This window comes from Folsomia candida, unplaced genomic scaffold (assembly GCF_002217175.1).
Source record: "Folsomia candida strain VU population unplaced genomic scaffold, ASM221717v1 Fcan01_Sc012, whole genome shotgun sequence".
Classification (NCBI taxonomy): domain Eukaryota; kingdom Metazoa; phylum Arthropoda; class Collembola; order Entomobryomorpha; family Isotomidae; genus Folsomia; species Folsomia candida.
Window position 1 is genome coordinate 1,474,958 of NW_019091204.1, and position 141,420 is coordinate 1,616,377.

The following is a 141,420-nucleotide window of genomic DNA, read 5'->3' on the forward strand; positions in this document are numbered from 1 at the left end:
TGCGTTTAATATTGCGAATTCTGCCATTCGCGATCGTTTAGAAATCTTCCAGACTTAGCAATAAACCTTGCTAACCTGGCAAACGGCGTTTCAAGTAATTCCTCGGAGGTCAGATACGCCCCTTCGAGTACTATCAGTCTGGTCATCGCTAAACAATCACATTCTGTAATAAAGTGATACCCTGTTTCCTTCCCCTGTCCACATAAGCACCCAGGGGACCAGACAAGGTTCAAATTATACACATGTGAGTTCAAAGTATTACCTGAACCAGTTGGCGCAATGAATTACGGCTTAATTTTGCAATGTTTCCCAAGTTTGCCTGGTACGGCTCCTTAAGAAAGAGTTTTGTCTGCTTACACAGAAATAGTTCCTAACTTAGCACTGGATTTCTATAAGAAGGGTACCGACCATCCTAACATTACTTAATTGCATCTGTCTTGGGTTAATATTTTTTCCTGACTTTTGCATATCCTGACACCAATTCCCAAACAAAAATAACTGTAGCTATGGATACAATGACGGAACATAACGCCAGCACGTACGACAAAGCTCCGAGAGCCTGCTCGTCGTAAAATTGTATCCCACTTTCATGGTAGGTCGTCACCATCTTAAAGTTAGAACTCAATTTCGCAACAAACCTTGAATACGTTTCAGCCCCCAATTGTTTGATAAATTGCATTTTATAGTTTGATTTTTCAAGGAAACTGAACCGAACCAGAATTCCTGTCTCGGCCAAACGTCGCAGAAAGGCCTGAATTTCTGGAGATATGAAATTTCGACGACCATAGGCAACCACGCAGAAACGAAATGCGGCATCCGGATTATTCTGGATGACTAACCTTTTACCGAAAATATGTAATGAATCTACATACAGTTCTAAGTATTGGACCATATCCATGATTGCAAATGTACCCTTGGTCGTAATCCATTTTGAAGTTTCATTTGACCCAATTATTAATGAGTTTGACATATTTTTAATCATCGACATGAGTCCGTTGCCACCATGAATGTATTCCATTTTAGAATTCAACTTGTTTATAAAATTGTTATAACTTTCACCGAAATTTTTCTTTTGAACTTCTGGAATTATGGATGTTTTTAGGAGCGAGGTGATCTCCGGACCTTTCAAAGTTATGGAGTGTGTAAGCATTGGGGTAGTCGTGATAATGGTCATATTAGATGCGACAAGTTCTCTAGCCGTCTTTGGAACCTGGGGAGGATACATAACGGTCAAGTCGGAATAGATACTTCCTTGATAGAGATTCTCCATGAGAATGTAGCAAACAAAGAACCAAACTGCTAAAAGTGGGCGGGATACTTGCTTGTTTTTAACCTTTCTAATAATCTCGTCAGCAATGGCTTGTCCTAAGAGTATCGAATGAACCATAATGAAATCCTGGACGGATCTCATCGCACTAAAATTATTGGGTAATCCCTTTCCTTGAAATTGCAGAATTAAACTTATCCCTACGCAAGATATCATAATTGACAACCAGATGTCAACCTCAAATGGGGTGAAAACCCCACAAATACTGTTCTCCGCGTGTGGAAATTGGGTTACGATTACGAAATCAATTACTTCCAGTTCAACGTCGTAAATTAATAATTGTTCTGACTCGATTTGAGCTAGTAATTCTTCATTGAAAACAAATCTAAAATCCATCTTTCCAATGATCACTTTCTTCCCGTCAATTTGGTCCATAGCCAACAAGGTTGTGGGGAACAATGTAAAATTGTAGCTCTCACTTAAAAGTTTCAACGTGCAATCGACGGTGTTATCTGTTACGTTGAACTGGCCAAGACTGAAGCCACAAATTTGGCCGGGCGTTTTGGATCTTAATAAGTTTAACATAACCCCACCTTGGAGATTTTTGGTGTTTGTTGTTTCCCACAAGGTAGCAAGGTCGGATAGTGACGGGATACTGATTACTGGTATCAAACTTTCAGAAGTGCAGACAATGCAAGGCAAGACAACTTCTTTAGGGTTTGAGAGGTTCACAAACACCAGGATTGCTTGTGACGTTTCCGCTGCATAATTTAAGTAGTATTCTTTAGGGATGGGAAACGTCACCAAGATGAAGGCATAATTTGGATTTGTTGCCCGAGTTGCGGTCGATAATTGATAATGCGGAGGAGGAGGGTGGTGCAGACGATCATGTTCAGAATCGCTAATCGATATTATCAAATTCATGAACGTGACCTTAATCCTACCAGATTTTCCTGGCGGACTATAGAGTTGTTCTTGACTATGATTGACATTATATTGCCCGCCATTAAGATATTTCAGTTGAATGGTTAGCGGTGTATAGAGATTTTTATTTCGTATTGCACCAAAGTGTTTATTAGCATTATCATCGCCAAGTAATTTTTGGTGAATAAAGTGAATTTCGCAGTTGTCAAAAAAGCTATAGGTATATAGAAAGGGAGTGTCCGGTGGGGAACTGAAGCCACATTGGTAACGGGAAGATTCAACCTAATGAAGGAGAAGGATGCAAGAATGTAGAAACGAGTAAACATTTTATTCAGATTTTTTTAAATCGATCCGTATTTTTTCATGTAAATCAACCTCAAAAGTCAAAAGTTCAATTGGGCACGGTGCATGGTCATCATAGCCGTGCGGAATTTGCCGTCCAATTCTTGAGGGTCGTTCGTGTGTTCGATACTTCGTGTCAGCTTGCTCATAAATATAATGCACTCTTAAAAAAAATATTGTCTTCTTGAAAAACATAAGCACTTTGAATTCTAAATTGAGTAAAATACATGCACTAACAATGGAACCTTTTTCAACCTCCACAGGGATTGTGTGGCGAGTTATGACACAAAATCAAGGCAAACATTGGGAGACACGTGACGCTTATCTTTCCGTTGAAGGGTCACTTCAAAGAAATTTGTTGGGCGTCAGAGTTCACACGCCCTCCTTGGTTCTCATCCCATGGAGGAAAATCGGCAGAAAATTTACTCAAAAATTGAACCTTATCGCCAATATTATTCTTCAAAGTCACTATTCAATGAAGAGGTAAGTGTCATGTTATTCCTTATTTTCGGCTTGATTTTTTGATATAACTCGCTAGACAATCCTGGTGTAGCTTGAAGAAATTGCAAGTCCAAAGTAAGGTTAACCTGATTAGGAGCAAAGTTTACTTAATACCGAATTCAAGATGCACTCACTTTCTCAAAGGGTTTAGCTTTACTTTTATCCCAAAATTAATTTTTAAGCGTGTACTTATCTTTATGTAAAGAATTCGATATTAAGTAAACTAAACCACATAAATTCAGAGTGAATATAAGCATATATGCTTATATTTATTTATGGTTTAAATTGTGCCGTCAAACACTTCTTCGTGACAGCACATACGTATGTATTCAATACTAACTTATTAATACAACACGTTGCGTGTAGTATGTTGAAAGTCAAGTATTGACAGGAATACATATTCCGAAAGAATACTTAGGATATTCATGTATGTAAATACATATGTTTTACATTTTAGGATGATTAATTTCCAGAGCTTGTAAAAATAGAAAAACTGGAAATATTCTGGAAGTTTCTCGTCCTACAAGGTGTACATATGTGTTTTTACTTTGATTATGGCCTATATGACATTATTTAGTATCAACTTTTTGGTCCACATAGCTGTGTACGTAACTTGGTCAACATTATTTCTGCGACGTGAGACGTTTACTTTCTACGTATTATCATGCTAAATGTGGAATTTTAAATTGTAACGTATGCATTAAGTTCCAAGGACCTGTTACGGACGGTGTATGTAGATAATTGCGGCAAAATCCCACCCTAATTTTTTTTTCATTGCTTTATTTCAAATGATATATGTATGAACAAATTTAAACAATCTTTACACACAACTGAAAATTAGGGGAAATTCTCAGATTTTAGCTTGTATCGCGAAAACTGTTTCCTCCCCTTAATATTATTACGGATATGTCATGTACACAAATTTTAAACTATCATGCATTACAATTGTTGGAAGCCAACAATGATTTCATTGTACATATGTATTCTAATAAGTAGGGTTGCCGCGGGTAACGGGTCGGGTACCCGTTACCCGCATACCCGCACGATTCTTGCGGGTACCCGTTACCCGCATACCCGCACGATTCTTGCGGGTACCCGTCTTCTGCGGGTAGCGAGAACTACCCGCACGGGTAACGGGTAGTTCTGTTTTTATTTAATTCTCGACATATATCAGTTCACAAAGAAAGCTAGCAGCAAGTTAGTCCATTTACCAACAAAAGCGTCAATTTATTATTTATCTATTTCAAACTTTGCTATTTTCCAGCAACTAGGGTTTATAGCGTGCGTGTCTTTTCGGAAGCCACGGAAGCCTATGGCAGCCTGATATGCTTTTCACGTCCCTAAAATGAAATTATTGTTTCTCAAGTAAAATTTGCCTGCTCTAAAATCTGAGTAACAATTTGACTTGTATTTATTTATGTATTTATTTGTATTTATTTTGTATTTATTTATTTGTGTAAGACTGACGAGATTTTAATTTGTTCGTTGAAGATGAAAAACCTGAATCCGATTGAAGGCTAAAATTTTATTTGTAGATATTTTTAAAATGAAAACTTAAATTTAAATCAAAATTTCAAAAAAAATCAAACTAAAAGTTGAACCTTTCTTCAAGCTACACCAAGATTATCGAGAGAGTATATTAAAAAGTCAAGCCAAAAATTAGGAATCACATGATACTTTCCGTTGAATGTCCACTTTAAAGAAAAATATTGGAGGCAAAGTTCGATTTTTAAGTAAATGTTCAGCATCTTATTCCTCCACTGGACGAAAATCATGGTGGACTTTGAACTCTGATCCAAATAGTTTCCTACGGGCTATTCAAGGGAAAGATTAGTGATAATTCCTAATTTTTAACTTGATTTTTTGATATCATTCGTTAAGAAATCCCGATGTAGTTTGAAAAACGTTCCATTGCAAGTCAAAAAGTTTGGTTTCAGAACAACTGCGGATATTCCCATAGCAATTTACGGCATTCGTTACTTGCGTAGCATTATCTGAAATTACATATCAACCCAAATGAGCCAATTAATTAAATGGAATTTATTCTTAAGCCTGGTTAGGTTTTAAGTCAATTTTCATTACGGGTAGCGGGTAACGGGTACCCGCACGGGTACCCGTGCGGGTACGGGTAGTTGTGCTGCGGGTAGCGGGTCGGGTAACGGGTAGCATTTTCGCTACCCGCGGCAACCCTACTAATAAGTTATGTACACAGTGCACATATTCTCACTTTGCTTGAATCAAAACTTCTCAAAACTTTTATACGATCAGGGATATGTACATATTTGTGCATGCAAGCCTTCTGGTTCTTGCTATTTGAAAATAAACACAATTGACGAATTATCGCTCACAAAACTTTATCGTCATAAACGTTTCGTGGTGATGAGTTACATACATAATAGTGTCCAAATATACAAACAACAAAATATTGGAGGAGCGTCCAAATACTATGTCGTCATAAAAGTGGGAGGATAATTTTTGGTAGTCTATCCTATTAAGCTTAACATGAGCAGGATAGGAAAGAAGTGGGTTGGTGAGGATGAATTAGGGTTGGGCTAAGGATGGAATTATAAATTTCGAAAATTATTCCTGCTTCATGATAAGCTACGTAGATATATGGAACTGTAGATACACTCTTAAAAATCCGGTGTATATACATATGTGACTTCCAAATGCTGATAATTGTCTTTACCACATACTGAAAATCTTGCTCACAAATTGTCACTGTCTGGTGCTAATTAAATTACCATTTGGTGACAAATATTAATACCGTGTGCTCTATGAAAATGGTGTGATCATTTAAATAAGAGACTGCTTGCCAGAAGCTTTGCATGTAAAAACGCCTCTTATTTAAATGAGCACACCATAGTCATATTTGGTGACGATTAACACCAGATTTTTAACAGTGTTAATATGCATTTATTTACTCTTCAGGATACAGAACGTTGACTTTGGTTAAAAAATTGCAAGTCAACAAACACTACTGGGAAATTGTTATTGACATTCTACATCTCATCCTGGTCTCATCCATCTTGGTTGGCTATGAAATCCCAGGATGAGATGGGGTTAAGTAATTAAATATGCACATTTCAACCGACATCGACTTAGACGAAGTTAAGAGGAATTTTTGCTCGAGTATTTACATTGCTGTGTAAACGGTTCGATCAACAGCACACTAATAATTGTATTCGGATTGGAATGTATGTACTAAAATCAGCCAATACATACGTGGCTTGGCTTACAATGACAGGTTTATCTATATATAATGGGTGTATACCCTTAAAAATAATATGACTTTTGAAGAGTACTTAAATCTATTCTGAATTCTATATGCATCAACAATGAAACCAGTTTTTAAGCTACAACGGGATTTTATAGCGAGTCATGTTAAAAAATCTGGCTGAAAATTAGGAACCACATGACACTTGTCCTTCCGTTGAGTGGCCCCTTTACAGAAAAATGTTCAACATCCAAGTTCAAACGTCTGCAAATGTTCACTCGCTTTTCCATAATTCAGGGTGGCGTTTAAACTTTTACTCCGAAAATTTTCTTCAAAGGGGCAATTCAACGGAAAGATAAGTTCGTGTTATTGTTAATTTTTGGTCTGATTTTTTAATATTAACTTTTCTAAAGGGTTACTTTATTTTTTAGGTTGCATATTTGCCTGGCTAATTTGTACCGAGTACATACGACCCCGTCGCAAAAAATGAGACAGCAAATCCAAAAAACCGTTGCTGCCGATCTTTCTGCGTAGTATGTAGTCTCTGATTAAGATGCAGCTCATTTGCATTTGTCATTTGCTTTATTACATATTTAGTGTCATTTGACTTCTGACGGACGGACAAGGAGTGCGGATCCTGCTAAGAACGTTCTTATCTTGTGTCGAAATGGGAAAGTGTTGCGAGGGCGGTTATCGTGCTAAGGCGAAAATTCTCGCAATTATTCAAATGGTTAGGAAAGAATATTAATTATTTATTAAGCGATTGGTAACTAAAAATTAAAGATGTGGGATTGCTTAATATTTTAGTATCAAGTTTTCTATGTAAAAAAAATTGTACCTCAATTTTTTAATAACAACGAAACGTATGTTTTTTATCCGAATTTTGGACTTTTTTCCTTTGGTTACAAAACGTTCATTTAATAATTTCTGAAAAATGGAGCACTATGAGGTCTTAGAAATTCAGAATTAAAATAATATCAAGCGGTGTTCATTAATATATGACTTTACCAAAGATATTATATTAATAATGTAAGATATATTAATATTTAATACCGTATTGTACATATCTGCGTAATTGTTCGGCACTAAAGTTTTACCATATCGAAAATTTTGAGGGACCCGTACAACTTTCAAACCAAATTTAATATGAGAGATCCATCCCTGCGCGAGTATACCAAATTTCGAACAGAATATGTATGTAGTACCTCCGCGGGTGACAGTCGATCTCCAAATTATTTCGCGTTTTAAAGGGGTTGGTTTAATTCGTCCCGATTGTTCCTCAATGTTTGAAAACTTGCATCGGGACGAATTAAATCAACGCCTTTTAGTTTGTTGCAAGAAAAGGAAATCCGATACATTACTGTGGGGAATAACAAGAGAAGTAAGGATTTAGTGGCAAACGTTGAGCGAGTAAGACAAGTATCTTTCTACGCTGCGGTTCAGTTTTTTCGGCCTTTTGGCTCAGTGGTCTGTTGCGTTGGCTGGAAACGAGACGTCGCGGGTTCGAATCCTACAAGGAGCATATGAATATTTTTGCAAATTATTTACTTTTTTAAATTTTAATTAATGGATTTGCTTATCTAATTAATAGAACTGCTGCATTTACCAATTTTCATCGTGTAATGTTAAATTTTGAAACTAGAAATAATTTTAATTCCGGTTTATTTAATAGTTGGACGATGCTAATTGATAAATGCAGCAATTCTATTAATTAGATAAGCAAATGCATTAATTAAAATTTAAAAAAGTAAATAATTTGCAAAAATATACATATGCTCCTTGTAGGATTCGAACCCACGACGTCTCGTTTCCAGCCAACGCAACAGTCCACTGAGCTGAAAGGACGAAAAATCTGAACCCCAGATGAGTACTTGTAGCGTAGATGAGTACTTGTTTTACTCGCTCAACGTTTGCCAGTAAATCCTTACTTCTCTTGTTATTCCCCACAGTAATTTTGCAAATTAATTAATTGTGATAGTTTGGCTCTGCAGATGTGCTATACCGTCGCATTCCTATTCATTGCGTGGTGGTTGCTGTCGGACATTATTTCTTGGGGGGAATATGACACATTGGATAAGCGTGAGTAGATATGTATTTAAAGCCCCATATTTAGAGTTTTTAGTCCCACTCAACCCTTGTTCAATGTTTTTAAATGCAATTTCTAACATTTAATCAATTCCATGAGTTTTGAGATGAATGTAACTTTGGATTTGTATTTTTTTAAATCAAATTTTTTACAATCAAGTCTTTTTGAAAAAAATTAGCTAACTCATTATTGAGGAACTTTGTGGGTTAATAAATGACAAATGAACTGTTTTTTTAATCGACTTGTTTGTAGTACCAAAAATTATCAAAAGTTGCATTTATCTCAAAATTCAATTTTAGAAATTGCATTTCCAGCCATTGGACAGGGGTGGAGATTAACGCGTCATCCGTAGTAGCCTTAAGTGGTGTTTATGCTTCACGTCATCGTCACGTCCTCCTTCAAATCCGATTTTTTGATTGGCTGAATTAAATTATCACTATGACGATTAAAAATTTTAACCAATCAAAAAATCGGATTTGGAGGAGGACGTGACGATGACGTGAAGCATAAACGCACCTTTAGGTAAGATTTATTGATATATGTGGACTGTTTTTTTTACACAATTTCCCAGTTACGTGGCCCATTGTAATAATGGTGTTCGTGCTGTTCGGGGAGTTTTTGGCGGTATGGCTCTACCTCGGTGTCAAACAGGTATCAGGATTATTAAAAGGAGGAATAATTTTGTTATACAAAATTGTTGCTTTAATTCGTCCTGATGATGGCTTTTTCGGTTCGAACCATATTTAAGCATGACTTTGAAACAAGTTGGTATTTTCCTTTGAAATTTTGCCATGCGTATCTAGAATGAAGATAAGTCCTAATCACGAGCGTCATAATAATCACCACAAAATGTCATGTGCGAACCGATTTTTACGGTTACAAGTTTTTCAACATTCAAGAAAATTCGGGACGAATTAAATCCACACCCTTTACATATCTACAATCCAAATGTCAGCCATGTTTTTCACGGATCTTATGTGAAACCAACACTAAAAAACCAATTTATGATAAATTCTTGAAATTTTAATTGAACTTTTAGATCGCTAGATTACAAATTCAATTATTATGCAATTTCTAGAAGACACGGTTTTCCTATTGGCAGAGATTAGAATTAATTAGAATTATGTATGTATGTAAATAGTTAAAAATTTACACAGGGAAACAAGACGAAATGCAAGATATGGTTTTGGATTCATACCATTTACCTGGTCGGGACGGTCATCACAGTGCCAGTTTTAGTAGGGACAACCGGCAAAGCGGACAACCTTGGTGGGGACATTGGCGGGATATTCGCACAGGTCTACTTCCTCCTCGTCGTGTACAAAGCTATGGAGGAGATTGACGAAGATAATGCTTTACCACGCCTCGAGGTGACAGGCATGAGGGACCGTCCATAAATTATGTATGTCATGCGAAAGGGGGTGCTAGGCTCCAATGAATGAAATCGTGCCTATGTGGGACATGTTGAAGCGGGTGGAAGGGTATAGAAATTCGCGATTTTTACATGACATAATTTATGAGTTTCCCCTGATCAATTAAATTCGAATGGGCTTAACTTTTACGCAAAATGTGTACGTAGGTTCGGTGTTAAAAAAACTCATAATAAAAAGTGCTACCATAATAAATTTATCTTTCCTTACCCATTTATATAATTGATTAATTGTTGATATATTCAAGTATCTATGTACATAACTAGTTCACAGTAACAAACTAAATATGTTCTTCCAGAAATGGCACATATCTATAATAAATAAACCGTAGTAACGTTAGAAGTAGCTCGTCCTGTAATACTTCGGTGACAACATAAGTTGGTACACAAACTTAGACACCAATGGTGCAAAATAAATGGACAAAAATGCATGATTTTGATGGAATTTTACACCGGTGGTAGAAAATAAGCAGACAAAATATATCCATAATTTTCATGGGGTTTTGCACCAATGGTGGAGAATAAGCGGGGAAAATACACCCAGAAATTTGACATGATTTCGACTTTTTTAGACCCCATTCGTGGGGATGTATTTCTGTGGGTTATTCTGCACTTTTGGTGCGTATTGAATCAATTCTCCCAATTGTTTGGCACCATTTTGTGTTATCGCATGTTCGATACAAATAGTGCTATTAATTTCCTAAAAATTGGACATGGGCCTATTTAATTAGCATCAATTGATGCAAAAAACTCATTAACAGACAGACGGACAGACGGACAGACGGACAGGAGGAATTCAATAGCTCTCATGCTACGCAGGACGAGCTAATAATTATATACATAACAAAATGCATGTCGAATTAACCCTTCAAATTTACATTTTGTACATATGTATGTATGCCGGTAACAATAAAAGTTAATTAGAGTCCGAATAATAGAGTTTCTGTGAAAAATTGAGTAGCTATATATGTATGTATGTGTGATTTTTCAGTCACAAGGTTATGAGTCATACTACTTTACATATATGGAAATTACTCCAATTCACAGAACAAATTCCGGGGTTGCGTACTTTTGCAGATGGCATAATTCGTGATTCGTGAAAATTAACTTAATAATTCTCATTTTCAGATTAATTTTTATGTTCCTGGCGTGATAAAGCATGCAATCACTTGGATACTCGGAATTCAGTTTTAATTTTGCTACATATGTACATATGTAACTTTAGAATTATTTGAATTACAGAGGTGCAAATGCGTATTTGCCGAGGGGCTGTGCATCAATAACGTGCTCCGCGAATTTTGACGCATTCTCTTCTGGTGTTACATGCAATAATTAACATTGGGAAGATGTAGCGCCTTGATTTCTTCCTCTCTCAAATCATTCACATCCTTTTTGCATAGTCCCCTTGCACACTCATTAATTTCAAGCGATCTGATATAAAAGAGGTGCCAGACACTTTTAAAACTCAAATTGGCACCGTTTAGAACTGCACACAGATCGGGAATAAAACACTTGTTGACCTACATATTTACGAATTGGGAAGGTTAGTTTCGCATTTTGATATATCTATCTAATTTTTCGTCCATATTTTTTGCCACTTTTTGATAACGTTGCAAAATCTACTTTCAGTTTCTGCTAATCGGAGTGAAATGGATTATCGGACCGTGTTGACGGTAATCTTTGTTTTGGGGGCTGCCATACTAACGATGTACGTCGGAGCTGGAAATGTGGCAAATTATTCACTGGGTGAGGATTCGAAAGTTAATCCTACCAGCCAAGTGACCGTGTGCAAATGGACGGTGTGCAGAAACCCTTGGCCGCAGTGTCCGGAGGGGTATTATGAGAAGGATATAAGTCGATGCGGATTTCCTAATAGGAAGCAACGACAATGTTGCATAACCACGACACAGTATATCTGAGCTGCTTAATCGTTTATGCCAATCATGTCCATCAATTCTAAATCCTCGCAAAGAAATGAGTTATGTAAATTCATATGAATAAAATCTATCAATCTACGCAGTGTGACTTTAAATAGACTTTTATAAATCTGGTGAAATCACGTATGTACATATTTATGTAAGTATTTATTTGCAAATTGGCACCTCTTGTTATTAATGATTGTCATCTATGAAATTTGTGAGTGTTCCAAGTAACACAATTACTTCGAAATATGTTTTAGATTGGTTGGGGAAGGGACAATTGTAAAACAAACCCCTTAAAAAATTTATTACGAAGGGAGGAATTTTATGAAGTGGTAGCTGCCTGAGGAGGCATTTCGAAATTTTTAATTTTGGCCGTAATTTCACTTTAAATGATGTCAGAGGACAGAAATAGTTAATAAAACTACCTAATATTGTCACTTGATGAAATTACATCGTCTAGTGAATCGAAACAGAAATTTTAAATTTGTACTTTGACCACACCCCTGGCGTTGGGTGTGCGCATATATATACTATCTCAATGTTACACACAATTTAGTATAGGATTAGAGTTTCAAATAACACCCCAGGTTAACGTGATACAATAAACAGTGACCTTTGACCACACCCCCAAGAGGGAGTAGTTTTAAATGAAATTTGCACAGTTAGGAAGTGTTTCTCCTCATGTCTTGAAGACATAAGTCCAAGGTTTAGTTTAAGGGCTTTGGACTTACTTTTACTTCATCCGTTCATTTGTGAGAAAAATTTTCTTAGGGCTCGGCATGAATTTCGACGAATCCACTTTTTTGCGCCTTCGTGAATTTTAGTGACCTTTCTGACCGTCTCCTTCCGCTACCTTTTCGGCAGTCGTCACTGCCAGTGTCAGTGGATCATTTTGTGGTACGGTCGACCATCATGCGTTCAGTTCCGATTTTTATTGAGCAATTGAAAAATGCCCGATTTTTTTGTTTACCAAAATGTTCCTCAAAAATTGTAACACGTCGGTTTGGCCGATCTGTCACTTTGGCACCTTGGGTCACAAAAAAATGCGGAACATGGTTTCTGATCGACAATTGCATGGGGATTTCAATAAAAAATAGTACAATTGTCTAACTTAACTCCTACTAATTTTCTTGGGGAGCGGAAATCATTGGTCATTTCAATTGGCCCTACTAGGTAATCTCCAACGGGTCGAAGCTCCATTGACTGGTGTCTCCCGTGATTAACATTTTTGCAAAGTATGATACATGAAATCCGCAGTTATATCCATCTTTTTGTTGAGGGCAGGTTGCTACTACGAACTCCTTTATATCGAAGAGAATTGATAGTTCTTGTTGAATTTCAATATGACGGACAATACCATTACATAGACTGTCGTAGAGCGTCATACGCTTTTCTGGAATGGCAATATGATATAGGTAGATGTGACCGTCCTGGACAATAGGAGCTAAGACGTCTGTGGCTAATGCAAATCTCGAATCGAAATCGTTGTTTCTTTCAATTCTACAAGATTTCCACTCATCGGATGTGATACAGTCGAACTTTCGCTCATCTTCAGGATCTGTACCATGTTTAAAAACATGTAATTTAGAAATGATATATACATGTACATAACATGCAATGAGGAAAATTTGCGTAATTAGTATACAAATCTAAACCTCTAACAAACTTTGATCAATTTCGATATTAAAATCAGGTTAAAAATTAAATTTGTATTTTTTTGTACTGCCTAAAATTATAAAAGTTTTTGAAGTCAAACATCTCTCAAAGTGAAGGACTAAATAACCTAGTGGTGAAAGTTTACAGTGGTATTTTTTGTCAAAGGAATGAATAAAAACCCGATTGGCGTTTTTTCGTAAATAAATATTTATGTACATATTTATACATTTAAGTGATTTTTAATAATAAATACCCTGCCTTTGACAATCAATCACACTTTGGATGTTTTGAATTATATGTACGTATTGATTCCACGTAGCACACTGCTAGTTAACTTCAAAATTTAAAATTAGCCTAAAAGTAGTACGTGTGTAATGCAAGCTTACTTATTATTTGGTCTACACGAATTACATCAAGAATATATTGGTCAAGAAGAGTGGACTCCATCCATTCTGTAGGAGTAAGAATCGCAATGAATTGATCGTCTGTAATCGCTTCATCACTTCGAATCTGGGATATTAAACTTGTTGATGATTCTCCCATGGTCTGCGAAATTATTACAATATAATTGCTAAATTTGTATGATAAGTATGAAAACTTATTTAAGCGACAAAAAGATACAAATGAGTGAAGTGATGTCATATTTTGTTACTTACTATTTCGAGCACCCTCCTCCCAAATTTTGGACAAATAAATAAGTTTTATTGCCCCGAATTAGAAATCTCTGAAGAATTGGTATAAATTGAGTCGAAACTTTAATGAAGAAAGTCGCGAAGGACGAATTGTGACTGAGCATTTACATATCTGTAAATACACATCTACATATACACATTTCTGCACAATTTATCTGGTGCAACGGACAACGAAAACAAACAGAATCAGTGCAATCTACTTATCACCATCTCATTTTGTTTGACTGATATATTTACTTGCCACAAAATTTGTACATGATAAACTCAACTAATCTATATTTACATGTATACATATTTTCGCTTGGATTTTGTAATATTTGAGGTAAGGTTTTTATATGTACAAATTGTTACACTGTTAGAAATCTGGTAGTCTGTTGGGTGCTGGTTTCTCGGTATAAAAGTTGCTACCCCTTAGCGTTAAAATTATACCGGTATGTAAAAGTTTACCACCGATATGGTAAAACTTTAATGCCGAGCTATTACTGCATGGTATCACGTACCAATACCACTTTGGTAGAGTCATATGTGAATACTTGATCTCTAAGAGTCAATGCATATGGATTAGGCAAACTATACCCAGGTTTGAATTCTTCGGAAGCATAAACTTCAAAAAATGTCATGTAAATCCTCCGCTCGAGATCTACAATGCGGCCTTGTGTTGGATTTTGTCACCGCGTGGTGACACGACTGTGATAAATATTTATTTCATGGCTTAATTCATGCATATCAACAAATGTGGTCTTAGTGACAATTTTATTTATCAGCTATGTCAAAGTTATCATTATTAATCGAATATACTTGTTAATAATCCCGTGAAGCATGAACGAATAACTTAAACGAATATTTAATTCAAATTCAGATTAATTTTTACTTTCCTTGCGTGTGCTAGAGCATTCTCCATATCACTTGAATACTCAGAATCTAGTTCTTTTTTGCATAGTCACGTACCAGGTTTTGTAACCGAGGACTTATTTGAATTACAGATTTGCAAATGCGGAGTTGCCAAGGGGCCGTACATAAATTACGAGCTCCATTTTCGCAGAATTTTGACCACCCCCCGACTGGTATGATGTATACACATGCCTCATGTTATAATTAACATGGGAAGGATAGAATAGCTTGATGGCAACCACCATAACATGTACCGCATTCCTTTTGTAAAGTCTCCTAGCATATTCATTAATTTCAAGCGATCTGATATCAAAGAGAAGCCAGACGCTCGTTAAGACTTAAATTGATACTAACTGCTAGAAGACCAGGAAAATACACACCTATTGGCTAACATACATATCTACGAGTACGAAAGGAAAGGTGAGTTTCGCATTTAAAAGTAATTTTTCGGTTTAAAATTTTGATTTAAAATTTTGCTAGCTAATAGTTATTTAAAAACTTATTAGTTGCAACCACCCTGTAAAATCCAAACTATTTTCAGCTTCTGCTAGTCGAAGTGGGATGGATTACAGGACCCTGTTGACGGTGACCCTTATCCTTGCGGCAGGAATACACATCATAACTGCATATATTGCAAGTAACTCCTTGGATCAGGATTCGCCAGGTGATGGCGGTGGTTCTTCCGGTGGACAAATAATACTACATCCATGCCATTGGACCGGGTGTGGCAACCCTTGGCCGAAATGTCAGGATGGGTATTATGAGAATGACATAAGCCGGTGCGGATTTCCCAACAGGAAGAGACGACAATGCTGCCGAACTTGGAGCCCGATTCCCGCAACTTAATTATCCTAAACGAAATTTAAATAAGCCAGTTAAGCTTAGTTATTGTCGCTATATGTATTAATAAAATAAAACTTTAATTTGTGCCCCGCAGTTTTTTTACGTATTGTAAATATGCATACTTACACTTACAGTTAGCATGATGCCAAATTAAGGTCTCTCAGCTCTATTTTATTACTATTCTCTACTATTTACTTACATATGTTTAACTAGGCAGACTTGTTTCAAAATTAGGCGAATTTTGACGAATATTCAGGTGAGATACGTTTCTCGTTAACCCATATGTAAGGGGTTAGATTAAAAAATTGTTAGTACGTGTCGGGAGTGCATGCATGCATTGTGTGCATAGCAAGTAGAATCATACCTACATATATACATATGAACAAATGAAGATTTACCTCCTGATCTACGCAGTTATGTATGTATCATTGACTATCGTTATCTTATCTCTATGCGCACTGGTTTCATCCTGTTCATCAATTAAGCTTAACAATTTGACGACGTGGCCAAGTTGGCAATTTGTGCATACAAAAGCTACCATACTGCATACATATTTCTTTTAACAAGTAACGAACAATTGTTATAAAATAATATGTAGACGACATACTTACCAATAAACTGCTTTATATCACCCCTATTATAATTTATCGGAAATACATAGATTCTCAAGGTAATAAATCAATGTTTAACAAATATTTTCACGAAAATTCCTCTTAAGCTCGGTGTCAGGAAAACAAACCATGAAAAAGTTTGTAGTAGGTTCGTTTATTAATTTGTTTCTATAATTAAGAGTTCAATTGACTTACATTTTGTAATTTACTCATCAACAGGTTTCAAATTCGAGCAAACATTTTTATAACTAATTGATGTACATACATACCCCAAAATTCTTAAGTTTTAAATCATCCTATTAAGTTTTTAAAAAAATGCAAAGCAAAATCGAAATACAGATCTCAGTTTGACAGAGCGAACTAAATAGTACGTAATAATTTTCGACATTAATTAAATTTAATTTGTTGGAGCCAAACAATGTCAGGGTTAAACGTTCTATTTAAAAGTCTTGACAATGACTAGCTTCAGCGAAACCGGTACATGGTGCTGACGGTGTTGTCGCGCAACTAAAAACGCTCTTACACGTGTCGAATAGAATCAAAAATTAGTGTACACGTGTAACAGCGTTTTTTCTCAGCGTACCCCAATTTTTTCATATAGCCCCAAATTCTTGGAACAGTGATTGTGACCCTACTAATTTGATGATTTCCTTCAAACTTGGCACACGATCCTGATTTATGATCCGCCTCAGCGTTCCAGAGAATTAGTCGTCTAGGTTGAAATTGATAATGCCAATTACCTGACAATTTTGACAATTTTTTTCATTTTTTTAAAGTAATTTAGAAATTTATCAAATGGTATATTTCTAGCTTCATATCTCTACAGAAACCGTATATTCTGCTTCGAATGCAGTTTAGTTGGACCTAATAGCTCAAATATTAAGAGTACTTTGTAGGAAGACCGATTTTGATGGGAGTTCTCATGAAGTACCCTTAATGCTGCTTTTCTTCATTACGGTTGGCTTGATTAACCCCGATTTTTGAAATGTTCTTCATATTTAGTAGTGGAATAATGGTGAATTGCCCTACATGTCGAAATCGACCTGTATGACCTTGTTTTAAAGGTCGGGGGTACAAGCCGGGAGGTCACGTCTCACATAACCTCATAACTGGGGTATCTTGGGGTATGATTGGAAAGGTCTCGGCAAGAGGTTTCATAATATATATACTTTGTTGGGTCTATAACCATTCCTTGGTGTTCCAGAAGTGGAGGATTATTTTTGAGTTTGTGCCTATCTATTTGCCGTGTTAGCTTCCTATGTACTGCTGTGTTAAATTCTGGAAAATCAGAAATTATCACTCAACCGCCTCTGGACATTCAGGGAGTGATCCTGGATCCCACAAAGTATATATAAACTGAATTCCTTCACCGAAACCTTTTCAACGATGCCACACTTATGGGGTTATGTGAGACTTGACCTCCCGACTTGTACCCCTAAAACAAGGTCATACAGGTCGATTTCGACATGTAGGGCAATTCACCATTATTCCACTACTAAATATGAAGAACATTTCAAAATCGGGGTTAATCAAGCCAACCGTAATGAAGAAAAGCAGCATTAGGGGTACTTCATGAGAACTCCCATCAAAATCGGTCTTCCTACAAAGTACTCTTAATATTTGAGCTATAAGGTCCAACGAAACTGCATTCGAAGCAGAATATACGGTTTCTGTAGAGATATGAAGCTAAAAATATACCATTTGATAAATTTCTAAATTACTTTAAAAAAATGAAAAAAATTGTCAAAATTGTCAGGTAATTGGCATTATCAATTTCAACCTAGACGACTAATTCTCTGGAACGCTGAGGCGGATCATAAATCAGGATCGTGTGCCAAGTTTGAAGGAAATCATCAAATTAGTAGGGTCACAATCACTGTTCCAAGAATTTGGGGCTATATGAAAAAATTGGGGTACGCTGAGAAAAAACGCTGTTACACGTGTACACTAATTTTTGATTCTATTCGACACGTGTAAGAGCGTTTTTAGTCGCGCGACAATACCGTCAGCACGATGTACCGGTTTCTCTGAAGCTAGTCCAATATATCTAGTACTCAAATTGATTGAAAATTGCACTCAACTTGTGATAAAACTTTCGTACTATTTTATAAGTACTGCTCTTGACCTGAAAAATTATGCACCGGTACTTACACACATAATTCTTTTTTATCAGTCTAGGGTGAACTTGACATGATGGCGATATCACCGTGGCGTGAAAGATCGGATTTTATTGCAATTGAACAACTTGGTACAGGGTCATTCGGCTCCGTTTGGAAAGCTAGGCACCTACCTGCCGCTCAAAATTATGCAATCAAGCAAGTCTTCATCAACAAAACCTTACAATATTTTGGCGGTGACGTAAACAAATTGTATAGAGAAGTACAAAATATGGAACACCTACAAAACAAGTTATTCCACCCGAATGTCGTACAATATCGTCATTGTTGGTTGGAGGGAGAAAATGTTAGAGATAATGTTCTCCAAGCTAAAGAAATTAATTGGGATAGGGGCTCTTCCCAGCCCGAATTGCCCGAGACCAATTTTCTCTTCATTCAAATGGAACTTTGCGAAACAAATTTAAAAGATTGGATGATAAGAAATAAAAAAATGGGGAAGGAAAATAAAATTGTGGATCAAGTTAAGCCTCTTATCCTTCAACTTTCCGATGCACTTGCGTACATTCACCGACAAGGAGTAGTTCATAGGTAAGTATTTTTTGAGTAAATCTGTAAGCATATACATAAGCATGTATATATGTACATATGTATGTTGTCACTAGGGCATCCAAAATCGGTTTTTTGACATTAATTCGAACTATACAGTTCAAGAAATAGTTTTCTAATTAACCGAAAACAGGTTTTATAATTTCCAAAAAATCGGGGTTAAAATTTTCGAAGAAACCGGTTTTGGAACAACGGTTTTAGTTTTCGAGAAAACCGGTTTTACACCCTATGAATAAAACGCGTTTTCCGTTTTTAGTAAAACAAACCTTCGTTAAGCTAAGATTCACTGTTTCTTGTTGTTAAGATAAGATTTAATTGTTATGTAACACCTTATTCCCAAGTGTACATTTAATTTTAATTTTGCATTCAATTTGTGGCTTTTATAAGTATTTGAAAACTTTTTAAATTTGTAGTAAAACCGATTCCCTAAAATTTCCCAAAACTCGATTTTTAACAATTTCCAGATTTTAGTTGTCATACATTGCAATGTTTATAAACGAAAATGTGCTCGTGTTTGTTTTAAAAATAGGGATTTAAAACCAGCCAACATATTTGGGAAGGGCCAGAGCGATTCAGATTTGCAATGGAAATTGGGAGATTTCGGTTTGTCGTCGAGGTCTATATGTGATCCTTCGCTGGTCGGCACTCCACAGTATCGAAGCCCGGATGAGGAAAACACTGAAAAATCAGATGTTGTATAGTATGGGACTTGTTTTCTTGGAACTTTCTTGCTCCCGAGCCAATCCTCCCTTTTCGAACCACACTGATTTAATAGAGTTATGTAATCAAATTTCATTAGAGATAAACAATATTGTTGCCACTTTACAAAGTATGTTGAATCCAAATCATGACGAGAGGCCTGATTCTGGAGAAGTTTTTAATCAATTTCAAAAAGAACTTTCAAACTCAAAACCTCAATCGGCCGTAAAGGTAAGCATCATAACTATCATAAAAGAATCATAAGGTCATAAAAACACTAATAATACTGGAATGTAATTGTTTTGCAAACCATTAGCAAATTTTATCCACTGAAGATACACCAAAAGCCAAACCAATCTGGTTTCAGATGCAGAAACCCGTACAAAACTTTGTTGGAAGAGCTAATTTTCTTGAAATTCTTGAAGACGCGTTTCAACTGAAAGCGAATATTACATCCATACTTGGTCTGGGAGGAGTTGGGAAATCGGAAATTGTGAAAAAATTTGCAACCGATAAGTACAACGCTGGCCAGGCAAACTGTATTTGGTTCGATAGTTCTAATTCACAAAGTTTTGCCATGGCTGTAAAAAATCTTGCTCGTGAGCTCAAAGTAATGGACGCTGCCGTCGACGACTCGTATTTGTTTCAGCAGTGTTACACTCAGCTCACTACCAATGGCTGCGAAACCATTCTAATAATTAATAACGCCGATTCAATCTATACCGAGCTGGAGATCTTCCTTAGGAGTTTTAGAGCGTATCCGCCCAGCACTTCACTACCAATCGTTCTAATTACGACGAGAGTTCGCTCAGTTGCCACTCTTAGCGGGGGCGAAATCATAGAAATTTCCGTTCTTCGGGATAGCGAGGTCCTTGAATTAATCCGAACGACCATCCTAGCTTGCGATGTTGAAGATGCCGCAAGGTTGGGTAGCTTACTGCAAAACTTTCCGCTCGCTCTTCAGCAGGCCATAGCATATATTCGGGAACGCTGTAAAATTAATGCAACTACGCGTCCATTCACAGTTCAAAAGTATATTGAAATTTTCGAGGCACAAAAGAAAAAGCTGCTAGGGCACAAACTCAGTTTGCAAGAGCATGACTACTCATTAACAACACTGACCACTTGGAACTTAAATTTCCATAGTATCATAAGCCATCCGGAGTCGGGTCAGCTTGCAAAGGAAATTTTGAATATGTGGGGCTATAGCTTTTCCCCCGATGGAGAAGAGTTAGGCTTCATTTTAGAATATGTGGAAATTTTAAATGGCTTAAATGATTTAAATCTAGAGAAAGATATTTTGGTAGAAAAAGATTTGACATGTTCAATTCAAGAGAAACTAGCATTGTTATCAATGTTATGCTTGCTCCCGGGTGGACTAATCGAAAAAATTATTTGAGTTTGCATAGCACTTACGACGATTATTCAGAGTTGGACGAGTTAGAGGATGATGTTCGTCCATCTGCTGAAGCCATCCAGTTGATACGGTCATATTCACTTTGCGGTTTGGAAATGAGGTTCAACTACTTTAAGAAGGACACTCAATTTGTTACAATGCATCGGTTAGTTCAAGAAATAATTAGGATGAATTTGTCTTCCAAATCTGAGTTAGATTGGGTTAAAAAATATTTAAGCATGTGGCATTCAGATAGCTATCGTGAATGGAGTACGGGCGGATCAGCAAAAAGGTTTCAGAATAGGGAACGTTTTATTGGAACGTTGTGGACATATTGTGCAGGTTGCAAAGAACTTTCATTTCTATTTGTGAGGTCGATTAATCAAATTTGGAAGGATGCTTGCCCAGGATATCTTCCCGCCTTGGAGAACACTGTTTTGAAAAATATTTTGGGTAATGTGACCTCCGATGGGATAGTACATAGTTATTCCGAGACTTTCATTCTGCAGAAGTACATTTTACAAAATGAACTGAATCATCGGTTGGGATTCAATAGAAACGATCCATTTCCCCAAATCCGACGCACCCCTGAATACAAATTCTTGGGAAATGGATTTATAAGTGATGATCTTTTCACATTGTATTGCAAAGTTCCTCCCGAAAATCCCGTATCATACGATGTTCTCTCCCTAGTTCTTATGCAGGTTTCCAATAAGGAATATTCAAATCTTGGTCACAGCTTGCAGAATTGTATCGAAAATATGCAGCACATTTTATTCAGATTAATGAACTTAATGGCGGGATGGCCGGTCATAGAGGAACCGATTGACAGTGAAATTTCAATCAGGTGCGTTCTAATACTAGCAGGAAGAATATTAGAGCTTATGGAAAATTTTGAAAATCAACAGTTTCTAGAAAATCTATCCAGATTCTGTTGTCTTGTTGCAGAAAAACTAAACACGCTTTGCATCCCAGGCTTGAAACATTTGTTTAGAATGATTCAATTTTCACTCTTGGGTTCTAGCAATGTGGATTCATCTCTCAATAAGCTTCAACAAGAATTCGATGACAAGGTCGAAAATCCGGAATTAAAATCTATCACAAGCTCGGATGCATACACAATTAGCCTATTGATAAGAGTACGTTTAACATCATGTCCTGCTCCATTAGCAGCAAGCTTGTTTCACGATATCATACTAGAGCCCGAATTTGTTACCATCACGCCTTTCGATAATCTCGTGGCATCATTGAAAAAGATCAAAAACTTCAAAGTGGTAGAAAAAATATTGATAGAAGCATTACTAAAAGCGTATGACCTTTGTACAGATGAAAGGTACTCATCAGCTCAAATGCTTATTACTGCGGCAAATTTAGCTGAGTTGGACATACTTTGGAAAAATGAAATGTACAATTCTTCAGCCGCAGTTTGTAAACTGCTGCCCCCACTCTGCAAGTTTAATGCCCATTTTGATTATCCAAATATGGTTCCGGATTGGATGGATGACTTCATTTTAAGAGCTAGTTTAGTGGGGTTTGAACTTGAAGGGCCATTACTAGCACTAGAAGATGTTGAATCAATTTGTCCTAGTGATAATAACCCAGTCTCTCTGAGAACAGTAGTGCTAAAACTTCCATCCAACGCCATAACGGTTGTAAGTCCGGGTAACATGATCCTTCACTCACATCAGAAATTGTGGGACACAAAAGATTATACAGGATGGCTACAAAATGTACAGCAGGAGGTAAGCTCCTTGGAAGATACTCACATGCAGGGGTACACAGAAGCAAAAATTGCGGAAGAACTGTGTTACATGTTAGTTAATTGTAAATCTTTTGAGGAGATCCCTACTACCGTGGTAACATGGGCAACCTTATATTTGTTAGAACATCACTCCAACATTAAGCAAACCGGTCTGCAGTTAGTCTCAACTATTCGAGATATTATAAAAACGGCTAATAGTCCGGCTGAGTTGACCAACTTTACGCATGGATTAATTACATTGGGTAAAATTATTTTAGAAAATCAAAAAAACAAGGAACGCGTACAATTGAATTCGTTTCATTTAGTACAGTTGAATAATTTGTGGTATATTTTAAACGCACTCGCAATCATAACTGAAGAGAATTGCTATACAGAAACAAGTATAACTTGGTTTGAGGCCTTGTTTGACGTAGACGGAAAAGTTTCAAAGAGCCTCCAATTCTACCAAGTTGTTAACAAATTGAAACATTTCGGGGAACATGCAGACACGGACACATTCCCAATTATATGTACATTAATTTTAAGTTTAGTGAAGCAGTACGATAAATTTGAGGGCGCTGAAAGCCTATTAGGACTGCATCGTCTAATCGACAGTTTTGTAGCGGAATGCTTCAGATTCAGTACATTCAAGGAAATTGTCCAGCTGTGCCAAGGGTTAGAAAAAGCAGGGGAAGTCAAAGCAACAACACTAATCGCCGAGTTAGCCCAATATTATACAATTAGAAACGTGGGAAAACGCTACAAGTATAATGGGAAAAATTGGATGTTTGTCGACTGCTTGAGACTTTACAGAACGGCGCTGAAAATCATAGACTGTCCGAATTTTAAGCAAGGCTTATTAGAAGAGCTGCGTTTGTTTTTAAATGAAATTAATAAGTTCTATGAAAATGATGAAGATATTTCAGACAGTGGAGATTTTGGTTATAATAATATGGAAAAATTATACGTTTTCTTACTGAAATATGGGGATGAGTCTTTTAGTTTGAAGCAACTTTTGTTTAATATCCTGAATATTCACTTTAATGATGGAGATTTCATGTCAATATACGATTTTGGTCTTACGATATCACGAATTCGAATGAGCAGTATTGTTCTTCAAACAGAATTAGACGATGGATTAGAAGAGATAGTATACTGTTTAAGATGTGCTTGTGAACAAAATTCTGATCGAGTTAAAGGATGGTTTGAACATAAGTTGAGAAGCCCTTGGTTAGTAGAGGACAATAGGAAATTGTTCATTGATAAGGTTGATGAGGTGCTTAAGGAATTTGGAGTAGAAATGGATCCTGAAGTTGATGAAGATCCAGAAGACTCGGACGATTTTGAAGAGTCGTTGGAAGAAATTGGTGATTTTGTATCTCCAATGGAAGGCGGAACAGTGTCAGAACTAGGTTTGGATTAAAGTATAACTAGACTAGCTTATAATCCCGTCTCCTAAAGGGCGAGTTTTGGTACGATTTCCAAAATTCGCCTTTGTAATTTGTAAGAACTACCAAACTTTTACAACCATGTAATAAAGGTAGACGTAAACTTGTTAGAATATATTTCCCACCAGGAAGTATCTGACAATGGATATGGTTACATATTTGTGGAAAGGCCGGTCAAAAAGTGGCGTGGATTAAGAAATTATATACTGTTGGTGCTGGGAAATTAAAATCGGATTTAAAAAATGCAGGAAAAAATTTCGCAACATTGCCTGAATTTTAAAAGATTAAAACAAAACAATTTGCTTCAGTGAAGGTTTTCATTAGTTCTAAAAGTGTGATACGTAGACAGCATAATTTATAATACTGTGAAATTGAGGGGGCTGTGGTAATTTTAGAGTTGTGAATATTAGTAATCCAGATTTATGCAAGAGCTGTTTTGCAAGATGAAACAGTCAAGATTTAAGAACAAGGGGCTGGCTTCTGTATATATGTATGTATGTACATACCTGTCGCTGATCACTTGTTTCCAATTAATCACGTGTTTCCCAATTTATGTAGAATCGCCTATATTTATATTTTTTAATATATTAAAACATATACGTTAGAACGTACATCTATATTCTGAATAAATTATCGGTGAAAAATTGAGCTATTATGATTTTGTAGTCATACTTTCGAAAAGGGTAACCTTATTTTTAAGAGTGCATGTATTTTTTCGCTGTCTTATAAATACGTAATAATTATAATAATTGATTTCTTGCATCAAAGCCAAAAGCCTTTGTACATCAGTCTTATAAATACATGCATATGTACAAGTACGATGCAATGCTGTAAAATAAAATTCAAACTGTAATATTTTTTACTTTATTTAATTTCAAATAATTTTGACTTTGGGAAAATATGCAGATTTGTGGATTCATACTTATTTGCAATTATTATAATACACTTGAACCTTTTTAATATCGACGGGGCTCAATTTTTCCGCCTCGCGTCGAATAGCATTTATCGAACCGTCCTTGAGCGTCATTGCGGGGCGGGATTCGTCATAAGTTTTGGCGAATGCGAAGAAAGGGTAGTGCATAACGCTGGAATAGTCATACGGCGTTCCCATATTGTTAACTTGGGCGGAGCTGAACTTATCGTAGGTGTAATGATAAGCTGGAAGAGTAAGAAAGTAGTCATTAATTGTTTTCTATCCAACTTAAAATTAGGGATTGATAATCGGAAAATTAAAAAACGATTTTTTCAATTTTGGCAAAGTTTAGTAAAACCGGTTTTAATAATTCCAGTTTTGCCAAAGTTTCATAAAACCGAGTTCAACTTTGTCGACTTTGATAAACTAAATATGATAAAGCTGGTTTTACATGTTGCAATTTTTGAAATTTTGGTAAAACTTTCTTTTAATCGAATTTTGAAACGATTTGGCATCAAATTTTGAAAATTTTGTAAATATACCGTAAAATGCAAAGCAGAACAAAATTTATGTCAGCAGAGCTGTAATAATGTAATTTCTGCAATAATTTTTACGCAACCAATAAGGACTAGTTTTTCCAAAATAATTTTCCAAAAAAATGGAAACCCTGCATATTCTCAACGGATGAAACCAGTTTTGATGAAACTCGATTTAAATTTAAATCGGACTTTCGCTTACATAGAAAACCGATATCGCAAAATTGGAAAACCGATTTTTAATGCCTTATTCCAAATTTATGAATAATCTTATTTTACCAGGATCCACATTTTCCAAATGAACCGTAATAAAATCATCCCGATCCGGACGTTGTTGTTCATGATTAAAACCGATCACATGACCAAGTTCATGCACCATCGCCGCGTGGCGGAGGCATTCGCCATACATCTTCATAAATTGGCGACCCCCCTGACGCCCCACGTACGAGTAGCAGTAATACGAGGTGCCATCTTCCGGCGTGATTTCAACGTAGTCGCGATGACTCGATGTTCTTAGGATGAATCTAACACAGGTTTTTTGCTGCCATTCTGCCATTGCGTTGAGAACAATTTGCTTATCTGAGGACGAGTATTTGGGGCTTATCACGTACGGAATGACGCCTTTTGGCCACTTGTAGTTCACATCACGCCAAAAGTTTTGAGTTTGAATTGTGTTTCGACGTACGTCATCGCCTCGAAAAGCGATCGGGGGGTTGTTTCCATTAAGGCTGGAACGCTATAAAAAAATTTGCACTCCTAAAAATAATATCATCCTTTTGAAAAGTAAATGCAATTTTTAATTTCTGAATTCCAAAAATTTTAAGTAACCCATACAAAATCCAGACCAAACTTTACTCCTTATCAAGTTTATGCTATTCTGGATTTGACATATTTTACACAATTCAGAGAGCATTTACATTTCAAAACCGGTAAAAATGTAAATTCTTAACAGGTTAAGATGTCTTTACAAGTTTGTGTTTTTTTACCTGGAACTTACTCACGGGAGAAGAACCACTATGAGAACAAAAAACGCTATATAGAAGTAGTAAAATTTTAAAGGAGTCCATTTCTGCAATTTTTCAGCAGTAAAACTAGTTCTAGGTGGAAAGCTCTGTAGAGCAAGTGTATTTGTGCCAATTATTTATGCCATCAATTTTTGGGTGGCGTGTGCGTCAGTTAGTGTACGAACATTAATTGTGGTTGCACATGTTGAATATCTGGCGAAATACATATGTTTCAAATTAAAAATGCCGTTTTCCTAGTTCATAAATAATTTTAATGGGTAGACTTTAGTGCATTTTACTCTCTTCTGAATTAATAAAACGTCAATACAACGATAATTAAAAGAATTGAATATGTTTCTAAGAAAAATGATCATTCCCACGTTTTTATGGTTTTCAGGAAATACACTTGTAGGCAATTTGTTTTAATCGCTCTGCAGAAGTGTAATTTACAAGCTGTGAAGAATACAAGGATAATCGCATTCATGAAATAATGTAAAAAATTACACGTGATAGTTACTACAATTTATTGGGTTTCAAATTCAACAATGTAATCATAAAATTTCTCTCCATTCATGACCACTTTATTTTGACTGTAGAAAGTGTAACTGGATTAAATTTAAGCTTTGGATTGTACTTATAAGTAATCTTTCGCATAATGTTCAGTAATCACACATTAGTAAAACATGGACAGGATGAAATTTTTTTAAACTGTAAACTCTACCATCGTAAAACTGGCATTTCGCAACTGGTTTCCAGCATGAAAATAAAAGTCTGGCACCATGTCCGGCGTCCCCACTGGTGTATTATTCCACCGAATATTTACCAACTCTAAATCCTGCTCAAGGTGGAGCTCTAGGTCGTAAACGAGGCCATCAGAACTCAGAAGTTCTTGAGTGAGGCGTTTTGTCGTCGGGTCAATATAAACTCGCTGCTGTTGAATGTCGCCCCCGAATCCGTAAACGATGCAGTATTTAACTGGAGAAAACGTCTCATTGGCCATAGGTGGCGGGGAAATTCGAAACGAATAAGACTGTATACCTTCGTGAAGGTCTGATGCCTAGGAATACTTCATTGGATAAGTTACCCCATTAAGGTCTTGGAATGTCAATGACGTATTTCTCGTTATTATCACTCGAACCACCTCAGGCAACATAGAGAAGGCGGGATGGTTACTGGGAAGGGAAGACTGTGACATGATTGCCCCAACGGAAAATATCTCTTTTCCCGCCATATGTCCATTATCTTCAACGGCGGAGATAAGTTGTTCAAACTTTTGGCCTAATTCTGGAAGGGGGGAATATTTCCTTATTATATGTGCCACCACTGGGATAAGGGGCTTATTTTTGCTTCCATACATATCCCCGACGTTGACTTCGTAACGGGAAGCGATAAATGCAGCGTGAGAAAAGGTTGGACTGCTTAACCATGACACAAATGTTCGGGACGTACTGTTTCCACCAATAAATGTGAGAAAATAGTTGTGATCTGTAGATACGAGAAAGGACTCGGTGGTGTTTGTGGAAAAGTGCGGGACAAAGGTACCCGAGGGTGGGGAAATATCTGACCGAAGATTCTTATTGGTGTCCAGTACCCAGTACTGGCCACTACCTGATCTAATTCTATCCCCGCTAAAAGTGAATGGGTAAAGCGGCCAAGGTTGCAGCCAGGCGACATGTTCGCTCATCGGGATTACGTCACCAGCTGGGCTAAGGCCGGGGAGCTTGAGAAGGAAATCTTCCGAGGCTGATTGAGTCACAAGTTGAACCTGCTCAGGTAGCATGCGGAAGGGCAAGGTGTGTACATGGAGGAAATCGAACGTCGAATACAATCCCCGACTTGGAAGGCTTCATTCCCACCTAAAATATGGTTGAAGACGTTCATTTGTTCAATCAGGTCTTGGAAGGCAACCAAACGTTCTGCTTCGGTTGGGAGTCGTTCAATTTCTTGAAGCGTAGTCCGAATTCGGCTGCGCGTACCTGATAATTAATAATTGTGCTAATTAATCCATTGCTTCTATTTATTAAACCATCATGCTCATTAATAAGCTAGAAATAATTACCCACCTCCATATGACGAGTTCAAGTAGAATTTATACGGCTCTAGAGAGAATACAGCCGGCGGTTCAGCAGGAAACTGGGATTGGAGGAAGAACTCGAACGGCGCCCTTGTCCTCGGAGCTACGAAGGTTTCTCCATCGTAAAAAAGATGAAATTGATTTTCCCCTCCCGTCACTGGAATCAGAGTGAAGAACGTTTCCGAGGTATAATTAGTCGTCAAAATATTTCCTAGCACAGTCACATATTCCCACGTGCCGGCGAGGAATAGTGTGTGAAGCATTTCTGGACCGGGCGTGGTCGGCATTGTTGGTCCGGTTGTCAGAGGAGATGTGGAACTGTGAGGTGTGGCGGGATCTTCAGTTGTGGTTGGTGGATCAGGCGTGGTTGTGGCTGTTGGGTCGGTCGGTAAGGTGGTTGTGTAAGTTACATTGAACCGAAGTCGAGGCGAGTCTATCACGTCCGCCGTCATGTCCGGTGTCATATAATACTTGACCCCTTTCCGCTCATAAGTCCATTCAAGCTTTGTCCCGTTACGGATTAGGTCGTCCTACATAAAAAATGGGGGTAATTCTAGACAGCTATTTGAGTACTTAAGGACAGACGGAAGAAACTTAAAATTTGATCCTTACCAGTAACCAGGCTCTTGAAGCTAGTACGAAGGACAGAGTGACGAAAATTGTTAATATGTAATGCACCATTTCGATTGATAATGGTAACAAAGGTTTAGCTGAATGAAGGAAGGTAAGGGTCACCGATTTAAGATGCTTTTGGGATACGAATCTACAATCTTAGAAATAATGTTACCCTTTCGAAATGCATAGGCATTCTAAATTCTAAATGCTAAATCCAGAGTTGACTTTATTATTTCTAAAGGTAACGTTACTCTGCATTTAGAATAGTGAAAATAGAATTGAGAATACATATACTTTTCAAAAGGGTAGCATTATTTTTTACAGTGTGGGTACTTCTTTATTGTCTACGCGATGTGCTGGCAGGCCATACTGACTAAGTTTTATGAAAAGAAATTAGTTTTATACTGCACCAGCCTGGATAACGACAATGAACAGATGGACGGGATATCAAATAATGCAAAGTGGGTGACCCCCAATGACGCAAATGAGCGGAAGTGGAACGTCAAGAATGATCGATTCGTCCAATTTTATTGGAATTGTGAAATACTGATAAGCGATTTTGCATGATTCGACTTTGTCAGGTGAGGTCAGTTGGGATGCCACAATTTAATCAACTTACGTATGTATGTAATACTTGATCACCATCAAGTTTTCGGGCTTCCCGTTAAGATATGCAGGGTTCCCATCTGACTGGGAAAAATTGGTAGAAATTGGTAGAAAAAATCGATCTGAGGTTGTCAATTTGTGTGCTTCAACTTCACAGCTTCAAATTTTCAACTTGTGAGAAATAATTGAGATGCAACGAGGCCTAAATTCTGAAATTGAGTCGAGCTCGAGTACACGCCAAATTTTTGGACAGCATACTCGAACTAGACCGAGTTCAAGCACGAAGAGATACTCGGTCATCGATCCCTCGAAAAATCGAGCTATTTCTCATTTTCACCCGTAATACGAACTGCTCAGTTGCTTAGACTGGCGTCCTTTTATATGGGAATTGTGACGTACAAATGTCAATCATGTCAGATAATTGGTTGATTGAGTGTTTCGTTTTCAGTTAATTTGGTCAAATCGATTCCGTGAAATTAGTTCGACGCTTCGATAAGAGGGACAGGCTGAACGAGTGGTGTTCGACGTCACTTGAGTCACATACATACACTGGCAAATTTGTTTCTTGGGTGGGTTGAGTCACGGAGTTGATAAATATAAAGCAATTGAGTCTCCAAATTCTTGAGATAAGCGACTAAATTCATTGAAAATAAATTCCCGTAATTTTGTTCATTTGATTGATGGATTATTTATTAAGCAACAGTTCCAACCTAACCCATAGCAACGCATATGTTTATAGATAAGCAGGAATATATGGATGACCTAGTTGCAACGCTTAATAAGCTTTGGAAATGTTACGTAAAAAACCTTTGCCAAAAATTAGATTTTGCTAGGATTTTCATATCATAATTTTTGCAGTCTTTTTCAGTGTCGACTACACAATCACGAAAGGAGGAAACCAGGGATATTGTCCACGCCAGATTTCGATGTCCTTTTTCTTAGGTGAAGCAAATTAATCTCTGGGTGATAGCTAAGAAAAAAAATCACTAAAAAAGTTTACTGGTCACCTGGAAAACTGTACCATAAACATACCTGTGCAGCTTCACTCAATTTACGAAAATTGAGGCTTCATTCACGATGAGGGAGTGAAGGAGAGTGAAGCTGAGTGAGGGAGTTGAAAACTTTCATCGAGTGAGTGAAGCTGAGTGAGGGAGGCCCAAACGAGAAATGAGTGGAATGAAGGGTGAAGGAGTGAAGGAGATCTCCTTCACTCCTTTGTCTCCGGGGAAGAAAAATGAAGGAATATAATTAGTTTAGACACTAAACTCGCCGTCGCAATATTAAAACAGTGCGTCTCACATCACCCCAGGAAAGTCTTATATTACCCCAGCCCAGTCTCATGTGGTCCAAGCCTAGTCTAACAATGCTCCAGCGCAGTCTCACATTGTCCCAGCCTAGTCTCACATTGCCCCAGCCTAGTCTCACATTCCCCCACTAGATGGCGCCAAAATATTTAACTTATGATGACACGAGGGACATGATTGAATGACAGAAAGAGTGAGGAAAATAGCTGAGTGAAAGGAATGAGTGATATGAGAGGAATGAGGGAGTGAAGGGAATGAAGGAGTGAGAATGGGATTGATGAGTGAGTGAAGCCTCACTCAGCCTTCCTTCACGCGAATGAGGGGAGTGAAGGGCTACTTGGCCCGAGCTGAAAATGAGTGAAGTTGAGTGAAGCGAAATTCGCTTGCCCAGGTATGACCATAAAGAAAAACTTCTTTAATTTTCAGTCGATTTTGCTCAAATTTTGCATAATCCCAGTGAAAAGAATTTCTCGACTGGGCGTGGTCGGCATTGGGGTTGTAAGGCATGCCGGGTTCTTCAGCTGTGGTTGGTGGATCAGGAGTGGTTCTGGCTGTGTGCTGCCTGTTGGGTCGGTATTTTAAGGTGTTGTGTAAGTCACATTGCTACGAAGCAGAGGTCGACGCCGCCGATCGTACGCCGCCGAACGATGATATTTTACGCGCCGCCGCCGCCGAAAAATTCGATTTCCTATTCCTTTAACATTGCGAAGCAGCGCCGCGCCGCCAAAAAATCACCAAAAACTGGCGCCGCCGAAAATTTGTCGGCGTCGGCCCCTGCTCCGAAGGGGGGTGAGTCAATCACGTCCGGCGTTACATACAACGCTCAGGACAAACTCTGTGCCTTTTTTTAAACCTGTCATTTTATAGCTTTTACGAAGGAGGGATTCGTAATCGCCTTAACGAAAGCTGGGTTAGTAAATGCATTTAAAAAATACATTTCGTGAACCCGGTTTTTCAGTCAGCGGCAAAATAATTTTGAATGGGAAAGTCATATTCTCACCACGAACAAAATAAGGAGGATTAAATTTAATTAAACTTGAATATAAAATTGTAAATCGATTCCGAAGATAGGTAAGACTGTCAAGGAATATTTTTTACATGAATTTTACTAGTTTTCAACTAGTAAATATTGCACTATTATATTACATTAAAACTGTTGAATTATTTAATTTATTTAAAGTTTGCTACTTCCTCCGCATACTTACAATTAGTAGTTTTTGGTACAGACCGTACCACAAATTAGCAAGTTCCGTACCGTATGGCGCATCAACGCCACGGTGCGAAAAACCCGTAGCGCACCGTAGATTTTGGTGCGGTACGGGAAGTTCGAGATTTTTACGTTCAATAATTTTGACGTTTTACGTTTCCATTACCGTTCCAAAAAACCTTTGGTGCGGTACGGCAACACAAAGACAAACTATGTATGATTACAGGTGTTTAAACCGATGACGATGGAATCTCCGCAATGGGAAACAAACGTGGAACAGATCGCGCTAAATAATCCTATTGTAATCCTAGATAATTTTCTAAATTTCAAAACAATTTCAAACCTGAATTTTAAATATTTCTCAAATTTCTAGATTTTGACGCAAATCCTACAACAGACCGGCACCCCTTTGAAAACTTGTCGACTCATTTCCCACTTTTGGAACGACATGGTTCTCTCCCTGCCAAGTACGAGACTCGCGTTAAATCTGACCAGCAAAAATCCTGTCGCGGAGGAAAATTTCGACAGCGACGATGATGACGACGTGGTCATTGACCCGGGTCCGTTTCTCGCGCTCTTTTTAACATTAGATGAGCGCCTCGCGAGACGTATCTGCGCCACGTGCTCGTCTTCATCGGACTCCACGATCAACCTTTTTGCCTCCAGGCTGCTCCACGTTTGCGACAAGTTTAACGAACGGGTCCAGATTTTAGACGTCTCCGTCCATTCGGAAGAATGTTTACCATCGATTTATCACATTTTGAAGGATTGCTGTCCAAATTTGGCTCAGTTGCGAATTAAAGTCGAACCAGGCACGACATCGCCGAGGTACCTGTTCACTTTCATTCATTTGAATGATGATAGTTAATGAATTTCCTGTCGTTTGAATGAAAATGAATTTCCGGTCGTTTGAGTGAAAATGAATTTCCTCTCGTATGAATGAAAATGACTGACCGACTCCGTCATTTCAGATGAATGACTGTGAATGAAAGGATTTTTCACTCCTTTAATTTTTCATTAAATGCTTAATACATGGGGAGAAGTAAGAAATGAAGGCAGATAAAGTGAATTGAAATGAATTTGAATGAAAATGACTGACCGTGAATGAAAATATTCAGAAATCTACTTTTGAATAAAAACTGAATTTTTGAACAGGTACAATCTTCCCGAAGTTCTGTTCCATCCGCTCCACCCGAAGCCAAATTTGACCACGTTCGCCATCAATGCCAAACTGAACGTGGAGATTCAGTGTCTTATTCAGCTGATTATTAATGCTGCGCCAAATTTAAAACGGGTCACTATTCCGTTAGGATTTTGTCCAGATTTCGCACCTTCCAATCATCTCGAATCCTTAACGATTGGACAAGATGATTTTCACCTACCGGAAACCGCCGACATGTCGAACCTCTTGGCGCAAGTGGGCGACCAGCTGATCACTCTGCGTCTTGGAAACGGGATCATGACGCTAATTGACAAGCCGCTCGGTTTCGAACTGCCGGGACGAAAACTGCCTAAATTAAAAACGTTTCAGAACCTGATGGTCGACGTTTTTCGGTGCGACGACCTCTTCAAGAATATCGCCCGCGGAATGCCTTCTCTGACCCGGATGGAGCTTGGGGAAGCGTTCGAAGGGTCGAAAAGCGTGGATGAAATTTTGCAAGATCTCCGAAATTCGGGGCAGATTGTGGCCAACGTGACGAATTTGGTGCTTATCGGGGTGTACGATGTCGCCCTGTTGGACGGATTGGGGGCCGTGTTTCCGAACGTGGCTGAATTGAAGGTGGATTCGTTATACGAGGGGAAAAACGTCTCGTACAACTGGGTCGGTGTGGCTCGGGGGCCTCCTTGGGGGAGACGTGAGACAGAGCTGGGCGCTGTTCTTGCCGCGTGTAAGGAGTGGGGAGGGTTGAAACGGTTGAAGTTGGGCGTGTCCATGTATCCGAGGAATGTTGAGGGGGTCATTAGGGATCTCCTGGATAACAGGGATTTGTACAGAGGTCAGTTTAAATTTAAGGTATCGGAATTGTAAATTCTGTAGCATCGATAGAAAACTTGGGGCGTTAACATTGTAGGATAGGTGAGGGCGGGGTTTGTATAACATGGGCAGATGATTGATGGGGACATTGTCCCCTCGACCAAAGGATGGTGCTTGTCTATTTCAAGCCGATATATGTCATATTTGTCACAATTCGAATGTGACTGACATTTATGACAAATATGACGGACAAATTGGGCATTTATGAGAATTTGAACTTATCAGATTTGTCACAAATTTTACATGTCTGACATGACATTTTACATGTATGACGTTTCTGACATGTCAAACTGTCAATGACGCGTCACATCCCTACGCTTCTGCAGAAGATGCATAGATTTACATATAAATATTTGCATTATAAATGAGTTCACTACACATATGTACATGGTTCAAAATTTGTGATAGTATTAGTAATAGATTGTAATCGTAATTCTTCTTCAAAATTACCTTACAATTTTTTTTGTCAATTGAAATTTCAGGAAGATTGAAAACCTTGGAAATTAGTCTGATGAGGTGCATGTATTACCCGAGTTACGACTTGACCCCGGACGAGATGAACTTGTTTGAAAATCTACTCATGGAAATGCATGAAATGGACGAGGTCACAATTTCCTTTCTTTACGTGAGTATACATACATATTTGCAGATATGATTTAATTAATTGGTGATTAACAATTTATTTTAATTTTCCAGTTTGGTGAAGAATCTCGGAGGCAAATCTTGGATTTCATGGCGTCCAACGAAATGGAGATGGCCAAGTTTAAGATGTTTCAAGGAGGAAAGACGTGTCGTGGAGGGGATTGATTTTTTTGCACTATTTAATTAGCGATGACTGATGACTCCCATGATGTCCTTCATTTATCGGAAAATCTTTACACCAAAGTTTTAAACCTTTACATACACGGGTACAAAATTTGCATTTCTTGTTAATAAACCTTGTGCAGATAAATGTTTCACTTCAGCCTGTTTATTTTTTGTCGCCATCAAATCTCATAACATTTTAAAAGACTTAAACTAACAATGGAGGTCTCCCAACGTATGCTCACAGAGTTGGACCAAATTAGCGTCAATCGATCACAAATATAATTAGTATGAAATTTGCAAATGGAACTATCTGCCAATGCGCAGGTTTGGCGGAGGTACTTGCATACAAAGTGGGTATATTGCGCAGCAAATTTGGAAAATGAAAAATTTGCCAGCCTTGGGGGTGCGTTTGCTCATCTTTTTATGCAAATATCTCCACCAAACTTGCGCATTGGCAGATAGTTCCATTTGCAAATTTCATACTAATTATATTTGTGATCGATTGGCGCTAGTTTAATCCAAATATGTGAGCATACGTTCGGAGACCTCCATTGTAAGCTATATAGTTTCAAAGCAGGCTAAGAAATGTGTAAAATTCTGTTTTCAAGTGGGTAATAAGTTTGAATGCAAAGTAGAAAAGTATCGACTGCTTAATTAGTATCGTTCAAATATTATGTGTGTGAAAACTAACGGAAATATTGACGTATGTACAAACTTCATAAAGTTAAAATAGTTTAATTCAATGGTCAAACTGGTTAGTCGACATTTTTTCAACTCTTAAAGTTTTTCTTTTGAAATCGATTCCAAACTTAAATGAAATTCTAATTCGTGAACATTAAATGAAAATTTGAACACAATTTATGCATGCGAGTTTATGCATCCCCCTCCCCCCCTGTCCATGATGTGTGGTCGGGGCATAATGAGATTTTTACTGAAATTTAATCTACAGATGAAATATATAGAGTGAAATCACATGTTCCCTAGTTGTGCCACACCCCCAGCTCCAGGAGGTGTGTTTGGGGGAAAATGAGATTTTTACATAACTTGAATCTGTAGATCAAATACAGTGAAATTAAGTATTCCCACTCTGTTGTGGACGCGGTTGGGATGAAATGAGATAATTTGATATCGATGGCTCGGGTGAAGTGAGATAAAGTAAAATCAATGGCAGGGGTGGAATGAGATAAAATAATATGGATGGGGTGAAGTTGAATTTTTCGATATTCAGTATTACATATATAGAGAATTAATTCATCAATTCTTCTGACATCAATGGGTGAAGCTACGTTTTTATGGGCTTTTGGTGCGGTATATTTTGCTGCTACAAATACCTGTCATTTCATGTGCGCTTTTTCGAGACATAAAAGTTTGATCGTGACTGTTTTAAAAATTTGGTGGCCAATTTATTCTTTTCCATAAATGTCTCCAACATAATTCCCCGGTTAGAATGCGTTCAAAAACCAGTTTCAAAAGTTTTTTTTGGTATAGTTAGATTTGTGACAATTTTGATATTTTTGAGCTTATTCATGATATCTGTGTTCATGTTGCTGCTGTAATGATTTGTTGCCCCCTTACTTAAACAAATGGCTTTAAAATTGCAGTTATGCCACAAAAACAAATATGTAACGTGTTGACAAAGTTTTCCACTTGCTAATTCCTTCGCGGCAAGTTATGTACAGGAAAATTTTATGGTTGTAATACTGCCACGTATAAAATTAATTTAAGGTTAACTACGTTTAAAAAAAGTATTTTGCGGGAATGTAACATTGGTAAAGGCGATTTTGAAAATTTTTGGGGAAATGTGAGATTTTGAAAAGTTTGGACTTTTCAGTGCTTGTTTAACTTTAAAATAATATTTTATGGCTGATCAACTCTCAAATAACTTAAAAAACCCTCTTTGTTCTAAAAGTGCGAAGCACCGTTTTTGGAAAGTTGGTAATGCTATAAGTACTAATGGCTCAGGTTCCCGACGGACTTTTTTGCTGGACCTTGTAGTGCCCTCTAATGGCTATCAGAAACCATCAATAACTTGGCAGGGTAGCTGCGCGAATACTCGTTACACCCACTCAAAGTAGCCCCAAACTACGTGTTTTGGATGACATTAACCGCTATATCTCGGCCAAAAATATTTCTAAATCCGCAAAATTTTTGATTTAGAGTCAGCATGAGTTGCTGATTCCGAAAATATATTTTTTCCAGAACCACACCCCCTGGGGAGCTAAGTCCCCCCACAGGGGGTGTGGTCGGTAAATTTTTTTTGGAGCGCATTTGTTTGGTTCCCGTAAAGAGAAATATGTATATATTGACGGGGTTACACCCACCGGTAATTTTGCAACACTCCCCTGACTTATAATAAAATTGACAAAGGGTGAAATAAGTGTTTCATACGCTAAAATGAATACAATCAGATTGTTTCTTCCCGTTCAATTTTTTTCAACACGGTCACTGAGGTGTCGCAGGTCAAAATTATTAACCTATTCGTATTACGTGTCCAAACCCTGTTAAAATTGATACACGTCTTATCCTAAGTCGGATAGAATCCACTGCTTAAATTTGTATTTGGTATCGTTCATGAAACTAATGAAATATTGACGTTCATAAAGTTAAAATTTAACTGAGTGGTGAAACCGGTTAGGCAACTTTTTTAATAAGTGGACTTTTTTCTAGTAAAATCAACCTCATATTTAAATGAAAATCGAAATTTTAATTCTAAAGATGATTACATGACAATATCGACACACCACAATTTATGGTTTTTGATTATTTGATTTTACATGTGCGTGCCTGCCTTAAATTGTTAACACATTTGGATTTAATTTTGAAATCTTAAAAAAGCAGAATCTTACAAAATACAAAATGCCACAAAATATGAGCCAAGTTTTCATGAAGAAACAAAGACCCGGATTTTCAGTCGAGTTGACTCGACTCGAGCGGTAAATTAATTTTGATTCAGGAAACGTTTCCTCCCTACGAATTTCTTTCATTGGATTTCTCTTCATTTGGATTAAATTGAAGAACAGCGGAAATTAAATTGTAAATCGACTCCAAATATTGGTAACATGTCAGGTAATATTTACTGCATACATTTTTAATCCTTTGCAAGTTTAACATCATTTGTTACAGAAACATTAAACTCTAAAATTTAATTTGTAAACACTAAAATTTTGTTATTTCCTATTAATTATAGCAATTTTGCGATGGAATCTCCACGTGGGGAAACAGACATGGGACCAGTCGTAATTGCAAATACATATTTTTTCATAAATACATTTTTTAATTCATTACCAATACACAATTAAATTTGGCTATTTCTTCCATTTATTACAGCAATTTAACTCGGGAACGATGGAATCTCCATGTGAAACAAGCGTCGAACAGATCCCATTAAATAATCCGATTGTAATTATATATATGTACATATACATAATTTTCAAACGATTTCGATATTTTTCAACTCGATATTTCTCAAATTTTCAGATTCTGACGCAAATCCTGCAACAAGCTGGCACCCCGTTGAAAACTTGTCGACTCGTCTCCCACTTTTGGAACGACATGGTCCTCTCCCTCCCAAATACGAGACTCGCCTTAAACCTTCACAGCGAAGGTAACGAAACTGACGAGGACATTAACCTCGGTCCTTTTTTCGCCTTCTGTTCCACGCTAGATGCCCGACTTGCGAAACACATCTGCGCCAAGTCCGACACCACGATCAGCTACTTCGCCTTCAAGCTGCTCCACGTTTGCGACAAGTTTACCCATACCATCCAAATTTTGGAGGTTTCCATCCAATCGAAAACATCGTTATCACCGATTTACGACATTTTGGAGAATCGCTGTCCAAATTTGACCCAGTTACGGGTAACCGTCACCCCAAGGAAGAATTCAGCACAGAATCTTCCGCAAATTGTGTTTCAACCGAAACCGAAACGATTGCAACACATATAATAGAGAATCCTGATCACAGGATTCAAACAGAGTCAGCAACTCTCATTCATCGGGAAGAGCGATATTTCCACAGGAAATTCAAGGAGGGATTGTTAATCAGAAATACACGAAACAAAATTAATCGGGACTTAGGTATGGAAATAAACCCAATTTGGACATCGCTACTCCTGCCCCTAGCGCCAACGCTTATACGCCCAACTACTATCCCGGTTACCCAGCGACCCCATTGATGTCAACAACTTCATCTAATTTTGAAAATATTATCTTCCATGAAATTATAAATTTTTTCATGTACACTTTTACACCTGAAGAAGGGGGCAGTTGAACCCTGAAAGCTCGTGAATAAATCAACTTAAAAATGTCATCCATACGATCCGATAATTCTAACTTAAATTAGAAAATAGTTTTTTATAAAAAAAATTACTTCAATTTGGATGTGATAAAACAATAATGCACGATCACGAAAATTAGGAAAATTACTAAAAGGGAGCGAAAATTGAATTTTTGGTAAAAGTTTAAATGCGGCAGTTCTAGCGGATGTAATGCTTTTGAGGGGATGTGGCGGAAATGGGGCCATGGAGTACAATCCTCCTTCAGTTTTCGTGCACACTTTAGAACTACCTAGTACTGCTGCATATCTTGAAGGAATCAAAGCAGGGAGCTTTGAAGCTTAGATGTAATATGAGAAAGGAAGACCCGGGTCTCGGGTCCGGGTTCGGGTCCGGGTCCAGATCCGGGTCTAGAAATTTCAATCAGATCAGTAGTTATGGGACCCGGGTGAACCGGGTCCGAAGACCCGTTTCTAAATTCGGGTCCGGGTCCCACCTGGGACCCGACCCGTTGCAAGCACTGCCTCCGCAGTTTACGCGAAAATGCGCGTCTTTGTCGCCGCTATCTGCGTAAAGAATTAAATGCCAAGTTAGTTAGTGTGAGGAACATACCTGTTCAGTTTCATTCATTTGACTGATTATGCCAGTGAATCAAAATGACTGAAAGATTCCGTCATTTCATATGAATGAATGAAAGGATTTCTCACTCTCACGACTCATTTCATTTTTCACCCTATGCATTATACATGGGGCGAAGTAAAGAAAATAAGAAATGGTTATGAAGTCAGATGAAGTGAAATGAATTTGAAAGAAAATTACAGATTGTGAACGAAAATTTTCACTCATAAATAGGGATGCATGGACTTTGAATGAAGTTTTTTTTGGCATGGTGAGGAAAGTTGAACATTGGGGGGCGGGGGTCTGTGAGTGAAAAATCGAAGCTAAATCTTTACATCAGTTCTTTGTAAGCTGTTCAATTACCTTTTTAACTGGGGTGCTACATATGTCCGATTTTGTTGGCGACATTTCCCCCAATTTCCATTGAAATAACTGGTTCACACATAATTTTTAAATTAGTTTGCCACAAATCCCTACCGATTAAAAAAAAACTTGCCCTTACCTCTCCGCCCTTAATACTTAACGCAAATGTTATACCACGACCACCGCACACGACGCAGATAAGCTCCTTGTTATCTTATACAACTGGTATACTAATACAACTTCCAATTAAAGCAATAAGGAAGTTGTCTATTTTACAAATATTTTTTTTGCGAGCATTTAATGTAAAAAATTGTAGTGCAATTGTGCATGAGTGAAAGGTAATTGTCATTTGTGCGACATTATACTATTATTTTCATTTTTATTAAACTGTAACAATCATTACTTTATTATCAACTTCTTAATCATGTTGTAAAATAATACATGATTCTACTTTATTTTAATCATCTCTCAATTGCCACCTAAAAAGAGGCGAAACGCCAAACAAACACCATCGCCACTTTGTTGAAGGCTTCCTGACCAATCAACTCAATCAGCTGCTGGGTCGACATATTCTTTAAGTTGAGATGGGATACATACCGTACAATTTATTGGACCACCTGCGCCTCTAAAATCTGAAACAATGCACAAAATTCAAAATTAGATAGGATACGGAATCATTAAAATAATAAAGCAAATCCGATGAAGTAAAATACCAGAGCATTCGCAGAGGAAGCGTTTCGAGCGAGAAAAAACGCATTTTCCGTGTCAATCCCGCGGATCAGAATCTTCTCACAGTCTCGCGCAACGTTGGTGGCGCCGTAAGAATCCGCTAATTTCATGAGCTCTAAGAAGTAAATTCATATGAAAATTAACTAAAATCATAGAATTTAAATCAGCCCAGGCAAAATTCTCATTCCGAAATTCGAATACACCTTACCAAAAATGCTTTCGTACTCATCCTCCGAAAAGTTGACCCTGTCGTGATACAGGTAGAAGAGGAAGGCTTCAAACGTGGCGTGTTTTGTGTCCTTGATCTCAATCACGCTGTTAAATTTAAACATATAGTAAATAATTACAATTTTCGAGAAAAGTATTTCTGAAAATATGTACTCACGATCCTGCCATAGTTTCCTTCCACTCGTTGCTAAACATTTTCGCGAAATAATCACTTCTCGATTTCAGTATCAATTTGTGCGCCGTGATGGTTTTACCGTCCAGGAAAAATGACACGTCGGTATCATCCTGTAAAGTAAATGAAACGTGCGTTACGTACTTTTGAAAATTTGGCAGCCCCCTAAATTTAAAGTAACCTTGGTTCTCCACAAGTTGGAAATTTCCAGACCCAACGTGCCCTTCTCGACTGGCCTAATTGGACTTGACATCCCAATCGTGCAGTGGCTTTTTTGACAAAGGTCGGCAAAATGTTGGCCTAACGAGGAACCAGATTTTAAAGATGACGACGTCCCAGTCGTAGAATCCCACGCGACATGGGTCCCATCCTTCAACTCCACGACCGCAACGTTTTCCATCCAACAGGTTGCGATGTCTTGCACGTTGTTTTTGAAATGTGGCGCCACCTCCCATACTGGATTCCCTTCAGATACCGTTCTGCAAATGTAAACCGTTCCTTCCGCAGTTAACGCGCAGATCGACTTCTTCGTCGCCGCTATCTAGAATTAGAAAAACGAAAAAATTAAAATACGTACAGTAAATTAATTGAATTTTAAATAATTTCGAAAAACAAAATTCTTTGTAACGCAAGGGGACTCTACTGGTTCAAAAAAAAATATTTGTCATTCAAAGGTCAGTTATCCTAATTTCTGACCGAAGATCTTCATTAACATTTATAGTCATTATCTTTCAAATTCATTTGATTTCACTTCATCCGACTTCATTTCTTACTTCGCCTCATGCACTAAGCATAGGGTGAAAAATGAACGAGAGAGAAAACCTTTCGTTTATCTGAACTGACCAAATTTGTCAGTCATTTTCATTAAAAAATGATAAGAAATTCATTTTCATTCACGATCATAATCAGCCAAATGAATGAAAGTGAACAGGTATATGAAGGAGACAGGAATCGAAAAATGGTCTCTCCCTTCAAAAGTAACACTTAAAGTGTTACTTTAAAGTGTTACACTTTAAAGTAGAGTAATGTAGCAAATTCAAATTCTTCAATCACCTTTTTAACTGGAGTGTTACATATGTCAGATTTTGTTGGCGAATCCACATCCAAGTCCCATTGAAATATCTGCACAAAATTAATTAAAGTTAGTTCTCCAAAAATCCCCAGCACATTCTTCTTACTTTTTACCTCTCCATCCACACTTAACGCGAAGGTCACACCGTCAAAACCGCAAACGACGCAGATAAGCTCTTCACAGTCAAATTCTTCATTTGGAATTAACCTTCCCCCTGGTGAGTCGGTGTCGCCACCCCACTGAATGACATCTCCATACGCAGTTAACGCCACGACGCGACCTTGTTCAAGTTCAGATAGCGCAACCTGCACTACTTTCTCCCACTGTGTGACGGCCACAGTTCCTGGGCGACCAATAAAGTTAGGATCTGTCGCCTCATCCACTTCAACGAAGCGACCCAGCTGCTCATAAATATTTGGATGCATTTCTGCACCTGAGGTGAAATTATTGCACCAGGATAAGAGTCGTCCGTCCTCCGTTAGTGCGAGGCTTATCGAGCCAGTCACAAATTCTGAAATGAATTATAAAACATGTTTGCACATTTGTAATTTTCTTTAAATAACGAGAACTTGTATTTTCGAAATTCGAATATTTCTTTACCTTTCACCTGGACTCGGCAAAGTTCTGGAATGTTTGTGATTTTGTGCGCACCGTCGTCTTCTCGGAGGAAAGAGTACGTTTCGTCCGCCGTGGTGACGACGAGGGCTTCCTTTTCATTGGCGACGTGTGCTAATTTCGCCAACTTTAAAATTTCTTCTCCTTCGGGTCCCACGTCGCGGAATATTTTCCAAATCTTCAAATTTTCTTGAGGAATGACGGACCGGGAGGAGGTAGATGGCTCCATTTTAGCTTGAAGTCAACCTATCCAATAGAGCAAGTGATAAGCATTAAGACGGGTAATTAGATAAATTATTAATTATGAAAAATAAATTAAAATTTTTAACCGTCAGCAAAAATGCGAAGGCAGATCAGCATGTGAGTGAGCCGGGCTGCTGCAACTCTATGCCAAGTTGAAAATGAGACAAAAAAAATGCACATAAATCGTGCAAAATAAATTATTATCAGAGCTGGGTGATTATTGGTTTTTTAGGGTGGATTAAGGATTATGGATTAACCACAAAATAATGTGGATTGTGATTAAATTATTTTCGTGAGATTAATTCATGTCAGGATTAATCCGGATTAATCCATAAATTCTGGAAATTTCAGGATTATGGATTATGGATTAATAATCCGGATTAATTTGGTGATTAATGATTTTTACACTATATCTAGCGCAAAAACTTCAACTATGTGGTTTCACATAAAATATTTAAAAGGCCAGTTTCAATTGATATATGTAGCACAAGGCAGCGAGAACATGTTGATTCTTCAAATGGTAGCTGACAGAACAAAGTTGTGAGAACTTGAGACTTCAAGCTACACAGTGGGATGAAATGGAACTGGGAATTGAACTGAGTAATCCAGATTGAGAATTAATCATGAATAGGTAATCATCATTAGTAATCATGATTTGGATTAATCTGGATTAATAATCATGATTAGTAATCATGATTGGGATTAATCAGGATTAGTAATCCGTAATCACGATTATGGATTAATGAAATCAAATGGGATTATTCCCGGATTAATTCTAATTCCTGAAAAATCGGGATTATAGATTGGGATTAATCTACAAAAACTCTCATTGCCGGATTAGGGATTATGGATTAATAATCCATAATCCGGGATTAAAATCCATAATCCTTAATCAGGATTATCCCAGCTCTGATTATTATGCATGATTGCAAGTAATTATTTTAAATAATTACTTCTAATTATAATTTTAAATACTTATTTAGTTAACGTGAGGTAATAATTTAATAATTAAATTATTAGTCATAATTTTGCAGAATTTCTATGCATTTTGTGCCTCCTGTTCCCCATTTCAACTTGACATAGAATTTGCAGCAGCCCGGCTCGCTCACATTTCAATGACGTTGGCCTCAGCGCCTAGCACCTCAGGCCACAGGTTCTTGTTACAAAGTAGTGCAAACTGTTATTATTCTCATCTAGAATTTGTGACTGGCTCGATAAGCCTCGCACTAACGGAGGACGGACGACTCTTCTCCTGGTGCAATAATTTCATCCCTGGGGCAGAAATCCCTGATAATCTGAGAGACCAGATAGATCGCTACCCTGTTTCAAATGTGGCCACGGATCCAAACTTTATTGGTCGCCCACAAACCGTGCGCCATGCAAGGGGTGACAAAATAGTGCAAGTCGCCCTGTCCGACCTTGAAGCAGGTTTCGTCGTGGTGTTAACTGCAGGGGCAGATGTGTACCATTGGGGTCCGCGGGGTACGGGCATGGACAGAAACCCGCACCCTTTAATTTCAACTCCAGCATTTGGCTACGAGGAGCTTATCTCCGTCGTGTGCGGGGTTAGAGGGATCAGCTTCGCGTTAAGTGAGGATGGAAAGGTAAGGCCGAGAAGGTTCGAAATTTTGACATTTTTCGAAAACTAAATGTTAATATTTCATTACAGGTTTTTGAATGGAAATATCCCAAGTAACATTTGTGCCTTGGCATTGACTTGGCCCGGGTCCGGCTATGTGGCTCACCTTCGGCCACGTCAAAAAAGTAACAAAACGTGGATGGGCCAGCATCGGTTCAATTCTAATTCTGAGTTGATGGAATATTGGCGTGGCCCACATTTGGCATTTAACCAAACCCCAAGTAACCCCTCGCCAGGCATCTTATGATTGTGGCCCAAATCAAGCTTGACGGGCATGGGCCAAGTCCGTTCGGCCGAACGATGGCCCAAATAAGGTTACACGGCTGCCGTGCTTTCTTCTGTCTAGCAGTTCCGGCATTCTCCGTTTTTCCAGTCGTGTTCCACTCGTGATCACGTGAACATATATAAACGTGCTCTGATTTTTAACATGTCGACTTTTAACTTAGAGGCATTTCCATTTTGTGTCGTTGAGTTTGTCGATGATAAGGACAAATTAATTTACGTCGAAGCCGTCCCTCGATCTTGGGTCAACGAGGAAAGTAGGGTGTGTCGCTGGCCAAATATAGCCGGACCTCAACTTGATAAACTACGTAAAGTTCAGTCAAGTCCCGAAAATCAATGGATAACCTACAATAACATCAAGATCTTGAAATTATGTTGTAAGCTCGTCACCTTGTAAATTGAAAATTGAATTTGAATTTATACTTGAAATAATAACTAATAAATTATTTCAGCCGACTTTAAGACTGCCAGAAGTAAGGCCATTTTAGCGGAGACAAAAAACTCGCTGGATACAAGTGAAGATCTTAATAAGGGGAAGAAAAAAACACGGGGTGCTAAAAATCAATTAAAATCAACACGGGACTTGCCATCAGAAAGGGATAATAGTTCATCATCATCGTCGTCATCCATTTTGGCAATAAATTTTTGCTCCTCACTTGAACCGCCTACGTCGATTTTTGGTAATTTGTTACACCACTATAATTTCAATTTTCAAATTCCAATTTTCAATTTTTAAGTTAATTAAGTTATTTTCTGACGTTGTTCATTCCAGTCGATCCTCCGAGCAATAATAATGATCAAATTATTATCCCCTCCACATCACTTGCTCAAAATGTTGCTGGATCTTCTACCGTTGAATTAAATGAGCCAAATGTAGCAGATAACTCTGAGATTATCTGTTCTGACAATTTCGTGGTTGTTAATGATGGTCTATTAGCACAGTTGACTCAGACAATTCAGGGTAAAAGTAAAATCTTCAATAATTATGTCTAATTTTTAATATTGCAATGATATAATTCCAGATTTTAAGGAAGTGATTCTTCGAGAAATTCAAGAGGTGAAGAGCGATATTGCTATTATTCGAGCTCAAGTTTTGCAACAAAACAAGACCGCTGTGGTGCCAGCCAGATGTTCTAAAATTCCTATGAAAACTGTAGAGGATTGGTCTGAATTAGAAGTTTGGTTGGGATCAGTTGAAGAAGCAAAACAGATTATTGTATGGTTGTATTTTCAAATTATTTTATATTTTTAATTATTATTAAAATCTTTTGGTTATTCTAAATTTTATAAATTCAGGTCACAGACTTGGAATTGATTGGAGGCAATGATTTGAATGACCTTACGAGAAGACTTCTTGCGCGAATAATGACAGCGGAATTATCGAAGCAGGTCAATTTCACAGGTGCAAACGGGAAATTAAACTTTGGCGCTTCACCCTTTTACAACATCTTGATTGGTAAAACGTGTTTCAAAATTGTTTCCGTTTTATCGAACATAATGAAAAATGATTTCAAATAGAATATGGTCATTTTTATAGAATCTATCCGATGTTATTCCGACTACAGCAACACGCACGAACGGAAAATACGTCAATGTGTCATGCGATGGTTTAATAATTCAAGTGACCGGGATGGAGGAAGAGAGAGGCGTAGAAAAAATAATCAAGCCGAGACGGTACAATAACTGCTAAAAAATGGACAGATTTTCAGAAACAACGAAGCGTCGAAGAATTGCAGCTACTGTTTCTTCAATCCTTAATGAGTTAGATGTAAAAAATACTTCTAGATTTAATAGCACTCCAATAAGTACAAATAGTTTAGATAGGATTTTAAGTAATCAACAACAAAGTAGTTTAGTTACGAGTAGTGCAGAAAATATAATTTCAGATCAAAATCAGGGATCTTCTGTTAGCGTGGCCAGTATTTATGGAGATAATTATTTTCAAATTAATGAGAGCCCGTGTTCACAATGTGAGTCCAACTCAAGTGATAGTGACAATGAAGAGAAATATGACATCAGAGCGAACTTAGCCAGTTGGTCTGTTCGACACAACATTACGCATGTAGCTCTTAAAGAACTCATCCAAATTTTTCGAAATCTGAAGCCATTTGTTGACCTCCCGCATGACCCACGCACACTTTTAAAAACCCCCAAAGAAATTATTAAAACCCCAATAGGTACCGGGTTTTATACCCATTTTGGAATAAAAGCTGGAATCCTTAGAAAATTAGCTGAAGGTCTTTCCCAAAAACACAAAAACTTTCCTGGCTTAGTTCGCATATAAACTTAATATCAATTTGTATCGGAATTGACGGTCTCCCCTCTCAGGATGTAGTAACACTCAAATTTGGCCTATTTTATGTTCCATTGATCAATCTATTTGTCAAAAACCATTCTCTATTGGACTTTTTGGTGGAAAACAAAAGCCTGAGTTATTGAACTTGTACCTAAAGGATTTTGTTTCAGAAATGGTAGAGTTAGAAGATTCTGGAATTTTGTTTAATGAAATCAAATACGTCGTACGAATTAGGGCAATAATTGATGACGCTCCGGCAAGAAGTTTTCTTAAGTCATGTTGTCAATTTAATGGCTACAATGGGTGTGAACGGTGTACTGATAAGGGAAGGTACGATAAAGAATTTAGGAAAGTAATTTTTTCAGAGTTAAATGCCTCTAAACGAATTGACACAGATCTGACAAGCCCACACTTTACAGCAATATCCCCTCTGACCTCCCTCAAATTAGGAATTGTGTCACAATTTCCTCTTGATTACATGCATATGTGTTGCCTGGGTGTCATGCGGAAGCTCATGTACATTTGGATTAAAGGTGATTTAGTAGACAGACTGTCTGCAAGCCAGATATTTCAATTATCTGAACATCTTAAGTCTCTAACCCCATATATTTCTCATGAATTTGCAAGAAAGCCAAGATCGGTTAGGGAAATTGACCACTGGAAAGCCACAGAATATAGACAGTTACTGCTATACACTGGAATTGTTGTTTTAAAAAATCGTCTCAGTGCCCCAAGATATCAACATTTCTTAAAATTTTGTGCTGCCATGCACATTCTTCTTTCTAAAAATTCTTCTAATGAAGGTGTAAGATATGCTGAAAATCTTTTGAGGGCGTTTGTTCATGATTTTATTACTTTGTACAGCAGAAAATTTCTTGTATATAATATTCATAGTCTTATTCATTTGGCGGATGATTATAGAAAATTCGGATCCTTGGATAATATTTCCGCATTCCGGTTTGAGAATGAAATGCAAACTTTCAAGCGAATGACTCGTGGTAGAAATAGAAAGCTTGAACAAATAGCTTTACGGCTCTCTGAAACTAACAGTGTTGGTCTGTTTAACCAGAAAAGAATCGCAGCTAAACACCGTAAATCAATAATTATTCCAGATATTGGTTACGCTAACAGTAATACAGGAAATAATTGCTTTTTGACACAGTCTGGGGATATTGTCTTGATTAGTGAATTTACAAATTCTAAAAAACGTGTGTATGTAAGAAAGTTTACTGAAAAATCGGGCATAAATGATTTCCCTTGTGACAGTACAGTTTTTAGGATTTATTTATGCAGTAAACTATCAAAACATGTATATTGTTATAATTTGAGCCACATTGCGAGAAAATGTCTAATGTTACCTTATTGTAGTGACACATTTGTTGTTGTTCCTCTAGTTCATAGTAGGGTTGCCGCGGGTAGCGAAAATGCTACCCGTTACCCGACCCGCTACCCGCAGCACAACTACCCGTACCCGCACGGGTACCCGTTACCCGCTACCCGTAATGAAAATTGACTTAAAACCTAACCAGCCTTAAGAATAAATTCCATTTAATTAATTGGCTCATTTGGGTTGATATGTAATTTCAGATAATGCTGCGCAAGTAACGAATGCCGTAAATTGCTATGGGAATATCCGCAGTTGTTCTGAAACCAAACTTTTTGACTTGCAATGGAACGTTTTTCAAACTACATCGGGATTTCTTAACGAATGATATCAAAAAATCAAGTTAAAAATTAGGAATTATCACTAATCTTTCCCTTGAATAGCCCGTAGGAAACTATTTGGATCAGAGTTCAAAGTCCACCATGATTTTCGTCCAGTGGAGGAATAAGATGCTGAACATTTACTTAAAAATCGAACTTTGCCTCCAATATTTTTCTTTAAAGTGGACATTCAACGGAAAGTATCATGTGATTCCTAATTTTTGGCTTGACTTTTTAATATACTCTCTAGATAATCTTGGTGTAGCTTGAAGAAAGGTTCAACTTTTAGTTTGATTTTTTTTGGAATTTGATTTAAATTTAAGTTTTCATTTTAAAAATATCTACAAATAAAATTTTAGCCTTCAATCGGATTCAGGTTTTTCATCTTCAACGAACAAATTAAAATCTCGTCAGTCTTACACAAATAAATAAATACAAAATAAATACAAATAAATACATAAATAAATACAAGTCAAATTGTTACTCAGATTTTAGAGCAGGCAAATTTTACTTGAGAAACAATAATTTCATTTTAGGGACGTGAAAAGCATATCAGGCTGCCATAGGCTTCCGTGGCTTCCGAAAAGACACGCACGCTATAAACCCTAGTTGCTGGAAAATAGCAAAGTTTGAAATAGATAAATAATAAATTGACGCTTTTGTTGGTAAATGGACTAACTTGCTGCTAGCTTTCTTTGTGAACTGATATATGTCGAGAATTAAATAAAAACAGAACTACCCGTTACCCGTGCGGGTAGTTCTCGCTACCCGCAGAAAACGGGTACCCGCAAGAATCGTGCGGGTATGCGGGTAACGGGTACCCGACCCGTTACCCGCGGCAACCCTAGTTCATAGCTTAATTGAATAAAATATAAATCATTCAAAAAATAAAAATTCTCATTACGGCGTTTATTTGGATGGGGGCCGGCAAGGGAACAAAATTACGAACATGGGCCACAGAAGGGGTATTCATGGGCACGCGTATGCATGCCAAGTCTGCCCCACACATGGGCCACTTATGGGTTAAATGCACTGATGAGTTTCGGCTCACTACTGGTGGCCACGACCGGCAGGGGGGCACAAATCCTTACTTGAGCCGCGGCCAACCCCGGAACTCGCCCGAGTTCGGATGGCCGTGGCGGCCCTAAGAAAGGCCAAGGCCAAAATGTTACTTGGGATGGTACCGATTATATTAGAAGGTCTTACATATGTGACACCCCGATTAAAAAGGTAAAAGAAATCTGTATTTTTTAATGAATCATTTTTTACGTCGTGAAATTGAATCCAGTCGCACTGATTGATTGATTGACTCTTATAGTTAGTTAGTAGTTCCCTTTAACCTCTATGACACTACTGATTTTTTAATAAAATTTCTCTTCGGTACGATGTTAATAATTTCATAATTACACCTGACAGCAACCAAATAAAATTTTTAATGATAATAATGTCCCTGAACAATTTGACATTTAATGACAGTCATTTTTAAATCTTTCAGTTTTTAACGAAAAACACGAAAAATCCACTTTTGAACATTGGTCGGTATAGGGAAAATTCCAAAATTTGTGAAAAATATATTTTTAAAAATCCATTTTTTTACCATCGAGTTTTTTTTTACAAAATATAAAAGAAATCTTCTTATTTTTGAGAAATTTTGGTGTCAAGATAATTTCTGCCGTACACATTCAACGGAAAATAAAATATTACACTAATATGTGTATTTCGTCGTTAAGAGGTTAATTCATACGTAGCAACGTTTAAAGTAATTTAATTCTTTATGCAGATAACCGCGGCAAAATCGTGCACTCTCGCCTTATCTGCGGAAAGAACTCTTTACTTTTGTAGAACGGTGTCCGAAGACAGTGCAGTATGGGAGGCGGCACCAAGGTTCAAAAACAACGTCCAAGACATCGCAACCTGTTGGACGGAAAACGTTTTGGTCGCCGAGGGGAAGGATGGCACCCACGTCGCCCGAAATTTGACCACTGGCAAGTTCTCATCTTCAAAATTGGCTTCGGTGGACGAATATTTTGCCGAGCTTTGTCAAAAAAGCCACCGCACGATTGGGATGCCAAGTCGAATTAGGCCAATCGGGAAGGGCACGTTGGGTCAGGAAATTGCCAACTTGTGGAGAACCAAGGTTACTTGAAATTTTGAGGACGAGTAAATATGTATTTAAAAGTTTGTAACGTTTCATTTGCTTTACAGAACGATGTCGACGTTACATTTTCCGTGGAGGAGAAAACCATCACGGCCCACAAATTAATTCTGAAATCAAGAAGTGATTACTTCGCAAAAATGTTTAGCAACGAATGGAAGGAAACTGAAGGATCGTGAGTTCCTACCTTAAAAAATGATGTCATCTTATCACTGAACTGAAAATGATTTACAGCGTGATTAAGATCGAGAACACTGAATACGTTACTTTCGAAGCCTTCCTCTTCTACTTGTACCACGACAAGGTCAACTTTTCGGAGGATGAGTACGAAAACATTTTTGGTAAGGTGTATTCGAATTTCGGAATAAGAATTTTGCCTGGGCTGATTTAAATTGTATGATTTTAGTTAATTTCTAATCCTTTCCTATGAATTTACTTATTACATAGACCTCATGAAGTTAGCGGACTCTTATTGCGCCACCAACGTTGCGCGAGACTGTGAGAAGATTCTGATCCGCGGGATTAACACGGAAAATGCATTCTTCCTCGCTCGACGCGCTCCCGCCGTGAATGCTATGGTATTTCAAGTTATTTCACTTATTTTACTTTTTTGATGAGCCCACGTCTAATGGAGTTTGTACGTATTGTTTCAGATTTTGAAGGGGAAGGTGACAAGATTTATTGTGGAGAATTGCACCCATCTCAACGTAGGTCAATTGTGGCCTCAAGAGCTGATTGAGATGATTGGACAGGAAGCCTTCAGAAAAGTGTTGATGGCGCGACCTGAGCCGTCATGAAGGTTGGGCTTTGAGTAATGACCAAAATAATAAAAATCATTATTTATTTATATTATTTTCCAAGATGATTAAGGAGTTGACAATCAATTAATAACGTTTACTAATTAATTAGCCCTGTAAAGGTTTTGAAATTTTTGAAACTAAGAAAATATCATAGCATTATTAGCTTCACACCATTCACTTTCGACCCCACATACAAAATTCCACTATATCTTTACAAATTACAAATCTGCAGATTTCTTAGGTGATGTAAAATTATTTCATGTGGAATCTGGTGCAATATGCGTAAGATAGGTATCCATGCAGTGGTGTTAGTTAGTAGTTAACTACAATTTTTAGCAAAAAGTAGTTGTAGTTAAGATTCAACTCCTTTTCTAAAGTAGTTGAAACAAACTTGTTAACTACTTTCTCGGATGGTATTGTTGACGAACAACGCCTTAACTACTTTTCAATAGGACTGCCAATGAGTTGAGTTGAGCTGAGTTGAGGGTTAACTCAACTCAACTCAATAAGAAAAATTACCGACTCAAACTCAACTCGACTCAAATTAGTCTCAACTCAAACTCGACTCAACTCAAATGTTAACGACTCAAACTCAACTCATATCGACTCGCCTTTTTTAGAGTAAAATATTTATTTAAATAAATACGTTCAAAAGTGGTTAAAAATCTCGTTAAACGTATGATTTTTAAATAAAATTTCCGTTGAGAACGATATTGGTAGTCACCAGTTACAATTTTCATGATTTCCTACAGAAGACTAAAAGCTACAAATACAAAATTGTCAAAATTGTCAGTGTTCATTTCGATAAGCTAATCAACAAATCGATATACGATGACGATGGATATGGAGAGCTTAGTATGTGTATTTTACAGTGTAATTTTTCATTCAAAATTTTTTGACAATTGAACATTTTTCCATTTTTGATTTCAACCCACCCAGCAAATCCAATCTTGAAATATTTGAGAGAAAGTGATTCACGAGATTTCAAGTGTGAAAAATCGAAAAATGTGAATAATTTTATCACAAATCGCTGACTAGAGATTTAGTAGCTTACTTTCATCAAGGTGAAAATCTCGAAATGAACAAACTGGCATTAAAAAAATCCTCATTTTCCATAACTCAACTCAAACTCATTATTTTTCAACTCACTCATTTCAAAGTGAGTCGAGTTATACTCTCGACTCAAACTCAACTCACTAACTCAATGAGTCAAATGAGTTGACTCGAACTCATTGGCAGTCCTACTTTTCAACTACTTTTCTATGTTTCCTCTTCCAGTCAGATATTGGTATTTCATTGGAAGGGGCATCTCATATCGGCGCCAAATTTAAGTTTAGCCGTAAATATGAATGGATCCCTCATCAAGGGTCCTAGTAGATTCTAAAAAAACATGGTGGGTATCCTGGACACGACGGGCACCTCAGAAGTTTCCCTTGTTAGGCTTACGTGGTTCTTGTTGTTATCAAACCTCTGAAAACCTCTTTTATCAGATTCTGAGGCAAATGAAATTAATTTCTTTAAACCATACGTAACTTCATTGTTAATCAAGGATGATATTTAAGTGCTCGGATCAGCATGAAATTTTGAGAATATTCACGCGTGATTGAATTTCTCATATCATTTGCATGTACATAAATCCTAATTTCTTGCATAAATCTCAAATTTCACAAAAATCTCAAAGTTCCCCACTAATCTCAAGTTGTAAAGAAATCTCAAATTCCTTAAAAATGTCAAATTTCCTAAAAATCCAAAAATTAACTAATACATGGTTAAGTAAAAATTAAAAACTATTTTAAGTTTCTGTAGACGGTCAATTCCTCAGTTGACGGCTAATTGAAGTTCCATACAAGATGGAATTTCATCACAAGTGCAAAGTTTATTCAAACTCTTAAATCCATTTAAGATAAGCCAATCTAATTTGTGTCCCTTCACTGTTTAGAATTCAAATTGAAGTATGTGCAAGTAATTTTCATTTCTCATCCAGTCCAACAAACAACTATACCTGTACCACCTACAAAACGGCAACCACGGTGCGTAAATATGCAAGTAAAATTGTAAGAGGAGATGACTGTGGTGTAATTTCCTCGCCAAGGCCATTCCCGGGGAGAGGACGTGAAGAGTAAGGGCTGTAGTTTGATATTCACCTCTCCGTTAAATTTGCTAAATTTTAATTCGTATCCTGTCGATGCAGCAACCAACTAGTGTAAGTTATAGATCTATTTAATTTATAATGCCAATACTTGTTTTGAGTGTTGAGTTTTGAGAAATATGCTTTATAATAAGTAATAACAAAAGAAGGCTACATTTCTTTAACCAAAAAATAACACATCACTCTGAAATCGAATGTCGTTTGCAGCGTTGCATTTATGTAAAAAATAGCTGGCAATAGTTTATCGTTTAGATACTTAGCACATTCAAGAGTATGCTAAGTATCTTAATTCCATAGATGATTATTTAAATAATACCATGGTTGTGTCATTCAGTTTCCGGAAATGTAGACCGCAAGACGGATAACGTCCGCCCTCAATTCCATTGCAAGGCCGGAGTACATCCATCTGGGAATAAGCGTGGCATCGTTGCAATTAATTCTGGAAAATATTCAGTAATGTTTTACTTGTATGTGAAATATTATATAATAAATATAACTGTACATTGTCTACGTAGGGTTTGCATGTTCGAGCACAGACAAAGTTTACGATTGAACAAGGCTTCCTTGACAAAGACCCACTAAAATTCGTGCGCTCAAATATTTAAGCTCTATTGCATATTATTTAAATAAGATGAATTATGTTTTTAATTTAATTGTTGACGTCGAGCAAACCAATGGACAAGCCACATAAGCGCACTGTAAATAAAGTGCATAATGATCATAATATAGTTCATAATTTGGTTATAGTTTATACAGATACAGAAGTTCGGGCGTAGATGCATCCTGTTCGAAGCCTCCGAAGTGAAAGGACGGACGGGAGGAAGATCCAGACGGACCATCAAATCCAGGGTTGAGTTTGTATTTACCATTGTTATTATCTTGTCTAATAAATGCAAAATCCATGCAAAATTCCATTCCATACGAGGTAATTTATGTGTCTAAAATAATTATCCTAAGTTGTCGACGATATCGACTGTGTCGAGAGTAACCGCACCTCCACCATTCAGGACAACCATATTCGTTCCTTTCTAAACAGGTTAAACTCATTAAAAGGGCAATTGAACCTTCAGGGGAGATTGAATATTTGAGGCATTCGTAATATGTTAAATTACAGTGATTTAAATTTTGAAATTATTTTTTCCCGTTTTATTTACTTGCAATTAAATCATGTACAATGTGTGATTAGGAATAAATGCACCACCAAATACTAGCAACCAAAAATAAACGATATACTATGAATTGGCACATAATTGAATAATTCACTCAAGCAGAATAAAGCAGCAGTGATACAATCATTTAATATGGATTTCTTATATAATATTGAAAACAGAAATTGTCTTGTCTTCTATTTACTTGGATGCACTTCTACCCCTTGCAATTCGCATATTCCAATAAAAGATGAGGAGCGATTGTCGGTGACAGGGTTGGTGCAACAGGTGGTACATGAGGTGATGCTGTTGAGGGCAGAGACGGAAGAGGATTTAGCTTTGCTTTATATATTGGAGGAGTCATATTCAATATTTCTTTTTCTGTGGAAAGAGGAGGGAGCGATACACGTGGTCAAGCAGGATTGACCTCTGCATGCAGCGGAGTTATTTTTTTATCTTCAATTTTATCTTCATAGCTCTTGCAATGACGTATCGAAAAAAGTGCACATGAGAAATGACCTACTTCCCCACGAATCCGTTACGAAACCCCCAGCCGTATACCTATTACCCTGGAAAAAAGGTTTTCTCGAGAGAATTCACATACACCCCACGATGACCAGAAGCTCTGCAACGCACAGAAAAAGCTTCCATTCCTTGATGCTGCTGTCGGTTCAGCCTTTCCCAAGTTGAAAAAACGGACCTCCTTGGAATCAAGGTCCAAGCAATGGCAGCATCTATTGCACCGCTCAGCAGCTTCCCGATTTCCCATCCAAAACGCTGATAATCCAACTCCAAGAAATCTAGATATGTTTCAGGTGAGGCCAAGATGTCTAAACTGCACCTGAAAGTAAGAAATTAAATTAATTCAAAATTTGCATTCAAAATTCAAAACATCCTTCCTGAACAAACAAACAAACGAATTAATAAAAACAAAAATATAACGAAAACTTGCTGTTACGCATTATTATGCACATGATGCACACGTCAATTAATATGTACATGTTCAATCTATTAAGGGATATTGTTAAAAAAGATATCCAATAACTAAATATATGCACGAATGTATGTACAAAATGAAACAAATAGATATATAATTGCACATAACAAAATTTCAATGACTTCTTTACAAAGAGATCTTCACAAAAACCTTGGACTTTGGACAATCACGCCCCAGATGCATGATGAGATGATGACCCTTCAAGTCTCAAATTTTGCAGCAGAAATCTTGGGTAGGTATAACAACCCACCAACATTTCTGGAAATGGGGCAGAACGAATCTCTCTCTCTTCTCATAACCAGAGGCTCTGCAATGCTGCATAACCCATGGATTTGAGAAACCTTTACTATTGTCAAGCGTTTGATAATGCAATTTTGATTAAAAAGAAGAAAACTTCATATAAATCTGAGACCCTCAATTTATCCGATGAATACATACAATCCAGATAACATGAGTAGGTATAGGTAAGATCTCATTTCATATTTATCAAACCTCAGACATTCGTATACTACAGCTATGTACATACAATCCTATGAAACACAGCTAAGTATATACGTAGGTAGCTATCTGTGCATGTCACTTACATAAGGCGTAAGTGTTAAGTCGCTGACTGATGTTCGTCACTACGTAAATACTTTTACAGTTATTCTCCAGTCTGATTTGGTGTCCTAGGCGCCGGAGATGAGCTCAAAGCGACAGGCAGGGAGTTAGTTTCAGTAATCCTGGAAGTGGAAGATGTTATCCATACCATCTTATTTGTGGGGGAAATTATTATGTAAGTTTGTATTATAATTACATTTAATTATTTGTATTCCGCTGCGATATTAATGCTTGCTATTTGCAGAATTCTGCTAACCGTCGTCGCTTTATTCTTCTCAGTGTCAAGGAGGGCAACTTCTTCTTCAAATTCGTCAAATGCAAAAGTACTAAAATAATTAGTTAACAAGCCATAGTTACTGGTAACGAAGGGCTTAGTTACACATTTAAATTGGAAACAAAATGACCATGGTTGCCAAAAAATTGAACTACTGTTCCTGGGCATTATTCGGTGTTGGTCACGAGGGGCGGCGTACGCAGAAGTTACCAAATTGGTCGCATTGTTGGTTGAGCGTCTATGAAACCATTTAATTAAGATAATTAGATAATAAGCCTTGGTTGCTGGTAATTGTCACCTTAATTATGGTTGTATTTGCCACAGTTGATCAGCCTGGGTTACCGAGAAACGTGGCATTACATATGTAGTAATGCATTTTATGTGGATAATTAATCGGCGTTAAAAAACTGGAATTTTTGAAAATTATAATTTTCCTTCGCTGTAATCAACAGCTGCATCATAAATTACTCGATTCAAATAGCCGTAATTTCAGTCGAAGTAAGCGACGAAGTAATATTTTTGTAAGTGTGAACGAAAAGACAAGCGGCATGACCACATGTGTACAAATGTACTTGAAATGTACAAGTAGTCATTTTTTTCGATCTGCTGCTATTATAGACTAGTGACCTTTAATGCATCTTGGGGAAACCATTAAACTAGCGATTGAGCAGTGCTCATATTTTTGAATATTTTCTAAGCCCTTTTTAAAGAATATAAAAAATAAGTACCAAAATTGATAATATTATAATTACAATATTCTTGTCGTTTGCGTTTGCGTATCAATTCAATATACCCATCAATAATTAGGTCAGGAAACCATTTTTCGGGTAAAAGTGTAAAAATATCATTATCGTGAATACTTACATTTCCAATAGTAATCACATTATTTATAGAATCTATTGAGAATGGTAATATTGGATGGACGAGGGAAGGAGATGAGCTATGTATATACTGGCGTACAAATGTCAATGACTCGCGGAGATATCAAAATTGGTTGTTGGGTTATACTTATCGCTAATTTACTTCGCAATTGGTTTTCTAATTGTTTTATATAATCCTTTTGCTCCTTGATTTGTAAGTCGATAGATTCTACATATATCTGTTGAAATCGGAGTAAGTTCGTGGTCGGCTCCAGCTAAGCATAATGGGGCTATTTGATCTATTTCACTGAAAGCTAATGTAATTTCTTTGTCGTTTTTAATGGGATTATATACTTCTGGTAAATTAAGTGGATTGTTTGATGATTGTGGTAATAGAATTAGGTAATTTGAACTGTCCTTGTTTTTAATAGGTTGCGAATTCACTAATAATTTTATTCTAGTTGCGAATGGAATTATTTCTTTAATTTTTTTATATGAGGTTTAACTTTTTGTGGTTGTGGAAGATTTGGGAGATGTCTTGATGGGTCGTCAGGATACTGTATTGTTATCTCACGTGTGCGCAGTGTAACCACGGGATACTATAAAGTACAGTTGGTTTGTCTAAGAAACATATTCCCTTATTTCAACACATTTTATCACGAGTAATAAATCACGGCATAGAGTAGATCGGTAGCGTCCATTACGTGTAAGAGCACAAATCTATTTACTCATACCTTAATTACTAGCTCGCCCCGGGTTGTACGGAAGCTATTTAATTCCTCTTGTATCTCTGTCTCTCTGTCAGAGTTGCTAATTTCTGGTGCGGCGAACCACCACACCTAAGTTAAGTAGAGCGGGTCCTATGGGAACCCGATCACTAGGATTAATGGCCAGAAAATGGTCAAAAATGATTTTAAGACCTCACATTTTTGTAGAATATTATAAATATATCTAGCGTCCAATTTCCGGAACAAATAAGGCCTAAGTCCATAGTCAACATCGTGTTGAATGTTCTTCGTCACGCCTTCTATTACCGCATTTTTGGAAGACTTTGCAACTTCATTCCTAATTATCTCCTACCTGAATCGAAATTTTCTTAAAGTATCGACTGTTTCACAAAGCAGGGAGTATTACTTCTTACATAGAGTCCAAAATCTTTGGATGAGGGGAAGATAAGTGACATTTGGAGGGTTTTCATTTTTCAAAATCAAACTGCCATTTGATCACCATACATTTTGACGCCAACGAAATCGGAAATTTCGTGAGAAATGTATAAAAAAAATTTAATTTCGCTTCGGTTTTCACTTGAGAGATATATTTGCCACGAAAAAATTCTATTCCCGGAGTTTCTGGAACGTTTTTAAGGACGTAGGACTCATCGTCCGTCACCAAGTTTTTTGAGAAATTTTGCTGTAGAGCTTGGGAGGTCTTGCGTTTACCATTTTTTCTTGACCTTCCATATATTTTGGTGCACATCTTTTTGCATATGTTTTGACCCACAATTTATAGGCCTTAATATGATGCACGTAGTTTGTATTAATCATTGACTTCTTGACCGCATCAGGCATGAACGTGGAGTGACACTTTCCAAAAATAAATTGAATCGTTTTTAACTTTCAAGGGGTCATTATGATGGTTTTTACTCAAGGTGCGTATTTCAGGTTGACATTTTCGGATTCTCCATACTTTTTTATGTATGCCTCAATTTTTGCACGCCCACCCCCTTCTCCGTTGAAATGCAGTCAAGTCTTCTTCAAGCCGTTGTCACTCAAATTTTGGTACTTCCAAAAACTCGATTCTCGAGTTCGTCGCTTTGAAATGGTGTAGGAAATTTTTGTTTCACTGAAAACTTATGAAATTTTGGGGGTGCGTGGCTAGATATATTTGGCATATTCTGCATGAATTTCAGATTTCTAAACCCATTTTTGACTACTCCACCATTAAACTTCCTACTGAACGGGTTCCTATAGGACCCACTCTAAGTGAGCGCACCGGTTCGCCGAACCAGAAACTAGTAAGTCTGCTCTCTGTCCGTCTGTCAGTTCGTCTGTCTCTTTGTCCATCTGTCTGTCTGTTAATGAGTTTTTTAATCCATTGATAGTAAATAAATTGGACAATTTCCGTTCTTTAGGCCATTGGTATCGAACAAGCGATGACACAAAATGGTGCCAAAGAATTGGGAGAATTCAAGCAATACGCACCAAAAGTGTAAATTTAAAATTTTATTCAGCTTCGAAATAAAATAAAATAATACTTTTCTCCCAACAAGCCCACCAACGCGAGCATATCAGCAACCAGAATGATGAAAAATGCTGAATAAATTTCTGAAAATGTGATGGATTCCACTTTCATTTTGTAAATGGGGACACAAACTGGATACGTGTTCCGTTCAAAGTCCTTCCTTAATCGATTGTGTAATCCGTTTTCCATCGATTTTATCAATCTGTACAACAAACAAATAAATTACATACTTTTTGTCTAGCCTTAAAATGATTCATGTGTGTCATCGAGAAATGAGGTCAGAAAATTACGGAAAAAATACCAATATTACTTCATTTTGTGTCAATAAAATTTTCCTGAATGCATAATTCGAAATTTGGTAGAATTTTTACAATCTGATTTAAGAGATGATCATTTCAAAATTCAATATACTGTTAGAAATCTGGGTCATATATCAGTAGTCAGGTAGGTATCAGATATCATATATGGCTAAAGCTTGGTATTAATATAATACTGGATTTCTAAGAGTGTATTGTTAAGTAATAAGTTATTCGTTAAGTAAAAATTATGTCATTAATATTAATTACATAATTAAATTACAAAATGAAACAAGAATTAAATATGTATTATCATTAATTCATTACATAATTAAAAGAAAAATTATAATTTTCAAGATTTGTACTCACTTTCTATTAATGGCCTCCTTGTATGGATACTCCTTCCTGGTGTAGAACGCTAACGGAATAACCAAATTATCGAAGGGGACGGCTGAAATAAATTCGCAGATTTGCCAATCTGTAAAATTCCATCGTCTCGCCGCCACTCCGACGGCATCCTGCGATGTAACGAAGGCGTAACCTCCTTGCATAATTTTCCACACGGAATCCATCTTACTGACGAACGTGCTTCGCCACGTTACCTCTAAGTTTTTCTGCCAAATTTTAATTTCGCGGAAAAAGTTATTAACGAACGGTACCAATTTGAGTTTCCTAAACAAATTGCAATTGCAATAATCTGTTTAATTAAAATTTTTTTATACCTCAAAAAACGTAGACGTCAAGGGATTCGCCAATATTTTGAAGTTGGCTTTAAGTATCTTCGCAAATGTGGTGAAAGGGTTGTACGACACGGTCAATCTTGAAAGAACGGAGGCCGAGTAAATCGTGTAAACAATCCAGAAAGATGTCAATGCCTGGATGAATACAAGTCGATGCGGGAACCGAGCAGGCGTCTTCTTACACCCTGAGAATTCAAAATTACGCAAATTTTTAACACATCAAAAATTTTTTGTCAATTTGCAAATATTTTCTGGTGCAAAATTAGTTCTAAAAAGTTCCATGGTTGTCAACCAATTTATTTCTATGTAACTTTACTTAAAAAACTTGGGAATTTGGTAAATTACATAAATTGATACAAATAATGTTGAGAAGTGAGATTTTACTATTAAGTAACTTAATTTGAGTTATTGCTAATTTGCAAATATTTTTTTGTACAAAATTAACATTTCTCTAATTTAAATTGAAAAATTTGAATATTTGGCCATGCAAATGAATGAATTAGATTTAAAGATGTTTGCCCACGTGCTCACAAATATTTTATAAAATTTCCAAACCTCTTTGATAAAATGCTCCAAAAATCCAGAAGTTATTCCCACACTTTTTCTCCTCAGGTCGAAGACGTGCATCTATTCTGGAAACTAGGACGGCACACGTGACAATAATTGCTAGCAGGGAAATTAAGCCGAACCATGCTGGCGTCGAGAATGGTGTGATAAATCCGTCCTCCATCACATACTTTCTTGGGGGTCGAAACCAAACCATTATTCTGAAGAGTAATGAATAATTAGCTAAATTAAATAATTACTCTGATTTATGTACATATGCAAGCACAGGTTGAAAGAAAGGCAATTCTTTACTTGAATTGTGTGTAAAGTTTTTGCCAATTTTTGCACCATACAATACACACATTGTTTTCAATTAGGATTTGGGTACACAAAATCGATGATATTTTGCAAGACTGCATTCTTAAAAATAATGTTACATTTTTAAAAGGTAAATCCACTCTAAATTATTATTAAGCATTTAAATTAACGTTAACTTCAAATATAAAGAGTAAAGTTTACTCTGGATTTAGTATATTTTACGTAACTTGGAACCTGGAGTCCATTTACTTTTAACAAGGGGAACAACATTTTTGAGAGTGTGGTTTTCGACGCCTTCAATTTTTCCATTGTTGTATGAAATCAGTAAATATTTTAGTAAAATTTCCCAAAGTCGTTTACTCTACAAGATTTATAAAAATCTGGTAAGAATGTGCAGAAATATAATGAGAATTTCCAAACTCAGCACAAATTAGCCAATATATTAACATAATTTGTTATTAGGTTTTCCCCTGAATTTCCCTTCTTTTCTAATTTCAATTCTTTCAAACAGTCTGATTTTGCAACCGATTTTATTTGTTTTTGTTTTGTTTTGCTTACTTGTCTATATTTACGGGAAGTGTGGGGCTTAAGTGTTTTATTCTGTATCTTAACATGTACGACGACGCTATGACGAGATCGACCTCATCGTTCAGTAACTTTGCCCCCGTCCCACCCACCGTCGTTCCGTTCAAATCTGTGATAAATTCTTGCCCAGGAACAGCAACGATACTAAATTGAGAATTTGAAATTACAATTAATCACTTAGTTACTAATTGTACGTTAATCCATAATCAGAATTTGTAATAATTTGGTAAAAAAAAGTTGTATCATAATACAAGTGTTCCAACGGACAAAAAAAAACATTAGGAAAACATTTGTTACCAAATTGCAACCAATTTTAACACCATTATTTGTTCACCTAAAATGTAACGCGTCCCTTAAATAGTGTAAAATCTCGACAAAAAATCCCCCCACAAATTCCGAATGATTCCCCACGGTTTCCAATTTCGCAATAAATTTCTCATCATTCGAGTCCTACAAGATTTTAAAAATATGTTTTATCAAAAAAAGTGTAAAATTGACATCTAATTGTGGTTGATTAATGAATAAATATCCAATTAATTACTTACCACTGCCGAAACTCTGATAACCACTCCAGACAAGTCTTCTTCCATCCTGAGCCCGTCCAAGTTTTAAATTTTATCATTAAGCACTTTTTTAAATATAAGTTCTGCTTATTAACAGATTTCCACGAATTTTATTACTTAACATGACAAAGATTGAATTATTTTTAATTTATCACATTCTATAGGAACAATTTCGTCGGAAATTTTCATAAGTGAAAAATAAATCGCAGAAAATTGTTTCCACAATGTTCCCATGCTTCCAATTAATTTTTTTCAAAATCATGCACATCACAATATCTGCAAACAAGCACTATAATCACTTTAAAATTGAGCCACATCCAATAAACAAGGACGAATCAATAAGCAATTACATGAGTTTTTATGCATGTGATATTTCTTTTAAATTCAGCCAGTACTATGTTCACTTTAAACTTTCAGGCTAAAATTTAACCATTACTAAAATATATGTCGGACCACTAGAAATGTTTGCCATGCACTCACATAAATTTATTACCCTAGTGAAATTCAAATGCTTACTATATAAATATACATATGTATTATATGAGTGCTTAACTTTCACTAACATATAAGTAGAAGTATTTACATACATAGGTATGTATAAATATGTAGATTGGATGATTGGGCAAATATTTAAAACCCAATTTTTCTCAAAACTTCCTAATTTGACGTCACTGTGCAATCCATATGTACACATCCTTGGAGTGAAATGGCTTTAAAACTCTATTTGATTACCAAGTGGTAAATTGGAAAAAATATATCGATTTTCAAAATAAATATTTCCTGGTGATGCATTAAAGTAGTTCTCTATTTATATGGTTGGTAAGTATTTATTAACTTCGATTGATGTAGCCTAGGCCTTTAAAATGATACACAATTTCATCCTTAACTGGAATGAAAGTAATTTATTTTTTAAATAAAAAATAAAATAAAATAAATAAGTAAATAAATAAACCGTCGCAAACGCGCATACGGAAGTAGCTTCAGACTACTTCACCCCAACCACTCCCATGACATCGCGAAAACACTCAATTTCACTCCATTTCACCTATAGATTCAATTTTTTTAAATCTCATTTTGCCCCGACCACACCCCCTGGCGCGGAGGGGGTGTGGCACAACTCGGGATCACTTCATTTCACTCTATTTCATCCATAGATCAAATTGCACTATAAATCTCATTTTGCCCCGACCACACCCCCTGGCGCCGAGGGGGTGTGGCACAACTCGGGATCACTTCATTTCACTCTATTTCATCCATAAATCAAATTGCACTATAAATCTCATTTTGCCCCGACCACACCCCCTGGCGCCAAGGGGGGGTGGTCCGGTTGCCCCCAAAAGTTGATAGGATCCTCCCCCTAGGGTCATATGTATAATGGCGAAAACCGATTTCGATTATCTCAATCCGTTCTTCCGTTATCCTGCTGACAGACGGACAGACAGACAGACAGACAGACAAAGTCTTCGCATAAAGTAGCTGAAGCTACTTAATAAATAAAAAATAAATAAAAATAAATAAAAAATAAAAAACTTCTCCACTAAATAAATAAATGTTTCACTGTGCATGATGTATGTACATACATGGATTTCGAAGTTTGGTTTCCTTTCTAATAAACATGTAAATATTTTACTAACCTGGGCCAAATTCTATATATTTTTATTTAGAGTGAAAATACACATGCATATCGTAATTATTTGTAAGTTATAATAACGATTAAAATGATGATTGTACATATTTAAATATGTATATGATTGCTTTATTTGTCTCGAATTTTCAATTTGTCTGGGTCATATCATCCATCATCAGATAATTAGAGTTACATATTGTACAGTCGAGCCCATTAGCAAACAGATATTTGCAAGATAAGATATGCATGCATCCGAATCAGGGTTCTTTAAAGTTGTGTACATATATAAAGTGTTTTTGCATTACACATCCTCGTTTTTTAAGTTTATGCATACAGATTTGATCAATACAAAATTCATAACATGGAAAAGATGCCAAGTAACCCATAATTTTTTTTGGGATGGATGATTTTATTCATCTAAATACAGATTTTTTGAAATGTTACACAGTCAGTGCAAATGTTAAGCACTATAAAAGTGAGAAATTAGGTGAACCCTGTGTTTCGAGTGTCCAAATTTGTTCCACATCACCTCACTTACAACATTGTAAAACTTGCATTAAGCTTGCAGACTTAATTCGAATTAGTTCTGCTAAATTTTTGGCCCGAATTACGAATTGATTTTACGAATAATAATGTTAAGGTGTTATCACATTCCGGCAATTTTACTTGCCTTCACTTTTACTCTCACTCGAGGTAAGTAGGATATTTAACGGATGAAGATGCGGGTAATTTCTTTGTCAATTAGTGCATCTACGTTAAAAATCGTGACTAAAATAATTATTATTTTTTTAATTTGTGAAAATTACAAAAGAAAATCTTATCGATTTTACCAGGAAGCGTCCTCATCCCAGACGTCGCTTATGGATCGCATCCCGATCAAATTATGGACATTTACCTCCCCTCCAATGATACAACTCGCGTTTCCAAAGTTGCCGTCCTAATCCACGGTGGTTCCTGGGACAGTGGGGACAAAGGTCAGATGGCGGAAGTTGTCGAGTTTTTGGAAACATTTTTTCCCGAGATTTGCATCGTTAACATCAATTTTCGTCACGGTAATTTAAACCACTTAAATAATAATCATAAAACGTCATGAAGAAATTACATATTTTCTGCATTTCTCGAATTTCACTGCAAGAAACTGTCGCCACCTAGCAGTGCACACTTCGTAAAATACCATTTCAGAAACATTTTCTTCATTCAAAATTCATTCAATTTAACAATTAAAAAGTTTTTTATTATTCATTTTTTATTTATATATTTTATCTCAAATTCGCCTTATTAAATGAATTTTTCAATATTCCCAACGTCTGATGCATTAAATTAAAAATTAATAAGAGATAAAATTATCCCCTCATTCCTGATGAATATGAAACGAATATTTTTTTCGATATTTATTTATTCAAAAATTTTGAAAAAAATATTCGCTCATTCTAACCTCATAATATTTATTAGGCAACCATTCAAGTCCCGGGTTCCCCAAGCAGTTAGAAGACATCGACCAGGTAGTGACCTACATGAAAAACACCTTCATCCAAACAGTATCTTTCGCCATGTTTGGCACCTCTTCCGGCGGGCATCTTGCCGCCCTGTATGGTTACTACTGGGATAAGACAGCCCAAAATGTCAAGGTCATCGTGACCATTGTCGGCCCCACTGACCTCACCGACCCCGCCTACGACACCCACTCCGAGTGGGAACGATTCTTTAATTTTGTGGGACCCTGTCGCCACCAAGAATGTCCGGAACGGTACATCGAAGCCAGCCCAATGTACCACGTGGATGACAATTCCCCCAAAACGATTGGTTTCTTTGGCACGTTGGATTATCTCATTCCGCCCTCGCAAATGTATCGACTCCGTGAAAAACTGGATCAGGCCGGAGTTGTCAATAAATTTACACTGTATCCCGGGGGACATTGGGATAATTGGTCGGAGGAGAACAAGGCGGATACGGTGGTGCAAATTACACAATTTTTTAATGGGCATTGGCAATAGTTTGGAGTTCTTAATTGACTTTGAGATGAGTAATCGGATTTTATATAAAATTATTTCATGTATAAGTATATAATTTTAGACAATAAATTCAAAGTTGGTAAAGTATCGTTGAAATAATTCCGTTCAAACAGTTTGATTGACTTCTTTGTACATGCATAGGCTTAAAATAGAGTGAAAATTCCTAGAATATTTATCAAGTCTTTGTTTCTCGAAAATAAATTACACTGACATTATATTAATGACAAACTTGGTGGTAACGTGATTTGTGCTGGCAAAATTTTGCCACGCTTACAAAATCTCGTAACTTATTTTACGAAACGAGAAATATTATGGATACGAAGAAATATTGAATACCCCCAATATGATTATATGTATTTAGACTTTATTAAATGTTCAGATTATGTCGATAAATTTATAATTTCATTTTAAATAAATCTTTGATTTAATTAAATTGTGTGCTTGCACGACAAATAATTATTTAGGTGCAGAATCCATGGCTGTATCCGGCCCATTGGTGGCAGTATCCGGAACAGCAATTGCCCAGACTTCCGTCAGCTTGGCACTTGGCGTCCTTACCGAGACAGGCCCTCTTTACACGAATCGGGGTTGGGACATCCTGCAAAAAATAATGTTTTAAATTTTTTTTCGCAAAATACAAATGTGTACAGATGTATTCTGTCTAAAATAAAATGTCTAAAACAAACTTACAACTTCTTCGCCATCTTGCTCAATGGGTGAAGCCATCACGTCCACCAAGACAGCCAATACGACGACGAAAACGAGGAAATTAATCTTGGCGGAAACCATGGTGTCAGTTTTTTGAAAATTTATTTTCGGAAACGTGAATATGTAAGTATTTATCTACTCTCTCCAGTAGGCGAAAAGTTCTTTGGATGAAACTTGTAGAATTCTGTGTCCCTTTTATATAAAAAGATCTCAATCCCTCCGTCATATCGAACGAGCCGGTAATAAACAACGTCACCTAAATTTCCAAGAATTTTAAGATTTCGTGGAATTGTTTGTTTACAGCTTTTCAAATCTCAAAGTTTGTACCTGACCATTTGCCTGCCCATGTGCACATGCATCTTTTTTGCATGTTACAATATGTAACATACATAAGAAACACAATGTGTTTCTTGTGTCTATGAACATATTACCTGAGGTCTTGTCTGTCAGAACAGGTTTAGCATCACCTATCCCATCACTGCACTGCTTCGTAAGGCAAAGAAACTTAGCCTGAGATATCGACAAAAACAAACCTATTTAACTTGTTGCAATTAGGGGGTGTACATAAAGCATGTGGTCAATTTTCAGGAAATTTGGACCCCCCCACCCCCCTGTGTAACCTATTTCTAAGCAGCATGTCATAATCGTCATGGAAAGCATAAGATGCCTTTACCCTTACCCCTTCAAATCTATCACAGGCATTCTGCACAGTCATCTTCCATAAAGCTTGCCTCGATTTCTTGGAAATGGTTGTTTATTCACATCTTGTAGGGTATGCACATGTGTGTAACAGATTCCAAGAAATTTTACCTCACGCAAAATCTTGTGAGAGATGATTTCGTATAAATAGATAAGATTTGCCCAGATCGAAATTATGTCGATCCTCCTTTTCATAAGGGAAAATAAAACTAACTATTGCAGTTTAAATCAAGAATAAAATAGCTCCTTAAGTCCGATGGATTTCAGCGCAAACTTGGTAATGAAGGGGGTTGTCTTGCTCCTAGGATTTTTGGCCATGCTCAGCGTCGCACAGGTAGGTTAAAATTTTTGGCAGTTTCTTTTAATAGCGTATAGTTTATAAGAAATTAAACTTAAACCACAATTTATTGAAAATATTGGAATAAAATATTCTTATTTTTTGTATTTTCAGGCCTGCATTGCTTCCGGGCAGCCCTGCAAAGCCGACGCGAGTTGGGGGAATTGTTGCAGCGGTTTTTGCAGTCAACAAGCCAGCCTTCCATATGGAAATTGTCGCTAATTTTTGGCAAACAAATATGCACTATAAAAAGATGGATGTTATGTATTTATGGAAAGGTTATTAATGATTATATTTCTTACATAATTGGCCACTCACTTAATTATTAAAACAATTTGATTAGTACCAAATTAGACTTATTTATGAATTTGGCAATTAATTCATGATAAATTATTTACTAATAAATTCTATTATTTTTAAAAACTTGAAAATGGAATTATGCATTTCGGGTGAAAGAAATGACTTTTGTGTTTTTTTTAAGAGAGGATTTTTTATCATTTGAGTAATTTTTGCGCGGACTATGACAAACGAAAACGGTTAAAAGTTGTGGAAAATTGATGTACTTTCCCAAGTGGTCATACATACATACATAAAGTATGCTATCGATTTTCTGGAAATTTTGACCCCCCGTGTTGACACCTAAACGCTCATATGCATCGATGCCTTTACCCTTCAAATCGAGCACACGCTTTCTGCACAATCCCCCAGGTTAAGTAATACCCATTGAGCAAAATTTTCCCAACGGTTGGATGTATCTTACAAAATTGATGTGTGTGATCCTCTTTTTTTACTTTGGTAAATTTAGTACAACTTTTATTTATAGTGTAGATAATACTTAAGCTTCAAGCAAAATGACGCAAATTGTTAAGAAATGAAATATTTACAACGTTACTAATCCATCTAAAATTTACTTAGATAGTTCATAAAAATTTGCAAAGTCATGTTGCGATGAGAACACACGAACTTGTAATAAATACCCCGTTTATATTTCAAACATCACCTCAATACAGTATTATTACACTTAAATAATAGTTTATTAAATGTTCAGATTATGTCGACATATTAATAATTTTATGTAAATTCTTTATTAAATTCTGCTCTGACACTACAAATAAATATTTAGGTGCAGAATCCATGGCTGTACCCGGCCCATTGGTGGCAGTATCCGGAACAGCAATTGCCCAGACTTCCGTCAGCTTGGCATTTTGCGTCCTTACCGAGACACGACCTCTTTACACGAATCGGGGTTGGGGCATCCTGCAAAAATTATTATTTTTAAAAATTTATCTCATACATATAAAAAACAAATAGATATGAATTTCAGTCTAAAATAAAATTTCTAAAAAAACTTACAACAATTTCGCCATCTTGGTCAATGGGGGAAGCCATCACGTCCACCAGGACAGCTACAGCCACGACGAAAACGAGGAAATTAATTTTGGCGGAAACCATGGCGTCAGTTTTTTGAAAATTTATTTTCAGAAATGTGAATATGTATTTATCACCCAGTAGTAAATGTCCTCTGTATGAAAATTTTAGAATTCTGCGTCCCTTTTATATAAAATGATCTCCATTCCTCCGTCATATCGAACGAGCCGGTACCTCATTTACGTCACCTGAGTTTCCAAGAATTCTAAGATTTCGTGGAATTGCTTGTTTATAACTTTTAAATTGTCAAAGTTTGTACATACTCTGTATTATTCACCTGTCCAACTGCACGTGCATCTTTTGTATGTACATGTTGCAAAGCTGTAACATATTAACAGAAAAAATACATGTAAGTACATAAAATACCACATGTATGTACATATGTATTACCTAAGGTCTTGTCTGTCAGAACAGGTTTAGCATCACCCAGCGTCACCTGTCCCATCACTGCACTGCTTCGTAAGGCTAACATATCGCGAAAAAACAAGCCTATTTCACTTGTTGCAACTAGGGGCTGTACATAAAGCATGTCATCGATTTTCAGGAAATTTATACCCCCACCCCCATGTGTGACCTATTTATAAGCCCCATGTTATAATTACCATAGAAAGGAAAGGATGCCTTTACCCCTACCACCTCAAATCTATCACATATGTACATTCTGCACAGTCCCTTACATAAAATGTGCCTCGATTTCTTAGAAATGGTTGTTTATTCACAACTTGTAGGTTACACTTGTGCGTAAGAATTTCCGAGAAATTTCACCTCATTGAACGAACGCAAAATCTTGTGAGAGATGATTTCGTATAAATAGACCAGATTTGCCCAAACCAAAATTATATCGATCCTCCATTTCACAGGGAAAGTTAAACAAACTTTTATCATATTTTAAATGGCGAATAAAAGAGCTCCTTAAGTCCAATGGATTTCAACGGAAACTTGGTAATGAAGGGGGTCGTCTTGCTCCTGGGATTTTTGGCTATTCTCAGCGTTGCACAGGTACGTAAAAATTTTGGGCAGAGTTTTTATTAAGCGTCATTTATAAGAAATTAAAGTTGGACTACAATTTATTAAAAATATTGAAATAAAATATTCTTATTTTTTGTATTTTCAGGCCTGCATCGCTTCCGGGCAGCCCTGCAAAGCCGACGCGAGTTGGGGGAATTGTTGCAGCGGTTTTTGCAGTCAACAAGCCAGCCTTCCATATGGAAATTGTCGCTAATTTATTGGCAAAAATATTTGCACTGAAAAAATATCAATGTTATGTATGAAAAAGTTATTAATGATTGTATTACATAATTGGCCACTTACTTAATTGTTCTAACAATTTAAATAGTACCAAATTAGATTTATGAATTTGTCAATAAATTTATGATATATAACTGGAAATTAAATATTAATAAACTCTCGTATTTATAAAAACTTGGAAATGGAATTATACATTTCTTGGGACCAGGGCGAAACAAAATTGTCTGATATTTGGTATGATAATTTTGTGCATTAAACAGAGTGGCATGTTGCATAAACTCGTGTACCAAACACATGTAATGGTATACTGAATATACATTTAGTTTCTACACTTCCAAAAATTTACTACGATCACATTTATTCTTTGAATAACTTAAGGGTAACTACCATTCAAGATTATGATTGTGTGTCTTATTCAGTCAAGTTATTTATTATTGTTGGTAGGCAAATTATATATGTAGGTAGGTAGGAAAAATGGTTAAGCACCTTTTGGCAAATAAATTACTAATCAATGTATTTGTATATTAATGCTTAATATTCTAACTATTAACAAGCATCGATTCAATTGACCCACACGCCATGCGACACACAGCTTTACAATTTATAAGCGTGTAATCCAGAGTTAATTAATTGATTGAACAATTGGTTTAATCAACATGAAATGTTTGGTATTTGGTTGATAGACTAATTTTTAATTGATTGACATTACTCAACAATTAATATGAACAAATTAACTATTTAAATATTTACAGAAGAAGCAAGCTAACTGTCTGATTAATACAAAAATCCTGCGTAACCAACGCTGTCCCTCTGTCAATGAAATTACTCCCGACTTTCATCCTCATCGGTTGCAGGGACCGAAGTCTTCTACGATTTACCTTCAACAATCCCGGCTCCTTCTTCCAGTCGGCATACAGTTTTTCTGAATTGACGAAAAGTTGTGCCGCAAATGTCTCAAAGATAATGCACACCTTGGAGCAGGTGAAGATGGCGAAAGGATATGTCAAGTATCCTTGTGAAGGGAGCCGGTGGGACAATTTTATGAGCACGTAGGTGCAGAATATCTGCAATATGGGGGCCACAATGAGGGTCGTAGGGATCACGCGGGTTGATAAGGAATGATTAAATTTTTTCTCAAATACTTGCAGGCTCCGGTATAATTGTATTCGTCTGGTCAGGGTGACCCGGGCGATGGGATTCTCCATTCTATTTTACCAAATGTATATATATGATTATCAATTTGGTTGTTCTTTAAATAAAAATGTGCATTATAAGACTTAAGAAAGCAATTGTAGTGCTTTCGATATTTGAAAAAGTGGTATGTAACAAAATTCTTGCAACACCTAGCTATAATTTGGGACGAAAATTCCTTAAATACCGGTTGATTTTGCCAAATGCATAAAAATTACCTCTTCAATACGTCCAGATAGTCGAGCATGCATCCGGTACCGAGGATGGTGACGTTAATCAAGAGGAAAAATCCTCTCCAGGTTTGTACCGCGTTGTGATATCCTTCCACAAGTAGAACCATGAATTTTACCAGATTCCATACCAGGGCATCGTTTGGAACAAGTTGTTCCTGACAACTGGAACAATACCCGAGCAAATAGCCCAAGTAGGGCGGATTACATGGGTTTACAAGAAGCCGTCTCATTCTGGTGATTCCCATCACGGGAGACATTATACTCATGAAAGGTAAAAGTCGGCGGAAAATGGTGTTGCGTTGATTTCTGTCAAAATTGGAGGATATATACCAATTCAATAATGTTGGAAATAACATGGAGTGTATTCAATAAGTATTTTCGTATCGCAATATAATTTTAGAAAACTTGTACACTAAGTACATACAAAGCTTGTGGCGGAAAGTCTTATTTGAACAAAAAATCAAATCATGATTATGTACCTGTTAGTTATCGACTTCCAAGAATTTTTCTTCTCTGGAAGAATATCCATCTCCGGAAACGTGTTTCTAAGCCACTTTTCAAAATCGATCATCGTGTTCAGGAGAACCCCCGCCTTTTTGGCCAACTCTATCCCCATCCCCCAAAGGCATAGGATCAAAGTAACCAGCCACATGAAAATATTGGCCAGCATGGTGTACACGCAGCCCGCCTTGTACTGGCTGTACAAGATAACCGTGATCAATCCAAAGTAGCCGATTTGCAGGATTTGCACAATTTTTGGGATGATTAACCTGCATCGGATTTTGATCTGGGTGACGCGTTGGACAGAATTGTTCCATTCGATGGGAAAACCGCGCAGGTGCGAGATAGCGTTAAGGCTCCATTTTATTGTTTTAATGTGATCGTGCAACATGTTTTTCGAAAATTTTGTTACTCGAATGTTAAATTCGATGAGTGACAATTTCGAAAGTTGTAACCCGCAGAATTGTGAACTGGTCACTGTTTGCCGATTTTTATTCTTCGTGTTTGGAAACGTTGAATTAAAAATTAATAAAGTTCCAACATTGCTTGCAGTTTGAAAAGTAGGCGAAATTTTAGACTAGAGTACGTGGAATTCTAAACGTAGATATTGGTCACTTACTTATTTAGTTTGTCTAATCCGGGTAAAAATTTAATACCCGCCAGGTCCTCATATAGACTGAGAAATGAAAAAGAAACAAAGATTTTCAAATGCTAATTTTTTTTATAAAATAAAAATTCCATGATTTTTTCACAAGTGTGACTGTCTATTATGAAGAAACAAAAAACCGGAAGTATGTAAACCGATGCTAGAAATGGTACAAAGGGAGAATGCAAAAAATTTAAAAAATTCACATCCCAGCTCTTCCACTGCAAAGTTAACTGAAATTCGGAGCAGGTTCGAGGAATGTTGGATTGGTGTGCAAATTATTCATCTGAATTGTTTTATACTTTTAGAACAAGTATCGTCCTACTCGATTTTGGTAACGTAAAACGTCGCACCTCCATAAACGGGACGTCCATATATTAAGTCTTCAAAAAGGTGGATGGATGGTTTTGGGTCGCCTAACGTATGGTAAGATCGACGTGAGTAGGATAGTGAAGGGATGGGTGGGTAGTAAAAAAAAATCTGCTTTTTTAATCACGTAATATATGGACGTTCTCAAACGTTCAAATTACCCATATGTTGCCATTTTGCGTCAATTACTTGGAAACGTAGAATTAAATTTGTAATGGTGTCCTGCCATGATAATGTAACGGTTTCTCGTTGGCTGTGACCGATCCTTTCAACCATTCACAATACGGGGTACCCACACGGACCCACATACATTCATGTATCTAGGTTGAATATTTATAATTCAAAATTGATTGAAACTCTTTCTTGATTGGAGTGGTGTGCCCCTGCTGTGAAAATTATTGAACTGAATGGTTTTATCGAACAATAACGTCGGTTAAGTGTCGTCCATCCATAAATTTTGATACATAACTCAAAGAAAACTTTGCTATTTTGTGACAATTATCTATTTTCGTAGTGGTGGGAAGGTCCAATTAAATTTTTAAGGTTGCCAATTCGTAGTAGATAATAATACTTTTGAGTACATAACTGGTTTTTCAACGATTGTCGCCGTACTTTCCAACGAATCACGATACATGGCACATATTTATGTAATCGCACATTCAAGTGACATAGAGGCGAATTAAACGTACATACATATATCCGAGTGTTGGTTGCATATTTAAATTGCAGAATTAAGGGAAATCCTTTCTTGAATGGAGTGACATGTGCCTCGTGTGCAAATTATTGAAATAAATGGTTTTACCTGGAATTGGTATCGTCAAAGGTGATTTTGATTACATACGTACAGTTGTGTAGGCCTATAAATGTTTATAACTCTTCCTAAGAAAATATTGCTATTTTGAGTAGTTTGTGACAAGTATCTATTTTCGTCGTAGTGGGAAGGTCTAATTGAATTTTTAAGGTTGCCTATTCCTGGGGGATCTTAAATAGTTTAATGCAACTGGATTCCAAAAGACTGTCACCGTTGGTTTCAACTAACAATGGAGGTCTCCCAACGTATGCTCACAGATTTGGATCAAATTGGTGTCAATCGATCACAAATATAATTAGTATGAAATTTGCAAATGGAACCATCTGCCAATGCGCAGGTTTGGCGGATATATTTGCATAAAAGGAGGAGAAAACGCACCCTCAAGGGTGGCAAATTTTTCAATTTCCAAATTTGCTGCGCATTTATCCCGCTTTGGATGCAAATATCTCCGCCAAACCTGCGCATTGGCAGATAGTGCCATTTGCAAATTTCATACTAATTATATTTGTGATCGATTGACACCAATTTGATCCAAATCTGTGAGCATACGTTGGGAGACCTCCATTGTTAGTACACACAGTATAGGGTGCATACACAGTGACATATGTCCTTATCCTATTTCTTTTTCTACAGGTTAATAACGCCAATTGTTTTTTTCGTACAAAATAATACTTCTTGTTAGTCACAATATTCTTATAAATTTTAAGGTCAAACTAGCCCATTGTCGTAACTGCATTGTATCATGATGTATTGAGTATTTACCTTCTTAAAAAATTTGTAAGTTAACGATTTGATATGGTGACTCCTTTTAAATTACATAATCTCACCCGTGACAATTCACCGTTTTTAACAATATATTGATGGTATGAATTTTCGTACGTTTTTTATTACATATGTATGTAAAAATTTTAATTAAAACTCAAATTTGTTAAATTCGATTCATATCCTTACGATGTGGATGTATGTAAATGCTGAAAATATCGGCCACATTTATAACAGGTTATGTGTGTAAAATTATGCTTATATTTATGTAGGTTTGTATCTACTTAATTTTACAAGTTTTAACACTTTAATGGAGAAACGCCAAAAAAATATCAATGCCATTTGATCTTGAACTTTGATAAGAGTAACACTTATGCATTTGTGCTCTTGCTGATAACCGTTTTTCTGGTATTTACATACATATTATCATAATTAGCTTAATCCTTTGATTGAACGATCGGCACTTTCAGATTCATTAGTCAAATTAATCCAACCCCTTAATGTAATTTTTGATGTCAGTAATTCTATACGTCACGACGTAAACATTGACGTAGGTAAAGGTTTCACCAATTACATATATTAAAGCGTTATGCATGTTCAGGCAGGGGCCCATTTAATTGCCCAATAATATTTACCTAAATATTAATTGGTTCACTTATTAGGGATACCTTTTCTATGATAGTTGAAAAATGAGTTCCAATTTAACTTTTTGCATGCACCATCCTATGTTTTGATTGCAAAGTGCAAACATTTTTCTGCAAAACCAATTTGCCAATTTTTTAATAGCCTTCAAAGTTGGCGAAAGTGGGGGTGGACTAGGCGGAGTGGGAGCGTGTGGAGATGGGGGCGGTCGTGCCCCCATCTTTATCATTTCCTCGAGATTATAATTATTGCGTTCGATACTTTCAATCTCCCATTCCTGCGATGACGATTCTTCGGAACTTGTGTCGGTTTGATCAGCACTGTCACCGTAAATGTTAATTTCATCGTCACTGGCAATTTCTAATGCATCGAGCGTTTCAAATGTACTGGTTGAAAAATTTAATTTAAAAAGTAAATTTTCGATTAAAATCAGTCCTTCACTTGCTAAGTCGTTTAGATTTAAACCACTGTCAATTATAGGTACTCCAGCGGTGTCATATTTTAGTTTTACTAATTCTAGTAATAATTCGCACACTTTAATGATTTTCGCCATATTTAGTGTGGTAATTGCTAATATGATTACTTAATTGAACAATTTTCAGAGAATTTTTAACAAAAGAGAAAGAGCTGATGACTAAAATAACAACAGGATATAAGTATTTGGTGCGCAAACTGGGCAAACTGATCGTACCACTTCGCACAATGCCATCAACATGCATCATTTTTTTTTAATTCACTTAACTAAGTTTTCTTAGTTAAGTGAAGTTTCTTAGTTATTACAATTAATTAAATTTCAAGTAAACATAAGTTACTAAATTTATCAAACATAAGTTACTGATGGATTTCCTTGCGTCACACAGATCATAATGACCGTCACAGGTGGTTCGTGTATAGTGGCGGGCACGACCGCCCCCATCTCCACACGCTCCCACTCCGCCTAATCCACCCCCACTTTCGCCAACTTTGAAGGCTATTAAAAAATTGGCAAATTGGTTTTGCAGAAAAATGTTTGCACTTTGCAATCAAAACATATCATGGTGCATGCAAAAAGTTAAATTAGAACTCATTTTTCAACTATCATAGAAAGGGTATCCCTAGTTAGTGCCAGGATTACGGACATTGTTAGAAGTCTGGAATAGTCAAGTAGGCAGGCGTGGGTTCGATTTACATATGTACATACATATTTGTCACGGCAAACGAGAATATTCCGGAAGATTGGGACCAAGAACTATAAAACGGTCCTCCCACTGTAACGGTTGCTCTCACGGTTTTTTTTAGAAGTTAGCCTCTATTCCCGGTTTTCGCCCCCCCTGGTGTTTCGGCAACTGCGGTAGCACCATAAATCGAACTCTCACTGGCAGATATTGATTTATCAGTAGTAAAGTTACTCCAGCTTAGCATTTAAGTTAATCCAATTCTTAAAATGTGTCATCAATACGGCAAAACTTTAATACCGAACAATTACTGCGCGAGATTAATAATCAATTGTATTGATACGGTATGTATGTATACGGTTCTACCAAAGTGGTATTGATTCAATATCGCTTTGGTAGAACCAAATGTGTATGAATACTGATTGGAATTATTTTAATATTGGATTTCTAAGAGTGCAACAATTCACAGTTATTGGCAGGCTTACGTGCAACCATTTAGATTATCTACCTGCTTACCTGGCAAATTTAGCAACTAATCAGTAACCACACCGCCTGAGTAAGCAACTACTCCTTTGAACAATGAATTTATGTATCTATAAAAGGTTAAAACGTATGTATCTTCTTCTCAAGTTTTATTAGTTTAATCCCTTCCAAATTAAGCCGACACAAAAATAATCTTAATCCTTATTACCACGACGAGAACACTAAGGTATGCAACGAGTTGGCCAATTACACGATATGGAAAAAATTAATAGCGTTATGTGGATAAAAGCTTCGTCCATTTTTATTACTGGCTACTAAATCCATAGTATAATTCTCCATTGTTAGTAGGGCTGTTTCAGAGGTCAACGCCGACCAATTTATCGGCGGCGGCGGCGCCAATTTTGAAAGATTTTTCGGCGGCGTGGCGGCGCGGCGCCCCAATGTTGTAGGAATAGGAAATGAGATTTATCGGCGGCGTAAAATAATCCATTAATCTATTAATGGGGAAAACACCTTTAAATACACAGATAATCTATGCGATTGCGGACCAATCGTGATTTTTGATAAGAAGAATACTTATTCATTTGCAATCATTCATTAATTAAGTCCTTCACACATTAATCCAAACCTACAATTAATTCCGTGGGTCACCACGTAAACATTGAGGACGGCAAAGGATTCTCAAATTATATAAAAGTTTTATGCTTGTTAGAGATCTATTTTATTACCCATTAATAAATACTCTGTGTTATTGACAGGATTACAAAGCAACAGTATGTATGTAATAAATGCATGGTTATCTGCGTACTTGAGAAATTCAGCAACTATGTAATAATAAAAAAACCACGCCTAACTCAGGGTAAGCACTCTGGGAACATCCATACATGACGTAATCGAAAAATCGCCGAGTTTTAGACCACTCTTCTACCTCTTCCCTATCCTGACATGTTAAGCTTAGCACGAGTAAATTATGCTACCTAAACCCACATCCAGCCTTCTTGATGACGTGCGTTCCCTCTGTGAATATTCAATCTGGGCGTATACCGTATTCGTCTCTTTACGTATCAGTAATTTCATCGATTATAATTAATCCAGCACTTACCTAAATTAACCTTAATCCTGCTTATCACGACGAAAACGTTTCCCTGCATATGTATGTACGGAAAGAGTTCGCCAATTACTAAATGTAGGAAAGAAATATGCACGTTAAACCCATTTTTATGAGAGATTAATGAATCGTTTGTAATTCTTCACGATACATAATGCGGATTCCGGAGGATTGTATTTATACCTCAGATTATGGGTGATTGCAGCGTTCACCCGTCTATAAAAGCGATCCGATATTACTAAAGGTTTGTCAGTAACAACTCAACAATAACAACGAACGCTCCCTAAATAAGATTGAATTTGGTCTTAAGAGGTAAAAAAAAGTATCACACTCTTCCTTAACTTTCTGTTCTTAAGAATGCTTTATAGTAAAGCTATAGCTTTACAGTTAATTACGAATTTATATGAAATTACATATGTACCCTGCATGTAAATAGTATTAATTTATTACTAAATTATCACCAAGGCGGTAGAGTAACACCGGGTTTAGTAATTTTCTCAAGATTGTTGGTACATACATACTCTCCATCCACGCAGGGTTGAACTTTTACAGAAATTAAGAATTCTGAGAAACTACGATACTATCTGCCTCAAATTCCCTCAAATAATGCTGACGGGGATCTTTTAGACGAGCAGTGGCGTAGTTTCTAAGAATTCTCAATTTCTGTAAAAGTTCAATCCTATCTGGATGGAGAGTACATATGTATGGCAAGTGTGTATATATGTACATAAATGTCATGCATAAATTATTTCCTCCCCACTTGCAGAAAAATCCGCGACACCATGAAGTCAACGATGCTGTTTCTCGTCATTCTTCTTGTCGCATTGGTTGCACAAGGTCAACCAGCAGGTCTGTAAATACACTCTTAGAAAACTGGTACTAAATAATTAAATCATTAGAAATCAGAGCACATATGTATGTATGTATATGATTCTATCGGAACGCTAATAACGGAAATGATCTTTTAGTAATGTCATGGTAATAAAAAGTTTATCATTCCCAACCAGGCTCGTACCAATCCGGTAGAAAGTTAGATATTACCAAATAAATGCTAGGAAAGAGCATATATGAAAATACAGTCAATGGAACAAGTATTGGCAACACCCACACAAGCTAAATAAAATTGGCTATAACTTTGGCATGCATTATCAAATTAGCATGAAAATTTGTACGCATTTAGCAAATCTAATGTAGTTTTCGATTATAATCATGTTTTACTGATTAAAATTAGATTAACGCAGGTTTTAAATAATTTGCTGGAAAATTTGCGAAATTAACCCACAAAAAGTATTGGCACCCTCTAACTTAAAAAATCATTGAGCAATGAAACGACAATTTTACTGCGACAAAGTGCTTCTAGTATTATGTGGCACGTCCCCTCGAAGCAATAAGAGCAGAAATAGGCTGTGGAATTTATTCGACAAGTTCCTATATAACGTTTTTTTATATGGTTGCCCACAGTTCTTTTAAACTTTTGACACGCTCGTTTTTCGACTAGTGGTTTCCCATCGGTCTCTCTTTTCTCAACCCGGACAATCAGAATCACATCAGGAGACTGTGTAGCCAACGAAAGAATCTTAACCTTTTCGGTCTCCAAAAACTTCCATCGTTAATTTGGCTACATGTTTGGGGTCACTGCATTTTTGGAATATGAAATTTTTTCCTAGGTCAGGTTTTTGTTAAATGATTTCAAATTATCGTTTGGAATGATTGACAACACCTTCCTGGTCATAATTTTATCGATAATGACCAGGTAAACACGCCGCCATCTAGTCATTTAACCCCAAACCATAATCGATCCTCCTATGTGTTAAACTGTCATACGAACGTTTTAGTATTTCTGAGCCTTTTATTGCATCCGTCAGACCTGAACCAATTAATGAGCTCCGAATAAGTAAAATATGCCTATGTCGGACCAGTAGGCCCTTTTTCATTGATCGGAACTCTATTTAGGGCGATATTTAGCCCATTCCGATTTATTGAGGTGGTTCGCTTTGGGGACTCTCGCATCGGTCGGGCTACTGGAGCCTGAAACCCCAAGGCATAATTTTTAATTGATCACCAAATTGAATGATATGTTTGCCCCACAGTTGGTACTGCAATTCGACATGGATTTGGGGGCTAAAATCTTCCGATCTCAAGTGACATGTTGCTTGATTCATCAGTAGATTTTGGGCGTAGGTGACCTAATTCCTCCGCATCATCGAAAAGTAGAAACTGAGATTATCATTCTATATTTCTTTGCTACGTATTCAATAGTAAATATGGAAAAGTATATCTTCTCTTTGATTTTTCGATAGTAAAGCGTTTTTGTGAAAGAGGCATGATTATTTCTCGCCGCGCCAAATACAGCTCGTTTGGTGTCGCCATTTTGGCTCCAGACAACACAACTGTAGACTTAAAATGTAGCTAATCTCATATTTTGCCACCTAATTAACTTACCATAACGAAATGTGGAAGATGGTTAAGAAAATTGTTTCGAGTAATTAATTTGGCCACATGTTGCCAATACTTTTTGCAGGTTTGCATCTGACTAGTTGGGGTCAAAATCAGGATTGTGTTATGTTTACTAGATTTAAATCAGAAACATGATTATAATCGAACACTACATTAGATTTGCTAAATGCGTACAAATTTTCATGCTAATTTGATAATGCATGCCAAAGTTATAGCCAATTTTATTTAGCTTGTGTTGGTGTTGCCAATACTTGTTCCATTGACTGTATGTATGTATGTGCATATTGAATTATAAGTCTTAAGATTGTTACCGATTTTAAAATTATATAGGGGTCCGTAAAAATTTCCCACCGACTTAAAAAAAACTCTACAAGCGACCCATTATTACGCGGCATTACTTATCATTACCACTAATCATATATGAATACCGTTTGACATTTTAATACTGGGTTTCTAAGTGTGTGCGTTTACGTATTTTAAAAGTCTTTTAAAACTTTGACCCCCACACCCAGCTCATCCGTGACATAATTTTTGGACAACTAATTTCATTTTATGATGTTGTTTTATTTTCTAGGATTCTGTAAAGATTTGGAGGACGCTTGTGAACGCAATCGTGGCGACTTTCTGTGGTGCGATACTATTCTAGAGGTTAAGGCATCTTGCTTTATTTGGGACTCTCCTGACAATTATTTCGAAACCACGTGTGAAGGTTTCTCGTGCAGGTATCACGGTACAACGGCTATGCGCACTTGCACATGCGGGCCATTGTAAATTTGAAGATTTAGCGGAATTAATAATTGAAAATCATGGTGTAATAGTTTCCATCGCAAATTAAAAAAAAATAATTATTATGCATAAATAAATTTGTTTAACTTGTCAGTTATGTTCAATTATTTGTCACGTTTGACCTTTAATTCATACAATATTGTGATTGTTATCATTTAAATCAGAGATGCTGTGTGTTCCGAGTAATTTGGATAGATTGGCATTTATGTATGTTGATATAGTTGAATTATTTGATGCACGTTTTAATAACGGCACGGTTTATTTGACAACTTATTTATTTACATAAGAAGCAGGCTGACTGTCTGATTAATACAAAAATCCTGGGTTACCAACGCCGTCCCTCTGTCGATGAAATTACTCCCAACTTTTATCCTCATCGGCTGTAAGGATCTAATTCGCCTTCCATTCACCTTCGTCAACCTTGTCTCCTTCTTCCAGTCGACATAAAGTTGTTCCGAGTTGACAAAAAGTTGTGCCGCAAATGTTTCAAAAACCATGCAGACTGTGAAGCAAGTGAAGATGGCGAACGGATAGGTCGAATATCCCTGTGGAGGGAGAAAATCCGAGAGTTTGATGAGCACGAAGGTGCAGAATATTTGCAGTATGGGGGTAGCAATGAGGGTCGCAGGGATCACGCGGGTTGATAAGATCTGATTAAACTTTTTCTCTAATACTTGTAGACTTCGGTACAATTGTATTCGTTTGTGGAGACTGACACGAGGTAAGGGATTGACTGGGTTGGCCATCCTATTTTAATTAATGTACATATTTACGTATTAATTAAACACATAAGTAAATACATTTATTTATGTATGCATTTGAATTTTGGTAAATTAAAATTACCACCGCAGTATATCCAGATTCAGAGTCTAACATGCATCCAGTACCAAGAATTGTGACGTTAAACAAGAGGAAAAAAGCTTTCCAGGTTTGTAACGTATTGGGATATCCGTCCACGAAGACGAACATAAACTTAATCACATTCCATACACGGTCATCCTTTGGTGCGAGGTCTTCCTGACAGGTGGAACAATATCCGATCAAATAGCCCCAGTAAACAGGATTACAGGGATTAGCAAGGAGCCGCCTAAATCTTGACACTCCCGTTACGGCGGCCATTATGTTCATAAAAAGTAACACGCGGTGGAGAATAGTGTTGCGTTTATTTCTGCCAAAATTGAAGATACGCATCTAATCCTAAGTTTACTCTAAGTTATTTCTAAACAAATGATCCACGGGCTTGTCCAACTTAAAAGAACGTCCATAAATTATTCCACGCAAAAATACCAATTTTTCTGACCCCTTCTACTTATCACGTATTAACTTATCTAAGATAAGGTATCTGCCTATCCCAATAAGCTTTAATCTGCTCACTCCCTCAGCCGTGACATCATTTGTGGACATCCCCTATTGAATTTTATAACCTTTCATCTTTCCCAAACTTACCTGCTGGTTATCGACTTGTCCAAAATTTTCTTCCGTTCTATAATGTCTATCTCGGGAAATGTGTCTTGAAGCCATTTTTCAAAATCAATCATCGTGTTCAGTAGAACCCCTGCCTTCTTGGCCAACTGTATCCCCATCCCCCAAAGGCAAAGGGTCACGGCAACCAGCCACATGAAAATATTTGGCAGCATGGTGTAAACACATCCTGCCTTGTGTTGACTGTACACGACAACCGTGATCAATCCAAGGGTCCAGAGTTGCAGGATTTGCACGATTTTTGGGATGATCAATCTTCCCCGGGTTTTGACATTGACGACACGTTTGGCAGAATCATCCCATTCGATGGGAAATCCTCGCACGAACGAGATTACGGTTAGACTGCATTTTATTATTTTTATGTGATCGTGCAACATTTTGCTAGTGAGGTGTTGAGCGTATATCACTTTCAAATCTGTTTCAATTTCTGAAAATGTCGCTGTAACGAGAACGACTTCATTTTAGACAGGTGAAATCGTCACTGATCTTTATGCTCACGTCTGGGAAAATGTTAGAATTAAGGATTGATAAACTAGTCCAATTCCAAAATTACTTAACAGTTTGTACATTTATGGCGATCGTGGAATACTAAATTTGTTTATCGTGTGGGTTCTTTGCGTAGAATTTTTATGCCTCCAAGTTGATACAAAACTATAGAGGGTGAGCAGCAAAGAATGCGAAAGCTCTGCAATTGCAGATACAAAAGCGAAAACGCAAAATTTTAAAATTAAGAATAGTATTGCTTTTTGAGAAATGCAATTACCACCGAGAACCCGAAAATGAAAAATCTCTATTCCGAAGGGTTCAAAATGCAACTTGGCTTTCTAAAGTACAAATTTCTCAATCGTTGCAGGGTCGTTTTATTTATAAATAAGTTAAATTTAATTTATATTGCTACTTAATTTTTTGTGTGCATTCAGAAATATAATATGTTGTCAAAAATTGGGATTAGTATTTCACGTAGATTTGAATATTTTAAGAAGTGTCCACATATTGTAAGTGTCAGGACATTTAGGTCTGCAGAAACTGAATGGATGAATCAAATGTAATGCAATTTTTGTACGATACTAATGATGAGCATACCGAAATTTTTCAATCGTTAAGTGGTTCAAATACACCCTCCCTACCTTTGGAGCGAAGACTTTGTCGCACACCTCTAATGAGCGCTTTGCCACTCGTTTGGCCAACGTCTATGGCGAATTTCTCCAAAACCGGCTGATATTTTTCCAAATTTTTTGGTGTCCTCTTTTTATGACAGTATAGTTTCTCAATTTATGCAAAAAAACTTTCAATGTTTCGACACTGAGGTACTTTTGGAGCGCTGTCTTTCTAATCGACGAAATCAACTTTTTTTCCTCGAAAGTACTCTGTCACTATTTTGGTATTCTAGCCCGTAGCTATGTTCGGCCGAAATAAAACGTTTGTTTTTGATAGAGGGGGTCACTCTCCTGATGATACACTCTTCGGTATAAATCCAAAAGTTCACATTCTTGGTGGAGCCGAATGGATTTGAGACGTTCCCATTTTTGTCGATCTCCGGCCATTTTATGTATTTCATTGGAAATTTTGCTTGGCTTTGAATTTATATTTCCAACGAACGTCATTTTTACTTCTACATGAGTAGAACATTACACGATTGACGCTTCGAGATCAACAAGCCATTAGTTTTCATCATCCACGACAAGTAAATTCTGGGAATCGATTTCAACATTTTCTCAAAAATTTTTGGAAAATTTGTTTTAGCTGCGGCCTTTTCATCTTCATTGTATTTTGGCGCGGTTTAAGTGTTGTAAGTTTTGAAGCCCATTTTGATCCAAGCTTTGATCCTGCGAAGATAGGTTTTTGAAATTTTTATTTTTATTTGTCTGGGTGCAAGCCTCATGGACCTGTTGGAGTTTTCTGCAAAAGTTTCTTGCATGTTTCTCGTCAGTGTTTTGGTCTCCTCGCGGACAGGTTGACAATACCAAATTTTATATTTTGAATTTTTACGATCCATAGATATGAATAGTGTATGACTAATTTTGTCCGGTGAATCCCTTGAGGAACGAAATGGTCATGAGCCCTTTTCCGATCCGAGAAATACACTTTTTTGACGGAGTGGCAAACTAATTTTTCCACTTCCTTTAAATTTTGTGCTATCATTTTTTAATGAAAAGAGATAATCAAATTCTGTTTTCGGTTTTAGAAAGCTTATCAAATTTGCCAATTTTTATCCATTTTTACATACCCCAAATTAATTTTGAAGTGGTTGAAAAGATAGGGGGAACCTTGACACTTTCAATATGTGGACACTTTATAATTGCTTGTTTTCGGATGCTTGTTGAGAATTACATTTACCTCGAAACCACTTCACCTTTACAGTAAAAATCTGCCCGGGTAAAATTTTACTTGACAAATTTTACACTGTCACACACATGTATGTATTTAAACACCAGCGTGTGTGCATATAGTAGAATTATTTGTGCGTGTCACCTCATTTCCATGTTTTTGTACATTTCGTCGAAAATGGGCATAGCCAGGTTTACGCAAATGAGGTGACAAGCCCAGGTAATAGCACAGTTAGATGTTCATTGTACATACATATGTTCAATGTAAAAATGTTGGCATTCTTTATTGGTCACCCTCTATCGTTCGTAAGCACCAATGCATTTTTATAACGGGGTATATGGGAAGCTTTATGTGGCCACAAAATTCTTCCCGTTATGTAAGTAGAATATTAATATTGCAAGATTAGATAAGTAATTGAAACAACTGGAAATTCTTTCTTCACGGAGCGGTGGACAATTGGCATGCAAATTATTTATAACTAAATTGTTTCGTTTGATAGATTCCATCCATGGTTACGTCAATGCAGCCTCGTCCATATGTAAATCGTCATCAATACCCCAACAAAATATTGAGTATTTTATGGCAATTATTGTTCTCGTAGTGAAAGCATCAAATTTAATTTATAACGTTTTCTATTCGTGGGAATAAATAGTAGTATATGAAGTATTTACATCTTAATTCCCTGACCGATTTACAGGCTTATGTAAATGGAGAGTCAGACATAGTTACGTAAATAGTTTTTTAGGTCAAACTCGTTAAAAATGATGAGATAATGGTTTAAGTCGTCTGGAAATTGATTTTATGGCATCCGTGCATATGGTATGTATACCTAGGATTTATGTCACTTCTAGGCACCTGAAGTGCATAACTAAAATTGAAATTACTGATTATTAGGTAAATAGGTTTGCATGTAATAATGAAAGACTTTACGACCTGATAGTAAGTGCACTCCAAATAATTGGGGACAAATGTATAGTGCTGAATTTTTTGAGAATAATTAACAAAACGATGTGTCACCTAGTGGAATTTAGTTTTAAAAAATTGCGTACCAAACCAGCATTACGTTTCAATTAAGAAAAGTTAGCATTTTTATCCAAATCCAAGATTTTTTGCATCAAAGTATTGACTTTTTTAAATAACGACGTTGCTTGTGTTTGGTGCATAAGTTTTTGCCTTATTTTCTATTGGTGAGAAATTATAACCTTAATCATTACCCAAAAATTATATCTCCCCTGGTAACGATTTCTAAGTATATTATTTAGTGTGTGTATGTATAATAGCGATTATTGAAAGTATTCGCTGAACTGTACATTAAAAATGGAGTAAATTTCCCATGAACTTTTATTTTAATGTGTATTTTTAGATTACAGAATTATATTCTCGTAAATACCTAAATGAAAACGGTTGCACAACTTTTATTGTCAATAAATGTTTGGTGAACATTAGCGTATCGTAAGGGACGTTTTCTAAGCTTTGTGGGAAATAATCAAGGGACCCTCAATCACGGCGGAGAGATTTATGTTTGGGTTGGCATGTTAATTCGTCCTATCTGTGAACAAGGCGTCCATTTATTCGATATTGTCAGGTTGGATCTTAAGCCATGAAAGGTTATGCTTGAAACGAATATAAAATTATTATCGTGTTCTAATTATTAAAATAAATTATGGATTAATTTTCTAGTCAATAATTATTATGAAAAATCATAATTAGCATAAAACAATCAATTATCATGAGACAACCACAACCGCATTCCCCCCACAAATTAACTTTACGCGCCTTATTATTCCACCACATTGTACATGTCATCATGCATGACCTACCACAAGACGAAGTCAGTTCAAATAATGACGTCAATTAAATGATGCCATTATATCATATGTATGCCAGGGATTGTATCATAACCTGCAAATTAGTAGACTGCATAAAAAGTATCTAGCACTAGGTAGAGCTGGAAAAGGGAGAATAACCCACAAGTAAACAATAAAAGCGGACGAACGGGTGAAGTGAACTGAAGAAGTGAACTGGCAATGAAAAAATAAAGAAGTGAAACCGCTGAATTTCTCTGACAACATTAGTGAATGTCTAATATCAAAATTCAGATCATTTCCACAGTTCTGGGGGACGCTGAAACTCGGAGAGACAGTTAGTGGGTGTCATCGGGTAATAATCGAAATATTAAAATTTGCAAGTACAAATTATTTATGTGAATTACTTCTTAAGCTATCAATATCTAAAGTATTGATCATCCACAATGCTACATATTACGGTATTACAATGAACAATTTAGACAACATTTACACTTAACTTATAACCCAGTTTCTGTCCTTATTTGCATATGAATATTCCACTTTCCACCAGTTTACACGTTCATCATAACTATATTTATTTATTCTTACGTTTCTATTGTCAATATCACTTGACACCACTGCATAATTAATTAACGAACTGTGCAAAAGGTATATTGAAAACTTCCATCCCATCTGTAAATTAGTTTTCATCAGATTTTGAACCCATTCCTCATGCACAACCACAAGCACGAGTAACTAACTTCTGGCAATATACGTCATCCTCAACGCTTCAATCCTGCATATCAAGTCACACCCCGTTCTGGTTGAATCATGGCCGCATCGAAATCCACTTTCGCTTCCTATATCCAGCGCCCCCTTAAGTATGGGAATTTATTCGGTTGCGTCTATCCGACTTGGCGCGGCTGGCAGGTCGTCCGTCCAACCGGACGTGCCAAAAATCTCGTCCGCATAACTATATTAACCCAATTTGTCTATATTTTGTCCCAAATTTCTGCTATTCTCACAATACCACAGCCATTCCTTGACACTGGAGAAGCCGTTGCGCTAACATCGGCATTCATAATTTCATTTCTCTTGAGGTTGGAGTCGCATCCGGATGGAGACGTGATTCACCTGCTCAATCATTGCTGTAGGACCAAAGGTGATGAAAATTTAGAATTATGGTTTAATTTAAATCGCCTAGGCCGAAGTTAAAATATTTTAGACCTTTTTCTAACTTCAATAGTTTCGTGTGTTTTTATCATAAATTATATTATCTAAATTTCATATTGATGGGTAGACTACATAAGTTGACCATTATTTATACAAGGGACATATATAATTTTTTCAGATTCAGATTACCCCGCCGAAAGTGGAATCATTTTTTCCCGCCTGTCATACTTCTTCTCCATGGTGGAAATTCTTTACCTCGAATCGCCCGTCTTCATTCTTCTCGTAACAATCTTCCTCCCCTGCAAAGCACCCCTGTTGTCCTCCCATCTGTGCCACCACCACCAAACCTACCAGCCACACCCTCTCATAGCCTACCTTCTTCTGCCCACCATCGAGTTCTTATCATATCCTGGATTATTGTAGGTGGCGCGCATTACTGCTGTCTCATTCTCATCTCCTCCACCTCCTTTCTACTCTTGGAGTTTCAAAAGTTCGCAAAATCTCAAAATATCGCGAAAATCAAGGCATACAGAAAATTGCAAATGTTCGAAAAGCTCGTAAACTCGACCCTTAAGGGCAGAATTTTGCCAATTTTCGCATACGCGATCCCCCTATTGCAAATTTTTGTAGGATTCGTGACCGCAAAGATGATCACTATACAACCGCTTAATCCCCGGGTAGGACTCTTTGCATATGGATACGTCGGCGCAATACTTATGTCAGTGTTAACCTTAACCTCGGCAGGAATGGTGAATACACTCTCGAAGGAGTGGATAAAATCTGGCAATGGAAAAGAAAGAAGTACGAATATCGGGAGAAAAATGCATGCATCTCTGGCTCCGTTGAAGATCAGATTCGCGAATAATTTCGTCGATAAATTGACACCTCTCGTTATGCAAGAATTTTGTGTGTCGCAGTCTGTAACATTACTGATTTTGACGGGATTTTAGTGTGAAAGAAATAGCGAAAGGGCATATGTATTTGAAGAAAACATGTTATTTGTTTAATTAATGTGTAAAATTATGTGTGTATGTATTAATCCATATTTTGATTTTTACCCCCCACCTGAAAATAGAACTTAAACAACCTATTAATCTCTACCTTGGAACTCAATTTTATAAAAGCCTTTAAGGAATTGTGGCAATATTTTACGTTATTTTGGAGCCTGTGCTTGATCCCGGTGTTCCAAAATACCTACTTAACACCTGCGTAACTACATCATTCGTATCTTTAATATCATTCACGTAGTCCTTTGCAACTTTGTAAAACCTGAAAATTTAATAAGATAATTTCACAAATCAAAAAACGTCCTTGATCAGAATAAACAAGTAAAAATATAAAGTTGCACGCAAATTTTCTTTGAAATGATAGATATTTGTAAAGGTTGTAGAACTGAAGAATTGTAAGAACACTGCCCAGGCGAACTGAACGGTAGGAATCAACTTCCGTAGAAACAACAAAGAAATAAAAATTGTGAATTTTTGCGACAGCACGTGACTATCTAATTCGAAATTCAGATCATTTCCACAGTTATGGTGGAACTGACATGCCGAATGACAGGTATGGAGTGTCACCTGTTAATGTGTAAATATGTAATCGAAATAGCAAAATTTCTAAGAAAGAAACTTTGTATTTGAATTGCTTCTTATACTATCAGTATCTTAAATACAGGTCATCCACTGAGATATTAATGTTTTAAGTAAATATTACAATGAACGATTTAGAAAACATTTACACTTCACATATTTACAATCCAGCTTCCCTCATTATTTGCATATCCACGTACTTACACGATCAGTATAACCATATTTACATAAGTTATCCTTACGTTTCTATTGTCAATATCACTTGATACTGACTGTATAATTAATTAATATGCTGTGCAAAAGGCACGTCAATAAGTTCCATCCTATTCATAGATGTATATATTAGCTACGTTATGTGGAAAATCTAGATTTTCTACACATTCCTCATGCACATGTCTGCATACGTAAGCATAGAAATATTTTAGCGAAATATCTACGTCATTCTCTATCACGTCACTCCCCTCTCAGGCCTGACTATGGCCGGATCTAAATCCACGTTCGCGTCGTTTATCCAGCGCCACCTAAAATACGGGAACTTGTTCGGTTGCATCTATCTAACTTGGCGCGGAGGGAGGGTGGTAGGTCACACTGGACGCGTCCCAAATTTGGTCCGCTTAACCATGGCGATTCAATTTGTCTACATGTTATCTCAAATTTCTGCAATTCTCACAATCCCGCAGTCGTTCCTTGACACAGCAGAGGCTATCGTGTTCACATCGGCGTTCATAATTTCATTCCTCTTAAGGCTTGAACCATACCCGGATCGCGACGTGATTCACTTGCTCAATCATTGCTGTGGGTCGAAAGGTGGTGAAAACTAAATCTATTAATTTTATATTTGATTAGTTTCTAAATGGATTAGATTTTTCAATCAACGAATTTTTTCTACCTACTTTTAGTAGGTATAGAATGGGAAAAAATTCGATTCCAGTTAAGGAAGGGAAAATCGATTTATGAGTTTCTAGTGAGCCAATTAACGTAACCCTTTACATCTGCGTAGTCTCAGTAAATTATTTTAAATTATGTGCAAGCCTTAAAAAAATATTAAGATTTCTAAGGAAAACTGCATATCGCAATTGTGGTTTACCCATTTTTGTAAGCTTACCCAGATCAAGGAAGTCTTCATATTTAGAAAATGTTTGTAAAATTATTATACGAAATTTACGGATTATATAAAGTTACCAAGCAGCAGTAGTAACGTTTATCTCGTAAAATTTAATATCAATTCCGAAGAAATATACTCAATAGTTGAAACTAATTTGCTTAAACATAAACTTTTTCCAGATTCGGACTACCCCGCCGAATCAGGACTACTTTTCTCCCGCCTGTCATACTTCTTTGCTATGGTGGAATTCCTTTACGTCGAATCGGCCATGTTCATGCTTCTGATAACAATACTTCTCCCCTGTAAAGCACCCTTGTTGTCGTCCCACCTGTGTCATCACACTTTCTACGACTTGCACCACCTCATAGCCTACCTACTCCTGCCTGTCATTGAGTTCGTCATCATGTCCTGGATGATCGTAGGGGGCGCTCATTACTGCTGCCTCGTCCTTATCTCCTCCATCTCCTTTCTACACTTGGAGTTTCAAAAATTCAAGAAATCTCAAAACATCGCGAAAATCAAGGGATACAGAAAATTGCAAATGTTCGAAAAGCTCGTCAACTCGACCCTTAAGGACAAAATTTTGCCAATTTTTGCATACGCAATCCCCCTCATGCAAATCTTTGTGGGATTCATGGCCGCAAAAATGATGACCATGACACCGCTGAATCCTCGGGTAGCGCTCTTTGCATACGGATACGTCGGTGCAATACTCATGTCAGTGCTAACCTTAACCTCGGCAGGAATGGTAAATACACTTTCTGCAGGATGGATAAAATCTGGAAATGGAAAAGAAAGAAGTACGAAGATTGGGAGGAAATTACACACATCTCTAGCCCCGTTGAAGATCAGGTTCGCGAATAATTTCGTGGATAAATTGACACCACTTGTAATGCAAGAGTTTTGTGTGTCTCAGTCTGTAACATTACTAATTTTGACGGGATTTTAGTTTGAAAGATGTAGCGAAAGGGGCATATGCGTAGAAAAACGTTGTTTGTTTAATTAAGGTGCACAATTATCTATGTAATAATTTTGCAAGGATTTAGATTTGTGAATATGGATCTATGGTCAGAATGAGCTCATTTATTATGATTAATTACCTGTAAACAAAAAAATCATACTCAGGGTTTCCTAGGAATTTATGCTTCACTTTATTTTTGTACAAACTGGACAAAAAGTTAGTCAAGAAACCAACCACGTGTCAAGAACCCTCTCATATGTATGTATATTCATCTCCTAAGAACTGTGAACGTATAACGGAACATAATTTTATTCGGCTTTTATTAAGAGACATTCTTAAAAATGATGTTACCTTTGAAAAGTGGGTAAATGCAGCCTGGATTCTAAATTACACTCTTAGAAACTTGGTATTGAAAAAAATGTAACGGTATTGATACGTGACTCTACCGCCTTGGTATAAAACGGTTATACCGTATTGGTATAGAACCGGTATTGAAATTATACCTCATGGTAATAATTTTAATACTAATTGGTATTAAATTTTTTACCACGCAGTATTAATTCAATACCGGATCAATACCACGCGGAGTCACGAATCAATACCAACGGTTATTTATTTTTTTAAGAGTGTATGTAAAGTGTAAATCCGGCGTAAACTTTAGAAAGTCTTTACAAAGTTAAGGCTAAGCTAGATGTTCGAGGATATTTTGCTGAAGATGGAATTTAGAGTGCATTTAGTTTTTAAAGGTTGCCATAATTTTTAGGGTGAACATTCACATTTTTATGTTTATATGTACATACATAACTCAAGAAAATATCTGAATCCATAGTACAGACCAGACAGGATTTAATGCAAATTCTTACTTGAATAATATTTCTGTCTGCCACAATAATTTTATTGTTTCCCGTTCCCGTCTTTATCAATTTTCCGCCTTCCAGGATGCAAATTAGTTTTATTGCTGCCTCCACGATTACTCGTATCCTCACAAATATCACAGGGTTCCAATCCTACTGTTTTTTAATGCGGCTTTTTGCAGCAAATGTGCTTGCTTTTTTGCAGAAAATGTGCTAAAATCTGATGTTTTTGATTTAACGTTGCACAAAAACTTCAAGTTTTATTTACTGGTGTGCAAAAATTCTGTGTTTTTTTTGGATATATATTAGAATCTGGTGTTTCTGGTTTTGTATTTTAATACTTATTACACGTTTAAGGAAGTAATTTTTTTATTTTTTTAAATATTATTTTTGAATTAGAAGTTTCTACAATTTCCATTGCTTTTCTATGGTCTTAATTAGTTCGCAAAAATATATTACACCATTATAAGTCATAAATACGTAAATATGCTAAATTTAATAACAACAGTCGTCTATTATAAGTATTTATGTATGCAAACCCTGGTCCGGATGCATGTGCAGACTTACAAAAAACAAATTGAATAATCACCCATATAAATTCGCACAAATTTGCAAATCTTATCCATTCAACGATCAACTTGTAACCCCCCAACCACCACCCCCACTCGCACTACAATTTGTACTTAAGCACATACAATTTATTAACTACTCGTAGTTACACCCACCAAAAAATTATAAAAATGTCGTCGCGGCAAATTTTCCTTCTTTTCGCAATTCTTCTTCTAGTCAACTTCGTCACATCGGCGCCCCAGTCGCTCAAAGGGAAGAACCGATACCGCAACCGAAGTCATTCCAAGGCCTCCGCAGAAACTTCCAATTCTGGATCGGCGTCCTGGGAAACGCAAGCTAGTCGTGAGTTAAACACAAATTGGTATTTCTAGGGAAATTTCTTAATTTTATCTGTCAAGCAAAAACGGACAAGATATCTTGACTGAATTTCAAAAATTTACTATTCCATAATTGTCTAAAATTGTCCACTTTCCAAATTTTGTCCAAATAACGATTTACAAATTTCATATTTCGTGTTCACTTAGAACGCGATGACGCATCACTGAAATCGTCAAAATCAGCACATTTTTAATGTTTTTTAGGTGCTAAAAATTTATTTTGAAATTCTGGGTGAAAATGTATGGCTTTACTTATAAAAATAAATACACTTCATAATTTGATATACTTTGTTTTCATAAATAGCAATTAATTTTTTTTGAATTATATTTTTTTTGCAAGTTGATTAATATTTTTCTACGTTTTACAGCCATCGAGAAAATGCTTGCCATAGCTGGAAAAGCGGGAGGAGGCGAGAGGGTCCATAAATCCGAAAAGTACCGCGTCACGTCCGCCCCAGGTTTCATCCCTCCCATGCCGGAAATTTTCCATTAAAATTTTATCATTCATAAATATTTCATAAAAATTGTGTAACCTATAAAAAAATTGAAAATCATAATTTAATCTTTTCATTAAAAATAATAACTCATCTTGGCTTAAATTTATTTATAAATTCCGAACTTTATAATTTTTATACTTTCAACTAAATATAAATACAAAGAGCAATTAAGTACTAAACAATAAATTAAATTTATCAAAAAATTATTACTTGTTGCAAATATTTTTAATATCAAAATCCAAAAACCATAAAATGTGGGAGCGATATAGAATTAACTATGTCGAAGAATCCTTTCTGCACGGTACCACAGACCCATATTTAAAACATATAGGTAACCACATTTTACCAGATAAGGTAACGTCCAAATATTACGTCGCCAAAAAGGTGGCTTATACACTCTAAATAAAATGTAAGCAAATTGCTACTGGGCGGTGTCTATATATGACCTCACCGGTTTCGTAGCGATTTGCTACAAAATTGTAGTAAATTGGCTATCATCTTGTAGCATTTCCTTATCCCGCTGTTACGTTTAGTCAAAACGTGGTAGCAAATATACTACAATTCCGTAGCAAATCGCTACCAAACCGGTGAGATCATATATAGACACCGCCCAGTAGCAATTTGCTTACATTTTATTCTCAGTGTACTTTTCTCGTGTTAAGCCTAATATGAGCAGAATAGGGAAGGTGGTCTAAAAGTCAGAATTTTTTAAATCACATAATTCATGAATGTTGCTTAAATATTTGTTAAAGCAGTAAAACTTTACCCAACGACTGTACTCAAATTCATGAGCTTTTTGTTCATAATTTTGTTTTATTACCATATTTTACTATTGTTTACGTAGTTAGTTACATCACAAAAGAACAATTGGTTCTTCTCAGACGCAAAAAATTAAAAGGGTAAACTGCACTTGCACTTCACGAAATGCAATAATGTAGTTTAAATAGCTTGACAAAATTCGGTTATTAAATAAATCACCTCCATGTCTCCCACTAAATCCTTCTCCGTCATCACTCTTTTCATCCTGACTCGGGCTTTGTCCATTTCAGCCAACTTGTTTAATATCCCAACTCTGTTAGTGCCCCCCTCGGATACCAGGCCGACCACGATCCTCTCAATCGGTCCTGATCTAGCCAGGTCGAAGAAGTACGTCCATCTCACCGGAGCCAGCTACTGTTTCAACATTTCCACGTGGGACTGCATTTTTTGCAAAATATCGAAAAACTATGGCTTCGAATTTGTCTCCGAGTTTCGCAACAAATCTGCAAACACGTAAGTACGGTTTTATACATGCCTGCTCAGCTTCATTTATTTGATGGAGAATGAATAAATTATTCATTCATTATCCATACATTAAACTCATGACTAATGAGTGAATAAAGGTTCAAAATTCTTAGATGAATGAATATGTATACATATATGGAATAAATATTTATTCACTTCATACACATTCATGAAGAATGAATGAATAATTTTCGCCATATTTAAGGCTATATTTGTATGGCTGATACATGGGTATATGGAGAAACCCATCCGATAAGGCGAATTTGACATAAATTAATTAATACAAAATGAATGGATAATGAATACGTATTTATTTTCAGCTTTTGAAAAAATAATAATATATAGCTGTAAATAGGGTTGCCGCGGGTAACGGGTCGGGTACCCGTTACCCGCATACCCGCACGATTCTTGCGGGTACCCGTTATCTGCGGGTAGCGAGAACTACCCGCACGGGTAACGGGTAGTTCAGTTTTTATTTAATTTTCGTCAAAACTCAGTTCACAAAGAAAGTTAGCAGCTAGTTAGTCCATTTACCAACAAAAGCGTCAATTTATTATTTTTCCATTTCAAAATTTGTCATTTGTCAGCAACAAACGTTTATAGCCGGAGTCTCTTTTCGGAAGCCACAGAAGCCTATGCTAGCCTCAAATATATTTGACGTCCAGAAACTGCGGAGCAATTATTGTTTCTCAAGCATAGTTTGCCTGCTCTAAATATAGTAATAATTTGACTTGTATTTGTGTGTATTTATGTATGTAAGACTGACGAGATTTTAACATGTTCGAAGGTGAAAAACCTGAATCCGATTCAAAGCAAAAAATTTATTTGTAGATAATATTTTCGAATGAAAACTTAATTCAAATCAAAATTTGAAAAAATCAAACTAAAAATTGAACCTTTTTCAAGCCATACCAAGATTGCCCAGCGAGTATATAAAAAATTCAGGCCACAAATTAGGAATCGCGTGATACTTATCTTTCCGTTGAACGGCCCCTTCGAAGAAAAATATCGGCGGCAAAGTTTAATTTTCAAGTAAATGTTCCGTATTTTTTCCTCCATTAAACAAATACCATGGTGGACTTTGAACTCTCTATCCCATCCCAATAGTTTCCATTAAACGGGTCATTCAACGGAAAAATAAGTGTCATGTAATTCCTATTTTTTGGCTCAATTTTTTGATATATGTGCATAAATCGGTTTAGCTTGAAAAACGATTCAATGCAAGCCAAAATTGTTGGTTAGAAAAATAACGAGTGATATTTACGAGCAAATTATGGCATGCGTTACTTGCATAGCATTATCTTAAAGTACATATCAACCCAAATGCACAAATAATTGATCAAATCATATTTATTCTGAAGTTTGGTTAGTTTTTAACCTAATTCTCATAACGGGTAGCGGGTAACGGGTACCCGCACGGGTACCCGTGCGGGTACGGGTAGTTGTGCTGCGGGTAGCGGGTCGGGTAACGGGTAGCATTTTCGCTACCCGCGGCAACCCTACCTGTAAATTAATAATTTCTTAAAAATTTGTGAATGAACGGACATTAAGTAAATGAAGAACTAATGAATAACTTAATTCATTATTCATATTTCATGCTATAAAATGAGTAAAAAGGAATAATGAATAAATATTTATTTTTAAATGTTAAATAATGAAGATTAAGTTAGCATTTTTCCAATCTTCTAATTAAATACATTTTGAATGAATAACTATTTTTTGAACAGGTACGGTTTCATAGCCGTGAATAATTACGAGAAGGAAATAATTGTCACGATTCGAGGAACATTAAATATGAACAATGTCCTGCAAGATTCGGACTGGGTGATGGTGGACCCGAACGATGGGAGGACCGTGGTGAAAATAGGGGACGGGGAGACAATAGGGGTCAATCGAGGCTTCGTGAGGGCAGTTGGATCACTGTTTCCCCAACTCGTGACACAATTGAATGTAGCAATGAGAAATCATCACAACTACGCGTTGGTGCTAATTGGTAATTTGATTTTGTAAACTTTTTTACAAAATTTTTTTCATTCCGAAAAGATTTTATTTTATTTCGGAAACTGCTTTGAAGTTTTGTCTCCACATTTTTTTGCAAAACTGATCTAATCCTTTCTTTCATAACAATTTGTAAATAATTTGCGCCGATTCCTCCTCCCCCGAGTATTTACATAAATTCGAACCAGATTTTGAAATTTCCTAAATCTTAGCGCAATTTTTTTTAGTGCAAATTTATGTACTTTCAAATATTTACATAATTTGACAATAAATCTGACCTGCAATTTTGGCAAACCAAAAATCCTTTGTTCCGAATGAATCATATTTGGCCAGAGTTGGATTATTCACTAGAATCTGGTTTCGTTCGGATTTGAAAATGCCAAATTCAGGTTCGGATTCGAATCGAAAATGAGATTTGGATTCGGGATGGCGAATAACTGCGAAATATTTAACATGCGAAAAAATAGGGATTTGGATTAGGATTTGAATTCGTCCTAAGAACTATGTACCATCATTAAACCTATTATGTGGCATAAATATAAATTGACGATCTTCAATTTATATTAGTAAAAATTTGAACAGAGTCCTGCAGAAAATTGGCCCAATATTTTGCAGAAAATTGGCTCAAGTTTCTGCAGAAAAGCTTTATGCATAGAGATTTCTGAAGAAACGTATGCAGAATTATGCAGAATTATGCCCATGTGGTTCTGCATAATAATAGCGGCACAAATTTCCTGCAGGATTATCTCAAAAAATTATGAATAATACAATATGCATAGGGTTTTTGCCGATTTCTGCAGAACTTGACACAGAGATTTCTACTCGGGGAATTTCCGCCTTTTGTATTAATACCTCCTAATAATTTACAAAATTATAAAAAATTCCCTCCACATCTTATCTAACCCTTTATATTTCTAATTTTATTTAAAGGTCACAGTCTCGGCCCTGCGCAAGCCTCCATCATTCTCTACATGTTAAAAGAACGGATCAATCTTCCCCCCGATTTTCCTGTCCCGAAATCCTTCGCCTTTTTCGGATTCGGGGTCCTCGCGTGGGCAACCGGGTCTACGCGGATTACTGGAATAGTCAAAACATGCCGATCACCCGGGTATCCAACAAGGCCGACTTTGCCGCCTACCTTCCCCCCTCGATCCATGGGTACGTCCACTTCGGATCGGAAGTCTGGATCAATTCTAAGGAAGAGGAGATAATCTGTTCGAAAGAGGTGTATGAAGACCCCACCTGCACAAACTCGATGCCGGTCCTGTTACACAATCTCGCCGACCATTTAATCTACTGGGATATGGAATACTTGGCGTGTGCCGGGCAGCACATGGAGACAACGTTGGGACAATTTGTGACCGATTTATGATAGATTCGGTCCTTGTACATAGATACCTACACTCTAAATAAAAATGAGTAAAATTTACTCAAGGTTGGGTAAAAAAGAGGATGACACAACTTGAAGGTAAAATTTGTCCAACGTTGTGCAAAATTTATCCAAAGTTGTGTAAAATTTGCCCAATGTTGGGTAAATTTTACCTTTTAGTTGTGTCATCCTCTTTTTTACCCAACCTTGAGTAAATTTTACTCATTTTTATTCTCATTTTTATTTAGAGTGTATGTACAGTAGGGTTAGGCGCTTAAAATATAACGATTTTGACCTTGAATAACCCCGGAACGGTTTGTCGCAGCGGGTCAAAATTTTGAACCGACGAGCATGTTATCCTCAAATAGCCGTGTGCAAAAATTCAACTCTCTACTTTCGAAAATGCCTCCCCCACAGCCCCCAGAAGGTGAGACAGTCATTTCAACTCGTTCCAAACTCCGTCTCAAAAATTCGGTCTCCGCAGAAAAAATATTCTTTTCAAGTATTCGAACCAAATAAGTCCATTTGACTTATATCGGGGGATTTTACAGGTATTTCACTATTCCAAATGATTTTTATCCCCAATCTAGGTTCAAAGTCGTTTGCATTATCTTGAGTCAACGTTGTCGTTTTCGAAGTCACTGAGTCATGATGAAAAATCACCTTGTTTATTTTTTCACCGTACAATTTAGGAAAATGTTATTCTAAAAGTGGTTTCAAAACACGGTCCACATCATACTTTGTAGATACGTTCACTTTTTGGGGGACTTTGATAAGTGGGAGGATACCACGACCGGACATTGCACCCACAACCATAAAATGTTTGAAAAAGTTCTCCTCACTGAAAACCACCAAATTTCTTGAATTTTTTTTCGGCATTTGTCGTGTAGTAAGCTCTTCGAACCCAATTAGTGACTTGTAGGGAAAATAGTTCTTCGTCAATTGTCACCAATCACTCACTCCAATTCCTCAACAGAAAATTTAAATAATTTTTTTTGCAAACACCGGCGAAATTTTTTTTGGAACAAGTTGAAATGACTGTCTCACCTTCTGGGGGCTGTGGGGGAGGCATTTTTGAAAGTAGAGAGTTGAATTTTTGCACACGGCTATTTGAGGATAACATGCTTGTCGGTTCAAAATTTTGACCCGCTACGACAAACCGTTCCGGGGTTATTCAAGGCCAAAATCGTTATATCTTACGCGCCTGACCCTGTATATATTTAGTTGTGCGCCATTAAGCTGACATAATTCAAATCCAACGTAATTAGTTCTTGTTTTATTCATTTTAAAATTAAAATTACACACACGTTATCGTATCCCATATAGAAAAAGCTTTGTCAACTTATGATTTAACAATCGCTCCAGCTTAAGCCAAAGTTCACCAAATATTATGTCAAACCGTCACATATCCAAATCCTGACAGGGCAACATTTTACCTTCTACAAAAGTAAAATAATTTTGTCATGACAACTATTACCAGTGTTTGGATGGATTAATCGGAGTTACATATTTCGTTTATGCTATAAACTTGGATTTTGCATGTTCATTTATATAAAAGTAAATTTTTTCAGTGCGAATTTCAAAAACAAAAATCCCTTACTAAATATGTACATTTCTTGATTCTCGAAAGGATACGAGAATACTTATATTTTTGAAGATTGTCCAGCCCAGTATCGTATCCTCAACGGGTATGATACCGACAGCTTAATGCACTCTGGGAGGCCGCGTGTTCCAAGGATGGGGTCTAAATTTGGCCACATTTTACGATACCCGAAGCTCGAATTAGTCTCGCTTCATATTCCTACATAAATACAGATAATTCGCATAATTAGCAACCTTAGCAAATATAGTTGGTAAGAAAAATTTTTCAAAAATCATTCCCAATCTTATAAACAGAGTGTGCAAAAAGGCGCCTTTTGGGAAAAAAATTCATGCCTTTTTGCCGTTTTGCCCGTTTCAGTGCCAAATTGCCTGTTTGCGTGCCTTTTTGCCCGTTTGATGCCTTATTGCCTTTTTCCGTATGTTTCTATTGGGCATTACCTGGACCATATTACCAATTTTACTATAGACAAGAAAGAGTGAGAATAATATAATTGACTTTATATTTCAAGTTTTCTAAAAAGCTAACACTCTGACAATTCAAATTCTCCACAAGATCATTAACTAGTCATGATCATTATGAGTATGTATAATACGTATAAGTATAATACACCTGCATAATTTATTTATTGGTGTTGAAATCATCCATCTCGCCCTAATAAGCATAACTTAATTATTCACATGTTGACAAATCCTGTGTGAAAGATTGCAACTAAAAAAGCATGCAATCGTATTATCACATTGCCCCGATTTTAGCAAAAAGGCAAAAAGGCATTTCGGGCAATCGGGCATAGCCAAAATTCACGTGCCTAATAGGCAAAAAGGCATTTTAGGCACGGCATGCCTTTTTGCCCTTGCACACTCTGCTTATAAACACGTCTACTAAGATGCTAGACAATTTTGTTCAAATTCTGTTGTTGAATTTGCGAACTTGTTATGAATGAATACTCTCACTATTTAATTCTTGAATGGTAAGCAGTCCTCCTCTTTATAACGCACACGTATATGAATATGCAATCTTTAACAGCACTATTATAAAATGTCCTGTCAAACATATTTAACCAGACAAAACGAGACGCATATATTTATATGTATGTATGTATATGTATATGTATACATATACATATGTATACATATGTATATGTATTATCAAACCGTTACAGGTTTTTATCCTTTAGGGAACGTAGACATACATAGGGCCTCACTTAAATTTCACTTGGAATTAAAATGAGGCTGACTGCGATACGTAAATAATATGTTGATTGAATTAAATTTGCATAATTGCAATTCAATCTACATACAATACATACATACCTACCTAACAGGATCACGGGATCCGTTAGGTTTATAAACTTGTTCCTTGCTGACGTACATAAGCCATTTGGGTACTTGCATATAAAGCCATCTCGTAAAAATGTTTTCCATCTCATTTGTTACCTCTTGACGGTCAGCTATAAAATTCGGCCAGAATTTTTTACCTTGTCAGAAACAAACAAGATGTCAATTAACGAGTTCCAAGCTTTGCAAATTTTCAATCTTTTTGGGTAATTCGGTTTTACTCTTATGTAAAGAAAATTTTGACTTTCTTTTCGTAAAAATTGTCCTTGTGTGTTTTTAGATTGCTGTACAATTTCTCCCGGAGGTTTGCTCAAATTCCAGTGGCGAAAATCCCACCATTCTTGCAAGGAGGACGCCAACTTTACCTTTGCAATTATTAAAAGTGCGGATATTTGGTTGCACAAATAACTAACAAGGGAACCTATTTTGACATACACTGGGATTTTATACCGAGTTATATATAAAAAAATAAGGCACAAATTGGAAATCACGTGGAATGTTGAGTAATCGCTTTAATGAAAAATATTGCAAAATTTCACAGGTTTTCGTTTCGAAAAAAAAAACTTAAAATTCAACTTTGTGCCCAATGTTTTTCGTCAACATAAATATACGTGCTATTTGATCCTTCATTTTTGGCGGATTATTTTATATGACTCGGATAAAAGCCTACGTGTAGCTTGAAAAAGGGTTCATTGTAAACAGATAATCGTATTTTTGTAGGAGAACTAGATTAAGATAAATTCCCGTCCAAATCTGCAATATTCTCCAATTAAATTAAAAACCGGGAAACGCTCGGCTAGGCAGACTTTTCCACTAATGATTTATGGAGGGTGGTAAGTTTTTCGGTGTTAAAGTTGCTACCGCTTGGTATTAAAATTATGTATACCGGTCTGTAAAAATAATTTATTTTACAGCTATCCCCCGAATTTCGACCCGTATTGGGGATACCGTGTGATGAACTATGGACCATCGCGTCCCCTCGGGATGATGAACACTTAAATTATAGTTAAAAGTTCAATCCAATAATCCTCAATTAATTACTCAATGTACTAAATACATATGTATTCAAGTAGAAATGTATAAAGATAAAGAGAATGGTTAAGTAAGAAAATTCACAAACTTGGAATTTTTTGTGCAAGATTATAATTTATTCCACACCTGACCTGTCTCCGGTCACTTTGCATAATCCTTTTTCCATAAAGGTTATATTGCAGAATTGTTATATCATAAAAGTCACATGATATAAACAACCAGTTTCCACAATACATTTTCTCGTAATTGTAAAACATGAATGAGAACTAATGTCTTTTTCAATTAAGATAAATGCCTGTACTCTGAGTTTTAAATTAAGAATTACTAGATTGGTTTTCAAAATGGTTACAATATCTTTCAGAGTGCATTTTTTGGCAAAATTTTTTCTTGAAAGATGTCTGGCTTTTGATATATGTAACTCGTTCGACAATCGCAGTGCAGCTTGAAGAAAGGTTCGATTGTTAGTGTACAATGTTACGTAACTGATATTAATCAATCACTAATGGCCGGGGAACATGAATGACTTTATCGGCACGGTAATATCGAGCATTACCTTTTAATAATATTATGGAAATATAAAATTGGCCACTACCAATGAGGTCGCGAAACGTATTCAATCCAGATGTTTTATCTTTCGGTCCCTTAAATTTCAGGGAAAACTGTACAGAAACAAAAGTTCACCTGCGTGACCTGCGCCAGATTCATGACCATGGGTTTGACGTTGACATATTAGCAATTAAATTGAACCATATTCGTTGCTAAATTCTCGTCGATTCAATATTTTTTACAGATTTTTTTAAACATATTTATTACCTACATATTTTTACTACACAATTTATCCTAAAAATAAAAACCATTACAAAAATACTAAAGTCATTATCGGACTAAAATCTTTTATATTTCCTCGGGAAAGATGATCACGTCTTGATGTGCCCCCTCCTAAGGAATGATAGCATCCCCTTCGACCACACCTCCCTGGCTGGATGTGTCCCATACACGTGGCTAGAAGAGTTCAAAAATATAAAATTAAACAATTTCAAAACCGTACGGATAGAAATAATTAAAAACTTTTAAATTTGGCGGCTAAATTAATTACACAATTTTCGCACTAAATGAACAATAATTAAATCTCATTTCTCCCCATTGATAAAGTAAGGCAAAAATTGGGGGCTTAATTTAATGAGACTATTTTAAGACAATTTTAAATCTCAAATCCCCCCATTGATGCAGTTACCCCGCCAAATTGATAAGCTTGAATGACTCACTTTAATCGATTCCAATGCGAGTACGGCTTCCTCTTCTCGAGCACCTCGACATCCTCCTCTTTTGGCGGGATGAGGCAAATTCCCGAAATAAAATCCCGCTGAGCATCGCCGCCCGGGCATTTGAGCGGGACGCAGCGCTGCCCTCTTTCGTGCCACCCTTTCCCCGGGGCGCAGGTCACGTCGAGTTCTTCCTCACTGTCAAAGTCGTCATCGTCCCCTGATCCCGGAAGAACTTTTGCAATTTCTTCGTCGTCCTCGTCCTCATAACTTTTCGCAAGTTTTTCGCGCATCGTGCTTTTGGCCGCGACAGGTGAATGATTTTTAGCATTCCACGCCTTCCCAGCGCGTACTCGCTCAATTTCCGCGGACAGAAAACTCGGCGCAAGTTGGGCGTAAGGGAGAACAAAAATTGTAACCAGGAGCAAAATTATGAGACAACGTTTGTACATTTTTTTGCACAAATTTATTTGCAAAGATTAAAGAGTGTACATAGATTAAATCTTTTTTTGCTTAGTAATTTTTTGCTCAAATTTAAATATTTGAACAATCTACAAATCGTTATAGTTTGAAACGTTTCTTGCTTGATTTAAATGTGCAAGTTTCCTTTTCCAATAAATTGATATTATTATCTTTAAGTGGTTTCGTGAAAAATGAAAATTTGCAAAAAGTATGCAAACATTTGTATGAAAACTTATTTTCGCAGGACATTAAGCTACCGTTTGAACAACTTTGTAAAAATGATCGTATCATGTGAAATAGTCGCTCTTTTTATCACGTATTCGTCCCCCGTTGTTGTCTGGTAAATTAGCCCTAATTTAATGGACGGCCTTCTTCCATCACATGAAAATGGGTGCTGTGCAGACAGCACGTCATTTCCCACCCATCAGCTCTATGTACATACTAAAAATACGCACTGTTAAAAATCTGATAGGGTTGCATATCTACTCCATTCTGGTATTGATTTGGTAGCAATTTCCTGTCGGATTGGTAGCAAATAGTTTTGTTTATGAGTGGTAAATTTTTCCTTGCCACGAGGCTACTAATCTATAATCCTCTTCATTATTACCGTGCCGGTATAGTCACGTGTTCTTCAGCCAGAAATTATTTAACACCAGTTTTCCAACATTGTGTAAATCACAGCAAAAAGTAAAATTCTTCCAATCGAAATTAAATTCAATCGAAATTAAATTCAATCGAAATTAAATCAAAATTATCCAATCGGTATACTTTGTGAAACAATTAAAAAAATGAATTGGTGCCATTGATGTGACTAAGTTTATGCAAATTTGTGAGCTAATTATCCTTCGAAATATTTGTTACATTTTGTAAGGGTTTATAAGTTTTCCGAATTTACGGATTTTGTAATGTTACCAAAGCCTACATTGGTGCGTAAATTGCCTCAGTTCAACTTTGGCCAAAATAATTTCGATCGACACGCTTTACGCACGTCCCCCAACCTACGCCAGCAGTGTTGTTGACTAATCTGCAAACAAAAACGGCATGGAATTGAGTTAATTGATTATTCTGGAAATTTCTGGAGCAAAGTAGACCACAGGAAATTCACAGTTAGAGTTTAACTTTGATTAAAGTGTTTATTTATGGATCGTTGGTGGAGAAATACGTGAATCCTTTTTATTTGGGACTGTGCATGAAAAATGCCAGTAAAATTTGATTTTAATTTCTTGAATAATTTCCGCGCTAGAGTTGCCTAAATAAAATTATTGATCAATCGAAGGGCAAAATTCTTTCGCGCTATTAAATGACGATCTTTATGTAGGGTCCCCTACACGCATGAGTCAAGCCTCCAAGTAATTCAACTCGGGGGAAATATTTACTCCGTTTAATGTCTTCGTAAAGCTTTTATCCTTTCGTTCGTGCGTACGTGATTAGTCACCTCGCAATCAAATCATTTTGTTTAGCGGATTATATCATTGTTATTTTTTGTGGAAAAATTTCTCTGAAACGAATCCAATAAGTTTCCGCATTTTTTTGTTAACAACATGGTTACGACGCCCTTGACGAAGTAGATTTAAGAGGAATTAATTGATTTTCACTTATTAGCAGTGTTTCCTAGAAATTTAACATTTAAACAAGAATAATTTTTTATCTCAAAATCCTTTGGGCATTATTTTCATATAGTAAATAAACGTTACTGCAATTTAACTGGAATAAAATTAAAATTTTGCTGTAATTTTTTTTAAACAAATCGTGAAACTTTTAAAGTTGTATATGTATAATAAACAATATTTTTCGAAATTGTAAAAATGCATAAGGGCAAATTCGCCAAATTGTATTAATCGATTTTGCAAATACGTACTCGATCTTTCTTCCACTCTTAAAAATAATTTTACCCATTTGAATAGTACATACATAAATGCCCTCTATTCCATATCAAGCAATCTACACATATTAAATTCAGGCGAAAGTTAACTTGATAATTTACTTAATACGAAATGGTAAATTCATTTACTTTACGAAATAGTAACATTATTTGTAAGAGCACATTCCCCTTCGGTATTTTGTTTATTTCATATGTACATACATATGTCCATATCCCACTCATTAGTTAAATGATCACATTTACATGCATACAAAAAGGACGAAATTTGATTGATTTTTGTCTCTGCAAAACCTTGACCCCATGTTGCGTCGCAACTTTAGAACCTTGATTTTTTTACCCGACCATGAGACAACGTTTCACAGTCAACGTTTATTCAAACCTATGTACATACATACATACGTAAGTAGGAATTTATTTAATTGAACACAATGCGCAGAAATCAATCCTCAAGGCAGTTGAACTTGTCTGTTCGATTTATTTATAACAGTTTATATGTACATGCTGAACCATAACCTCAGACTGGCTGAGAAATATGTACATATTTATATTTAGCTGACCTTCTAAAACCCTTTGAATCAGTGCATATTAGGTCTGACTTGTTGTAAAACTTTTGTTAATACCAATTTTACGAAACTTTCATTGTAAAAATTGATAGTGGTTGCGTTTGACTTCTGGAATTTTGCGTGAGTATGCTAACAAATAAAAATATTAAGCCTTCTTTTGTCACACATTACTAATCAAAAAACATTCTTCTCTATTTCGTAATCTCCTGAATATAATGTTACCCTTTTTGCTGAGTAATTTACAATTATCAACAATTGTGTATGTATGTATACCATGAATTAGGGAAAATTTTTACTACAATTTTGATATAGGATAGCGTAAAATTCGTGTAAATTTTAGTGGATCAATAACCTGCAATAATATTGGGGGCGAGTTATGAACCACCAAGCAGTTTCCATAACGGTGGCGGAACCTTGTCTATTTGGAAAGCGTAATGATCAATCCTTATCATAATTAATCTAGGTCATGATTAATCTTGATAAATGATTAATATGGATTTTCCGTCTATAGCCCATTTACATATCTTCATATGTACACACATACATTTGGGCTTACTCAAAGTGGGACAAAACGTAAAATGTTACAATTCTTTCAACAAATTGAACACATATCTAAATATTATGCACATCCGGTTAAATATATAAGATCAATTTTTCGTAAATTTGGCTGACATTCTAGCATTTCGTCCCCTCGCCAACAACACATTTACTCTGACTCATCCAATTAAATTTATGTAGCTGTCATACCGAACTTATCAGACTTCTTAAGATATTTCTCTCTGATAATATTTTAACTATATATTTATGTATTTATTCGACACGTAATTAAGCTAAGGCTTGATGCATAAATTATTTTGAAGCGCGTGTAAGACAAAATCAACAGATTGATTACGTGATAATCGAACCTGTCCAAAATTATGCTCTAAATAAATATACCACAGACGTGAAATATCCTGTGATAAATGTAGTAAACATCCATACAAATCTCGTGCAAACCATTTATCCCGGCAGGATGAAGGGATACGACACTTACAGATCAATATTGTAGGTGTGCACACGCATATATAAATTCTACAAGTCGGTTTTCCGAAACTTGTATAAACTAAATATTTACTTGAAAATTAAAAAAATGAACCCTCTCTTTTCTGGTCTTAGCATGGCTTTATATATATTGCTTCATCAGAAAGGTGGGTGGGTGATTGTGGGTCGCAAACAGTGGACAAATTTTTAGCTCATTTATACCTAACGCCATATTATTTTTATTTTTATTTTGATAACGCAACCTGATGACAATTTACTAAACCAGTCGTCGGTATACAACATGAATAAATTGTGGCTAAGCCAGACATAAGTTGTGGAATTTGTTTTTTAATTTTATCTTCTTCGTGTTAACCTTAACATTAATAATTTGGATCGGGTAGGATGGTCTAAAAATTCGGTTTGTTTTGCTAACGTATTTTATGGACGTTCTCTTCTGATACGTATTCAATTCATACTCAAAATGCGGAACCCTGTCGCAGATTGGAAGATACGGGCAAATTTTGACGTGCTTAACTAGGTTACTAAATTATCATTTTCCCAATGTCAAATCCTTCCAAAATCAGTTCTATTCCATTCCTGACACCTGTCTCGAAATACATAGCTAGGAAATTGAAACTTCCCAAGAAATCGCTATGTTTCGCTATGAAAGATATCCCACCTAATTCGAGGCTCTCCGTTCGAATATGATTCCAAATCTGGGAAACTTATCGTCACGAAATCCCGTAAACGCCTTCGCATCATCCAAATCCAGTCAATCGTAATATTGACGTACTATTTCGTCCTTCTGCATAACTTCTTCTTCGGGGAGATGCCCGTGTTAAAACGGTTGCAGGGATTTCCGTTCATCATCTTTCACACGATCCTTGTCCTTCTCGGGTGGAGTGTGCAGGTTAATATCGCCCCGATTCAATTGGCCAACTCAATTGTCAAATTTGAATGTGACCTACGACAAGGTACCCTCTCTCAAAAAACAGATACCACGTCCCCATACAGTCAATGGAAAAAGTATTGGCAAAAAATTGCCTATAACTTTGGAATGCATTATACAATTGACATGAAAATTTGTACGCATTTAGCAAATATAATATAGTTTTCGATTATAATCATGTTTTATTGATTAAAATTACATAAACACAGTTTTTAAATAATTTGTTGGAAAATTTGCAAAATTAACCCGCAAAAAGTGTTGGCAACCCTTTACTTAAAAAATTATAAATCAAAGAAACGCCAATTTTATTGCGACAAACTGCTTCTAGTAATACATATCACCTCCCCTCAACGCAATAAGAGCAGAAATATGCATTGGAATTGATTCGAAAAATCTTTTTATAACGCTTTTTACCATGGCTGCCTAATCTTCGTTCGAAATTTTGGCCAGCTCGTTTTTGGACGAGTGGTTTTCCACCAGTCCCTCCTTTCTCAACCCGGACAATCAGATTCACATCGGTTTACTGTGCAACCAACGAAACAAGCTTAACCTCTTAGGTCTCCAAAAAGTTGCATTGCTAATTGCGGTAACTGTTTTGGGTCACTGCATTTTTGAATATCAAATTCCTCCCCAGGTCAGGTTTTTGCCAAATAATTTCAAATTATCATTTGGAATAATTATTTAGACCTCATTGGTCATGATTTCATCGATAATGATCAGGTAAATACGCCACGACCTTGTCATTTAACCCCAAACCATAATCCATTCTCCTCCGTGTTTGGCTGCCAGAAGATTGCATTCATTTTCCAAAGCCTCATTTTGCTTCCTCCAAACTTTAACCATCCAACGTGCACCGAATAAGTTAAATACGTTTATGCGAGACCAACAGACTCTTCTTCATCCAGTGGAAGTCTATTTAGGGTGGTATTTAGCTGATTTAAATATCTTGAGTTAATTCGTTTTGGGAGCCTTCTCTTCTATCGGGCTACTGAACCCTGAAACCTCAAGAAATGATTTTTGATTGATCACCATATTGTATGAAATATTGACTCCACAGTTGGTTCTCAAATTCTAATTGGTTTTGGGTGTTGAAATCTTCCGATTTCAAGTAATTTGTTGCTTGATTCATCATTTGCGTTTGGGCGTAGGTGACTTTTTTCTTCCGCATCATGGAAAAACAGAAACTAAAATTGTCATTTTATATTCCTTGGCTACATTTCCAATAGTAAATATGGAAAAGTATGTTTTCCATTGATTTTTCGATATCCAAGTTTTTTTTGCGAAATAGAAATGAATATTTCTCGCAGCGCCAAATATAGCTCGCTTGGTGTCGCCATTTTAGTTCCAGACAACACAACTTCGGACTTAAAATGTTGCTATCGTCATATTTTGTCACCTAAATAAACCGTCGCAAACGCGCATACGGAAGTAGCTTCAGATTCACTCCACCCCTACGACAGCGGGGGAACACTTAATTTCAGTGTATTTCATCCATGTTTTTTAATTTCACTGAAAATCTCATTTTGCCCCAACAACACCCCCTGGCGCACAGGGGGTGTGGTACAACTCGGGAACACTTAATTTCACTCTATTTCAGCTATAGATTCAATTTTTGTAAAAATCTCATTTAGCCCCGACCACACCCCCTGACGCCCAGGGGGTGTGGCACATCAGGGATACACAAAATTTCACTCCAGTTCATCCATAGAATCAATTGCACTAAAAATCTCATTTTGCCCCGACCACACCCCCTGGCGCCCGGGGGGTGTGGCACATAAGGGATACACAAAATTTCACTCTAGTTCATCCATAGATTCGATTGCACTAAAAATCTCATTTTGCCCCGACCACACCCCCTGGCGCCAGGGGGTGTGGTCCGGTTGCACCCAAAAGTTGATAGGATCCTCCCCCTGGGGTCTTATGTATGATGGCGAAAACCGATTTCGATTATCTTTATCCGTTCTCCCGTTATCCTGCTGACAGACGGACAGACAGACAGACAGACAGACAAAGTCTTCACATAAAGTAGCTGAAGCTACTTAATAATTTACCGTAATGAAATGTGGTAGGTGATTAAGAAAATTGTTTCGCGTAATTAATTTGGCCACATGTTGCCAATACTTTTTGCGGGTGAATTTTGCAAATTTTGCAATAACTTATTTAAAAACTATGTTGATCTAATTTTAATTAATAAATCATGATTATAATCGAAAACTACATTATATTTGCTAAATGCGTACAAATTTTCATGCCAATTGTACAATGCATTCCATGGTTCTAGCCAATTTTATTTAGCTGGCTTGGGGGTTGCCAATACTTTTTCCATTGACTGTATATCAAATTGTGTTGCTCTGCGATGGAAAATTTCAAATAAACAACAGCAAATATAAATATTACAGCCGCAAATATTTTTAGAATTAGCTGTCATGTATGTATCGTGTGCTGAGAGACGAGGTGCTTTGAAATTTACTGAGTAATGAGGATTTGAGTAACATATGACCTGATTTAATCATAACATTAATCCTGACCAAATTTGAAATAAAAGTTTAGAGGCGTAAAACTTAAATTAGGTTGATTAAGATTACTATTATTGATTAATAGATCAAATATATCTATTGAGATTATGGATTAAGATTAAGTAATCTCAATATTAATCTTAATCTAGATAAACAATTTTAATCAAGATTTTTAAAGCTGTGTAGCAACCTTTGCATCTTATATGTAGCAGCGGGGCAATCGCCTGTTTTAAGCAAAGCAGATCTACTCATTTAGTACAAACGTTGGCATTGTTTATCTGGAAATTTTTGCATGCAAATTTTTTTGCACGGGTCAAAGTAATACAAGAAATACCCAGTTTCTAAGAATGAATATTTTTATTTAGCCTTTCTATCTCAGTTTTCCGATAATAATTTGCTTATTTTTAGAAGAAGAAAGTATCCCGACCTCGTTTGAAGCAAATGCGATGTACATTTTCCTCCACGTCCTGGAGTTTACTGTCCCAGCGTTCCCATTCGCAATATTCTTCTTACTAGTGGTTGACCCTTGCATGTCACCCTTTCTTCTCTCGTTCTCATCAAGCTGTAAAGATATCTGGTGGATGTCGTCGCCAAGACCGGAAATCTTGGTAATTTTCTTCGAAGCTTTGGTAGCACAGCAACTGATCAGTAATGGATCGACGTGGGTGTATCACATCCTGTTTGCCGGAATTATTGCGATTCTTGACTACTTCAAGGTTCTGAAGAGGTAATTAAAATAGATTATTGTTTCACATATGTAAATGAGTTGAGGATGACTTGGTCTTATACTCGTTATACATACATATGTATGTATTTAGGTTATTAATAACCAATTTGTGCAATATCGAACTTTTTAGCGGTTTTCGACTCCCAGTTAAATTTGATGTGAAGTGGTATAGGTATGTAATGCCTATGTAGCAAATCCAAAAATTCGACCCTCATGTTTTGAAACCAAACTGTGCATGAATCGAAAATGAGCCGCAAAAGGTTGCAGATTTACTTAATTTATCTGATAAAAAAGCCCCCGTAAAATTTCAACACTTTGCACGCGTTGGTGATTATTTGTCATGAATTTAACGCCTACTCATCTTCAACTTGTTTAGAACAAATTTTTAACAATATAAAATACTAAATTATACATCGGCAACACACCGGTAACAACCCTAAATTCTAACAATTACTTCCACGAGAATATTCCAGGCGGATTGATAATTCCCAAACAATTTCGGAACACCTCACTTGCCTCAAACTCTACAGAAAGATTCAAATCCTGGAACGGTATATGGAACGGTATATTCTCATGGTACGAACAGTCCCCTCGATGATAGTGGCCAGTCCAGTGGTTCAAATTATATGTCAGTACGTCTGTATCAGACTACATTCAAAAATAGCGATGCCGGGCTTTCTCATATTTCCCCTCGTTATGGTGGAAGCCGTGATCATTAACGTGTGCGTGTATACCCTCGCCTCCTGGGTGAACATTAGATCCACAAAGATTCTTCAAATGCATGTCAGACGAACGGTGCAATTTGGCGGGAAGAAATCCCAGCTGGCGAGAGAGATCAAGGCGTGTGGCGTACTGAAAATCAAATTCGGCTCAAACTACATCGACAACGGGACCCCGCTGGTTATTCAAAACTTTTGCACGAATCAGACACTCAATCTGCTCATAATTAGTGGCGGAAGAGGTCTAGGACGACGAAGTGTTTAAGCTTGTATGAAATGAATAGTTGATGCACATGGACATATTTGCATAGATGTGCGTTTAAGTTATAAACATGGTGACAGTTAAATCTGATTGCAGATCAATTTTATTCCCATTCTACACTAATTCACTTCAAACCCGCAAATTTACAATGGTTTGAATGATTATTAATTTAAGACATACCATTCAGCAATATACATAATTATACACGAAACGCGCCAAAAACTACGAGAAGCAGGGTAAAAATATCACAACGACGTGGCAAACCACGTGATCCTCCACCCGTCTCAGAATTTTTGGTCGGAGTTGTTGTACTTGTCCTGACTGTAGTTGGGTCTTCAGTGGTCGACGTTCTTGTTGAGACATGCGGTATTATTGTCGAAATTGGGTTAGTCGTCTCATTGCACCCGTACTGAACCCAGCCCAGATGCCGGTCAGCAAATACGTTGTACGTGAATCCGTAGCCACGTTGAACCACGTCCTCCTCCGGACTATGACATTCTTCTCGTTCTTCTGCATTTTGTGTAAATTTGTGCATCCAGGAATTCGGTCCGGTGAAATAGTAGGACCGGACGAGTCGGCCCGTCCCGTTGAACGTTGTGCTTGGCGTAACGGAGAAACTAGCCCCGTCGAAACTCTTCCCGGGAAAGAATGTGATCCTTTCCTCGACTTGGTTGGCATCCCCGAAACGGGTAATTTGCATGAGGGTATCATACTCCGACATGGATGATTGAGGCGAGCACGTGGTGTTTGTGCCGTGTAGAATGTGCGGAATTTGACTGCAGGTGGTAGCATTACGACAGAAATGAATTTTCCAGCTGCAATTTAAATATGGATGAAATCTTGGGAAATTTTAGATGATGAAAAATATAATTAGCGAGATTTGTAATGTGTAATGTGTGATTCGACATCAAATTCGCGTTATTATTGCTTTTGTCAGATCTAAAGATGGATAAATCTCTGGTTACCAAATGCATTAAGCATATCTTGAAAAATGAATAAGATTATTCATTCAATCTTCATGAATGTGAAATAAATAAATATATGTTCAATATTCATTCCTTCAAAATTTTGAAGAAATTTCTCATTTTCTCCTTATTCATGCATTATGTATATGAATAGTAAATGACTACATAATTTATCCTTTATCTGTTTCTCACATGAGTATGACTGATAGACATCGCCATTTTTTTGCAAACCACTTTTCTTCATCATAAGCGACAGAAATTACATAGAAACGTAATCAAAGCACACTGTTTTTACAGCGCAAAAATATTTGCAAAATCGTTGTTGTACATCCCCCTGCTACACAAATTTCTTTAGGTTCAAAACTTCCAAGCTTACTTGCCATTCTAAATAACACGTTGGCGTGAGAAGATCCAATATATATAAATAATTATACTTTTGGCATGGCACCACTGCATAATTGTTAGTAAATAACTTACAGCCCATTAACCCGGTAGAAAATGGTAGGTGTTATCGGAGGGAGGGAGATGTCTTCCGTGGAAGTCGTCATACTCGCAAAGGGAGCGCCCGTACAGGTCGAAACGTTCCAGAACATGAGAAATTGAGCTTGCTGACATGACCCGGATTGGATTGAAGAGAAAATTGAAACGGCGAAAGCAACAACAAAAATTAAGGAGGACGATGTTGCCTGCATTTTTGACATGTTAAATTGAACTTGAGGTTTATCTGGTTTTCGTCGTAAGTACGAGTAGCAACTGCGCATAGAAATTAGTGAATACCAGCGTCGAATTTTGTTAATGACCGAGATTATTTAATTCATGATACGCCAGGGATTTGAAGTTAATCCGTTTGACGCAATTGCTTATTTATGCAACAAGTTTGTTTGTTTTCGTCCTTCCCGACCTTTGCATGACACACAAACCAGATAACAAAAATTGAAGAGTGGAAAGTCCATTAATTGAGACGTACATATCTAGTTTATAAAGAGTGACATAACCAGTACAGTTAAAAATCCTGCAATATATGAATAAACTCCATACCGGTATTGATTTGGTCGTAATTTCGTACCGGATTGGATACAAACCGTTTGGAAGTAAGGATACTAAATATGCTAGCACAAATTTTTACCAGATTGGAAATAACTTGTTTCTCAGCAATAATTTTTCACTGGCATATCATCATCAGATCGTAATGCTCGATATTACCAAGGGTAATATATATAGATACATACATACATACTCCGTCTGGTAATGATTTAATACAGTTTTCTAAAACTGCATACGTTATAAAATAATAAATGCATTTAGTATAACACTGATAATGTAGGATCAAGTACTTATCGACCGATATTAATCTCGTTATCAAATTTGATTATCACAATGGATCCACAAAGGACATAAATAAAAAACAATAAATATTTTTACATGCACACCAATACATGCAGCAAATTACTAATCCTAAGATTATATATAATTTGCATATTCATGTATGTAATAGCAACATTATTAATTAAATTAATTAAATTAATGAAAGTAATCATAAAGCATGTATGTATTACCGAAATTGCATGTACATTACCCAAAACTTGTTATAAATATTTAACTACGAAGATTTATGTACATATGCCTTAACGTAGTAAAAAATTCTTCCACACTCTTTTTTTTAAATAATTAGGTCTAACCAGAAAACGGTCATAAGAATTTGGCCCAGGATTATCTCAAATACTTGGAAGAGTATAAAAAGTTTTGATACATACATACTATTTCTAAGCCTATTTGAACCTTTTCAGGGCTCAGTCCTTTATCCCTGTCATGCATTCATACCTATTAATAAACCATGCAACATTAATATTTCAAATAAATCCTTCCGTTAAGAGACGCGTACATAAACAACGTCACCACAAATATGACATTTATTTTCACTCCTAGCCCACTGAACTGGTATTAAATCATTACTGTTCGGAGTACACTATTAGAAAACTGGTATTAACTCATTATTGACCGGAGTACATGTATGACTTTACCGGCACTGGTATTAACGATCATTACCGCCTCGTAATGTTGCGGTAATGAACAATCTATCACTTAGAAACTAATCATTACCAATCTGGTAGGAATTTATCACCAAATCAATACCAGGACGGAGTATATACATATGTCACTCTACCAGATGTTTAACAGTGTACATATATATCGACATATATTTATTTATGTATGTATGACTCTACCGGAACTGGTAATACTTAACAGGCGGTATCGTTTAGTAATGTCATGATCAGAGGGCGGATATGTATGTATTTATAACTTTTTCATACAAAACCAGATCGTACTGAAACTTCGCATACTAACGTCTTATCTAAGTGAGATGTCAAAAATTCAAACATAGTTTTCCATATTTCACATATTTTAGGGTTTTCATACATATACATATTTTCATACATATTTTGAGGTTTTTTGGTGAATAGTAAATATTTGACTACATATTTCATAGCTTTTTAAAATATAAATATTTTTACGCATGTTTTGAAGTTATCTATATAAAAATCTCTCTTCATAATTCACGTTTGCTCAAAATTATGTTTTTATGATAATGGTGTTTATGTAATTCGAGTGAACGAGTGACAAACCCATTTTGCCCCATTGTATGTTTCCCAGCCGAGGTATGCCCTTTTGTTTAGTTATTCATTGCTACGAATCATATTCTTGTTGAGTTAAGCTTCTTAAAATAATAACAGTTGTTTTTTGGAGAAATTTTAATTTTAATTAAAACGATGGGGAAGCAAAAGACGGATCATAAATCCCTTCATGCAGGTTGGATTCAAGATTTAAAGGTTGCTAATATAATAAAAATTGACGGTGCAAAACTTGTCTGTTTGGTAAGTTTCAAGACAACTTTATAATGAAATAATTAATTAGTTAATTGTACTACTTAATTTACTTGTTTACTACTAAAAATTTACCACTTATTCATGTAATTTTAGGCTTGCCAATCCAACTTCACATTTAAGCAAAAGAGCCAGCTCGAGCAACATATCAAAACTTCCAAACATGAAAATTTGGCCAAAAAATTTGCAATGGATCCGCAACGCCAAATCCTACTGAGCGAGGCTGTTGAATCGCAATCTAATAAGCCTTTCTATAAAAATATGTGCCAGGCGTTTATTTCTGCCGGAATTCCTTGGAAAAAATTGCAAAACCCAGTCCTGCAAAACTTTTTGCAAACGTACACCGGACGAGCTATTCCAGACGAATCTACCCTCCGAAAAAATTATCTTCCACAGATATACGCAGAGGTACAAAACAAATAACTGTCGTAAATATCAATTTAGTTTGTAAATTTACTCATCACACTGATTATGCACAGGCCATTGAGGAAATTATACGAGATGTAGGAACAAATCCAATCTGGCTTTCGGTTGATGAAACAACGGATGCATGTGGTCGATATATTGCAAATGTTTTAATTGGATCCTTGAAAAAAGATGAACCAAGCAAATCTCATCTTATTTGCTCTAAGCAGCTTGAGAAAACAAACAATGCGACTGTAACAAAACTTGTTCTGGACTCTTTGCGTAAGTTTAGAATATTTGTTACTTGGAATTCATCCCTTGTAATTAATCTCCCTTTTATTTGGAATTTGCAGAAATGTTGTGGCCTGGCTGCAAACAAGATCAAATTGAAGCGAAATTTCTTCTGTTCATTACTGACGGAGTGCAATACATGTTGAAAGCTGGGAAAAACTTAAAGGTTATTTATACAAAATTATTACACGTGACATGCCTTGCCCATGGCGTGAATCGAGTTGCCGAGCAAATACGTTCCCTATTCCCAGACGTGGATAAGTTTGTCGCAAATATGAAAACTGCATTCAAGAAGGCCCCAAGTAGGATCGCTATTTATAAGGAAAAATGTCCTGACCTTCCCCTTCCGCCGAACCCAGTGATTACCAGATGGGGAACATGGTTGAAGGCTACTGAATTCTATGCTCAACATTTCAACGAAATGAAGGATATTATAGAAACCATAAACAACGATGCAGCCTCAGTGAATACCTTGATAACTATGATTCAATCCGACGACCTTCCGAGGAATTTGGCATTTATCTCTCTGAATTACACATTTCTTGCTGAAAAATTTACAGAATTCCAAGAACACGGTGGATCATTGCACCAGACTCTCCAATACCTTGACGAAATTGAAAACAAATTGCTCAAGGTGAATGGGCATATTGGAAAAGCTGTTATTGAGAAATGTAGGACTGTCATTAGCAAAAATCCCGACCTAGAGAAATTGAAACAAATCTCTTCGATTTTAGAAGGACAGTCAGATGAAGAACTTCCGGCGGAACTGAATCCTGCAGAAGTTGCTGCATTCAATTATGCCCCTTTGACATCCGTTGAAACTGAGAGAAGCTTCAGTATGCACAAGTTTTTGCTTTCAGATAGACGCCAAAAAATTACTCCAGAAAATCTCGAAATGGAACTGGTGTCACGCTATGAGTCGTTGACTGAAGATTAAAATTTAAGTCTAATATGGTATGCTTATAAGAGAGCTAAAACATGACTCTGTTCGAAAATAAAATATAAATATGCTAGAAAATTTCAATTGCAAAATATTTTTGATGTGCATATTTTCGAGTTTTTTACGTGCATATTACATACATATTTTCAGGAATTTAAGTACATACATATCCGCCCTATGGTCATGATGATGAAATATTTACCCTCAGAAACCAACCACATACTACCATACGGTAGGAAGTTACTACCATACATACCTTTTCCATGAAAACTTTCTAAATAAATATATGTATGCAAACTTCATGAAAGGTTAAAATAATGTCATGCTTGATGCATACATACATACATAAACCCTTCTGACTGAACCACATCATAAAATTGTGGTACTTGGAATGACGTTGACCCTCGTGTCTAAATTTGTACAGGTTTTTTTCCTTTCATATTTCGTTCTGTATATTGAAATAAATTTGCAAATCCACGGACCTCAGCACCCATTTCAACTTCAACCTTACGTTTGTCATGACACGATTTACATATTTTGTGCTTGGAAAATGTAAAGTTTCTATAAGTTTAGATAAAGTGGGTGGTTGTGGTGTGGTGTGCTGTGGTGGGGGTGGGGGCGATCTGGAATAGTGGAGTAACCCAGTTTCAAATTATTATGCATGGTAAGAAGTGATTTATTCTACAATTTGTTAATAGTTTTTAAGTACTAAAGTCTGTTGAATTTTAGTAGTCCCTGTGCGGGTGGAGTTTGTGTGAAGTGACGTCAGATTCATCACCCAATCAAATTATTATTTGAATTTAAGTGCGGAACATTACCCGAATGAGCCGAGTTATTTTATTATTTTAAACCAGTTATATTAATTTTGGCGTAAAAACCATACGAAATTGAATAATTTAAACGTCAAAATAAAAATAAGTGTTGTCAAATAATAAAATAACTCGGCTCATTCGGGTAATGTTCCGCACCTAAGCTCCACCCGCACAGGGACTACTAAACATCAACAGACTTTAAATCAAAATTTATCAAGTATTTAGATAATCATGTAATGAGGGTACGTATCAATTATCTACTTCTTACGAATAATATTTACTACGGTATTCTACTTATCGACGTCGAAAGTCAGTTATCCAATTCAAGTTATAGAGTGACCATATTTCTCCTGACTATTTAAAACCGGTAAATTTTTGTCAAATAAGATATATATAAGATAAGACAAATAAGATATAATATATATATATATATATATATATATATATATATATATATACGAGTAGTGCTTGTCGATTCAGATATCACCTAGGTTCGCGAAAGAGTCAGGAAAATAAATTAGGGAAAAATTATCTAATAAGATAAGTTAATTCGCTTATGAGATTTTATAAGAAAAAAGCGCGTTACTAAGGCTACCATTTTTACGAAGCTTCCCAAGTAGAAGAATGATATTGTTACAATGTGATAATCAACGTGTTGGATCACAGTGAATGATGGCCGCTTTTTTCATGTGTATAAAACATTGAAATTGTAAAAGTGCTCATGTTGAGGCAATGTGGTTTGAATGTGATTGCAACGTTAGGATGATATTAATATTGTCGAATTTTACATGCTTTGCACATGCCATTGATGTTAAATAAATGATGCACATTCACATTTAATTCACACCCAAATTTATTATTTCAACAATTAATGATCGTTTATTATTACAAATATCAATACGTCTATGAAAACTTTTCATACAATATTAGTGTGAATTATTATGTACATACTATGTATATTATTTATGTGCACAATTACAATTAATTGATTTAAATTATACACTTTTAAGACTGCAAAATGGTAGGCATAAATATTCATTCGAGGAATCGGACAATGGTAATAGCACGACTTTATGATAAAGGTCAGATTTCTTAATTCGTCTAGACCTAGGAGACAAATTTCGAACCACATATATACATAGCTTTGAGCTTTCACAGGGATTTGTGAAATAATCAGATTTATTACAGAAAACTGTAATTTCCACTTCGTCAGAATCTTTATTAGATTCTGTTACAATAACAATTTCCCCAGATAATAAAGCAAATCCCCTGTCCTTTGGTTTTGTCGAAATATGCAATTCTCTACATTTAGACTTGGTTAACAAATTAGACTGCTCTACCTCATATATTCTACGAATTACTTGTGCGAGCTCGTGTTTTTTTCCTCTGACCATTTTTTTGAGAAGTTGCATGTAGTTCTCAAACTCAAAAGCATTAATTTTTTCTAGTGACCCAAATTTTTTAGCGTCATCTGCTAAATGAATTAACGAATGTACGTTATATACTACAAATTCGGGCCTGTATAACTCGCTAGCTTTTTCAACGAAGGAATTTAACATTTCTCCTGCGTAATTATACCAATCTCTATTATCAAATAATAATATCCTAACCGCAACAGATAACTGTAAAAAATGTTCGTATTTTTCCTGAGACAAAATTCCTTTTAGAACCAGTGGACCTAGGTATAAGAGAAATGTCCTATATTCAGTTGCCTTCCAATAATCGACTTCCACCAGCGACCGTGGCTTGCGATTAAACTCTGACGGTATAAAATTTTTACAGGCAATTAAACGTTCAGAAATCTGTGCAATATTTTGCCTTCCAATTCGCAAAGGAATTGGTCCACTTCTCCAGCAAGATATTAATTTTCTAGTTACACCCAGGCACACTAAGTGCATGTAGTCAAGGACAAAGCTACTAACCATTCCTATTTCTAATTTGGATAAAATGGATTCCTTAACCTGATGATTGTGGTACATATTTCTTCTAAAATCTTGGTCATTTCTTAGAGGGGCGTCCAATTCGCTAAACACTACTCTCCCCAGCCATTGACCTTTCTGAGTGCATCTATCACAACCATAATAACCATTAAATGCAACACAGTTTTTAACAAAATTTCTAGCGGGCGCATCCGCAACTATGCATTTAATGGAAATTTTTCGCACCAAGCCATTAATTTCAACCCCATTGGCGAGCAGCAGTGTGAGCTCTTCAACTAGCGGACCAAGAAGTTGATCAGATTTTTCTGGTTTACAAAATAAACTAAAATACAAGCCAACGAGAAAAGGTTTGCCATTATTTAAAATATCGCCACTTGCCAAAATAGGCCAAAACTGTTTTTTGCTGGAGCGACTGATTGGGAGACCGTCAATTCCTATTTTTAATTCAATTGTTTCAAAATTATCGGTAAACCCAGCAATTTTACTTAATCTCTGCAATTGTCGCTCTAATCCAAAATGATAATACTGCCCACCATCAATTAAATCTATTTTATATTTTGTAGGGGTTTTCATTAATGTTTTGTAAGACTCTGGAAGATTCCCACCAGGAATATTAGCACTTAATAGTTTTAGTAAATCGTCTACTGCCACACCATTTATTTTGTGTTTTGCCACCCATTTCACTAAACCTGATTTAAAATCTTGGTCCGCATCGTTAACTTCATCACTGTCGTACTCACTAGAACTATTAATGGCTTCCTTCTCTAATCCATAACTATATTGAGCCCCATCATTATAAACGGTTGTATTATCTGGTAACAAATTGTCTAATACCGAATTGTCCGAAAGCTCAACCGTACCTACCGAGATTTCATCTAGTGCATCAACTTCAAGCACGAGATTTTCATAACTTTTTGAATAATTCTACGCTTATTTCTACTTGACGACATTTCCTATATTATTTTAAACAAAGATAATCTAATCGGTGGAATCTTGAGAAATAGAAGCCGCTGCTTTCCTTGGCCTCGAGTACCGGAAGAAGTCCATCACTATTTCACGAATGGCAAACTCAGTTTTTTCCACTTCTGCAGGGAGTCTCTTATTTTTCTTTGTTGCAGCTGAAAAATAATTTCAGGAATATTCAAATTGATTTTCATATGTTTGTAATTAATTGACGAACCTGTGATGCAATTAACAATATGTTTGTAGATATTAAATGGTTTTTTGTTCTTTCCTAGACCAGTGTAGCTCAAATCTATGGCGAGATCTTCGCTAACAATTCTCTGTAAAATTCGCTTGACTGTTTCGCCGAGACTTTTACCTCCAATGTCAATTAGATAAAGTACCTAAACGCATAAAAAATTAATTAGCTAAAACATGAATTATTTTGGCATTGTTGTATGTATAGTACTTCATCTTACAAATAATTTCCGTTCATCGTCTATAGCCAATTGCGACTCGAGTTGTTCAAGGGCGTCCACACTTTCAAGGGGAAAGATTGGCAATGACGAGAAGTCAGGCTCTTCCGTTTCCGTGTTCAAGTCAAGTCCTACTCCGATTCTATTCTGATTGTTGAGAATTAAGTCCAACTTTTCCAGTATTGATTTTTGTCCAGTTTTTATTGCTGCCAAATGTTTGAGCACAACTTTGTTAAAACCTGAGTAACAAGTTTGTTAAAAAAATTAATCAACTGGCTTAGTATAGTTAGCATAATACCTTATAAAACTACATACTATTTTAATCACAATTATACATTTAATATATTTACATATTATTACCTTGTGTCTGCAACCCCAAATTTGCCGATGGTGATGGTACCGGTGATGAATAAATAGGATGGGAGCCGAAATTTACGGATTGGTCATCTTGGTTTACATTTGTATCGTTAGGAATAATAGCTAAATTTAACTGTCCATCACCTGAAGGTGTGGCATTCATATACAAAATTTGGCTTCCTGACGAATCTGTCTCAACATTTGATATGGCTGAACGTTCTAGACAAATCAAAGTAGTTTATAATTTAATTGTGAATATAATTGCAATAAGTATGTCTAGTTAAAAAAAACTAACCAACAACTCACCCTCATTATTTCCTGACAAAACGAGGCCCTGGTCAATTTGTGCACGAGTCACGTCTGCTAAGTCGCCTGAAGTTGTTTCAAATAACACATTATTATTTGTGCGCTCAATTAGACAAAAATATGTTATCAATTTTTTGGCAAAATAATTTAGTTTACCAAGTTTAAAGTTTGTGGCACAGAATTAATCACATATTTAGTAATTTTCTTCGCTTTTATTGGTGGTCCCTCGTCATCTGTCGAATCTGAACTGGACTCTGGTCGCCGGTGGGTGGACCGTTTTGTAGAAAAATTAATATCCAAATCGGATGTGTTTTCGGCTAAAACGGCTGCTTTGAGTTTAAAAATTAACCTAGAATAAAATTATATACTATTTAAAATAGCTAAAAATTTACCAAAATGTCCCAATATTCTGCACGCACATTTTCCCCAACTTCGATCAGGCTTAACTTGTTCTCGTCGTATTTTAGTCAAATTCGTTGACAAGCAACGAGTAGGCCAATAACACTGAGTTTTCGAGATAAGCCACGTTTGCGGAATAACGTCCACTGTTTTTGGGTTATCAGTAGGGAATTCAACAACTAAAAAATTCATTTTGGACAAGACGAAAAATGAACAGTCAAAGTGAATGAGAATAAAGAAAGAAGAGCATGTCAGCCGGATAAATCATTCGCGCTCCTTTGTAGCTTGTGATTTCAATGTGAAACAAACATGCATTAAACGTTCAGTCGATGTTGTCCTACTGTTATCAAAAATGACGCTCGCGCATTCAGTCAACGTTGTGTGAAGGTGATGAATCCCAACAAAAGTTATCTCAACGTGATTTCAATATTGAAAATAAAGTGTGATTTTTAATGGCTCATTTTACGTTGCATTAACATTGCCGACCAATGACATGCCATCTTCTAATCACACTCACTAGGTTTCAACATAGGCATTGTTGAAATCACATTGTTACAATATAGCTCATCTACTTGGGTTGGCCCCCTGTTCTTCTTTCGTAAACTTTTTTATGACATGACAAAGTAATTAATATCATCAATATTTTTGATATTTTTGATGAATTCAGATATGAACTTGTCAACTAACTTAAGCTGGAATTGGGACTTGGTGCGTTTAAACTCGACGTCAAAATGGTACGTAAAAAAATAATTAATCTTTTATTTTATTTTTATATACGAGATTAGAAAAGGGTCAAAATTGACGTTTTTTATCAGCGTGTCATATATATAATTCAGGTTCAGTTATCAGTTGTTACGCAAAACTGTGGTAAAACTCGGGTTCGGAAATTTAAAAATTGAAGAGAATAAGGTATTGAATTTTTGAGCTGAAATTCATTACATACATGTATATATTTACGGAGTAAGTTCTAATGTGGAAGATTCCTTATCTTTTCAGCGCTTATCAGTAAACTCCGCAACGCCATTATCATATTGAGCTCAAATTCGGGTACAGATTACGTTTAATTGCGAAGCGTTTAAATTTTGGTGAGGAATAAATAACCTATTTAAATTTGCAAAATTTCGTGTCAAGGATTTGTAATTCATTTAAATAATTTGTATTCGCAGATTAAATATTTCTACAAAGTTCTACAATGCAGAATCAATCAAGATTGGAGAAAAATGTGCTGCCGGGAGAGAGAGGAAAAACTTGACAAAAATGCAGCAGATAAGCTTCTCGGTTATTAGATAAGACCTTATTTAATTTAGTTCCAAGTAAATTCAGGTGTACATAAGCTAGCATATTTTTGCATGCTCTCCACTCGCACGCACGCGCACTACTTATGTATCGTCAAATTATTTGTGCTTGTCACCTCATTTGCATAAGTATTTTGACTCCTTCGCGAGAGTTTATTCAACATGGAAAGGCCGAAAATGGGCATAGTGAGAATTATGCAAATGAGGTGGCATGCCTAAATATATAGGAGGATAGTACATATATAATTCACAATTATTTTTAAATCCCAACACAAACTATGAAATTGTAAATTCTCTAGATATGTTTAATTCTTTCGAAAAATTTAGAAAACCTAAGGTTAACATTTCTTCTTAATTAAGAAAAAATTCCGGGTATTCTCAATAAGGGTTATTTTGATCCTTATCAAGAATTGATGGAAAATTTGAAACTTGACAAGGAAACTTCAAACATTTCTTAAGAATTTTAAAGAAATAGTTTACGGATGAGATGACACATTTGTTGCAATCGTAATAGGGTTAAGAACCTAATTGCCCAAATTTCTTCATGACTTCTCACCCTTCAAAAATTTATCGTTTCATAATTTTGTCCATAGTAGTTGAGTCATGATCGCAACTTTACGACCTGTCATCATTTTTGGTTGGACTATCAAAGTATGATTACCAACGTTAAACTTGAACTTATACTTAACTTGATCAAGCTTAAGATCTAGCTTTTAACTTGATCAGCAACCCAGTAATTTAGGAGTAGAATAATTCTTCTATTAAAGTAATCAATCTATTAAGGTAGATATTTATAGTAATTCGTTATAAATATTACAATTTTCAGATAATCTCCGCCTTATTATAATTGAATTAGTTCCTGATTCATTCATCAGACGCTAATCAAAATGAATACATAAGACAGTAGAAATAATAACTTAAACCAGAATAGGCCAGTCTGTTCGATAAAACTGCAGTTGTTCCGCCAAGTCTGTAATCAGTGTTTCGTCTTGAAGTTGGTAGAATGCCTCTCCGTTACGCAGATTAGATATAGCCTCTTTGTGCATATCAACACTTTGAACCAAAAAAACACTTATGTACATTTCCGAAAGATATTGTATATCTTGTTAAACATAAATGAAGGGAGGAGGCGAATCGCTCTGGTTGTCAGGTTCTGGTTCATTTGATTATTTACATACTTAACTGCTTAACATGTTGAATTTTTCGTACAAGCGGAAAAGCTTATATGTAAGCCTAATTGTTCACTAGGATTAAAATATTATAATACAGTGAAGCTGAATAATGGTTAATAATAATCACCAATTATGCGCTATTCATAAATTAAATATGTAATGGAAAAATCGCGATTTTTAGAACCTCTCTCTAAAATACAGAAATTATGACATACATTGTGTCACATATTTAGACACGATTTTATTGGAACCTTATTTAAAACCCGCGTTACTTACATAATTTACCAATGGCCCCTTAACACTTGATATAAATTAATGCAGATAACGAATTTTACATATTTGTATATTCTTCTTGGTGTTTTCTTTTCTACAAATTGATGCGATAGGCTAAAAAAATAGTCATTAAATAGTTATTAAAGCGGAGCGAATCATGATAGCGGAATATGGTACTAAATTCAAATTCTTATCGCATTTGGTCGTATAACGCCCAAAATATTTGAGTAATTTCACATTTTCTTTTAATTAAACCTTAAGTGTTGAAAAACCCGGAACTGATTAAGGGTAGTATTCAGTTCGGTGGAATAAATTACTATTACTAGTTTATCGTATTGCACGCGTTAATATTTCTACAAATTTAAACGTGTTTAACAAAGCGTTATGATTTTCAAATAACGTGACCCTGTCCCAGTCTGAAAAGTTGTCGACTTCAGTAATTAGTAAGTAATTTGCTTTAATCATGTAACTCGAATTCATAAAGAAATACACGTACCACCGAGTTCCCCGCATGCAAGATAGGTCGGGGTTGGTTTTGACGGTACATTTGGATCTTGGGACATTTGTATATTTCCAATAAACATTTCCATCCCACTGTTGATGAAGCCTCGGGTCACAAACTCTTAGAACTTTGAACTCCAATGTGTCTTTCGTCCATTGGACGAACTTCCTTGCAGATTGGTTCCGCAAGAAAATAAAGACATACTGGTATCAATGCTGTACCTTCAGAATGGTTGTTGACCGGCCCGGTGGCCTTTATGACACTTCAGATTTGGCATTCGGCTGGGGCCACATATTGAGTACATGTTGGTCATCCTACCATACCCTGAACTTGGTGGATTTTATAATTCTTCAAATATACATAGATCTGTATGTCATAACTGTCCCGATTTTTCCATATACGCAGCCAACCTCCCACCATCCAGCCAACAAAATAACGGTGGGTTTCTTTATTTCCTTTTAGTGGGTTAATCTTTCTGATTAAATTGCTTCATCTGCGTCTAAACTTCGTAAATATGTGGATGTAATGGAATAAATTGCACAAAAACTTATAGTTGTAAAAACGGGCATGCGAAACTGAAAGTTCGAGAAAGTAGTGTGGGAGTAATTTAATACAAGGCAAAGAACCTGCAATTTCACTTCTATCCTTGGTTCTATGCTTTAAGGAGTTTTGGAATACATAAACTTGCCTTTTTATGAAATTGGAACCTTGAGAAGGAACTTGATGGAGATATAGAATACCGTAAACTTAATTATTACACATATCCTAGCTTATTGATCATTGTATGATTCTCAAGTCAGGTTTAGATTTAATTTTAAAAGATTCTTAATTCTGGTAGTAAGGCTCTACATCAAACTATCAATATTTATTTAATTGAGCGGGAGTGATGACGTTAAGGGATAAAGCGATCAAATATAATCTTCGGTATTTTTGGCTGGAATTCTTCATTAAAAAATGGTTGCCTACATTGAACTTACAAAAGCTGAAGATTTAGCTTTTAACATAATCATAATCCTGACAATTAAGGAGTAGCATGATTTTTCTATTAAAGTGATCACTTCATTATGGTTATATTATAATTTTGACACATAACCGTCTTAATACGTATCTATGTTGCTCTGATGAGAGGTATTCGTCAGATGCTGTCCAGGTGAATGAATAATACCGTAGGGACAACAACTCAATCCAAGATAGGTTTAGTCTAACCTTCGTTCCATAATAGATTAACTAGTCGACAATTTTCAGGCGAGAAAGCTTGCTGCGAAAATGTAGCTTTAAATTTGCTCTAACATGTTTACCATTGACAGGCTATCTGAACAATCACTAAGAATCACTAAGGATCCTAAGATATTTATAAACAATCTCAATAAAAAAATTATGCAGTTACTGCGCCCAACCAAAGAGGCTGATATTAAAATTGTAAGCGTAAACGTTCACTAGGATATAAATAAGTATTATTATAAGTATTATTAGTGAATACATAAGTAAGGGTACTCTTAAGTTTCACTTACAATTAGTAAAAATTAATACATATTTATACAGTAGTATTTAGTAAAGACTTTGTCACATAATAAATAGGACACGTATTTATGTACCCTAGAGATAGTTTGATACATAGATATATACATACATATACCTGTTCGTTATCTGCAAAACCCATAAGATTTGCCATGTCTCACTAAAAAGGACGTACCGAGTAAAGTATTTGACTTTTACTTTGAAAATCCTCATAACAAGTTGACGAAATGTAATCGTTGCCTTCAATAAAACAAACTTAACACTAATTAAAGAAATTATTTAAGGTTGCAAATAAATTGGACGCTACTTCCTTACAAAATGACCCCTCTCGAAGGACGTTTCTGATCTTAGCAGAGATATAGAATACTGAAAAATTTAACTTACAAATACTGATTTCTTTATAATTGTATGATTTTCAAATCAGTTCAGACTAAATCAAACGTTTACTTATTTTTCCTAAATGTTAAAGCTTACTGCTTTATATATCTGGTGGTAAGGCTCCACATCAACGTATCAATATTTATTTAATTGAGCGGGAGTGATAGCAACGCTCAGGGATGTTACCTTTATATCGAAGGTATTGGTGCAAAAATTGCGAAAATTTGCACATACATATCGCGCCTTGATTTTTATTAATCCTTTCTTAACCATTTAATCTGTGAAAGTGGCATATGTCGCTTTGGCGACTTGTCCATAATTCGTGACAAAGGCATATGTCATCGCCAAAATCCGCTCCATAACCCGTGACGATGACATATGTTGCCACAGAAAACCTTACCTTAATTCGTGATGTAGACGTTTGTCGTTCTCAGGCAAATTCGCCATAATTCGTGACGTCGACATTTTTTGTAGCCCGAACCAGGGCTTATGTAATTGTCATGTCCGTCCGTCTGTCTGTCTGTCTTTCGATAACTCTGGAACGAGTTGGCCGATTGACTTGAAATTTTTACCAGTTGCATATTGGACAAAGCTAGGAACCGAGTTCGAACATGGGCAAAGTGGGTCCACTGGTTGACCCGAAGGGGTAATCTGGGTGGGTAGGGTATTATACACCAAAATTTCGAAATTGTCGTAGAAAGCTGAAATTTGGTACAGAGGTACTAAATGGGTCCTATAGGAAGGATATGAACTCAAATTGGAAAAATTTTCATCTTGAGGGACCCTATAGAGTTGGGTGACTCCTACAGATTTTTCAAAGTCGTCATATCGAACTGAAATTTGGTAGATAGTTGCTTATGGCTCTTCATGGAAGAATATACATTGGAATCTGAAAAATTTTCATCTGGAAGGATCCTATGGGGTGACCCCCGCCAGTTTTCAGGAATTAACATAGAAAGCTGAAATTAGGACCTGAGATCCTTACTGCCTTCTGATGAAATAATTTAGGAAGTTAAATATGAACAAAAATTGGCCAGAGGGACACTAGGGGGTGGTCCACACCGATTTCTAAAAATTGATATAATCCGATTAAATTTAGTATGGAGTCGAAAAATAACTTACGATTAGCATTTACCCCATAGGGTACGTCAAGATAAAAATCTATTCAATTCCACGTCATATTCTTCCATTGCAAGTCATTATCAACTTTCATACAAATTTTGAATTTTCGTCACCCTTGACCCCCAACAGCCATATGACCCCCCACCGGCCAACCAGTTGACCGATCGAACCAGTCTTCCAACCCGAGTTGTGTATTTGGATGGTATATGTGATGATATATATGTGGTATATGGAAAATTTCAAGTCGATCGGAAATTATAAAAAGAGTTAACGTGGGACAGACGGACAACACGGGTACATAACCGCTGGGTCGGGCTAAAAATTAAAAATTTTTGCGAAAAAGTTGTCACGAACTAAGATATTGGACTGGAATTTTTGGTTACGAATAATGATCCCTTAGAGATAAAGCTCCCTCACGAATTAAGGCAACTCTACTGTCGCCTAGTGACACGAATTATGGACATCGTAACTTTTACTTGTCCTCTTTAAATGGTTAATGAACCTCAATGAAAAATGAATTTTCCATCTAATTGTGGGGTAATTGTGTTTGACCATATTTAAACCATTAGATTTTTAAATCGTATAATTGGACACCCACAAATTTTATGTACACTTTTCATCCTTCTTCTATGAATATTTGGAATACTCCAAGAAGATCAAGTTCGATATTTTTCTAGGTTAAGTATGTATATAACTAATATGACGAAGAGTTGTAGCTCAATAAGTTACGAAAAGTTTGCACAATCATTTCTTTCAGTAAAATTAATTGGGAATAGTACTAAATCATGGTCAAACATATCAACCTATGCAGAATATCCATATTAATTTTGTATCTTTAACTTTATGCACTGTCGCAAATTATATTATTTGAATACCTTTTTTGACCATCCATATATGTATTTGTGTTGATAATTTCTGATACAAATATGTTCTGAATACATATGTATACTGCAGGCAAATTACGTGTTTTGCTGCTCAATGAAATGAGAAGGGTGACGAGGCGGAGTAGCAAAAACGTCTTCCTCCTTACAGTGAGTTAGTATTCATGTAAGACGGTATCATTGATACATCAGCTCAGGAGGGGAGCTTGCGAGGTTGATAATAACAGATCTCGATGCCCTTTGGATATGTGATAGGGTCTCATGAGTGTACTAAAACCCTGAAGTGGTTTGACTCCATGGCCACATTTGCGCCCGCCACACCCACTCAAAAATGCCCAAAAAACGCTCCAGTTTTCACTCACTCAAATCCACGCCAGAAATCCAATTTTACTCGGATTTTGAAATTTCTTTCACCATTACGCTCCCAGATAGTTGCTTTCTTCAATTCCATATCAAACTCAATTTTGCTGATGATTATTTCGCAGGCGTAATTTGAGTTGTTGATTACTACAACAATCCTCATTCAGAATTTCAAATTTTAAAAATACTAAAAATTTCGAAAAAATTGGGTTTGATATTGGATTGAAGAAAGCAACTTTCTGGGAGTGTAATGAAAGAAATTTCAAAATCCGAGTAAAATTGGATTTTTGACGTGGATTTGAATGAGTGAAAACTGGAGTGGAAGCGTTTTTTGGGCATTTTTGAGTGGCGGGCGCAAATGTGGCCATGGAGTCAAACCACTTCAGGGTTTTAGTACACTCATGAGACCCTATCACATATCCAAAGGGAATCAAGATCTGTTATTATCAACCTCGCAAGCTCCCCTCCTCAGTTCTTACATGTGTAGTCATTAAGCCATGTATCAAAACGTATTTGAGTGACAATAATGAAAACCGGAATCACTTCACACCTTTAACATTTTGATTTCGATAAAATTCTTAGCGTTGGTAGGGCTGATTTTTATGAGTCCAACCGTCCAAGTCCGGTGTTTCTACTCCACCCCCTCGCCGGGTGGGAGGAGCTCAAAGTTGAAAAAATCGCTCTAGTCTGCGATTTTTTGCTTAAAGGCGGGCCAATATTTTTGAAAACGGTTTTCACCAAAAGTTTCCTAATTTTTATCTCTACAACCCTTTTCGAGCGTTTTTTGAAATTCTCAAAATGGACATAACGATTTTGGAATAAAATTAGGGAAAGGTCAAGTCTCACATAACCCCATGATTGGGGTCATATGAGACACCATTGGAAAGCTCTCAGCGCTAGGGTTAAGAATATATATACTCTGTCAGGTGTATGACCAATCCCTGCTGTTCTAGAGACAAAAATATTCTGAGCTTCTCCCTATTCCACTGCCATGTTAGCTCCCAATCTTCCGCTGTTAAATTTTGGAACATTCCAGATTCTCGTTCTCATGCACATATCAGACCTGTTGGATCCCGAACCATGACATTTCGTTATTTTATGATGTTTAGCATAAATTAGGATGGTCTCTGAACAAATTCGCGTCATTTAAAAAAAGTCGAAAATCCTGAGAAAAAACTTGAACCTTGAAAATCCAAAACCCTGACGTCCGTTTTGAGAATTTCAAAAAACGCTCGAAAAGGGTTGTAGATATAAAAATTAGGAAACTTATGGTGAAAACCATTTTCAAAAATATTGACCCGCCTTTAAGCTAAAAATCGCAGACTAGAGCGATTTTTCCAACTTTGAGCTCCTCCCACTCGGCGAGGGGGTGGAGTAGAAACACCGGACTTGGACCGTTGGACTCATAAAAATCAGCGCTACAAACGCTGAGTATCTTATCCAAATCAAAATTTTAAGGGTGTGAAGTGATTCCGCTTTTCATTATTTTCACTCATTTAAGTAATTTCTAATATTATTTTATAAGCTTTGAGCTGAGCGCGTCATGTTCAACAACACGAAACTGTTTAAACGTAGTATTCAGTTCAGTGGAATAAATTGCACAAACATTTGCGTTACAAGATCGGGCATTCAAAAACTGAAAGTTCCCAGTGTTTAACGAATTAGATTTCGTTCTTGCATGCAGGTTACATATAATTTCTGGCGATTTCAAGTGTTGTTATAGAAAGCGTGAACAACATGTACATACTTTATTCCAGCATGATCATTCTAAGGATAAGTAGCAGAGCTAATATTTCTTATTAAATTGCTGCCTGTTGGAAAAATTTTACACAACTTTGGATACATTTTCCACAATGATTTAATAACGGTTATCTTTTGGTTGTGTCACCCTTTTTTTTACTCAACTTTGAGTACATTTTACTTATTTTTACTTAAATTGGACGATTTCTGCTGATACACTCAATAAATCACGAGTGCAGAGTTTGATATTAAGCCTAGTACTCAGGACGTGAAAAAGCTTGGTAAAAACGAGAAAAAGAAACTTAGGCAATGTTTTGCAACTGATTTGAAGAATCCCTCGTATTTGGTACGCTCTATAGTATAGTTTGAGTAAGATCAGTGTGGGAGTAATTTAATACAAAGCAAAGAACCTGCAATTTCACTTGAAAAATCCATCCTAGGTACTATGCTTTAAGGAGTTTTGGAATACATAAATTCGCATTTACCAATAGTGAAATTGAACCATGCAAAGGAGCATCATCGAGATATGGAATGCTGCAAAATTAATTATTGCACATATTTATGCATCCTGACTTATTGATCATTGTATTATTCTCAAGTCAGTTTAAGATATAAGTTTAAAAGCTTCTCAATTTTGGTAGTAAGGCTCTACGTCAAACTATCAATATTTATTTAATTGAGCGGGAGTGAGAACGTTCGAGGATGAAGTTATCAAATATATTCGTTAGTGCATCGATTTCGAAAAATATGCATCTTAACGCATCCTTTCGATTAGTTTTATCCTAACGAAATAAGTCCGATAAGTTTAACATTCAATTCCTATCCAACTACTGGCTAATTTTGTTAGACGATTCGAATCTTTTACTCCTAGAATTATATACGTCATACGCATAAAGCTTAGCTTTTTGCACATATTTATATTTGTAGAGCTTGTTCTTGTCTTGCGTAATCTTTTCGGAATAATTGTAATATTCATAGAAAACTAAGTACAATGTGCCCAAGACCGGCGGAATCGGAATATTATGAATATTTTTGGTTGGAATTCTTCGTCGAAATATGGTTGGCAGAACTTAAAAAAGCTGAAGATTTAATTATACTTCCAACCTTCGCCTTCAGACGTCACGATGAAGACGAATGGTTGACATGTAGTATGCTGACTCACTCTGCTAGCTGAGACGTAGTTTAAAGAACAAAGTAAAAAACAACCCATGGCTGGTCCCTTACTCCTCCGCTCCGCCCCAATCACCCATCAGTGTTGATTTACGTCTGCTAGACTGAAGACCTCGCTCCGGCTCCTGTTAAAAAATTAAATACATTCTTATATTGTCCCCATTTTAAGATGGAGGACTACCGCACTGTCGTTAATTTATTAAAAAAGGGAATGTTTATGGGCACGTTGGATCTTAAGGATGCCTATTTCCATATTCCGATCCATGAAAGTTATCGAAAATACTTAAAATTCGAGTACAACAATATCCTTTACCAATTTAATTGTTTAGCATTTGGAATTTGCTGTGCCCCATTAATTTTTACCAAAATTTTAAAGCCGGTTTTTGAAAAATTGAGAAAAATGAATTTTGGATCAGTGAGATACTTGGATGATTTTTTAGTATTAGGAAATACAAGACAAGAATGCCAAACAAATATTAATTTCACTATTTCCACTCTCACTGAGCTGGGCTTTACAATAGGAAAGAAATCGGTTTTATTTCCGTCACAAATGGTGACATTCTTAGGTTTAATTTTTGATTCTAAATTGATGCGAATAACGTTAACGGACGAAAAACGTCAGAAAATTAGGGCAACTTTGGCGAGATTTAAATTGAAAGCCTCGGTCAGAATACAAGAAGCGTCTGAATTGAATGGCTTGTTAGTATCTGCCTGTCCGGCAGTGATGTATGGCTTGTTGTATACGAGATATTTGGCAATAAGTATACAAAATAATCTTAATTCAAGTAATGGTAATTACGATAGCTATATGATTCTTGATGAGTTCAGTAAATCAGATTTAAATTGGTGGGCCCAGAATATAGCTTCTTCCTTTATGCCAATATATGACGACGCCTTTCACAAAACTATTTTCACAGACGCGTCTTTAACTGGTTGGGGCTGCCATTGTAATAACCAGTCATCACAAGGGCATTGGAATTTACAGCAGTCAGAGCTGCACATAAATATGTTAGAGCTATTAGCCCTAGAAAAAACCCTTCACATTTTTGCTGTTGACGAGGAGAATATAAGAATACTTTTTAGAGTCGATAATACGACAGCAATTGCTTATATAAATAGATATGGTGGATGCCATAATGTTGAAATGCATAAGATTGCCCGGCGAATATGGCAATTTTGTGAAGCCCGACACTTATCTATATTTGCGTCCTATATTACAAGTAGTTCAAACTACATTGCAGATTTTTATTCTAGAGTAGAAATTGATGACAGTGATTGGAAATTGAGTAACAATGTTTTCACGAATATATGTAAGGTTTTTGGGAATCCGGAAATAGATTTATTTGCCAGTGCAGAAACAAAACAATGTGAAAATTTTATTTCTTGGTTTCCCAGCCCCGGAGCAACTTTTGTAGATGCATTTACTGTTATCTGGGATTATAAGTTAGCATACGCTTTCCCACCATTTTGTATGATTTCAAAATTTCTTTAAAACTTCGATCAAGTAATTGTTCATGTATTGTAGTACCAGATTGGCCCAGCCAACCATGGTATCCTGAATTTAACAGATTACGCCAGTCAGATCTTCTCCACTTCGGACCGAGCAATAGTTTGTTAATTTCTCCTTATATTTCTAGTCCTCATCCACTTTACAAGAGCCTGAAATTACTCGTAGCAGTCTTATCAGCCAACTGTATCTAAAATCCGGACTTCCATTAAATATTGCAAATTTTCTGTCTAAATCCTGCAGTTCCTCCAGTTTGAAGCAATATAACGTTTATTTAAATAAGTGGATTACATTTTGTTCAGATAATAATATTTGTAACCCATCGATATGCTCAATAGAATTAATTTTATCGTTTCTGTATAAACTATATGAAGAAGGTTTAGGATATAGTGGTTGTAATACTGCTCGGTCCGCTTTATCATTAGTTGTACAACCTATTAATAACAATTCAATTGGTTCACATCCATTAGTTATTAGACTACTTATAGCAATATCCAATTGTAAGCCATCAAAACCTCGATATGAATCCATTTGGGATGTGACTGTTGTTTTTAATTTGTTTAAAAATTGGGTAGATAATGATAAGTTGAACAATTCAGAACTTTCCTACAAACTAGCTTCATTAATAGCTCTTACTACCGGACAGCGGGTACAAACCTTGTCAGAAATTTTTATAAGTAACATTAAAGTCACTAGAATTGGTAGAGAAATTAAAATTAGTAGTAAGTTGAAAACAACAAGTAGAAATCGACTTAATCCTACTCTTTGTTTACCAGCTTATGCGAAATGTAAAAAGTTATGTGTAGTTGAATGTCTGGATGAGTATTTGCATAGGACAAAAGATTTAAGAGGGAATGAAGACGCGTTATTTATAAGTATTAACCCACCACATAGACGTGTAAATAAGCAAACTATTAGTAGATGGTTGAAATGTACCCTAGATTTAGCAGGCATCGACGTGTCTATGTATAAAAGTCACAGGTTCCGTCATGCAAGCACAACTAAAGCTTCTTTTAATGCAGCAAGTTTAGATGTAATATTTTCTAGAGCCGGTTGGTCTAAAGATTCTAAAATGTTTGCCCGATTTTATAACCGGCCATTAGATGAACGATGTACATTTGCTGAAGCTGTGCTAAGATAAATTTTTTGTTAAGTTTTGAACTCGTCGCTTGTTCTTTAAACATCTACATGTCAACCATTCGTCTTCATCGTGACCTCTGAAGGCGAAGGTTGGAAGTATAATTGAAGATTAACCTTACCTGAAAGGTGAGAAGTTGATCGTAATTATACGACAACCTGAGCCTGAAAGAGGTCACGTCCCCCCACCCAAACCCTTTTTCGCGACTCGTTCTTTCTTTAAACTAACTGATGGGTGATTGGGGCGGAGCGGAGGAGTAAGGGACCAGCCATGGGTTGTTTTTTACTTTGTTCTTTAAACTACGTCTCAGCTAGCAGAGTGAGTCAGCATACTACATGTCAACCATTCGTCTTCATCGTGACCTCTTTCAGGCTCAGGTTGTCGTATAATTACGATCAACTTCTCACCTTTCAGGTAAGGTTAATTTTCAATTTTATGTAAATTAATCAACATCCTGATTGCTAAGGAGTAGCATGATTTTTCTATTAAAGTAATCAATTTGTTAAGGTATAAGGGCAAGCTTTATAGTAATTTATTATATTACAATTTTGACGCATTACTGTATTAAAACGTAATTTTGTAGCTATGATGAAAGGTATTCATCAGATGCTGGCAGGCTGAATGAATAATACCCTAGAAACAACAACCTAAGGCAAACTAGGTGTAGTCTAGCTTTCGTTCCATTTTAGCTGAACTAGTCGACAAATTTCACGTAAGCATGCTTGCTGTAAAGATGTGTAGCCTCAAATTGGCTCTAACATGCCTGCCGTTGATAAGCTTGCTGAATAATCACTAAGAATACCTTAGTAAATATAATCTCCATAAAAATAAAGTTAACAACAATAATTTATTGATCTTACCGAGGCAAAAGGCGCTAGTAAAACGTAGAACAATTAGGATATTAATATCATAAAGTGAAGCTGGATAAGGGTATGTAATCAGCAGCTTAACAAAGAACCACTTACATAATATGTATACATGAATTGATGCAGATGACGAAATATGTGAGCAAATTCTGTCCCGAGTGTTTCTTTCATAAATTTAGGAGTTTGCTAGGCTAAAAAATCATTACATATTTATTAAGGAGAAGCGAGATAAGTGCGTCACTTGAAACTGATTAAGGGTTGATTCAGCTCAGTGGCATAAATTATCAAACAAGACTTCCAGTACAAGATCGGGCATGAGAAACTAAAAATTCACGGTATCCAGGCCCTAAACTGGGGGTGGGCAAGCAGGGCAATTGCCCGGGGTGCCGAGCCAGTAGGGGCGCCGGCAGGCGCCTCGATGTACACTAGATATTATGAGGCATTTTTGATTTGCATGAGTCGTTTGATGAAATTCAAAAGAGTTCACAAAATAATAAATAGTCTGGACAATAATTGTTGTAATAAATTTCCTGTCTTCCCGGCTTAACTTTGTGAACTTATCATTTCCTTTTTGGTATTATTGCAAAAACTTGGGTGAAGTATGTACATTCAGTTGCACTTACATACATACATGCATGTTTATCTTTATAGTTAATTCATGAAGCAATTGAAGTTTCTTCGGTTGACAGGAACTATTGTTGATTTACAACAAACAACCTCAGTAATCTAATTTCAGTTTCAATTTTATTTAAAAAATTGAGGCACGTTTTATCAAAACGCGCCTATTTTAATGCCACATTTTAAGTAAAAAATTCGGTTTGTTAAATATATGAAATTTCAAAACACCTGGATTTGATGTAGGACAAATACGCGGATATGAAAAAATGGATGGTATAAGGCATCGCAAATCGCCACAAGAATATTTCTCCGTTTTTCACATTCCTTAGGAATTTCTTATTCCTTAGTGTTTGGATGGAAAGAACGTATATTTTACTAGCGTATAAGCCCGTCCAACGACGGGCCACATTTAACGTTTTACACTAACACATCAAAATGACCTAATTTAGGCAGTAAATAACTCGCTAACAGTAATCATCTTGATGGAAAATATAGGTCCAGAATAAGAAATATAATTAGGTTCTGGCCATTGTCATTAGGTTCTAATATAATTTAGATTATAAGGCTTTCTACCTTATTTTGGAAATCTTGTGGAATTCTTAACGTTGCGGAGGATTTTGTTACCGTTGCTCGCGAATTTTTTTAACATTGCTAAGGAACTTTTTTAACGTTGCGAAGGAATGTTTTTAACCTTTCTAAGGACTTTTTTAAATGTTGCTAAGGAATTTTTTTTAGTTTTGCTTAGGATTTTTCTAACGTTGCTAGGAGGTTTTTTATAACTTTGTTAAGGATTCGTTTACCGTTGATATGAACTTTTGACGTTGGTAAGGAATTTTTCAACGTTGATAAGGATTTTTTTCTAATTTAAAAGGAATTTATCAGAATCGTAAATGCATATCGTGATAGATAATCTGCAAAATTGCACACGAATGCTCCTCGACCACTAAATCAACATTTTTCCAAACCAAACTCTTGACTAGAATATTAATATTATTATAAAATGAATCTGAATAAGGGTAATAATCAGTTTCAAAAATGGCCACTTAATACAAATTAAATAATACAACAACGAAAATTGAGTGCAAGTAGAGATGAAGTAGAAGGTTTGCTGGTAGTAGAACCTTTATCGGATTTTCGAAACATACTTCCCATCGTATAATGCAGGATTTTTAATTACTGCTTTTCATTGCTGTTTGATTCTGTTGAAGGGGTAAAACAAATTTCGTGTGTTTTTTTTAGGTATAACCCTGTTTTACATATCCTGT

At 36.3% G+C, this 141,420-nt stretch overlaps 15 protein-coding genes and 6 long non-coding RNA genes across 24 annotated transcripts; 12 read left to right on the top strand and 9 right to left on the bottom strand.

Moving 5' to 3' along the window:
- Positions 1-6,691: 6,691 nt before the first annotated feature.
- Positions 6,692-11,781, top strand: LOC110855345. Of its 4 annotated transcripts, none has more exons than XM_035856050.1 (5): positions 6,692-6,784; positions 6,849-6,981; positions 8,243-8,330; positions 8,909-8,988; positions 9,495-10,197. In XM_035856050.1, the coding sequence occupies exons 2-5, from the start codon at positions 6,919-6,921 to the stop codon at positions 9,732-9,734; spliced, it is 471 nt and encodes a 156-aa protein (XP_035711943.1). In that variant the 5' UTR covers positions 6,692-6,784; positions 6,849-6,918; the 3' UTR covers positions 9,735-10,197. The 4 variants fall into 4 exon arrangements, 2 of the variants coding, with proteins under 2 accessions (XP_035711943.1, XP_021959468.1); XR_004835935.1 differs by lacking the exons at positions 6,692-6,784; positions 6,849-6,981 and adding exons at positions 7,144-7,632; positions 11,396-11,781 and having other exon boundaries at positions 8,230-8,330; positions 9,495-11,309; XR_004835934.1 differs by lacking the exons at positions 6,692-6,784; positions 6,849-6,981 and adding exons at positions 7,144-7,632; positions 11,396-11,781 and having other exon boundaries at positions 9,495-11,309.
- A 50-nt stretch (positions 11,782-11,831) lies between these two features.
- On the bottom strand, positions 11,832-14,112 carry LOC118437192. The gene is made up of 3 exons (XM_035856049.1): positions 14,001-14,112; positions 13,731-13,890; positions 11,832-13,246 (listed from the first exon to the last, which is right to left on the bottom strand). The coding sequence occupies exons 2-3, from the start codon at positions 13,885-13,887 to the stop codon at positions 12,858-12,860; spliced, it is 546 nt and encodes a 181-aa protein (XP_035711942.1). The 5' UTR covers positions 13,888-13,890; positions 14,001-14,112; the 3' UTR covers positions 11,832-12,857.
- A 743-nt stretch (positions 14,113-14,855) lies between these two features.
- On the top strand, positions 14,856-15,863 carry LOC118437165. The gene is made up of 2 exons (XR_004835916.1): positions 14,856-15,347; positions 15,469-15,863. It is a non-coding gene; the product is annotated as an uncharacterized LOC118437165 (long non-coding RNA).
- A 405-nt stretch (positions 15,864-16,268) lies between these two features.
- LOC118437169 lies at positions 16,269-25,238 on the top strand. The gene is made up of 4 exons (XM_035856017.1): positions 16,269-16,440; positions 18,555-19,086; positions 19,634-20,034; positions 20,120-25,238. Exon 4 carries the CDS (start codon positions 21,124-21,126, stop codon positions 24,361-24,363), a length of 3,240 nt encoding a protein of 1,079 aa, XP_035711910.1. The 5' UTR covers positions 16,269-16,440; positions 18,555-19,086; positions 19,634-20,034; positions 20,120-21,123; the 3' UTR covers positions 24,364-25,238.
- LOC110855413 (zinc metalloproteinase nas-8) lies at positions 25,230-26,964 on the bottom strand. Its single transcript, XM_022103834.2, has 3 exons — positions 26,824-26,964; positions 26,117-26,573; positions 25,230-25,546 (listed from the first exon to the last, which is right to left on the bottom strand). The coding sequence occupies exons 1-3, from the start codon at positions 26,902-26,904 to the stop codon at positions 25,311-25,313; spliced, it is 774 nt and encodes a 257-aa protein (XP_021959526.1). The 5' UTR covers positions 26,905-26,964; the 3' UTR covers positions 25,230-25,310.
- A 382-nt stretch (positions 26,965-27,346) lies between these two features.
- LOC110855328 lies at positions 27,347-30,467 on the bottom strand. Its single transcript, XM_035855894.1, has 4 exons — positions 29,825-30,467; positions 29,528-29,685; positions 28,905-29,445; positions 27,347-28,817 (listed from the first exon to the last, which is right to left on the bottom strand). Exons 2-4 carry the CDS (start codon positions 29,594-29,596, stop codon positions 28,594-28,596), a joined length of 834 nt encoding a protein of 277 aa, XP_035711787.1. The 5' UTR covers positions 29,597-29,685; positions 29,825-30,467; the 3' UTR covers positions 27,347-28,593.
- A 7,947-nt stretch (positions 30,468-38,414) lies between these two features.
- LOC110855373 lies at positions 38,415-39,798 on the top strand. Its single transcript, XM_022103801.2, has 4 exons — positions 38,415-38,555; positions 38,677-38,725; positions 38,817-38,888; positions 38,967-39,798. Exons 2-4 carry the CDS (start codon positions 38,687-38,689, stop codon positions 39,432-39,434), a joined length of 579 nt encoding a protein of 192 aa, XP_021959493.1. The 5' UTR covers positions 38,415-38,555; positions 38,677-38,686; the 3' UTR covers positions 39,435-39,798.
- Positions 39,799-41,106: 1,308 nt separating this feature from the next.
- LOC110855490 (RCC1 and BTB domain-containing protein 2) lies at positions 41,107-43,944 on the bottom strand. The gene is made up of 9 exons (XM_022103897.2): positions 43,890-43,944; positions 43,546-43,806; positions 43,059-43,456; positions 42,927-42,995; positions 42,055-42,414; positions 41,859-41,986; positions 41,682-41,788; positions 41,458-41,588; positions 41,107-41,376 (listed from the first exon to the last, which is right to left on the bottom strand). The coding sequence occupies exons 2-9, from the start codon at positions 43,787-43,789 to the stop codon at positions 41,350-41,352; spliced, it is 1,464 nt and encodes a 487-aa protein (XP_021959589.1). The 5' UTR covers positions 43,790-43,806; positions 43,890-43,944; the 3' UTR covers positions 41,107-41,349.
- A 1,552-nt stretch (positions 43,945-45,496) lies between these two features.
- On the top strand, positions 45,497-47,407 carry LOC118437272. Its single transcript, XM_035856193.1, has 6 exons — positions 45,497-46,101; positions 46,177-46,404; positions 46,497-46,685; positions 46,747-46,940; positions 47,021-47,180; positions 47,262-47,407. The coding sequence occupies exons 1-6, from the start codon at positions 45,870-45,872 to the stop codon at positions 47,405-47,407; spliced, it is 1,149 nt and encodes a 382-aa protein (XP_035712086.1). The 5' UTR covers positions 45,497-45,869.
- Positions 47,408-50,804: 3,397 nt separating this feature from the next.
- On the top strand, positions 50,805-52,694 carry LOC118437220 (RCC1 and BTB domain-containing protein 1-like). The gene is made up of 6 exons (XM_035856102.1): positions 50,805-50,954; positions 51,505-51,861; positions 51,930-52,054; positions 52,114-52,220; positions 52,327-52,457; positions 52,533-52,694. Exons 2-6 carry the CDS (start codon positions 51,790-51,792, stop codon positions 52,674-52,676), a joined length of 579 nt encoding a protein of 192 aa, XP_035711995.1. The 5' UTR covers positions 50,805-50,954; positions 51,505-51,789; the 3' UTR covers positions 52,677-52,694.
- A 3,846-nt stretch (positions 52,695-56,540) lies between these two features.
- Positions 56,541-64,301, bottom strand: LOC118437273 (probable glutamate receptor). Its single transcript, XM_035856194.1, has 8 exons — positions 63,979-64,301; positions 63,768-63,883; positions 63,407-63,577; positions 62,540-62,751; positions 61,967-62,169; positions 61,614-61,858; positions 60,962-61,150; positions 56,541-56,817 (listed from the first exon to the last, which is right to left on the bottom strand). The coding sequence occupies exons 1-8, from the start codon at positions 64,021-64,023 to the stop codon at positions 56,541-56,543; spliced, it is 1,458 nt and encodes a 485-aa protein (XP_035712087.1). The 5' UTR covers positions 64,024-64,301.
- A 1,704-nt stretch (positions 64,302-66,005) lies between these two features.
- On the top strand, positions 66,006-67,745 carry LOC110855300. Its single transcript, XM_022103722.2, has 3 exons — positions 66,006-66,316; positions 66,457-66,675; positions 67,076-67,745. Exons 1-3 carry the CDS (start codon positions 66,256-66,258, stop codon positions 67,615-67,617), a joined length of 822 nt encoding a protein of 273 aa, XP_021959414.1. The 5' UTR covers positions 66,006-66,255; the 3' UTR covers positions 67,618-67,745.
- Positions 67,746-68,639: 894 nt separating this feature from the next.
- On the top strand, positions 68,640-69,734 carry LOC110855372. The gene is made up of 2 exons (XR_002548446.2): positions 68,640-69,376; positions 69,494-69,734. It is a non-coding gene; the product is annotated as an uncharacterized LOC110855372 (long non-coding RNA).
- Positions 69,735-70,344: 610 nt separating this feature from the next.
- LOC110855347 lies at positions 70,345-71,212 on the bottom strand. The gene is made up of 4 exons (XR_002548442.2): positions 71,198-71,212; positions 71,071-71,128; positions 70,733-70,995; positions 70,345-70,636 (listed from the first exon to the last, which is right to left on the bottom strand). It is a non-coding gene; the product is annotated as an uncharacterized LOC110855347 (long non-coding RNA).
- A 420-nt stretch (positions 71,213-71,632) lies between these two features.
- LOC110855370 lies at positions 71,633-72,229 on the top strand. Its single transcript, XR_002548445.2, has 2 exons — positions 71,633-71,806; positions 71,922-72,229. It is a non-coding gene; the product is annotated as an uncharacterized LOC110855370 (long non-coding RNA).
- Positions 72,230-80,148: 7,919 nt separating this feature from the next.
- Positions 80,149-83,302, top strand: LOC110855398. The gene is made up of 3 exons (XR_002548457.2): positions 80,149-80,267; positions 80,722-80,804; positions 82,987-83,302. It is a non-coding gene; the product is annotated as an uncharacterized LOC110855398 (long non-coding RNA).
- A 13,598-nt stretch (positions 83,303-96,900) lies between these two features.
- On the top strand, positions 96,901-100,411 carry LOC118437274. Its single transcript, XM_035856195.1, has 3 exons — positions 96,901-97,190; positions 98,930-99,195; positions 100,131-100,411. The coding sequence occupies exons 1-3, from the start codon at positions 96,901-96,903 to the stop codon at positions 100,409-100,411; spliced, it is 837 nt and encodes a 278-aa protein (XP_035712088.1).
- Positions 100,412-103,597: 3,186 nt separating this feature from the next.
- LOC110855429 lies at positions 103,598-104,632 on the top strand. The gene is made up of 4 exons (XR_002548474.2): positions 103,598-103,712; positions 103,787-103,888; positions 104,227-104,339; positions 104,421-104,632. It is a non-coding gene; the product is annotated as an uncharacterized LOC110855429 (long non-coding RNA).
- A 679-nt stretch (positions 104,633-105,311) lies between these two features.
- Positions 105,312-106,522, bottom strand: LOC110855426. Its single transcript, XM_022103839.2, has 2 exons — positions 105,804-106,522; positions 105,312-105,540 (listed from the first exon to the last, which is right to left on the bottom strand). The coding sequence occupies exons 1-2, from the start codon at positions 106,250-106,252 to the stop codon at positions 105,456-105,458; spliced, it is 534 nt and encodes a 177-aa protein (XP_021959531.1). The 5' UTR covers positions 106,253-106,522; the 3' UTR covers positions 105,312-105,455.
- Positions 106,523-114,974: 8,452 nt separating this feature from the next.
- LOC110855293 lies at positions 114,975-116,634 on the bottom strand. Its single transcript, XM_022103714.2, has 2 exons — positions 116,343-116,634; positions 114,975-115,715 (listed from the first exon to the last, which is right to left on the bottom strand). The coding sequence occupies exons 1-2, from the start codon at positions 116,624-116,626 to the stop codon at positions 115,100-115,102; spliced, it is 900 nt and encodes a 299-aa protein (XP_021959406.2). The 5' UTR covers positions 116,627-116,634; the 3' UTR covers positions 114,975-115,099.
- A 7,419-nt stretch (positions 116,635-124,053) lies between these two features.
- LOC118437224 lies at positions 124,054-125,357 on the bottom strand. Its single transcript, XM_035856110.1, has 5 exons — positions 125,217-125,357; positions 124,914-125,129; positions 124,557-124,792; positions 124,316-124,481; positions 124,054-124,253 (listed from the first exon to the last, which is right to left on the bottom strand). The coding sequence occupies exons 2-5, from the start codon at positions 125,071-125,073 to the stop codon at positions 124,114-124,116; spliced, it is 702 nt and encodes a 233-aa protein (XP_035712003.1). The 5' UTR covers positions 125,074-125,129; positions 125,217-125,357; the 3' UTR covers positions 124,054-124,113.
- Between the last annotated feature and the right edge of the window lie 16,063 nt (positions 125,358-141,420).

What these genes read in the sequence shown, in the direction of transcription:
- LOC110855345 (XM_035856050.1), top strand. Translation starts at nt 6,919, where the DNA reads ATGGGAAAGTGTTGCGAGGGCGGTTATCGTGCTAAGGCGAAAATTCTC. An exon ending in TTCTCGCAATTATTCAAATG is followed by an intron (nt 6,982 to 8,242) that starts GTTAGGAAAGAA and finishes TTGGCTCTGCAG; the next exon opens with ATGTGCTATACCGTCGCATT. An exon ending in TCTACCTCGGTGTCAAACAG is followed by an intron (nt 8,989 to 9,494) that starts GTATCAGGATTA and finishes AAATTTACACAG; the next exon opens with GGAAACAAGACGAAATGCAA.
- LOC118437192 (XM_035856049.1), bottom strand. Translation starts at nt 13,887, where the DNA reads ATGGGAGAATCATCAACAAGTTTAATATCCCAGATTCGAAGTGATGAA. An exon ending in TCGTGTAGACCAAATAATAA is followed by an intron (nt 13,247 to 13,730) that starts GTAAGCTTGCAT and finishes AACATGGTACAG; the next exon opens with ATCCTGAAGATGAGCGAAAG.
- LOC118437169 (XM_035856017.1), top strand. Translation starts at nt 21,124, where the DNA reads ATGTTCAATTCAAGAGAAACTAGCATTGTTATCAATGTTATGCTTGCT.
- LOC110855413 (XM_022103834.2), bottom strand. Translation starts at nt 26,904, where the DNA reads ATGGACTCCTTTAAAATTTTACTACTTCTATATAGCGTTTTTTGTTCT. An exon ending in CTCCCGTGAGTAAGTTCCAG is followed by an intron (nt 26,574 to 26,823) that starts GTAAAAAAACAC and finishes ATTTTTTTATAG; the next exon opens with CGTTCCAGCCTTAATGGAAA. An exon ending in TTTGGAAAATGTGGATCCTG is followed by an intron (nt 25,547 to 26,116) that starts GTAAAATAAGAT and finishes TTACTCTTCCAG; the next exon opens with CTTATCATTACACCTACGAT.
- LOC110855328 (XM_035855894.1), bottom strand. Translation starts at nt 29,596, where the DNA reads ATGGTGCATTACATATTAACAATTTTCGTCACTCTGTCCTTCGTACTA. An exon ending in CTTCAAGAGCCTGGTTACTG is followed by an intron (nt 29,446 to 29,527) that starts GTAAGGATCAAA and finishes TTTTTTATGTAG; the next exon opens with GACGACCTAATCCGTAACGG. An exon ending in CTTGAACTCGTCATATGGAG is followed by an intron (nt 28,818 to 28,904) that starts GTGGGTAATTAT and finishes ATTAATTATCAG; the next exon opens with GTACGCGCAGCCGAATTCGG.
- LOC110855373 (XM_022103801.2), top strand. Translation starts at nt 38,687, where the DNA reads ATGGAATCTCCACGTGGGGAAACAGACATGGGACCAGTC. An exon ending in AAACAGACATGGGACCAGTC is followed by an intron (nt 38,726 to 38,816) that starts GTAATTGCAAAT and finishes CATTTATTACAG; the next exon opens with CAATTTAACTCGGGAACGAT. An exon ending in TCCCATTAAATAATCCGATT is followed by an intron (nt 38,889 to 38,966) that starts GTAATTATATAT and finishes TCAAATTTTCAG; the next exon opens with ATTCTGACGCAAATCCTGCA.
- LOC110855490 (XM_022103897.2), bottom strand. Translation starts at nt 43,789, where the DNA reads ATGGAGCCATCTACCTCCTCCCGGTCCGTCATTCCTCAAGAAAATTTG. An exon ending in TTGCCGAGTCCAGGTGAAAG is followed by an intron (nt 43,457 to 43,545) that starts GTAAAGAAATAT and finishes AATTCATTTCAG; the next exon opens with AATTTGTGACTGGCTCGATA. An exon ending in CGTTAAGTGTGGATGGAGAG is followed by an intron (nt 42,996 to 43,058) that starts GTAAAAAGTAAG and finishes AATTTTGTGCAG; the next exon opens with ATATTTCAATGGGACTTGGA.
- LOC118437272 (XM_035856193.1), top strand. Translation starts at nt 45,870, where the DNA reads ATGTCGACTTTTAACTTAGAGGCATTTCCATTTTGTGTCGTTGAGTTT. An exon ending in ACCGCCTACGTCGATTTTTG is followed by an intron (nt 46,405 to 46,496) that starts GTAATTTGTTAC and finishes TGTTCATTCCAG; the next exon opens with TCGATCCTCCGAGCAATAAT. An exon ending in AAGAAGCAAAACAGATTATT is followed by an intron (nt 46,941 to 47,020) that starts GTATGGTTGTAT and finishes TTATAAATTCAG; the next exon opens with GTCACAGACTTGGAATTGAT.
- LOC118437220 (XM_035856102.1), top strand. Translation starts at nt 51,790, where the DNA reads ATGCCAAGTCGAATTAGGCCAATCGGGAAGGGCACGTTGGGTCAGGAA. An exon ending in TGGAAGGAAACTGAAGGATC is followed by an intron (nt 52,055 to 52,113) that starts GTGAGTTCCTAC and finishes AATGATTTACAG; the next exon opens with CGTGATTAAGATCGAGAACA. An exon ending in TGAGTACGAAAACATTTTTG is followed by an intron (nt 52,221 to 52,326) that starts GTAAGGTGTATT and finishes CTTATTACATAG; the next exon opens with ACCTCATGAAGTTAGCGGAC.
- LOC118437273 (XM_035856194.1), bottom strand. Translation starts at nt 64,023, where the DNA reads ATGGAAGAAGACTTGTCTGGAGTGGTTATCAGAGTTTCGGCAGTG. An exon ending in TGGAGCATTTTATCAAAGAG is followed by an intron (nt 62,170 to 62,539) that starts GTTTGGAAATTT and finishes TTGAATTCTCAG; the next exon opens with GGTGTAAGAAGACGCCTGCT. An exon ending in AAGGAGGCCATTAATAGAAA is followed by an intron (nt 61,151 to 61,613) that starts GTGAGTACAAAT and finishes TTTGTTGTACAG; the next exon opens with ATTGATAAAATCGATGGAAA.
- LOC110855300 (XM_022103722.2), top strand. Translation starts at nt 66,256, where the DNA reads ATGTTAAGGTGTTATCACATTCCGGCAATTTTACTTGCCTTCACTTTT. An exon ending in CACTTTTACTCTCACTCGAG is followed by an intron (nt 66,317 to 66,456) that starts GTAAGTAGGATA and finishes CGATTTTACCAG; the next exon opens with GAAGCGTCCTCATCCCAGAC. An exon ending in TAACATCAATTTTCGTCACG is followed by an intron (nt 66,676 to 67,075) that starts GTAATTTAAACC and finishes AATATTTATTAG; the next exon opens with GCAACCATTCAAGTCCCGGG.
- LOC118437274 (XM_035856195.1), top strand. Translation starts at nt 96,901, where the DNA reads ATGTCTCCCACTAAATCCTTCTCCGTCATCACTCTTTTCATCCTGACT. An exon ending in CGCAACAAATCTGCAAACAC is followed by an intron (nt 97,191 to 98,929) that starts GTAAGTACGGTT and finishes TTTTTTGAACAG; the next exon opens with GTACGGTTTCATAGCCGTGA. An exon ending in CTACGCGTTGGTGCTAATTG is followed by an intron (nt 99,196 to 100,130) that starts GTAATTTGATTT and finishes TTTTATTTAAAG; the next exon opens with GTCACAGTCTCGGCCCTGCG.
- LOC110855426 (XM_022103839.2), bottom strand. Translation starts at nt 106,252, where the DNA reads ATGTACAAACGTTGTCTCATAATTTTGCTCCTGGTTACAATTTTTGTT. An exon ending in TCGCATTGGAATCGATTAAA is followed by an intron (nt 105,541 to 105,803) that starts GTGAGTCATTCA and finishes GAACTCTTCTAG; the next exon opens with CCACGTGTATGGGACACATC.
- LOC110855293 (XM_022103714.2), bottom strand. Translation starts at nt 116,626, where the DNA reads ATGCGCAGTTGCTACTCGTACTTACGACGAAAACCAGATAAACCTCAA. An exon ending in TTCTACCGGGTTAATGGGCT is followed by an intron (nt 115,716 to 116,342) that starts GTAAGTTATTTA and finishes TTTAAATTGCAG; the next exon opens with CTGGAAAATTCATTTCTGTC.
- LOC118437224 (XM_035856110.1), bottom strand. Translation starts at nt 125,073, where the DNA reads ATGAATGCCACACCTTCAGGTGATGGACAGTTAAATTTAGCTATTATT. An exon ending in TTTGGGGTTGCAGACACAAG is followed by an intron (nt 124,793 to 124,913) that starts GTAATAATATGT and finishes CTTGTTACTCAG; the next exon opens with GTTTTAACAAAGTTGTGCTC. An exon ending in TATTGTTAATTGCATCACAG is followed by an intron (nt 124,254 to 124,315) that starts GTTCGTCAATTA and finishes ATTATTTTTCAG; the next exon opens with CTGCAACAAAGAAAAATAAG.